The 121,896-nt window shown below is 39.5% G+C and overlaps 1 protein-coding gene across 1 annotated transcript; it reads right to left on the bottom strand.

Annotated features, from left to right (window-relative positions):
- Positions 1 to 469: 469 nt before the first annotated feature.
- Positions 470 to 87,819, bottom strand: Arfgef1 (ADP ribosylation factor guanine nucleotide exchange factor 1). The gene is made up of 39 exons (XM_051159102.1): positions 87,472 to 87,819; positions 75,104 to 75,134; positions 74,333 to 74,489; positions 73,325 to 73,471; positions 72,412 to 72,591; positions 67,692 to 67,968; positions 62,800 to 62,901; positions 58,369 to 58,544; positions 57,476 to 57,609; positions 54,360 to 54,594; positions 50,682 to 50,781; positions 50,454 to 50,593; positions 50,245 to 50,353; positions 49,817 to 50,018; positions 41,979 to 42,090; positions 40,604 to 40,809; positions 40,289 to 40,373; positions 36,236 to 36,407; positions 33,859 to 34,010; positions 31,250 to 31,378; positions 30,220 to 30,378; positions 29,861 to 30,011; positions 22,394 to 22,484; positions 19,645 to 19,685; positions 19,383 to 19,552; positions 18,546 to 18,697; positions 18,235 to 18,407; positions 17,087 to 17,247; positions 16,141 to 16,271; positions 15,304 to 15,433; positions 14,646 to 14,781; positions 14,424 to 14,562; positions 13,334 to 13,406; positions 9,211 to 9,343; positions 6,105 to 6,244; positions 4,489 to 4,657; positions 3,237 to 3,375; positions 2,161 to 2,278; positions 470 to 741 (listed from the first exon to the last, which is right to left on the bottom strand). The coding sequence occupies exons 1-39, from the start codon at positions 87,593 to 87,595 to the stop codon at positions 577 to 579; spliced, it is 5,541 nt and encodes a 1,846-aa protein (XP_051015059.1). The 5' UTR covers positions 87,596 to 87,819; the 3' UTR covers positions 470 to 576.
- Between the last annotated feature and the right edge of the window lie 34,077 nt (positions 87,820 to 121,896).

Raw genomic sequence — 121,896 nt, 5'->3', positions numbered from 1 at the left:
GGAACAATATGTTTTAAGATTTTTATATTACAGACCTGCATCTCTGTACATTTTCACAGATGATGATTACCAGTATCTCAGATAGCCTGAGTGTGCAAAAAATCTTCCGAGTAAGAATACCATAGGTGCTAAATATCTTTAACCATGAGCAATAATTTTTTCCCTTCCCCCCAATTATAAACATTTTATCCTTCAAAATACAGCTCTCCTGAGTTGTACTTCTTGCCGAAGTTCATTCTTTACATCTATACTTCTTTGGGTAAGTTTCATTTCCGTGCCTGCCAAAAAGTGTGTGGGCTCACCCTGCTCAGAGGATGTGGAAGGGCCCTGAAGGCAAGCTGACACTGTTTGAACAGGCTTTCTGCTCAGCATGAGCCCAACGGGTGAGAAGCCATCAGTTTACTAACGGGACTGGATGGAGTGCTCCGACCTTGGGTTATACTGTAAGCCTCTTTACCAGAAATCCTCAGACACTGCAATTCAGAGAAATATTTTCCAGGTAGGAAACCTCTGCTCCAGGGTCCTTTTACAGAGCAGAGGAATGTAAACACCAACAGAAAAAATATTCAGTTCTCATCATTGCTTGTTTATTCCAAGTTCCTGTTCAGGTGGTTGTGATATCTGGAAAACTATCCCAATCCGCAGGAAAAATCTTCTAAGAACAGCACGCAGCTCAGGAATCAGGTCAAATTGCATAATTTCACACAGGAGAGGGTAGTAGAATGATGCATGAGCCTTAAACTGGGGAGGGATAAATGTCTCCATTAGTAAGCACTGCTTGTACTGCAAACCCCAGAAGCTAAGGTGACTTTAGAAGCTAGAACGGCTGGTTTATGCCCTGATCACAGGGACATGGGTCTGCCCAAGTGGTAAGGACATGAATTATACAACTGAAAGCCTAAGAAGAATTAAAAAGAACAAACCTTACTTTTTCCTAATTGTTTTCAAAAACATTTTCCATTCCATATCTGACAAAATTTAATAAATCAACATGCTTTTCCTGCATATTGAGCAAAAGAAGCAAAGTAGAGCTGGGTTTTATAATGCATGACATTGAAATTGCATCCTTTGGTTACTAAATGTATTTTTTAAGTTTCAAGAGAAGATTCTAACTAGCACTGTGTTGACAGCTAATGGCTGGCAACCTGACCACACCTGGAACCAACTAATACTCAAGTAACTGAACACACCCATGAAGCATTTCAAAATACTTGATCATCTGAGCTGGGAAGACCCACCCTAAATCTGGGCTACACCTTCTGGTGGCATCCCATATGCCTTTCTGTTGGACTCTCTGAGCCGCAGCTTGTAACCTACTCTGGTCATCACACACACTCTACCAGCTGCTGCAGCATGTTCTACATTTATAGCTCCAGTCATATACTTGGACTCTTTGTTGCTTTAATTCCTTCATCTCTGAACTCTGGTTTGCTCTCTTCTCTCCTACATGCTCTTCCAGCCTGTACCAGACACAGGGAACAGTATTGCACACTGTGGCCAGAGAACAGACAATGAGGGAAGACAAACCCCGAGCCTCACCTGGCTCAGGGTCAGATGCAGATGCACCTGGACCCAGGGATTGTGACAGACAAGTGACAGCACTGAGTGGCCCTGCCCTGCCCCGCCCCATAGAGTCTCATATACTAGTCTAAAGTTTCATGTATCAGGCCACCTAATTGGGTGTTTAAAATTTAGGGCTCATAGCAACGAATTTCCTCATTCTTTTAAGGTAAACAAAAATGTACAGTTTGGAAAGGACTGTACCTATGCATTTACATATAATTTTAACCTTTATTTCTATTGGCCTGTTCACTACAGGTTCTAGTCACCTGCAGCTACTACCTACACTAAGCAGCTGGGTGCAGCCTGGAGCACAAGCCCGAGAACTAGCCTGTGGGGCGGAGGCAGGGGGCAAGGCACACCACGTGGGCTGGATACCTGTTTTCAACTGGGGGGACTTTAGTAACTCTAGGGGTCATAATGGAGATTTCACTGTTGAGGTGCTTATCTAAGTGTCCAGTGAGAGTCTAATTCTTCCTCTAATTGACTTGCTGATTAAAAAACAAAGCTAAGTGAGAGTTTGCATAGCTTACTTTAGAGGACTATAGCCTAGGCTCTGAGTGACTCAGGGACAGGGATGGACAGAAGCCTCATACTTACCCTGTTATCACTGATCTTTAGAACTTTAGTTAGGAACAATAAAAGCAAGTTAGTCCAGGCTTCCCGGTGACTTTCCGATGTTAGAGTGAGGAAGTAACTCAGAGCTTCACTGCAGACGCTGCAAAAGAGAAGGCTGCCGTTTACACACGGAAACCTCGTGGTCTGCGTTCACGGAGTCCTCTGAAGGCCAGGAGGGTAGTAAGTAGTCACTACTCGTAGGCTCTATTTGTTTACATTAACTGGAGCATCAACACACATTATTCAGATTAGGAAGAAAACAAGACACTAACGGAATCTACTGGAACCATTAGGGAATCCACACTTCCATTTCCTGAGTTGCACTTAGAGCCCCTGTGACAGTAGGCATGAAGCCTGATGTTGAGACCTGGCTTGAAACTGACATTTCCTTTCACTGATTGTGAGGCTCAGATTCTTCTGCGCCTGGTGAGTTTTGTTTATAACACAGAAGATCAGAATAGTGATTTCTAGGAAACGCTGAAGCACTGCTCTCAGAGCAGGAATGAGCCGTGCACCAGCAGTGTTCTTCATAAATAACAGTTTAGTTTGAGTACAAACTGAATTTAGTTATAAAGTAAAACAGAATGAAACAAATTCAACTAATCAAACTCCAGATACTTTAATAATAATAGCAATAATAGTAATAGTAATAGTAATAATGATAATGATAATGCCTGCAGGTAAGGCAACCTATCACAACTGGCACTGAAAGGACTCAAGAACTATCATTTCTGAACATTCTAGAGTTCTTCTTTGTCCTACATGTTAGACATGGTCTGCTGAGCTGCTGTCAGGTAAACACAGAACAGCAATCATCTCAGCCAGGCTCAGCTGCTGCTGCAGTCCCACACATCCAGGAAGCAAGTGCACAGCCAGACCATGCGTCTCCCATAGGTGAGATGCCAAGTATGCAGGGGGAGAGGGGCTGAAAACCCTACAGGCTGACTGTGTAAGACTCATGTATGAAATGGGGCTTCCAGGTTCTAAAGGCTCCGCCACCGTTGGCAGCTGCTACTGTCCCTTTCATACCATACACAGCCACCACCCAAGTGCCTTACTTTAAAAGCCTCTGCTGGACTTCTTCCCAGGCACTGATTCTGCTCTCGTCCATGTACATTCGGAAGAGAATGCGCAGCCCACAGGCCAGGCTGCTCGTCTCCTGCTTTAGAAGATTGGGCTTGGACTTGCCTTTGAAGCCTGAAGAAAAGGGAAGTTTCTGGAGTTAGACTAGGAAGGCACCTTCTAGAAAGGTCAAACAGCCCACTGGGAAGCATATTCCCCCTGTGTTTAGCTGTCGGTACTGGCTGTCTAAAAAAGAGACCCTATAGACCAGTGAGTGGTTCTCAACATGTGGGTCAAGACCCTTTTGGGATTGCATATCAAATATTTATATCACAATTCATTAACTAGAAAAATTACGCTTACGAAATAGCAATGAAATATTTTATGTTGGGGTCAGCACAATATAACCATATTAAAGGGTCATAGCATTAGGAAGATTGAAAACCACTGCTGCAAGACCTTAGATATAAAATAGTTTGGGAAAGCAGAACACTCCTAAAGAATTACACTTGAAGCCCTGCAGGAAAAAAACAGCATGAACACTACTTAAGAATTACATTATAGCCGGGCATGGTGGCGCACGCCTTTAATCCCAACACTTGGGAGGCAGAGGCAGGTGGATCACTGTGAGTTCGAGGCCAGCCTGGTCTACAAAGTGAGTCTAGGACAGTCAAGGTTACACAGAGAAACCCTGTCTTGAAAACCTAAAAAAAAAAAAAAAAAAAAAAAAAAAGAATTACATTATGGAGCCCATAGCAGGATTCCATAATGTCAGGATGGGAGGGAGTGGCTGTGTACAAGCCAGAAACATGACAACGCAGAGGAATGCAGTGCCATCCACAGGAATGTTCTAGTCAGATAGTAGCAACAAGGGGGGAAGGGAAGTGCCGTTCCCTTCTTCTCTAAGTTGGGCACAGGGAAGAGGATAAACAAAGGCCATACTAGATGAAAACATGAAGACAGGGCAGCCAGCATTCTACTGGATGTAGAAATTGATGCCACGTTGACAATAGCCCCCTTTATCTTTCTGGCTATGTTGTAGGGACCCTCTTCTCCTATGAACAGCTACTTTTTTGGGGCGGGAGGTGTTTCACGACAGGATTTTTCTGTGTGTAGGCCTGGCTGTCTTCGAACTCACAGAGAGCCAGCCTGCCTTATTCTCACTAGACCTCAAGTGCTCAGGGGCGCGCGTACACCCGCCCCCCCGCCCCGTGTTCCCAATGACAGTATTAGATCTGGATAGCTTACCTGCTTTCCACAGAGCAGTTCTCTGTTCATTGTTGGAATTAAATGCTTTTGCAAATCTGTGTGACTCTAATAAGCAGTCCAATAGCTTAAAAAGCTGTTGTGACGTTAAAAAGCGGTACATCCCTTGGTCCTGAGTATCAACTCGGACATCCAAGTCTACTGCATCTCTCTTTGGAAAACAAACCATTACAGCACACACTTAACCAGTGTTAGTAAATGTAAAACTCAATGCCCCCCCTACTCTGTCCTTTTTAATATTTACATATATGTCTACACCTGCTTATTTGTATGTGCACTGTGTGCTTGCAGGTACCCTGCCCACACAGGCCCGAGGACAGTAATGGATCCCCTGGAACCAGAGATCTGAACCGCCTGATGGCTCCATCAGGGAATCAAACTGGCTCTTCTGCCAAGAGCAGCAAGTGCTCTTAACCTTTGAGGAATCTCTCCAGCTCCCACCTCTTATCCAAGACTACTTTTATAAGCAAATCTCTATCTTAAAGTAGAAAACATCTGCCTTCTGTTAAGCATTCTGGTACCAGCACCCCTCACACTGTCTCAGACCCTTCCTGGAACCCCCAACAGCAGGCTTTGGCTCTCCAGGCCTGTAGTCACTGGCCACCTCTATAAGCACAAGCCTGTTCTCTTTTCCAGCAGTTTTGTATTTCTGGATAATGATTTTAACGACTCTCCTGCAGGATCCCTGTCCTTTTTCTAGTAACTTAGTGGCAAACTACCTCCTCGATGATTGCATCCAGAGGTGGCAGGACTGAGGGCAGCAGGCTTGAACCCTCCAGCATTTCTCCATGCTTTTTAGTGGCCAGCTCAAGTGCTCACAATACACAACCTGTGTCTAAAGAGCATTCTTCGCAGCCTCACATGGTGTGGGACTTGACTTTTCAACAAACTCCTATCCCCACAAATGCACAGAGCTTTCTGGACCGTGCATCCTTTGCCCATAGACGGCTCCCCTGTGTGGACACCAGTCACTCAGAAATACTGCATAGTATCTATTTCCCCTCTACCCTGGTTTTTAATCTCTGGTGGAAAGTTCTTTATCAATAAGGGTGTTGACAGATCACCAATCTGGGAAACAGAACAAAACAAATTCCTCTTATGACCACTTTGTGATCCTGCAGCTATTACTCTATTTCTTCAGACCTTTTTTTATGGCAAAACTCCTTGAGAGAGTTAACAATATGTACGTGTACAGTCTCCAATTCCTCCCTTCGTATGCCCATTACCATTAGGTTTCTGTCCTCAGTGATAAACTGAGGTCTATGCCATGCTTATCAAGTCCCATGAACCATCAGAGGGCAGTTCTTAGGCGCAATGTCATGTGACCCATCTAGCTGAGTTCATCACATCCTGGCCTTGCTTCTCTTTGGGCCTCATTACTTTCTGTGGCATTCCTACCAACTGCCTTGTCTGCAGTGCATGGGGCCCCAGAGCTCCCTTCCTGACCCTCCCTCTCTGCTAGGGCCTTTCTTACTTAGGACACCATCCAGGCTCAGGGCCCAGAATGGCACCCGTGAAGATGACTTTACAAATGACAACTGTAGCCTATCATCTGAAGCCCAGATGCCTCAGCTACTTCTAGTCTCATACCTCCTTACCTGGGCTGCAGCTAAATTTTCTGCATCCTCCTTCTTGCTTGTGGCTGGGAAGAACACAATGTTGTCGATGGTCTGGATAAGTTCCAGCTGCACAACACATTTAATCAACAGGGCAGCAAACAATTTTTGTTCTGGGAATTCTGTGAGGAAACCCCCCAATGCACATGCAAACAAAACATTATTTTGAATTCTTTATAATTTCTATGACATTATAACGCTAAGGAAACATTACAATGTACAAAGGTCATCTGCATTATCTCACACTGAAGAAGGCATCCTGCCTTTATTCACAGGTACCCCTTGCTAAAGTAACTTCAAATCTATGAAACATGTAGGAAAGAATTTGCTTAAATAAATGGAAACATGTCACATGATTTGAACAGTGTTTATACTTTCAATTCAGTTATTAGTGAAATAAATAGCCTTTAGTGATACCCAAGTCTAATCTTTGAAAACAATTTGAAAACTTGTATAAGAAAATAACAGGGCTGGGCGTGATGGCATATGCCTTTAATCCCAGCACTTGGGAGGCAGAGGCAGGTGGATCTCTGTGAGTTTGAGGTCAGCCTGGTCTATAAAGCAAGTCCAGGATAGGACAGCCAAGGCTACATAGAAAAATCCTGTTTCAAAAAAAGAAGAAAGAAAGAAAGAAAGAAAGAAAGAAAAAAAACAACAGGAACGAGATCAACACCAAACAGAAAGTGGGATGGCCTGGATTCTAATCAAACCAAACCATGCTATATTGTGATTTAGGCATACAGCAGGGTTATCTGGGTACAAATGTGTATTTGTAGCTTAAACTAATGTCTATTTTTAATCGATGCAACAGTGTATATGTTAGAAACACATCATTAAGGATACTACCACTAAACACCAGTTTCAGAAGTGTTCCCATGTTCCTTCCACTCCATAGCTGAGACAAACTTCACTCCTCACTATAGCAGCCTGCCAGGTGCCATCACAGGAGGATGCTCCTTTTCAATGATCACACAGGTAGGCAGATGCAGAAGCTGAGTCACAGTCCCTCAGCTTCTTTCTAATATAGGAGGCAATTACTAAAAAAAAAAAAAATTCCTTTTCTGGTACCAATTTTTTCAAGTTAAATTTACTTACTGAGATATTTGAAAGTAAAAATATCCACATTTTTTTTTCTAGAAATGTTGTTCCATGTAACATTTGGTTCTTAAGGTTGAAGACAAGTTAAAAACAAAACAAATACACTGCTGGTCCCAAGGCTGTCTCTTGTATCACCCCTTATTACAGTCACAGCCACTGCTATGCATTCTCACGACGTCATTTCACTAGCTGACACAGCCCAGGCCATGAGGCAGACAGAGCCTCTTGGCAGCACCTGGACCCAACAGGGGCTTAGCAGCAGGCAGTATTTAAAGAAATAGTTTAATCAGGATATTAAGAGAACTCTGAGTGGTACTCAGATATCCCTAGAAGCAGTTTGGTGGATGAGGGTGCACTGTGACTGTTAGTAGGAATGTAAAAGCTATCATGAACAGCTTAATGGTTCCTTACAAGTTACACAGCTCAGTAATTCTACTTCTAGGTACATTCACAGAAGACCCGAAAACAGGTGTTGAGACAATGCTTGGACAGGAATAGTTCCACTAGCACTATTCATAATCCAAGTGTCATAAACTCAGTGTCTATCAGCCGCTGAGAAGACAAAGTATGACACGTACACATATACATAGCTCAGTAATGAGGAGGAGTAAGTCACTGATTCATACTGTGAAGAATCTCAAAGCCACGTCACCCACATAAAACCCACACAAGGGGGCTGGAGAGATGGTCCTGAATTCAATTCCCAGAAACTGCATGGTGGCTCACAACCATCTACAGTGAGATCTGGTGCCCTCTTCTGGCAGGCAGGCACACACACACGCAGGCAGGATATTGTACAAATAATAAATAAATCTTAAGGAAAAACAAACAAACAAACAAACCCAAAAACCAAAAAAAAAACCCATAGAAGAGCCCAATCATAGACACAGAGAGCAGAATGGTGACTGCCAGGGCTAGAGAAGGGATGGATCAGGAGTGGTTGCTCATTGAATATGGGACTTCCTTTCCATGAAATGTTTTGTAACTAGTCAGAGGGAGTGCTCACACAACTTTCTCAGTGTACTAAATGGAACTCTGTTCACTTGCAAATAATCATTTCTGTGAATATATTCTCAATTAACATTTTTTTCTGACAGGGTTTCTCTGTGTAGCCTTGCCTGCCCTAGACTCACTCTGTAGACCAGGCTGGCCTCGAACTCACAGCCATCCACCTGCCTCTGCTTCCTGAGTGCTGGGATTAAAGGCATGCGCCACCATGCCCAGCTTCAATTAACATTTTTATTACATTCATTTATTTTGTGTTTATTGTGCACGTGTATATATGTGTGTGCTAGCAGGTGGAGGCCAGATGGGAACTTTCAGGAGTCAGTTCTTTCCTTCTACCATAAAGTTTCCATGAATTAAGCTCAGGGCACCAGGCCTGGTGGCAAGTGCCTTCACCACCTGCTGAGCCATTTTGCTGGCTACAGTCTCAAGGTTTACAAAGTGCTTAAAGCCACTTTCTTTTTTAAGGGGGTGTTGACTTTCCTATATGTTATTTGCTTTCAGTAAAGAAAGCTGAACCAATGTCAAAAAGTGAGAGTGTCCCATTTTTGGGCAAAAGTGATGGAAACTGTGAAGATGGTCCACGGAGACATAGGGTGGGCAGCAGTGCAGAAAGCTTGATCCTCTGAGCTTGGGGCTCTGCCTACAGAGGGATAAGTGTCCTTTAATTAGTTCCCAGAAGATAGGAGAAGACAGACAAGCACCTCTACAGATAGGAAATGGGGCTGCACTGCAGAGGGGATAGAGAAGGAAGACCCACATGCTCAACACAAACAGGAGCCAAAGGTACTGTGATCACAACTGAGGCTGCAGATGTTAGTGACGTTCTCAAAAGAGACAATCTGTCAGAGATGTCCACACTGAGGTAGACAGAGTGAAAAGTGATCTCAAAACCAAATATGGCATATGCTTGTTAATAAGAGTAACAAAAATGTCCCTTATATACATAAAGCAGAGTTTATATTTATTTAGAGAAATAACTCACTTGCTGTAGATTTCACTTTACTAACTTCTTCATTCACAGTAGAAACAGAAACTAGTGGTGCTTGCTGTCTGTTATCTGAAGATCTTGGTTGAACAGAATCATGTATGTCTACAGATTTTTGCGATATTGTATCCTAATAAGATAAATTCATTGTTAAGCACATTACAAGGAGAAACATGTTTTCTAATATACTAGTTTTTAAAAATCATAAAATTTAGACATTACCAATGAAAAAAAGACATGCTGCACTTTAAATAGGACAATGGCTGATGTTCATGCAAAACAACTGTTGTAAAATGAGGCCAGCCTAGACTGTAGAGAGAGAAACTTTTCTCAAAAAACCCTAAACCAATGCTGGGCAGTGGTGGCACACATCTTTAATCCCAGCACTTGGGAGGCAGAGGCAGGTGGATTTCTGTGAGTTCAAGGCCAGCCTGGTCTATAGAGTAAGTTCCAGGACAGCCAGGGCAATAAAGAGAAACTCTGTCTCAAAAAACCAAACCAAACCAAACCACCCTTCTGAGCCTCTGTGGGCTCCTGCCTGACAGCAGCCCCCATGTGATGTTGCAGTGCACGAGAAAGAGCTTAGCACTGCCCATACGTGTTCTCCAGCTCTGACACAACCCTAACATGTGCTAAAGTGGAGGAAGGGTTCATGTAGCTGACAGGAGTTTCCTTTGTGGGAGTAGTTAGTAAAATATCTTCTGTTGCTCAAGAAACCAATGACTAGAAAGGTCAGTGTGAGGGTGAGTAAACAGAACTTTGGTGTCATGAAGAGAAGCTGGACACAAAGCCAACAGACCTAGGTGCTGTCTGACCTGAGCTGTGATAGCAGGAAAAACTTAACAGTCCTGAGCAGGGCTCTGTTTTCCTCATGGTCAAGAATGAGAGGTGGGAGGGGTAAAGCTTCTGCATGGGCCACACCGCGAAGGGCAGCTGTCACTCCTCTTTGCTCTACTTGGTGACAGCACTGAGAAAAGGGAAGTCGGCTTCAGGATGAGCACTGTGTACTTCTCCAGTGCATGGCCTCACCCGGGCTGTCGATGGCATGTGTTCCTAGAAACTGTACTAAGCAATTAGATTTTAACTGGCTTCAGTGTCATCTGAAAACACAGTTTATGATCTGTTATTTCCAGTTCTGAATAAAATAGGGGAGATATTCATATAATATATGACACGCGGTCCTCAAACTTTTGAAAGGATTAAGCATGAAAACATTTTCCTAAGATTTACTTTTAATTATGTGTGTGCGTTCACAAATGCAGATCTCCTAGAGCTGGAGTTACAGATGACTGTGAGGCACCACACCATGTGGACGCTGAGAAATAAACTCGGGCCTCTGCAACTGCAGTTCTTGCTCTTAAACACCCAGCAGCTCTCTAGTAGTACCATGCAAGTATTTTTAAACAATGAAACACTCTATGTTATAAAGCCATATTATTACTGCTATGGGTTTTTAGTGATCTAAGTAAATTGTTGTTTAACATATAAGTACCTTTAAGTAAAAACTGTTTTAGTTTAGCAGAATTATTTATTTGACCATGATGACTTAAAAAACATTTTTAAAGTACAAACTAACACATAGGAATACTTACAGGAATACGTAAATGGGGCTATAATAGTGAGGGCTGAAAATTATTTTTATTTTAGAATTTTTTGAGTTCTTTCTCAATTTTTCTGATTAGCCACTGTAAAAAAGAACGAGTCTTTGCCCTTGTAAGGACAGTTCTGCATCACAACGCATCTAGCTTCGTACCCCTTTAACAATGGACTGCATGGTTCAGCAGCATAGCAAAGAGCCCCTCTAAGAGACACTCTCCATGTAGCTGTAGGGATACTGCCTACACATGCTAAGTAGTATTTACACGTAAAAATCTCTTAAGTATATATAAATGTCAATGTAAAGGAAACAAATGGAAGGATGCCTACCAATTAAGAGTCTATTGGAGTTGAAGTAGGAAGGCAGTATAAAAAACGGGTACATTTTAAGCCCTGAATTCTTTCTTGTACACATACTTAAATTACATCTATTTTTATTAGTGACAAGTTATTTTTAAAATATATTTATTCAGTGCACTGCAAGAAATGCTACAGCTAGAAATGACAGTGAGAAATTCCTATGAAGTTGGCAAGGTCTAAGTAGTCAGAGAAGAGAAAGACAAACTGAGACTAGAGATGGTAGGAGTAGAAATGGAGGAGCAGAAATGGCAGAGCAGCAATAGTAGCCGCCAGATAATTAGGTGAGCCAGCACGACGGTGCTGAGACACAGTGCGACTCAGTCTTGGGTTTCCGAGCCTGAGGTCTATGGTGAAGTGCATGATCTGACTTAATCTATACATATGTCTCAATTTACACAGAGAGTAAATGACATCCAGAACAGGACTAGATAGGTCTGATCCAAGATTTCCTTGGGCATAAAACAAAGCCCATATTGCATATGCTACCCTGTGCAGTGGAGGAGAACCCACAGAGAAGAGTAGCCTCACTCCTGGCATGCACAGGATGCCCTACAAGTGGTGGGGGTATCTAATAGAATCCAGCAGATCAATTATGAAGCAATTATGAGTCTCGGTGGGAGATACCACAGTTCTCAAGAAAAAGAATACGACTTTAGTATGTAACCTATGTTTTAATTGTTAACAATTAGTTGAGAAAGTCAAAGACTGTGGAAAGCAAACAGGTCAGTAGGCACTATCTTGCTATTACGGTCTTCTGGGTTTAAAATTCAAGGGCTAGGGACTGGAGATAAGGCCTGGATATCAACAATGTTGAACCTGGGTTTGATTCCCAGATTTCACATAGTGGCTCACAACTATAACTCAAGTTCTAAGGGACCTGACAACTCTGGCCTCTGAGGATTCCTGAACACTTGTGGAGCACAAAAACTCATGTAGGCAAATTCATATAACACATAAACAAACAAACAAACAAACAAACAATCTTTTAAAAAATTTTAAGGGCTAGAAAATCATCATGAATGGTGTGACCTAGTTGTTTTTCTTTCTTGTTCTTTATGGTAAAATGGAAAAAGCAGAATCAGACTAAAACCTACCTATCAATAAAAAAGTTTCAACAAGAATTTTCTGCTTGTGGTGATCTGAGAGTTATCCTTTGGTACCATCAAGGAAATAAAACATGAGAATTATGTAGTGGTTAAAGGATATCACATGAGCAAATTTCTTTAAAAAAGAATTCTGAAAAACGTGGGAAGAGTGTGCAAGGGAGTGAGGAAAAAAAGGAAGGAAGGAGTGACAAAGCAAAAGGAGTGCAACAATCACATGATGAACCCTGGTGCAATGGGTAGCTATGTGTAAGCTTGTTTAAGATACAGTACCCATGTCCCAAATATTTAAGTCAAAAGACTAGTAATAATTAAATTTAATGCTGGACAAGTGTTCCCTATACAATTGTGTATAGGAAACCAATTATGGACTGAAGGAATTCCCTAATTATTTTCTGCATAGTAATATTATATCAAAGTAAAAAAGTTAAAATAAAAAAGATTTAATAATATCTTTATATTGGTGTGGAAAAATCTTTATGTAATCTGGTAGCTGCATTCACAATCCTTAAAATCATTTTACTTTATCATGGTATTAGAAAGTTTAAAATTATTATATGTAAAATTCATCATTGGGAATTTTAATCTCAGAATTTCACACAGGAAACTTACACCATCTTTTAAAGAGTTCGTCTCACTGGTATAGTTTGAATGTTTGTATCCAAACATTCTAGTGTGTCGTGCTTTAGTGTATGTGTGAAACACAGAAACAAATTCATGCTCAAACCTAATCTTCTATAAGCAATGATAAGGAGGGCCTTTGAGAAGTCATTTGACATGAGGGCAGTGCCCCATATATAGGATGGTGCCCCTCTGCCTTCTGCCATGTAAGGATGCGAAGGTGCCACTACAGAAGCAGAATACAGCCTCCATTAGGTACTAAGTGCTCACACTTTGCAGCCAGCACAACTGGGAGAAGCCTACTCTGGTCATTTCTAAACTACCTAGACTGAGGTGTTTTGTCATAGCAACAGGGACAGGTTAGGACCCTGACCCATGAGAGTAAGGCCTAAACTGAAATCTCTTCCACAGTCAACTTTGACTATGCTTTACTCACGTACCAACTGTTTTTCACTCACAGCTGATGGAGATGGGGGCGCAGTCTCTCCAGAAGCAGGACGCCAAGTGAGAAGCCTTTAAGATATCAGAGCAAAAACCAGTTATGGGAAGAAAAGGGTGAAAAAATATTGACTCAATTTTTATCAGTCTAGAATTTTCTGAAAAGCATAAGCTCTGGGATCTGGCAGACAGATGTCAACAGATGGCTCCACTTCAATATCAAGGAGTTGGGAATTTTAATATTTATATGAGTATTCCAATAACATAAACCAGATCTAATTCACGTTATAAAACAAGATGTAAAGTTAAAAATGTGGGCTAGTTGGTAATTTTCATATGGTTTTATATCAGCACTAGGTACACCGAATGTTCCTACAAAGAATCTATCTGCAGACTTAAACACTGCAGACAGTAAATAAAGCTACACATGAATCAGAGCTCACTGCAGGGATGAGTGTCAAGTCTAGTCTGTCCTGTGAAGAGTTCCAGTGCTAATGTGTTCTGGCTTCTTTACTGATTAAAAACTACTCATAACTCACTCTTTACAGAAAGATGACAACTTAGTGTACAGCATACTATTTTCAAAAGACTTTCTTTAGAGTAGTAAGTCTGCTGAAACTGAAATACATGTTAAGGAGGCTTTCCTTCTCTGACTCAAAACTATAACCTAGTGTGATTATGTTCAAATAAAATCTTGTAAAATCAGTAGTCATCACATTATGACCCAGATTTTGGATAATCACACTATTTTGGTTTACACATTACTTACTTCACATAGTTTTTTTTTTATTTTAAATTTTTTTACTTTTATTTTTTATATAACAAGCACATTTATTTGGATAGTGTGATTGTTATGACGCTAACACTGAGTTATAAAAACACCAAAGAAGCAAAGATAGTTCCTAAGTTTTAGAATATCATTAAAGGTATAGAGATGTTATAATCCAGTAGACAGAAGCAAATATTTTCTTTTTTTTTCAACAACCATTCCAAATTTAATACAATTACAACAGGATTCATGAATTTTTAGTTAACTCACTTTAACTCCTAGTCAATATACAAATAGAAATGTAGGTCCATATAAAATCTTACGCATGTGGAATTGTTGTTTTGAAGATATCCAGGGTGCAGTTACATGTTTTATCCCAGATTTCTAGAGTAAACTTTTCACCATTCAGAATAACCACATTTTCAAGGCAGTTTGTACCAGATCTTGCTAACTGCTCATTGTCTAGAAAAGAAAAGAGCAATTCATTTATATATTCCCAGCTTGACACGTTATACTTAGCATTAGCCTAACTGGTACAGACCTACCTTGTTGTACACACCAGTAGAGCTGGGCAAAAATATCATCCAAAAGTACATCACTGAGAACTTCTAAATACTGGGTGAATACATCACATATTGCATAAAGGGCATGGTTGCAAGTTGTTGTCATCCATTCAGCTTTCTGGGGGGAAAGAAAGTCATGAGATGAAGATTATGATATCCATCAACCATTAGACCCTGTTTTAACTCTCCTCTCTTACATTACATGAAAGATAACTGTAAAAGTCTCCATTTAATATTGCTATATAGGACAGAGAGGGAAATGATGCTTTCTAGCCACAGAGCCTGAACTCCATGCTGTAAGTAGTTACAGTAAAACACATTGAAATAAATAAAAATAATTTTACTTTGAATTCAACATCTAATATTAATAAAATTACTGGTGTTCTTAGCTATGAGTATAACAAAATATAGAAGAGAAACTGACAGTTTAACAAAAGCAAAGAAAATAAAAATTAAATCACTAATTCAGTCCTATTTCCAATAGTGTACTTGCTAATGAAATAAAATACTATTATTTCTCATGTATTAAAGAAACATCAAGAAATTTTTTTATGTTCAATGTGCTTAATTTCAAACATTAAGATGTATGAGGCGAAAACCTGAAGACTGCTACAACTTTAGGCTAAAGGTATTCTCTTACCTCTGTCTGCTGTTCTGGCAATTTCATGTTGTCAAAGATTCTGAAAACAATTCTAAATAAGTCCTGCCACCAATGTTTTTCATAAGTGTGGCCATATGTTTTCATTATTTCAAACATTACTGTTAAGCCCCTAAAATAACAGAACACAATTAGGAAAGCTGCAATACAAAGAAGCAAAACTTCCTAAGAAAGGTTTAAAGGTTTAAAAAACTACGAAAAAGAGAGTTAAGACTGGTTGTTAATATATATTGAATATAGAGTAATTTAAGTTGTAAAATATCAAGGTCCTTTAGGATATATAATTCAGAAAGTGAAAAAGCGCTGGCCATCAGTTTACTATTTCCCACTCATAGCACTCTAGCCATTACACCCTGAAATGGAATCTGTGGTGCTCTGGCTAGGCCCCCACAGGCGCATGTGTACTTGAATGCCTAGTCACTACAGAGTGGCACTACTTGATAGGGGTTAGGAGGCAGCACCTTGTTGGAGAAGGCTATATCATTGGAGGCTAATTTGTTGTTGTTTGTTTGTTTGTTTTCTGAGACATGGTTCTCTGTTTGGCTTTGTCTGTCCTGGACTCACTTTGTAGACCAGGCTGGCCTCGAACTCACAGAGATCTGCCTGGCTCTCCCTTTCCTGGGATTAAAGGCATGCGCCCCGCCTAGCTGCCAAGCTTGTGCGCGCGTGCGCGCTCTCTCTCTCTCCTCTCTCTCTCTCTGATTCTTAATATATTTGGTAAAAACAAACAAACAAACCATTTTGTGGTATCCATAAGAAAAGCTAATTAGAACAAAAGTAAATCCTTCAAAACTTAAATTTTCAAATACGGATTGTTACCTGGTTCTTACATCTAATTTGCATCTATTGATGATACATGATAACTCAAAGAGAATCGGGAACCATCCTCTCACCCACACCCTGTCTTCAGGCGCCACATTCATGTCGTCACTTGTGTACTCCTTGAAAGCCTTCAAGAGGAAAGGTGGAATCAGTATGGCAAAGCTAAGTACTGACATGGCCAAGTTAATATTCTCAGGAAAAACACTAAGTGCTTTGCCAATCAAAAGTGGGAAAAACTACATAACAATTTACAAAAAGATGAAGAGCCTTTTTGTAAGAGCGTTAGACTACACTCTTTAAAAGTTAGTGTTTCAGGGCTAGAGATGGTTCAGTAATTAAGAAGACATCCTGTTCTTGTAGGGAACGGGGTTTGGTTCCCAGGACCCTGTGAGGTGCTCTACGCCTGTTAACTCCAGCTCCTGGGAGTCAGATGCTTCAGGTCTTCACAGAGACCACATGCACACATACCCCTTTCCCACATGTACACATAATAGGATTGGATATTCAAATTCAAACTAGCAGTCAGACTGACAATCCAGCCTCCTATTCAGTGCCAATTAACTTTAGTGGTACAAAACACAGGCAGATAGGTGGCAAGGAAGGATCTTTAGAAACAGGCCAGGCTTCAAAGCCTCTTTCTCCTTTAGTTTCTTTGCAACTATGGGTACATTTTAACTTCTCTATCCTGTTTCCTTATCTGTATAAAGCTGTAACACTACCTGCTCCATTTTGTGTTATGAAAATTAAACTAATAAACACACATAGAACACCCGATACCTACAGTAATGGCTAGTATAGACCCTGGCCATCTTAACTCAGAATTGAGTTCAAACTAACTTTGGGCTCAAAATAAATGCTTCCTTTACCCTAAGTTCCCAAACAAATAAAGATTTAAGACTGTATTTAGTATTTAGCAAAATTTCATTTACTAAATGATGTATACCTGAGGTCGATCAGACACATATTTTGCACAATGCCGAATAAGTCGAATTGCTTCCATACTTGTGTCTGGGAAGGCTGCATTACATGCAAATTCAGATAAACACTTCACTGCATCCTGGAAGGAATCAATGGTGGCTGGAAAGTGTTTCTCAAATACAAGAGCTACAACAGAGAAAAAGAAATAGAAATAGCAACACATTTTCAATAATTTTAATTGTATCCAAAATATATTAACTTCTAATGTAGTACATACTTCTTACAAGACTTTGACACCTAACAAAAATGAGTCCAAGTCTGTCTTTATGACTAAGCCTGTCCTGAGTAGTGAGGCAAGTGAAATGTGTGTATTTTGTTTACACTATGAAAACACCATATAATAAAGTAATGGGTACCAGTTATGCAGAATTAACTATTCTCTGGTTACTATTTTTAATAATGCCTAAGAGGACAGCTGTATACAGTGAATACTCAACAAATGTTAAGACCACCACGACTATTACTACTACTACCACTGCTACTGTGAACAAAAATCTCTTGGAAGGAGTTTCTGTGTCCGCAGAGACTGATGGATAGACCTGAATATCAGTACTGTAGAAAGATTGAAGTTTTGTAGGTTCAGAAGCTAATTACTTTACTGTGGACTAGTTTTAGCTTCTGGAACAACCATTCCTTGTCCCACTATATATCTGAACTAGTAATTGTAATAATAACCTCTTATAAGCTACTAACTTAGCAGAAGCCAAGAGTCAAGAAGTCATCAACAGTATCTTGGGACTAAAAAATACGCGCCCCCAATATCAATGTATCTGCGTCTCTGATGTGCCACCAACGTACTGTAAAGTTCCTTTGGTTTATGACTTTCTTTTTTCTGTAAAACTCTGTGAAACTGCTTACATATTGGAACATGGAATTTGGGGTAACCAAATCTGTGCTCCTTGGTCATTCAAAATGGCCCCAGAATAAACTGTCTCTTATTCCCTTTGGTTTTTGTGCTGACACCACTATTACAACTACTATGATTTTTCACTCTGGTTTTAGAATCAAAATTTATAAACTTAAAGCCACATTACAATCTTACTGCACCTGAATTATCAACTAAATATATTCAGCTTATCTCTCTGCACTTGCATGCAGTTAAGGGATACTTACTGACAATGTGCCCTGTTGTCTGAAACGCAAGCTCTACTATGCTTTCATCTTGGTCTGAGGCAGCTAGATGGAACACTGAGAAAATGTTCTTCCATCCTGAACGAATATTTGCAGCCTGAGAATTAACCATCTGTGCTATACACCGAACAACCATATCTCGAATTGTCGGGGACCTAGAACAGTAATATAGTTGCTTAAGTAGGCATCACATAAAATTCAAACCATTTCTTTTTCTATTTTCTAATTTTCTCCCTGGCATAGAACAATATATAAGACATTACTGATATTATTCAACTCAAGAAACACATTACCTGTTTCGTTTCATTATATGTTCAAAAGGCCGTAAGAAGTCTTTTTGGAATCTGAAGTTTGCAAGCTCCCCTTTCTCTAAAAACTTCATTGAGAGCTGCCTCAGGGAGTCCACTGCAAATATGGCTACATCTTCATTAGGATTACAACCAACCTATAAGGGCAACAAGACCAAGATGCTACTGTTACAGGTAGAAGTATAATTTTTTGTTTTTCCTTAGGAAAAAAGTACAAAATAAGCAGCGCAGGAAGACAAATCCTCGGCTCTTCACAAAGGCATATGTATGCAAAACCTTGAACAGTAATTTAAAGAAACTGCCAAAAGTTTCAGCAATCATTTCTAAAAAGAATTCAACTCAAACAAATTTTGTGTTTCCATAAAAAAATGTATATGAATGTGTATATGTGCTGTCTCTCTGTGTGTATATTTATACATTTGTGTGGGTGTGCAAGGAGGTAGGGCAGAGGAGGGCATTGGATTCCCCCAAACCTAGAGTTGTAACTTTAGGTGGTTGCGAGCCCTAGATGTGAACACTGAGAATGGGACTTGGGTCCTCTGTGAGAGCCATCTCTCCAGTCCTTCTTGTTTCTTTTTGAGGTAGGATCATGCTATGCATGTAGACCAAGCTGGCCTTGAACTCACAGATGCTCTGCCTCAGCTTACCCCAAGCACTAGTAATAAAAGTTTGTAGCATGGTTCATGAAAGCTTTTCTAAATTTAATTATAAAACTGTAACAATTGCTTAGAAGGAAAAAAAAAAAAAAAACTCAATAGACTTTGATTAGGAAAATTAAAAAAAAATTGCAAATGTAAACAAATACTATAATTATTCAAATACCTTATTAAAATGATCCCCAATAACTTCCCAAATCCGAGACCACTGCAGTCGTATTCTTCCCATGTTATAGTATGATATTTCTACTATTTTTTGTAGACTAAACATTCTTGGATGTGTAGTGGAAAGCAATTCGTCCATAGACACAGCACAGAGCCAACGAACAAAATCAACTATAAAGTAAACACATTTATATTTCAATCTTAACTTTAATGCTTTTTAGACAAAAAGACAGCTTAAGAGTAAAATAAGTACTCATACTCACCAATAGCATTTCCATCTAGCCTTGTGGATCCTGTGAATATTCTGGGAGAAAAAAATAACATAATTAAAAACTTTACAAAGTCTTACTTCTGTTATGCCAACTCAAAAGTCATGGCCTGGAGTATTGACAGTTCTTAGGTGTTTTAGAGGGCCAAATGAATATTTAGTCCCAATATAGCTTATTAACAAGAGTTGTCTGAATTGTTTCCTCTTCCCATTTACATTGTGTACTCTTGAGTATACACTGTAACCTCATTTACAGATTTGCAAATATGAGGCAAGCATCTTACGGTGTTCTAAAGGTTAAGAATATATTAATCTATAAAAGCAATGATTGGTTTTCTAGGAAGAGAAGGGCTTTTCAAGTTTTGCTGATAACCTATTAGCTTTAAAAAAATACACACACACGTCTATATAATTAATTTTTTATAAGTAATGTTCATTTGATTAAAGAATTAAATTTAGAACTTAATGACAAAAAACAAACAAACAAACCCCAAAACGCACTCACTTTAACCAAGATTTGGCTGAACTAGTTTCCTGAGGGTATTCAAGTGTTTAAGAATATGCTACATGGCTCAGCTTTGTGCAGTCCTCTTTCCTGAGTGCTCCTCTGTGCTGACGTCATGAGACTTTAGTACACACATATAGAATTTGTTCTTTTTACCAGGCTCTGGATTTTAAGCAGGAGTATGAGGAGACTAAATCCCCACAGGTCATATGATATTCCTCAACTTAAAATGCCACAACTAGATGTACATGATAAAGAGGAAGCCTTAAAGGGACAGCTCAAATATTAATCTTAAAAATACTGTAATAAGAGCAGTTACCAATCACAAGGTAATACTATCCTTGTATCATATATATATATAATGTATACTTATTCAATTTACCAATAAATTTATTAATATCACATATATATTTACAATCAGAATATGGACATTATAATCCAAAGTTTGTAAACAGAGATGCTCATGCAAAGATAGGTACTCTTCACAGTCACTGCACTAGGAAATGCAGAGCCAAGGTTAAGCTGTAACAGACTGACTCCAAAGTCTCTTGACATACTTCTGTACACAGCATAGCATTTACATGAATTAAACTTGCAGCAGACGTTTTCAATATATTCTAGTTTCTTCACTAACACAATCTGAATGTCTCATATACAACTGATTTTAAGCTTCAGTGTAACAATAAGAAACAAAAGCAGGCTACGAACTGTAAAATCTCAGCTCCTGCTGAGGAATGGCTTAAGATTTTATGTACTGTTCAGTGGGGTAAAGTGAATTAAGTAATTTTAAAAGGTTGGTTAAAAAACAATTATGGGAGAAAACCACCTTCTAGCCTGGTGGTTGGACTGAGGCCAGAATATAAAATACAGGAAAACTACAAAGCTCTCATCTCAACTGAAGTAAAAATTACTACACTATACAAATATGATCGGCTGATTTCTCTCTAACTGGAAGTATTCTCATGTAAAGCAAAGCCATAAGCAAAACAAACCAGAGTGAAACAATTAAGTAATTTAAAAGAACAGGAGAGAAGACACCAAAGAAATAAGGATTTAACTGAAGAGGAAAAAAAAAAAAAAAAAAAAAAAAGAAAAGAAAAAAGCAAGTGGGAGACTGTAGAGCAGTAAAATGGAGACTCTGCAGGCCAAGGGAAAGGGTGCAACATACTGTGATGGCGGCAGAGTGGAGAGCAAGGGCGAGGACAGAGCTACCACAGCAACCACGGCCTGCGAGACCCACTCAGGCTGATGGTGGACGACGGGGACATGCCACCTGGTAAGGGCATTCAAATTCCTACTCACCATGGTAGCCTTTCAAGGGCCACTCTTTCTAGCCATGTTCCACTAAGGCTAAGCCATGTCAGGAGCACAGCAACCTATGGATGCACTGATTCAAGTCTTTTGTGACATTTAAATAGATCCTCCTTATAAGGACAACAAAGATGACTTTCTAGAAGACAGGGACATCATTAGAATGGAAGATAGCCTGGGAGCAAAAGATCACAGCTACTACTACCCGGCTCTGGAGCTATCCAGAGAAGAAGGGCCCTGGACAGATATTAGGCTGATTCTACTCCCCAAATTTCTCTATGAATGAAAGAATAAAGCAGACACTGTAATCCTCAATACAAAACTAGCCAGCTGTGAGAATGCATCTCCCCCTGCCTTCACTTTCATCTGATGTTAAGTAAATAATGAATTATCCTAAGTCTCTAGACTAGTAAGCAAAGCCTGGTACATTCTTGAAAGCTTCACACATAAGTAGATTTTAAGTTGAATGCCAGTGTTAATTTCAATTTTGGGAACATTTACCTAGAAATGCATAGAATACAAGTATTATGAAGACCTTTCCAAAGATGCATATGAGAATTTCTAGCAAAATCCATTCATTCACTTTATCCATAATGCTATTTTATACCATGTACCCAGAAAGCTAAATTAAACTTCAGGTTCAGGGGTTGAAAAGAAGGATTAATTCTCTATAAGAGAGATCTGTAGTTTTTAAGATCAAGAATAGTATTTCTTTAATATTTTCAGTACTAATTGTAATATATTTTATACAATTAAAGTCTTTCCTGTATTTTACATTTGTGAAACCAAAATTAAAGGTACTTCATCATCTAAATCATAGTACATCAAAAAGTCTTGTATTATTTTGACATTTTCAAAAATTTTAAACAAGGAACAAAATAGGGCTGAACTAGTACTCAAGTGAAAAGGGAGAAAGTGAACACCTTACCTATCTACAGCAACCACGACACTCTGAGAGCTGGTTTCTCCAATAGACTCCTGAATACTTGCTATTTGCTTCCAGTCCACATTTCCTCCAACTGCCACACACAAGAACACGTACCATGGAGGTTAGAAAAAAATTCAAGGAAAGAATGCACTTAGGAGTTCTAAACCACATTTCCAAAGTCATTTATTTTCCTAATAAGGAAATGATGCATTGGGCGACACCAATAAGTTACATATCAAGAACACACACTCTGTAGATAAATTGCATAATAAACAAGACATAGCTATAAAACATTTTGAAAAGATCACACAAACTAAGAGCACTATGAATTTAGATCACCAAATTAGTGGTAGTGGACAAAATTCTCCTTAATCTTCAAGAAATGCATCAGTTCTATTGCTTATTTCTTTGGATGATTCTGGTTGGTCCATTAGAATTTCTGTCATTCAATCTCCAACCTCTTATTTACAAGGGTTACTTGAAAATTCTTTGTATATTATAACATTCTCTTATTTATAAGAATCATTTCCTTTTGCTTCCAAAACTGTTCCATGTTAGACAGTAAAACAATATTCCTAGTTTTAAAAAATGTATTTTAAAATATTCTTTGGACTATGTGCTGGCTAGTTTTATGTCAGCTTGAGACAGCTAGAGTCATTTGAGAAGAGGGAATCAACTAAGAAATGCCCAGACCAGACTGGCCTGTGGTGTGTTTTCTTGATTGATGATTGATGGGAAAGCCAAGCTCACTGTGGTGGGTGCCACCCCTGGGTTGGCGTCCTGGGTACTATAAGCGAGCAGGCTGAACAATCTATGGGGATGAAGCCTTTAAGCAGATGTCCCCCATGGCTTCTGTATCACGATGTTCAGGCCTTCAGGTTCCTTGAATTTTTGCCCTGACTTCCATGAAAGTGTAGTATGAAATAAAACCTTTCCTCCTCAAGCTATTTTTGGTCATGGTATTTTATAATAGCAATAGAATGCCTAACTAAGACAGAAAGTGTTATCAAAAGTGGAGTGTTCTTTAACAGATTTGACCATACTGTTTGGGAGAAGACTGTGGAAGGAACTTGGCTGGAAAAGCCATTGAGTGTTCAAAGCTTGAGCAAGCTGCCTTGGGAACTAAGGATGAAACCCGTACAGATGATAGGGTCCTGGTTTGTCAAGTTTCACAGGGAAGTTTGAGAGTCTCCTTCAAACTATCCTGGGCTGTTTGTGTGATACTTTTTGTTTTGTTTTTTGATACTGGGTTTCTCTGTGTGGCCTTGGCTGTCCTGGAACTAACTCTGTAGACCAGGCTGGCCTCCCCAGAGTGCTAGGATTACAAGCGTGCGACACTGCATGTGGCTTTGTGTGGGACTTTGTATTAAGAATCTGTGTGGTCTGGAGCTGAAGATGGGGACAACTGATACCAGACAGCTGAAAAATTAGTGATGATTAGGAAAAACCCAGCACCATTAAGGTATAATCTTCTAGAAAGTGTTTCCTCAGGGTCAGTACACAGAGCTGTTGTGTTCTAGAGTGAGCTAAAGCTGGATCTTTTTGCTGGCAGTTGAACTTGGTATAATGTAAGAGTCTCCCAGGAGGCACCAGCTGTAAAGGCATGAAGGGATCATGAAGAGCAGCTGAGCTTGGCACTAAGCCGTCAGGGAGACCGATGATGATGGTGCAGTCTCAGCTGAAGCAGAAGCCCCAGCATTGAAGGTGTTATGTAGAAAGGCTGAGGCTTTGTGGCAGAGTTAGAGACCTGAAAAAAGCCCAGGAGTGCATTGCAGATCCCTTGCAGTGGAAACCCTAGCATTTTTGGAGATGCCAGTACCATGGAATAGCTGCCAAAGACAGCAGCAGCTGTGCAGTAGCCAGCCTGAGTCTACGACAAGGTGCACGTGCTGTGAATTGCAGAGACTGCCCAAGCCCTTTGGAACCCAGATGATCTTGAGTGAATCCCAGGCATTGGACCCTGAGTTATTCATACTGTTGGAGTTGAGTTTTGTTTGACTTGGTCATGACTGTGCCCTGGTTCTTCCTTCTTGGAATAAGAAGGTATGTAGCTTATTTTTTATTTTATATTAAAATCTTTAGATCTGTTTTTCACGTTATCTACACATCTCCATTCCTACATAGTTTAGGCTCTCACAGTCTGTCTTGGATTGCTTAAAGTTTCCAGACTTTTTTCCCTCTACAATATCCTCTTCAATTTATTCCCTCACAAGACCAAAACTTTTTAAAACTGTCACCTTTCTTTTATTTACTACATTAAGGTAGAAAATTTTCAGCCTGACATTTGTGTACTCCTCCTTAACACTTTAGTCAGTATGTGCCTTACTCATGCTGTGTCAATCACCATACCCAATGTGAGTGAGTGTACAATGAAAGATTTTACTCGATTGTTCTCATTTACCTTACTTAGGGATGTACTACTTACAGCAGTATTACTCATACAGTCTAAAAATCTAGAAGTTAAGAATCAAGTCATATACATTTTTCATATGTTCCTACCCTAATCAATATTAAACTCGAAGTGAGTACTTAACAAATACTTGTTGATCCTTTTGACCAAAAATACTAAATTCTCTTCTGAATGATAAACACAGCAGATGTCATTTAAGCCACTGAGTTCAAATTATATTCTAGGAACTCAACAGTATACAAAGACATAACTTCCCTCAGTTAATTTACCAGCAGAGAAAGACAGACAGACAGACAGACGGACGGACGGACGGACGGACACACACACACAATTTTAATACAATGTAATGGCTACTCCATAGTTCAAATTGTTTGTTAACTAAAATACTGGTTGATAAAGAGAATAGTGGTGTTGGCTCATGGTAACTCTTTATATGTTTTATATATGGCAAAATATTAACCAATGTTATACTGAAGGCTAACTACATGAAAAAAGCTGAAGGACAAGCGATCAGAAATATGGACGCATGTGAGCCTATGTCATATCTTAACCTACTCTGTGTGGTCATAATGACAAACTGAGAAGGAGGAACAGAGAAGGAAGAGAAGAACAGTAGATGGAGTTGTAATGACACTAGAGAATATAAAGTGATCAGCTGTGACATCTGTCACCAATCATCAGAGTTAGCTATTGGGCTGGTATCTCTGGCTCATTGGGTGTTCCCTTTCTTCCTCAGAGTTCCAAGTATACCTCTACCAAAAGCATGTGCTCAGATCAAGAGGACGATTTCCTCCACAGAGAAACAAACAAGCGCAAATGAAGTCTACAGGTATTCAGGTTGTGACATCGTTTTTGTTTTGTTGGTGGGGATCAAACCCAGGGCCTTATAAATGTCAGGCAAGCCCTCTACCAGGTGAACTACATCTTTAGAATGACTCACACTTAATGTACTACTTTTTCTTGAGAAGAGTCTCACTGTGTAGCACACAGTGGTTTCCCAAGTGACAGGATAACAGGGATGTACCAGCACTCCTGGCAATGTAGTAATTTAGAAAACGGAGTAAGTTGTCCTGTTAAAAAGACTGACATGCTCCACATTTCTCCACAAAAACCCAGGAAAGAACTAGGTAACATACTGAAGTAGGAAGAGATATGGGAGATAAACTCAGTCTGTCTCTATAACATAAGAAGTCAAGAATGAAAGCATGAGTAGATGAGAAGAGTAACTGAGGTGGTGGGGAAACAGAGCCAAGACCATTTAACATATACAGCAACTAGGAACTGAATGAAGAAAACATAATTTAAGTTGTGCATCAACTAAAATATATAATCTAAAGAGGTTTTAACTTTTTATATTTAATATAACTTGTAACTGTTAATAAAAAATGTATAAAATGCCTAGGAACTCAAAGAACCTATTTCACAAACATGTAACACCTTTCACAGAGTTGTATGATAGTATAGTAGCTACAGACAAACAATTCCTATTTTACCAAATTACTCATCCTTAGGTTAAGATAGGTATAGGTGCTGCATGTACTGTCAGAAGACGTGTAGCCAAAGTCACTGAATTTTCAAGTATTAAGGCCTATAACTCAAATTTCAAAATTATACACTCTGAATCTTTTTTTTTTTTTTTTTTTTTTGGATACAGTTTTATTATGCTGCCTAGCCTGCTTAGACCTGTCATCTTTCTGTCCTGGTCTCCAAAATGCAGGGATTATGGTGTGCATCTGCAGAGGGAGCTAAAAGTTTATTATGTTTGGGGTGGGTTGTTTGTTGTTTCTGCAGTGCTGGAGATAAGAACCCAACTGAGATCATGAGACTTGGCAGCAAGCAAGGCTAAATCATCTTGCCATCCTTCCTTTGGCTTGATGTTCTTATTAATTTTAAAATTTCTATTTATAATACAGAAAGCTACAGACTTCTTCATGTACAATTTGTCGTCAACATGTGGGTTTCATACCTATCAAAAATAGTTGAGGGACTCTCTGTGTCAGGATTAAAGGGAGGAAAGGAAAAGAGAAATGATGTAATTATGTTGTAATAAAAAAATGAAGTCAGGTGGTGCTGGCGCATGTCTTTAATCTCAGCACTCAGGAGGCAAAGGCAGGTGAGCTTCTGAGTTTGAGGCCAACGTGGTCCATAGAGCAGGTTCCAAAATAGCCAGGACTACACAGAAACCCTGTCTAGAGAACCTGGGTTCATTTCCCAGCACAAACATGGTAGCTCACAACTGTCTGTACCTCCAGTTCCAGGGGATCTGACACCCTAATACAAACACATGCAGGCAAAAAAACCAATGTACATAAAATAAAAATGAGAAAAATATTCGGGAGAAAGTTGTACTACATTTATTCAAACGTTTTTTATTTCTATTCATGTCTTGGGGTACAACATGTCGTACAATTATTCGCACAGAATTTACTTTCTGTTTGGTATTATAAGTCATCTAGAGATTATTTAAAATGTATAGCAGGGTTTGTATTGGATATACAGATATTCTATACTCCTTATGTGAGGAACTTGAGTAGCCAGGATTTAAGTATCTCCAGGGGCCTTGAAATCAAACTCCATAGACATCAACGCAGGACTACCAGAATGGAGTCTAGGAATGGAGTGGTGAGGAAAATTCTGAGTGCTTGTGAGAATGGTTTAAATAAGCAAGACCAGAGTCTTGTGACCTGGTTCTTCAAAACATGAACTTCTCCTCCTCCGAGGTGTAGTGGACCCGAGTGAGTTTGCTTCAGATTAATCATTATTGCTTGCTGTTGTTATCCAATTAAATTGTTAAATTATCCTTTATATGCATTTATGGAAAAAAAAACTGCTTTTGCCACATATGGCTTGTCCTTTTCATTGTATACAGCTTGAACTCATGACAACTTTACTCATGTGACCTTTCTTAACTGTCCAGTACAAACTGTCTGGCACTGTGAATAAAGTTGGCTAGTCCATGAGACTTTAGCCCACCTTGTTTATCAGCTCCATTCTCCTAGGTCCCAAGACCTATAGAACAGTGGCATATGACTATGTTCAATGCTGTCAATATGGTTTCATAGAATGTTTGGTGCACAGATTCTAGTTAATGAAGAAAAATAGTTGTCTATGCGTGCAGCTTTTTCCAGCTTAAATTCTAAGCAGAACACCTGTTACACAGGCTGGGTAGAAAACAATGAGGCAGCTCTGTTCCAAAGAGTCCAAGTCAGTAGTAGTTTTCTTATAAATAGAGTCAGAAATGAAATCATGACAAACAGAAATGAGTGGACAATAGAAGAAATCAAAAGAAAACTATGACATAGAGTTTACATGGAAAGCAAACATAACGGCTCACTCCTGTCATCTTGGGAGGTGGAGGCAAGAGAGTCACACACCTTGGCTACATAGTGAGACAGAGACTATATTAATGAGAATTAAGAGAAAGTTGTTGGTTAAAGGAGAAGAAGAGGAGTTATTGGTTTCTCCAGTGGCCTAGCAACAACTGATTTCCCTTTGGTCTGATGTATCTTCATGTAAATTCTTTTTTAAAGGGAAAGGTTAGATCATTTGCTATTACTGAAATCTAAGTAGTACTACAATATGATGCATAAATTAACATGCATTCACTTCCAAGCACAGTAAGTGTTAGCAGGTACCACTGCTTCTCTACACTCAAATGCTTAGCTTTACAGTTTTACTGGTGCTTAATTTCTACTGTAACCCAAGCCTGTACTTCTACTTGCCACAACTGAACCCTGGCAACTAATATCTATCATTTCAGCCTTCCTACATTTTCTCTGCCTTTTCAGTTATTCAGTCATCAGCACACATTCACTTTAGCGCACGTCTGTCTGTAAATAGCTTTCACTGTATCTCCTCTTATCTTATGCAGTGATTACTATTGCTCTAATGTTTAGAGGTAGACTTCCAGGTTGCAGAGCTCCCTGTGCCACTGCCGAGGCAGTTCTAAACTCGGCTGCTGGACCACCAAGCCTAATACACTTGAACTTGACACAGCACGACTTTACACTTCACACTATGTTGTGCTATCACTGAGGCGTTCTGCCAGACTGCACTATAAAGATTACTTTAGTTGAACTACCACCAGGAAGCAATTTTACTCAATCCAACCTGAAATCAAAATATGGTCCTAGTCCTTTATCTTTCCTTGTAGATACACTTTTAGATGTGAAACCATTCTCAATTTCCTAAGGATGGCTAACAACAACAGAAACTACTAAAGGATAAAGACAGGAAATGTTCACAATGTAATATTGTATTACAGTATTAAAAAATAAACAGTGCTGGTACTCTGCCATATTCCTTCCTGCTCCTGAAGTCATGCTTCTGGATAGTTGGATGTGGGGTGTGAGGATGGTCAGATAATAAATATTCCCAACCTCTAATGCAACCAGCACTGTGCATAACTCCATTCACATTCGCACTCTTGTTTAACCCTAACAATCCCTCTATTAGGTGGTGTCTTCAGTTTGCAGTGGTGGGAACTGACTCTAGAACTAAAGTAGCTGGCACGTAAGCATGAAAGAAGTATATAACTCACACCCACAAGTACAGAACTCAAACTTCTTTGGTGGAACTCTTTCCATTCATGACTGAAAACATATTATCTTTGATTTTTTTGGGGGGGAGGCATCTACTTTTGCTACGATTTTCATTTGTACTACTGGCCACTTCATACTTTTCTGAAAGCTTGGAAAAGAGGTTCTGACAACAGTTTGCATGAGCCCACACAGTGGCTTTAAAATGTTTGAATGAGAATGATATCTCTAGTTGCTCCAATTATCTCTCATGTTATACCAGCCTACCCACTGCTTGGTCTTAGAATCAAGTGAGTTGAGTGTATCCTTTACATAGTCACAAGGAAGAGACTAAGTGGCTCTTAATCCTGTAAGCCAGACCAAGCGAAGTAAGACTAATTCTTTACTTAGCCATCTTGCTTTTTTCTATAACATTGGGCAAAGAACAATTTTTCTAATTATACTTCATTGTCACAATAAAAATATAACCTAGAGATTAATATTTTTGATACTTTCTAAAAGGAACTTAAGACCTCTCACCTAGCCCAAGACCAACAAATTCATCAGGAGCCTGATCTTTGGTCCCAGTGAGGGACCCTTCTCTGCCTCTCACTGTCCCAGAAATGTACCGAGGCTTCACTCCAGTTCCTATAAGTTGTGCCAGCTCCAACTGACTGATGCACTTCAGGATCTACAATACAAAAAGAACAAAAGTGAGGTTTAAAAAAATGTGTCCTAAAATATGTGCAGTTAGGATTTAAAGACAGATTAAATTATAAATCATTACCAAAGCTGTGTATTTAAAATATATTATTGTCCACAATTAAGCATATTAGTGGTAGAACATTTAGCATCAACCCATTTTATAAACTGAATTGCAAAGTTACAAATGTTTCTACCTCATGCCAAGAATTTCCTAAGTAATTTCCATCCGTGTGAGCCACTGTGATGAGTGTTTTTATTGTGTCGATGTTCTTCTGTTTCATTTCAGTAATACCAGAACTCACTGTAAGTAAGGTAAATCTGGCTAGTGCTTGGACATAGGCATCTCTTTCCAACTACAAGAGAGAGAGGGAGAACTGTATTTACATGGTTGAAAACACAGCACAATGACGGGCCTCTAGTTCACGTGGAACCAACTGTGTATGTGGTTAGTAAATCTTAGCAGACATGTCATGGATTACACACAAAACTGAAAAATTATAATCTTAAAGTAAGGCAGAAAGCTCATAAATATTTTAAACCTAGACACAATCCAAAGTGTAGATTCAATATGAGCTTTTCAGTAATCAGCCAATGAATTCATACAGTGAAAATAAATTTACTGAAAAATTTCTCCCAATTATATTAGCAAAAACCTGATATATAATTTTTTCTAGGCTGTATTTTGTAATATACTAAGTCATACAACATTCACAATGAAACATGAAATGGGTTAAGAAAATAAAAATGTCTATCTAAAAGTTATCCTTAAAGCCCATAAACCCCTAGTATGTTAAATATTTGGTTCTTCTTCTCCCCCCCCCAACCCCCTCCTTTTTCTTTTCAAGGCAGGGTTTCTCTGTGTAGCTTTGTTGTCCTGGACTCGCTTTGTAGACCAGACTGGCCTTGAACTCTCAGAGATCTGCCTGCCTCTGCCTCCAGGAATGCTGCGATTAAAGGAGTGTGCCACCATGCCCAGCAGTACTTGGTTCTTTTAAAGATAACTAGTTCTGAGGTTTAAGTTAAAAGGCATCTAAAATAAATATTTACAATGTTTAGAAACATCATACAGAATTGCTCTATCAGAGCTTCTCCAAATTTATTTATTTAAATTCTAACACAAATTTGAAGCTGGTTTTAAGAAAATCAGAGAAAAATACTATGAGTTGAACTATACTGATGGCATATGTTTTAAAAAATGGATATGAAGGTAAAAGTCTTATTTACCTGAATGCTAAAAATGCATGCAATTCTGATCGCGCATCTGATCCCCTCTAGGCAGAGCGAGGCTACTTCAGTATCGTCACAGTCCTGTAGACCCACGCTGAATGCAGCTAGAAAAGGTGTCCAAGCCAACTAGAAAAATTAAAAATTTAAAATAACATGCATATCAAGTGATAATTGAGGTTCTTGGCATAGTAAGCAAGAAAGCTTTCTTAAATAGAGAAGAAAATTATGTTTCCTGGGCTTAAAGAAATGGATGATCATAAATTCAGTAATGACCTTAGGTGTATTTTAATAAATTATTCACAACAACAACAACACCCCCCACAGGAATAATCAATATTCATATAAAGTCTTATCACTGACTTAAAATTAATTTTTTCCAAGCACTGACCTTTGCAATAACCCACATTCTTTAGTTCCAATACAATCCCTTGAATCATTTTCCTACTTGCAACAAGTTATCCTACTGTTTTCAAAGCCTGCTCTCCAATCATCATTCAGCCTGCCTTTACTGTTAAGTACTCACATTAAGACTGCAATATTTGCTTCCTAGTTGGACAGTATTTAAAATGTTGAACAAACTATTCATCACACACTTTGGAAGAGAGTCCTTATTTGAATTTTATACTCAGCAAGCCCTGGTCCACATTTGTAATCTGAGTAAGTCAGAGGCAGAGGACTGTGAGTTCAAGGCCAATCTGAGACACCTGGTGAGACAAAGTCTAAAAAGTAAAGGACTTGGTAAAGTTGCCCAATGGTAGAGCACTTGCTTAGCATGGACAACAAACAACAGAAATCCACATAAATGAAATGCCTGATACGAAATTATATTGCTTTTAATAGTTTGTTGAGGAGCTGGAGATGGCTCAGTGGTTAAGAGCACCGTCTACTCTTCCAAAGGATCTGGATTCAGTTCCCAGCACCCACATGGCAATTGACAATTGTCTGTAACTTGAGTTCCAAGGGACCTGACACCCTCACACCAGTGCACATAAAACAAAAACTTAAAAAAAAAGTTCATTGAGCACAGAGCAATATGTACATAAAGTTATAAAGTTTAAATGTTATTTTACCAGTGCATTATAGAAATTACAAGATTTTTTTTAAAAAGGCTCACGAAGCATACTATTTCTAACAGAACTACTTGAGGCTTTTTTCTATGGCTCAGAAAGTTTAAGGTAGAAACTTAAAATCTGTACACAGCACACATGCTGCAGTGCCTAAGTGCTTCCTGGGCCCCTCTCCATCTACAACACTTGAAGATGCTGCTTCAGAGATGACGTGCAAGCATTAGGAATAGTATTTATCAATTACACAGTATCCCACAGAAGCAATAACTTAGACATTCTGTGACAGGAAGAGCATACTTCAGGTTGAAAACCTGTGATATAGCTTAAAAAGAAAATACACATGGCTAGGCCAATGGGAAATATTTTTATCTTTATTAAGATTAACATTAATGTAGGACAACAACTTTTCTATCAGATTATACCTAAATAATACTGAGCAGAATGAAACTGCCTGCACATAATTGTGTAAATCCTTCTGAAGTAAGATTTAGCAATGTAAAAAGAGTTCTCACGACTATGTTTATATTCCTTATTATCATAAGCCACATTATAGAAAATTAGAAATTATCTAGTCCTTTTCTCAAACCAATACTTATTTATTGAGCAATTACAAACCAGCAACTGTACTAGATAGTAGGAATGTAAACAAACTTTCTTCATAAAATAATGCTTACATTAAAAAATATATGGTCAAGGACCTCCATATAAGACTTGATACAAAGAAAGAGTAGGTAATATGCTTGAACTCAATGGCCTAAGAGAAAACTCTCTGAATAGGACCTTGATAATACAGGCATGAAGATCAACAGTTAATAACTGGGACCACATGGAACTAAAAAAGGTTTGGTACAGCAAAGGACACTATTATTCAAGTAAAGAAGGAAGAAAAAAAAAGTTTTTTACCAATTATGTACCTGATAGAGGGTTAGTGTGTAGTGTATGTAGAACAACAACAACAAAAAAAAAACCCCTGAATATTTAAAAAAAAATAAAATAAAAAATCCAGTTGAAATATGGGTACAAAACTAAACAGTTCTCAAAAGATGAAACACAAATGGCTAAGAAAGAAAGAAATGTTCAATATCACCTGCACAAAACTCAAAGTAGTTTTACTTTGCACTTCTCTGATAGCTGATGTTGAACATTTCAGATCAGGTATTTCAATTTGTTTTTTAATGTACACTTACGGCTCTAGATCTACTTAGAACCCTCAGAACTCCTGGACTAGAAGTGTTGATGAGAGTGTAAGCCTTGGGATCACTTTGAAATTAGAATGAATGCTGAAGATTTAGGAATAAATCACTTATAACTGAAAAAAACAAGGCAAACTATTCTTTTTCTAATTCCTGAAATTACACTTCTACCAATTACTTACACTGCATACTGTCTTTCACTCTTTAATACAGAAAAAAAAAAAAATCGTATTAGCTAAACTCTAAGTAACCAGGGGGATATCTTCTACATCAAATACGCTCTATTATTAGACTTAAAAAATAAACTGAGAAAAATTATATGTACAAAATTACTGGTAATTCTAACCTTAAACATAGGCCTCACGTGCTCCAAGTGTGTTGCACTTGTAAAAGGTGCCTGAACATGGCTCACAGCTTCCATGAGTGCTTTAGCTGTCTTGGCCATCTGTTCCATTTCTAAGTTATACAGAAGTCGTCTTTGTTTTTCACTGGCTACATCTGAAATAACAAATATTACCATTTAAAATAGGAAGTACTTTAAGATGACACTGTAAAGTAAATGCCAATAATTAACACTAATTAATAATAGTTCTATGAAGCCAGACAGAAATGATCACATATTGAGTCTACATACATGAAACATATGAAACAGGTAAACCCAGGGAAACAGTAAACTAGTGCTTGCCAAGACAAAGACAGAGGGGATGGATAGTTTTTGGAGTAACCAGTTTTTGTTTGTTTCTCTGTTTGAGACAAGGTTTCTTTGTGTAGCCTTGGCTGTCCTGGACTCTGTAGACCAGGCTGGCCTTGAATTCACAGAAATCTGCCTGCCTCTGCCTCCCCGAGTCTGGGATTTAGGTGTGTGCCACCTTGCCCAATTCCAAATGTTTTAATCTTAGCCAGAGGTGATGGTTACATAACACTCTAAATATACTAAACACCAACAGAATTACTCAATTTATGTACTTATTTACTGACTGATGGATGTGCTAGGGACTGGACTAAGGGCCCTGCTCATGCTCGGTAAGTGTCAGACCACTGAGACACACCTCCCTTTGAATTTCCACTTTAGAAGTGTGAACGGCACCTTGAGGGTGGTAGAATACTATTTCAGAGTAAATGAAAATCTGTAAAATAAAAAAATCTCAGAGAGCAGAACACTCAAAATGAAATTATCAAGGAAACCAAACAAACATGGGAGAACAGAAGAGAGGCAAAAACTGTGGAATTTGTCCTGAGTTAGCAAAACAAAAAGCTCCCGAGGAATTTTAGCATTCCCAGCACACCACCACCTTCTTCCCATATCTGTTTTCTCACTGACTACAACCATCATATATCAAATGAGGACAGAGAAAAATAAATGATATGGGGATGCTATAATCTAGGCAAAATGAAATCAAAGCAGAAAACAGATATTTGCTTAAGTGTAACATTGAAGGCTTAATTAATATATCTAATGCTGTAAGGAGAGCCGAAGCAGCACCACCAAATAAATTGCTAACAGATACTAACAGTCAACGATATCTAGCTCTGTATCTGCCTTTCCCACTTGGTTTCATGGGTTTTACAAGCAACCGTCAGTGAATAAAAGCTTTTTCATTATTTTGTCACACTGGAAATTTTTTTCTGCCCACAAGTAACACCATTCTTCTCTATTTTTACACATAAATATATATTAAGAGTAGACATGAGACAAGGTGGAGATGGTTAGGATTATTTGAGTTGGATAGGACTGCTACAGGAAGACTAAGTTTCTTTGCCTATAGAGAGAATTGATTAAAATTCTTTCTGAATATTAAAAAAGATAAGGGATGAGGCCAGTTATATTCCACTGACAGTATCTCCCTAATGCCCTGAGCTCTAATTCTAAAATTTCAGAACAGATTTATCCTAAAAATCTTATCATTTGTCCTACTGTTAAAATATTTTTATTTCAATATTTTGTTCAAAATTGAGATTTTAATTCCAAGTACAAGTGCTTAGAAAGGCAATAATCTTGCCTCATCCACACCCAGCTTCCATTCATGTGTAATGTTAAAAAATTATAAAAAAAAAAAAAAAAAAAAAGACAGAATTGTGTTACTTGTAGATGTCTTTTATTTTTTAATTCTTTGTGAGAGTTTTGCCTGTGTGTACATCTGTGTACCACGTGCATGCCTGGTACCCAAGGAAGCCAGAAAAGAGGGTCAGATCCCACAGACCTGGAGTTACAGATGGTTGTGAGCAGTTATGTAGGTGCTAGGAATCAAACTCAGGTATTTTGGAAGAGGAGTGAATGCTTTTAACTTCTGAGCTATTTCTCCAGTGTTCTCTAACTAATTTCTTTTATTTCCAAATCCCTGCTGAAATGAACTGCTAAATGGACAAGCTAATACTTAAACACTCCTAACACTGTTAATTACTTAGGTTTTCTTTTATTAATCACTAGTCAAGTGCTTTCTTCATGACTTAAAAAAAAAAAAAAATCCTACCACCATTTTAACAATTCTACATGGTTTCTTTTTATTTTATTTTAAAGTATTCAAAAAGCAAGCAAATGAAACAAAATCTCCTTAAGCACATACCTTCTTGCTTTTTAAAATTTGAGACAAAAAGGTTCCAGATCAGCATGAGAAACATAGGGAAGCCAGTTGTAAAACAAACATTCACAAAACCAGAACAAACCAAACCACACAACCATGTCTCCTCATTGAATAATCAGATTTGATTAATCTGGTACTTACTCTGCTTAGTTGATTTTGTAGGGATTGTTAATTCTTTTGTTTCTTTCATTGATATTTTTTTGCCAGCTATTTCATTATAAATGGCTGATAGATACTCTTCAGGGAGATCTTTACTGTCATTGATACCTCGATTCATTTTAATGTACTGTTCCTTTGTCATTTTGTTTTTAACCTAGATAAAAAAAAAAAAACCATTATCACTCCTAAAAATCAACATAAAAGTTTCACTCATTTTAAAGAATTAAAATACCTGGTTAAGAGACCTTGTAAGTATTCTGAAGTCTAAAAATGAAAAATATTCAACAAAACGTATACAAAAATGAAGTCATGGAAAATAAGGCAGTGTAGGAGAGAGACACTCTGGCACGTGTTCTGGTGGGCATACACTCTAGGTGGAAAGGATAAATCTGAAGAGGAAGGAGGGAGAATGATGACCAATGTGAATACAACCTTTACCAGGCTCTTAGAGAAGCCCACAAACTATTGGAAACAACAAAAGATTCAATTCATAGTTCAGAATGAACTACTTGCAAATGAAATGGAATTTCATTATCTAAAAAAAGTTGATGCAAAAATAACAATATTTAATTATTATTTAAAACCACCTATCATTTCCTGAGTTATTAGGTGACCTGGATGAAGCAGCTTGAGAATCATCTGTTTAAGCACCCTCATCAGGGATGGTCCACTTAATCAAGTAATAAAATACAAGCTGATTTATTTGTAAGATGGTAGCAGTATTGCTAAACATGGAATTAACATAGCAAAGTATATTACACTCTATCTCCAGCAAATCAGACAGACAAAACCCAGTTGTCTTATGGTTTTTCTGAAGATAGTTTAGCTAGATACATCTGTACCACCTGCCATCAAGAGTTAGCAGGATTCTAAAGGTAAGCCACCTTTAATATGCACTACAGAACAGTAATGCAGCAAGTCAGCACAGGCTTATAGATCTAATGTTGGAAAGCCCAGATCACTATATACAACAGCATGATATAATATAGGATATAAACAGGGCAAATAAATACATCAATGTAAGCTTACAGTACTCTGCAAGTCGACTCTAATATGCTAGAAAGTTAAACAGGAATTCTTTTCTTATAAAATATATCATGAACTTTAAAATTGAATTGGTTATTTAAGACAATAATACCAAAGAATGTAATACATTTAAAAAACTTATCTCGGGTCATGGCTTTAAAAACCAAAAAAGCAAGGTGTTGTACCTAAAGTTTAAAAGAAAGAAAGGAAAACAAAACAAAAGCAAAGTTATCATAATGTGAGGTAAAGGAAGATTAAAATTACCTGGAAATAGTTAATATGGTGAAATATTTTGGTGTCATGCCAATCAGAGGCAGCATGATGTCTTATGAAAAATATGAAGTAACTGTTAAGTGCCTGCATTTTGGCAAGGGCTCCCTTACTCAAAATCTTGTATGGAACACACTACTCTTGAATTTTACTCCTATATGATTAAATTAAGCTGTTCCTAGTTTGGGGTATTAACTATGTAAAAGCTGGTTGTGACTATAAAAATATATAAATATACCTCAGGATAAAAAATAACATCACTGATTTAGTCCATATATGTTAGGAGACTTATCCAATAATATTGAGGTGAATTATCATAAAGAAGAATGTGGTAATAATCATCTACATTTGAACTGTATAAACCATTAAGAATGAGAAATTGGTCTTAAGGAATTTTAAAAAATTATCTGTAGTCTTCAAAAACAATGTCATTTGTTAGAATCTATATGTTCCTTAATTACAAATCATTTAAGCCAAGACTGTGAGCTTAATTTTCTAATAGGCTATGTGGCGTCACAGGCACTCACTAGCCATTCTACATACACAGGCTCATCAACACATGGTATCTAGTCGGCTGTGGAACCATCTGAGAGTGAGTAACTGCTGTCACTAGGCCAGAGCACCAAATACACTTCATGGACTAGAGCTTTGTCCTGAAGACAAGACACTGTTTTCAAAATGATGTACCTTAAATGTATATATTCAGAACCCTTTAGAGATTTATTTTATTATTTCTTTGACTATTGTGTATGCTTGTGACTTATATTTGGGTATGTGCATTGAATGCAGAAGGCCAGAAAAGGTATTGAATACCTTGGACCTGGAGTTACAGGCAGTTGTGTGCTTTCTGACAGAGGCTCTAGGAGCCAGCTCAGGCCCTCTACAAGAGCAGTATACCCTCTTAACCTCTGAGTCATCATGGCTCCAAACCATGTTCAGAATTTAATTTTTCAGTACTAAAAAAAGAAAAATTTCAAAATATACATTTTTATACATTTATAGATATGTATAAAAGGACATGGTATAGCTTCATATGATGTTGCTTATTTCTAAAACCAAGTAAGCCAAATGTTTTTTTTTTTTTAATATTTGTTTACTTATTATGTATACAGTGGTCTGCCTGCTTGTACACCTACACACCTGAAGAGGGCATTAGATCACATTATAGATGGTTGTGAGCCACCATGTGGTTGCTGGGAATTGAACTCAGGACCTCTGTAAGAGCAGTCAGTGCTCTTAACCTCTGAGCCATCTCTCCAGCCCCAAGCCAAATGTTTTTAAAAAGAAAATCTTGTAATAACAATGGTATCTAACTTCAGGCTAGTATTACATGGTTCAAACTTAAAAAAAAAAAAATCAGATGAGAAACCAGGTGTAAACTCTTAAAGAAAGATAGCTAAATATGTATTTTGTGGAATGTCTTATAAAAACATGGGTGGTGGTGATGGAAAGAAATCATGAAAGATAACCAAAACACTGAAGATGAGCTGTTCTGATTATAACACCAATAACCACCAAACCAAATATAAATTGTTAAAACCTCTTTTTTATGTCCTACACTAAACCAATTAAGTTCATTCAACTCTGGATTTTAAGGTAGGTATAACTTCACACACAATGCTTCCACATTATGTTGTATACTTTCCATATCAATCTCACCTTGAATATTTTAAAACACATAGAAAATGATCCTTAGGCTACAAAGTTTAATCCGCAGCACACCGCAAAGGAAATTAACTGCCCCAGTATATCTTAGTCTAACGTATAATTTAACATATATTCAAGAATGGTAACTATCTAAGACGGTCTATTTTCTCTTGACAAGGTTTCATTTTGTAGCCCTGCCTGGGTTATATAGAATAGGCTGGCTTTGAACTCATGAGATTTACCTGCCTCCACCTTCTGGATGCTTGGATTGAAGATAATGTACCACCGTACCCAGCTAACAGCCAAGAAATTCTTAAAATAGCTTCTAGAGACAATTTTACTGAATAATATCAAAATTGCTTTTTAGAAGTCAAGCAGAAAGTACCTCAGACTTCAAGAGCGACATTTTAAAGTAATATCAGAAATCAAAGTAACACCTTTTTAATAAAACTAAGGAGTTGTGGATGCTAAGCACAGTCACTGGCTTGGGACACTCTTTATGCACCTGAAGTTAAAATGTTTGGTGAGTGTTGTAGTTACGATGATAGTGTGTCTCTCTTAGAGATGCATACTGAAAGACAAAGCAAGTGATAAATAACTAAGATGTGACAACACTATCTGGTGTGTGTGTGTGTGTTTGTGTGTGTGTGTGTGTCTACATAAAGGCTGACCACTGGTAACTGTGAGGTATGGTGCAATTCTAATAGTGTTTTATATACACACACACACAGACACACACACACACACACCTTATATAAAACTTCTGATTCTAATTTCTCTGCCAAACTATGAATGTCTTTTTAAAAAGACAGATTAAATATCGCATTTTCTATGTAAAGAATATTCAGAAGACCTAACACACTTTTTTAGGTTAAAATTTGTTTCAACCTTTGTACAATAGTCAATTGGTAGACTAATAAATATTTACAAATACTTACGTCTTATTAGAATCAGTATCAAATGGTCACCGTTTTAATTCTCATAATTGGTTTAGCCACATAAATTTCAACTACTACTAGATGGACTCAAAAGAATACATGTAATTTTCACTACTTACTGTGAAAATTGATGCAGAAGAAAAAAAAAACATACCTGTGGACTGTGAAGGTCTGTGGTTAACATGATAATTGAGTAGGCCAAAACATAAGCAGTATCTGCACTAGCAAAAAGGGTTTGTCTGAAAAAAAAAAAAATAAGTGCTATCACATAAGCTTTGTTTCATATAAACAAGACATTTCAAACATCATTTTTAATGTTCTCCCTCAGGATCAACACTATCATGTATTACAATTATAGATGGGTGTGTCAACACTTCCCAATAGTAGATAATATAAACTGAAGGAAGAGAACTAAGTCTGACTACTATGGGTATAACTGACAACCAAAAAGTATGTGAATCGTACTTACCCTTGGTTGCATTCTAAGTATCTTGCAGCAAATTTTTCCATTAACCGATCAATTTTTTGAGCTTCCCCTGGAAGACGGAATCCTTCCAGAAACAGACGAAGAGCTGAAACGAAGTCTTTTCCTGAAAAGTCATGTTGGTCTACGTATGCGTACATGACTTCTTTATTGAATTTGTCATTATCTCCCAAGAACTCACCCACCTGAGTCTAATGTAAAAACAAAGAATAGAAATTATTATTCAATGGCATGTTCCATTTGTAACATAATCATTTATAAAACAGAAGATCCTAAGAACTACAAGCTTTGACTACATGGTTACACATGCTCTAGTCTAATGCTACAAGTTATTGTTTTATTTATTTATTTATTTATTTATTTTAAAAGACAAAGGGTTTATTTTAGTTAACAGTTAAGATATATCATGGCAGGGAAATTAAGGCACCAAAATCTTGAAACAGTGATATCACACCCACAATCCAAAACAGAAAACAATGCCTGCTGGTGTACCACTCTCTCTTCATTTTATATAGTCCACAATCCCTTGGAAAGAGTACTGTCCTGCCCATCTTTAGCACTGATCTTTGAACAACAATTAGCACAAACAAATATCTCCTACAGTCAGGCTGAGAGATTCTTGACCTAGGTGACTCTAGATTCTGTTGACAAGTAATACAACCATCTTAGCAATCATGAATCCCCTTTGTAATACATTTTTTTTCTATCAGTCTTGTTTCTCCAGAGAACCCTCATAGAGTAGGGCTTAGTTTTGTGCTTATTGCTCCCTGCTTTCTGGCTTAGCAAATTACACCACAAATGTGTCCTTAAATTGACACCAATGTTTCTGAGGATGAGAGTAGTCATTAATTTCTCATTAGAAATAAGACCTACTTACCAATTGATACTCAAATTACTAAGCCTTGTAAGATCTAGAATTACTATTTTGATCCACAAAGATTCAGATACAATCTGTGACTCACACTCTATGAATGTGTTCCTAGCTTCAGATAAAGTACACTAAAGGGTGTGGGGTAAAATTAGCCAAATAGCAGTATTGAAAACAAGAAGGCTTGCCAACAGAGCATCCTTGGAACTAGGTTTTATAGTTTGGCTTCTCATTTGTATTGCAGACACTCAATAGATTTCTACTTATTCTTCTCTGCTACACCTCTTTCTACCTAGATATCCAATATAATTAGGAATGGAGTGTTTGCTTTAATTTAATATTTGGGTAGATAGCTAATCATTTGAGAATGGTGATTCTCTTACTATGTTGCCCTTTACATCTATCAATTTTATTCTAGGTAGAAGTTATTGTTTTAAACACACATATAAACTGCAGACAAAGGGTTAGAAGGAAATGAAATGGTATTCTTACAGAGTCTAGTCTTTCTTCTTGATGTAAGAACTGAGCTATATCTTCAGGTGTGGTGCCAAGCATCCCTTGTTCTTGGAGGTACTGTATCCCTCTCTTTGGCTTCTTATTAAACCTAGATGAAATTAATAAAAAGATTAAAAAGAGAAAACTACTCATACTCCCTGAGAAGATTTTGCAGAACAGTAAATTACTCTCTTAATAGCACATAGAAAACAGAAACCAACATAAGCATACGCAGAATCACTGTACAGCACAAGATTTACATTTGTCTTCTTAGAAGAGAGTCTCAAATGTGACATGGGTCACTTCACATTGCCTGCAGCACGCTGGACTTTCTGATTCCTACCAACAGTGGTCAACTGGCGGTGAAGTGACAATGCTGAAGAGGAGACAGCTTAAGAAAAGACTATGGCACAGTTACCTAAACAGATAAGACCAGCTCATAAAGCTTTTCTCAGTACAGTTCCATTTTACCCCCTTCTCTCATGTATTCCTACACATCCTACTGAATTTCCTAAACCTAATATGTTTGGAGACTATTTTGAGTGCCCTTTGCAGTCTTTGCTCACATGGGAACTCTCCCTCATGCTTTAAGAGCCAACTCAAATGTTACTTCTTAGCTTAAAAATAATCTACTTTGTACTTTTATATTATTTTGGTGACTCATCCATCACAAGTTACCTTAATGGTTCTTAAATAGTGTTCACCTCTCATTTTACCCATATTCTAATTCATGTTTCAGCTTGCTAGAAAAGCCATCTCCCTAAAAATGTCATTTCTCTGCCATCAGCAACTTCAGTTCTAGGGGATCTGACATAGCCTCCTGGCTTCTGTGAGCACCAAGAATGCATGTAATACATACACATACAGGTACACGAAACACACATACACATCAAATCAATTAAAATTTAAGGTTAATGAAAGGAGGCTCTACCTATACAGTAATGGGAAAGCTATCATCAATACTGAGTAAAGACTGTGACTGCTCTCAGGATGCTCCTGTCAGTAAGTCCTCACCTACGCTAAGTGAGCCCAATGAATTTACTCGTCCCCCAGAGTGAGCTCTGATAAAACCAGAACTTTGGCTTATTGGTGGAACTTTACAAAGAAAGGGTAGACACTGCTTAGCCACCAGCCTCAAGCCCCAAATTCTCGTAAAAGACGGTATGGTTGCTTGTGGTGTTACTAGGTCACATGGTATAAAAAAAAAAGTAAGATGTTGAAGTTGTAAAAATAATAGCATTAAAGACTTGTGCATAAAGATTAAAATAGCAAATTTTTTTCCACAATGGAAAAAAGGCTTTAAAAGCTTATATAAATTATGAAACTCTTAACAAATTATTGAAGAAATGTAAACAATGAGATACAGGACAAGACACTGGCTTATTTCAGCACTACAATATCTAACCTGAAAAAAAAATGAGCCATCTTCTTATAATATTGAGACCAGTTGGGGGGTGGGACTATATTTATCAACTATGACCCACTAACTTTTTCTACAGGAGTACGTCTCACAGCAGTAATAGTCCTTTTTGTACTTTAACAACAACCCATGTTTCCTGGTTAAAGGGGCTTTCAAAAAACCTGCTGTCAAACTCACAGGTTTTAGAAATTATTCAGGATATCCAAATGGTATCCCTGGAACACTGCTAGACAATTCTATAAAAAAAGACCCAATGGTTTTATCCATCTCTTTTAAATGTCAATTAGATGCTGATGTCTGGTTGTGACTTCACCAAATGAAACCTGGGTTTCACTCAGGTTTGGCTCATATTGTCCACCTCCACTGGACATTACAGCTGGTGAATGGGCAGAAGCATCTGTTGCTGCTAAAGCGCTACCAATAAGACATTTACTTTATTTTTTTTTTCCTTGAAAAATCTGAGGTTCTTTTTTTATTAATTTATTCAGATTACAACTCAATTGTTCTCCTATCACTTGTATCCTCCTGTTCCTCCCTCCCTCCCACCCCCACCCTATTCCCCTCCCCTAGCTCCATGATCGAGGGGATCTCCTCCCCCACTTTATGGTCACAGGCTGTCAAGTCTCATTTTGGTAGCCTGCCTATTCTTTCTTTGAGTGCCACCAGGCCTCCCCACCAAGGGGAGGTCATCAAATATGGGGGACCAGAGTTCATGTCAGAGTCAGTCCCTGCTCTCCACATAACTGTGGAAAATGTCCTGTCCGTTGGCTAGATCAGAGTAGGGATTCGGTGTTTACTACTTGTATAAGACATTTACTTTAACAATTTACTTCTCTTAAAAAGCTTCAAACAATTATACTTTGATCTATCAAAATCAGCTTCAAACAACTACACTTTGATCTATCAAAAACAACTTATATCAATCTAAATATAGACTTGACTGTTTCTCTGACTTTATCATTCACTCTACAGGGGTTTTCTGGGATGAAGGTTCTGAGATAGTTCAGCCAATCATGTTTCAACTTACTAAACAGGACTTAATGTTAATTGTGATATGAAAGATTTTCCTCACCGACTTCGTCTGTTAATGTTCCTATATAAGGCTACGATGGAGGACACTCAATGGCCAACTTATGAACTTACACTGGCCAATGAAAAGCATCTTTTTTTTTGTTTTTGTTTTTGTTTTTTTTTGTTTTTCGAGACAGGGTTTCTCTGTGTAGCCTTGGCCATCCTGGACTCACTTTGTAGACCAGGCTGGCCTCGAACTCACAGCGATCCGCCTGCCTCTGCTTCTTGAGTGCTGGGATTAAAGGCGTGCGCCACCACGCCCGGCATCTTAAGCCCTTAAATCAATCAATGAACTTTCCAGAATGTGTTCTGTCGTTCCTGTTAATGCCTGTGACAGCATACCAAGGACTCTCTGGATGGTTTTTCTTGCCTGACTTCTTCCTCTAATGACTGCTGTGACAACTGTGCTCTCAGTAGGAGTTACAGTAGTACTAACAGTCTCACTTTTTCCATGTGACAGATGCTATCTCACATGTCCATGCTCCAAGGATGCATGCTGTCATTATAGGGGCTGTCCTGCATTCTGCATCTTTCATCAATTAAGTTTTACTGTTGATCTCTTAGATCAGCTCTCCTCTGAGGCACTTACACTGCTGTCCCTCCCTCATCACCCCTTTTGTCAGCTTTAAATAGTTAGAAAAAGTTGTACCCCAAACCCTAACAGTAGTTAGGGTGACTTCTGAGATGAGGAAATGAAGAACTGGAAGTCATACAGACTTCCTGGTAGGCAGACAGATAAGGAGAGAGGCCATGGCTAGATAATAAAGATGGTGAACTTCCAAGGTGACTGACTGGATTCTTTCTTGGCCCCTAACTTAAGACAAAAACTTGGAAGCTTAAAACCAATACCTTTTGGACATTTTCTCCTGAAAGCAGGGCTCCCTGCCGAGAGAATGGCTCAGAACAATTTTGATGCCAGATCATGACTTGTTTACACAATGAGCCAGTTGGCGATCTTGTCTTTGTCCAGAAATGACTAACCCGGAATTAGGGGAGGAAGACCCTTTCAATACTTAAAATTCTCCAACCCTCAAGGAAAGGTTGGGCTTTGGTTACCTGAGTCCCTGCTTTTCAGGGGCCCTTTTCTGTGTGTTTGCTGTGTGTGTGTGCTTCCTCACTCCTCATAAAAGCCTTTCTTCAATTAATTAGTTAATTGACTTAATTTAAAAGATAAAGCTGTCTTGGAATATGTTGATTTTTTGATAGCCACTATAAGTTGCCCTTCAGCCTCTAAGTAACCCCCATTAAACCCACTGGCTCACCAAACTACACTTAGAAGGAACAGCTCTTTTAGTCTGTGGTTGGTGTCCTATAACAGATGAGATATTTATTTACATTTCCCTTAGAGAAGTTTACACAGCAAAAGGTATCACATAGATTCCAATATTTATGCTTCTGCCTTATAAGAACTAGGAATACAGGCATGCAACACTATATCCCAGCTCAGCCACCTTTTGACAAAAAAATTCTAAAATACAAAACAACCCAACACAAACAGAAACCCTCTGAAAAACATTAGAGAAAAGACAGAATTTTCAACAAGTGATTCTGAGAAAACTGGACATCCACATGTAGAATGGAAGAAGAAGGAAGAGGAGGAAGAGGTGGAGGAGGAGAGAAGGAGGAGGAGGAGAAGGAAGAGGAGAGGAGGAGGAGGAGACGGAAGAGGAGAGGAGGAAGAGACAGGAGGAGGAGAAAGAAGGAGGAGGATGAAGAAAAAAGAAGAAGAGGAGGGGAAGAAGAGGAGGAGGAAGAGAAACAACAACAACAACAACAACAACAACAAAAAAACCCAAAAACAAACTAGATCCCTATTCTCTCATCCTATACAAAAATCAATTCAAAATGAATCAATAATTCTATGTGTGTGCCTGAGTATGGAGGCCAGTAGTCAACCTCAAGTATTGTTTCCTGGGCTCTGTCCACCTTGTTTTTTGAGACAGGGCCTCTCATGGGCTTGGAGCTCACCAAGAAAGCAAGGCTGGTTGGCCATTAAACTTGCAGTTTGTTTCAAGCCCTCAAGTGCTGGGTTTAAAAGTAAACCACCAGGCCTAGATGTGGGGAGCCATGCCAAATTCTGCCATGTCAGAAACCCTGTGCTTAGGCTGCATGCTGTGACCTTCGAGTTGCTGACCTTTGCCGGAGGAGGTCTTGTGCTCTAGGCTATTTACCTTTGAAAGAAATAGGGAAGTCCCAACTGGGAACCACCCAGAGGCTCAAGGAAGTTCTTACAGGCAGCTACTCAGAGAAATAGGAAGTTCTTACAGGGAGCGATTCAGGCCATTGTATTCTTGCCTGGGGGCTAGGGAGAGTGGGATTAGAATAGAGCCTATTAACCTTGCTATATATATCCTTACTTGTCTGCATTATAGAGAGGCTTGATCAGAAATTTCCAAACTTGACTCAATATCTCTCGCGTCTCTGTACCCCACTTTCAATCCTCACTCCCTCTTTCTGGTGAACCCTGGTTTGATTTGTCCCATGGGACAAGACAAATCATTTGGTGCCTGAACAGGGCCTAGCTTTAAAAAAAAAAAAAATCAATCTATCTGTATCTATCTACCTACTTACCACCTACCTATCTTATCTTCTACTGGGTTCTGGGGATTGAACTCAGGTCTTCATGCATGTAGAGCAAGCATATTACGGACTTAGCATTAAATCAAAGAGCTAAATGTAGTACTTCAAACTCTGAAACTGTTAAAAGAAAATACTTCAAGACACAGGCATGAACTTTCTGAAAAGAGCTGCAATAGTTCAGGCAGGAATCCTGAGAAGTGACAGGAGACACGGCAATATTTTGAAAGGCTTGTGCACAGTAAAAGAAACAATCAGCCAAGAGAACAGACAGCCTGCTTACTGGGAATACATCTTTGTCAACTACACATCTGATAGGAAATTAATATCTAGAATTTATTTTTAAAAACTCAAAAAATTAAAACACACACACACACATACCCCTTCCAATCAACAAACACATAAAGAAAGTGAACAGCTACTTTTCAAAAGAAAAAAATTACAGGATCAGCAAGGTGGCATAAACCGAACCACCCAAATTGGAGAACACACAATGGAAGGAAAGAACCGTTTCCTGAAAGTTGTCTTCTGACCTCCATGTGTACACCATGGCAGATTCATGCTCACATACATACACATTGTAAGTACAGAATAATAAATAAAATTAAAAACAAAATACAAATGACTAACAAACATGTTCAACACAGTTAGCTATCATGTAAACATAACACTACAATGAGATTACACTTTAACAGTAAGAATGGCTGTCACCAAGATATCAATGGACACCAAATATTCATGAGGAAGCAGATGGAAATAGAACACTTATGCACAGTTGTAGGAATGCAAGTTAGTCTACTCAGAAACTCAGTATGGAGAAAATCTAAAAAGCAAAACAAAACAAAAACAACAACAACAACAAAAAATCAAACTACAAATACAAGTAACATGTAATCCTATAATACCACTCTTGGGTAGATACGTGAAGAATTGAAGTAAGCACAGCACAGAAAGAATTATACATAAATCAAATTTGCTAAAGTACTAGTCATAGCAGGCAAGATGACTGTCAATAACAACAGAGCCTGACTATGCTCTACCAAGAGCTACAGACTAACAAAACCCTAGTGCCAGGTATGAAAAGCCCCCTTTCAAACTATTGGTCAGAGGAATCTAAGAGACTCCCCACATCATAGGCCTGTCCTTGGTTGCCTCCCAGAGGTTGAAGGTAAATAAACCACTGATGAAGACTCCAAGCTCTGTGCAGAGAACTTGAGGATCCAAACTGGATCTGACCTGAAAGCCTCTTCTCTGAGGACAAGCTTTCATGGTATCAGAAGGCACCAAGGTAGGGAGGGAATCAACCAATAGTCCGACCCAGCTTAACTCCTATGAGCTACAATGACCAGAACATTACAATAACCCTGTGAAGGTGACAGGTAACTAACAGCTGTCTAACTGGACTTAAGACATAGTCAATAGGAAGAAAATCATGTATGTCCACTATGTCAACTCTTCAGAGGATACTGAAAGGAAGAGTTCAAATAATCGCAGTATAGTTAATCACAAGAGGTCTACGAAAGCAAAACTACAATAGAGAACCAGAGAAAATAGGAGGAAGAAAAACAAGTATCACATTTCTCTCATGCAGATTCTAGGTAAGAGTTCTATATGTGAGTGTGTGCATACGTGTGTGTGTGTGTGTGTGTGTGTGTGTGTGTGTGTGTGTGTGTGTGTAATTTGGAGGAGGAAAAGGAACCAATGAAAGAGGAACAAGGCAGGCAGTAAGGTCATAAACATGAGCAAAGTACAATTTTGTGTGTGTGTGTATACATGTGCATGTGAAATGATTTAATGAAACTCTGAACAGCAAAAGATATACCAATACAGAAGGGGGAATATCATGAAGCCCCATCCATAGACAAAGAACTATAGGCAACTAAGAATGCTGAAAGTGGGAGAAATAATTCTTGCCAGGGATGAGCCCCCTAAATGATCATCCAATACCACCAAGCGGTTCGCCTTGAAATCATATATATACAACTAACACTAAATGGACTGAGCAGCTTATATTTATACATTTAGGTATATATGCATATATGGTGTATGTATATATGTATTCATATATCAGAAATAATTAAAGAAATATGGGCCATGAATTTAAGTTGCAAAGGTGCGGGTACATGAGAAGGGTTACCAGAGCAAGAGAAGGTGGGGAATGATGTAATTATATTTTAATTTTAAAAAGAAATAGACACATTATTTTGTTTGCTAAACAAGAAAAAGTTTACAAGGAATGTCTCTGTAGGTCTTTTGTAGGTTGTTTCAGAAAATTTAGAAGAAAAATTGATTTCACAAGATCAGAGTCTAGGAGATTAGCCAGGTTGGAATAGGAAATGACTGCTTAATTTTAACAAATAAAAATAAAATTCCTAGCAAGAATGAAATGTGTAACTAAACTCGAGGAAACAAAAACCTAAAAGGAGCAACATTAAATACTCAAATTTTCAAACATTACATTTTTGTCATGTGATTATGAAATCAGATGTAAATAAAACAGTGCAAAACTGAACATCCTCTGTTCATCAACAGCACATGATACATGGTCCAAAATTAACCCAGAAGAACCCACAGGTCGGGCATTTTATGGATCTGGTTGGGCTAGACTTCAATGAAGGAGAACTAAATACAGAGGCATTTAATTTTTAGGTCCAAGAGAATAAAGAATAAATGAAAAACAATGAGAAATATAGGGAAAATGAGGGCAGAGTTGGCACATTTGTGGCTGAGGGATATTCTGTAACATTTCTGTTTCAAATACACTTACAAATCAATCCCTTGTTCTATTATTTCTTTTTGCTGCTTTAGGACCTCAAATTGTTCTGGATTATCAGTGCCAGACATCTGTGTACTGTAGCTGCCAATTCCTGATGATGATGTGGACTCTAAGGAGTTTAAACTTCCATATCTGTTTATAGTCTCAGGGTGTTTGATTTCACTTATCTCTTGCTCTGAGGGTTTTTCCTGACCTGTAAGAAGAAATGTCAATATAGATTATAGTAGTCCTGTCTTTGTATTTATAACTAAACTGGAAAATTTAAGTGTAAGTTGAAAATAACTTTAATACTTACAAGGACTTTTCATTATGTTACATAAATAAATACAACACAAGACTATGTTAATGGCATATTTAAATATCTTCCAACTTATCACCACTTAAAAGAATGGAGAATTAAACTCAAAATGGTATCTTACCAAGGGTAGTTTGAGAGTTGGGATTCACGTATTGATCCTTACTCCATTCAACCATACACTTCAAAATTGAAACTAAACATTCTAACCCCTTTTTCCTCAGACTCAGTTCCTATAATAGTTCAGAAATAGAATAAAGACAAAAAGATCTTTTAAGAAAATGCTTGTCTCGTCCTTGGAAAATTTTAAATGAAAAAAGATTAAGCTCTTACCTGAACATTACTCATACCAAGTTCTTGACTGCCCCGTCCTTGGGCAATTTTTGACAAATCATTTACGAGTCTTTCAAATATATTTGCTGCATTTAAGTCACAGTCATAATTTACATAAATATCCACCACACTCTGAGCATCTGTGATAATACAATAATCTTAGAATATGAGCATTTAGAATATAAGCACATTTCATCGCAGAAAATAATAAAGATTAATTCCAAATACCTGCACAGATCCTTGTCAGTGTCTGAATAACCATCCATTTATGATCAAATGAGCTTGTAGATGTTTCCAAAATGTACAGAAAAATTTCTTTAAAGAACACCTGTGACCAGAAGAAATGTCGATTTAAAGTACTTAACATCAGATGCATTGCCCTTCAAATGCCCCAAAGCCACAGAGCACATTGAGTTCTGTCTTTGAACACCAGCTTTGTTTGTCATCACAGAGTCTTGACAAATGAAATGTGCGAAGATATGGAACTTTTCTGGGTGATAACTTCTTAAATGTGACTGTAAACTAACGTAACTGTTTCTTACTCATCAGTTATCATTTTGGACACTTTAATACAAAGCAGCCCTAAAGGCTCCTAGATTTCAATGTAACTGTTATTCTAAAAAACATCTAGTTTTCATATGCTGTTTGTTTTTCTAATTATTCGTAAAAATAAAAATCTTGACTCAAAACAGTATCTCTTATTATTCTTTATGCTGAATATTATGAAGCACAATTAATCTGATGAAGAATTTTTCAATTTGAAAAGTAAGAATATTAAAACTCAAATCATTTTGGGAAAGTAACTGTGACCTAAGGCCAATTAATTACCACCACATCAGCATGTATGCTACATTTTGTGGTTCCAGAAACAATCACATTTATAATAAAAGTGACATCTTTCTCTCTTCCAAGAGTTAGCCAGCCCCATAAAGTGCTCTTATTTTGAAGAACTCAAAACAATGATCACTTATCATGTATTTTCTGTGGACATTAAGCACTACAAAGACATGAACCAGAGCTTTCTCAATAAGCACTGTATACACATCACATGGCTTGTATGTAAGCATTCAATAAATACCCAGGGCCATGGCCAGTTACAAACATTCTATCTTATCTTCCCAGAATGCAGTAACAATGCACAGGGGTACAAAGGAGGCAAATACAACTGCTGTTTAATCTTCAAAAAAAAAAAAAAAAAAAGTTCAGTTTCAATTACACCATATCACATCACCTTTGCAAACTTAGGTTTTGATAATCAGAATAAGAAAACAAGTGTTACAAGAAAAATCAATGAAACACAGGGATATAGGTCTATTTTCCAATATGACTTAAAGGTCTACGAAACTGAACAGGCACAGGCACCTCAGCAGAGTTATGGTAAGCTATACATTCTTTCCTTCAGTTTCTATTTTTAAATGTACACAAGATTAAGACAAACATTTATATATAAATTGGCTGCTCACAACTGCTTAATGGAGAAAATCCTTTTTTCTGGGTATGCCTAGAAAGATGTTGATAGTATTGTAAATCAAGAACGTTGAAATACTCTGATTTATAAAACAAGAAATACAAATTTACAGAGGTAGGATAAACTATAGCCACTACCTATAGTTTACAAAATTGGACTAATAGGCAATTACTATTATTGTAATATCCTATGCCTAAAAAGGAGCTCTCCCCGCCTCCCTTTTTTTAGACAGGGTTTCTCTGTATAGCCTTGACTGTCCTGGACTCACTCTGGAGACCAGGTTGGCCTCAAACTCACAGAGATCTGCTTGCCTTTGCCTCCCAAGTGCTGAGGTTACAGGTGTGCACCACTGCACCCAGCTAAAATTACCTAATTAAAAAAATTTGAAGATTTAGTTATTTAAAAATATGAGGACTCTATTTGCATGTATGTCTGCATGACAGAAGAGGGCACCAGATCTCATTATAGATGGTTGTGAGCCACCATGTGATTGCTGGGAACTGAACTCAGGACCTGTGGAAAAGCAGCCAGTGTCCTTAACCACTGAGTCATCTCTCCAGCACCCCAAATTATCTAATCATCATCTCATCATCAAATGGAAGGTTTCTGGTTATTATAGGAGTACAAATTCCAATCTTTTGCTTGACACTTGGTTTACAGTTTTTGAAGACAGTGGAGGAAAATTAGATAAAATTAACCACTAATCCAAATGCCTAGGATTCTTTCACAAATATATGACAAACAAATATAGACACAAACTTTTGACTTCAAACTTAAGGTCCTTACTATTTCATTCCCATAGTATTTACCATAGAAGAGTAACTTATAAAGATAATGCCATTATTTTAACAATGTCTTTCTTTCAGTTTCTAAGTACTATTGTTTTAAATGTATACACATTTAAGATACACATTTGTCTGCTCACAACTGCTTAATAGACAAAATTCTTCTTTCTAGGTGCATCTAGAATGATATTGATTGTTTTGTGAGTCAAGAAAGTTTGAAATACTAATTGTTCATCTTCTATTAGTATGGAACTAACAAAAATTAAAATATGCAGCAGCTGGGGAGACCACTTAGTTGGTAAAGCCTACATTCAGAGCCTCAGCACCATGCAGACAGTCAGGCTTGGTGATGTCAGTACTGAGGCTTACTGAACAAGTAAGCTCCAAACCAGTGAGGGACTTTGTCTCAAAAAGTAAGACAGAGAGCAGCAGAAGAGGACAACCAACACCAACCTCTGCCCTCCACATGCACACACACAGGCACACGGGCATATACACTAATTTTTTAAAAAGTCTGTATATCATATCAAACATTATATGAAGGTGAAAACTGACCAACATGAAAACATTTCTAAACATATTTCTAAAATTTACAATGTCTCAATCAAAACAATATTTTAAGGAGTTGGGAAAAGCACCTACCAAATCATAAAAACACAAAATGCTCCTTTTAAATACTGCATTTTCCCAAGATGAAGACAAAGATCTAATAGAGGAGCTGATATGACAGCATAATGCACGCAGACACAGCTGGAACAGTCTCTAATTTAGCTTTAAGTCTCTAAAAATAATTGAGACTCAAGACTTGTTACACTTTCAACATCTTGGGAGAAGACCTTAGGAGTAACACATATACAAATATATTTTTGAACAAAAAGTGAAAAGCAAAAATGAACTTTTTCAAATGTTACCAAATAACTTAAAAAAAAAAAAATCTTTCAATCACCTCTATAAAGTTCTTTAAAGCTCTAAAGCCTCAGTACTACACTGCACCATTCTTTTAAGATAGCCAAATTCTGACAGGGAAGATGGCTCAGTTGGTAAGAGCTTTCATACACAAGCGTGGGGATCTAAGGTCAAATCCCAATACCACATAGAAAGCTGGGCTTGGTTGTACACAGGTGGACCCTCAAAGCAGACTGACCAGCCAGTCTAGCTGAAAATGGAAGGTTTCTGGTCTAGTAAGACACCCTGTCTTAAGAACATAAGCTGAATGTGACAGATGGAGACACCTGATGTCCTGCTCTGGCCTCCACATGGGTATGAGCACCCAACACTTGTGTACACATAGCGCACACGCAGACACACACACACACACACACACCTCATACAGAGACAGAGTGCATGCCAAATTATTATATACCATATATAAAGTGATAAATTTATTGTGAAAATCAGATTGTTTTTCAGCTAGTACAAACTTCCTGAACACAAATGCTGTTCCTTCATTTTGCACCTTATTGTGTAACGTGTAACCAATACCTAGCACTTCAGAGACATATGTTAGCCAAATAAATGAATACACAAAATGAAGCACATAACACAAACATTTTTTCACATTATGGGAAGATTTCATTTGTTGCTAATATAACATGAAACAAAAGAAATAGCCAATAGGAACCTTAAAAGTTAATGTCTAAATATAGAACATACCTCAATTTGCATCTTCAGGTGTGTCTTGAAGTTTGACAACAAAGTAAGAAATATGGAAAGAGAAAGCTCAAAAACCTCGGGAACAGATGAGACTCCATTTTTTGAGAGCGCAACACACAGATACTGCTTGATAGCATTAATAAACATCTCATTTGTTCTGAAAACAGGTCCTGCATTCTGCAGAATGGACAGAAGTAACTGCAATGACAGAATCTTGGACCGTAACTCATGAGACCTGCGAGGTGAGACACAAAGCACAGTATATGCAAAAGTCATCACTGTGTAGTAACAGCCTGACCGCAGCCACCGCTGTGCGCTGCAGATTCATCAGCTCAGCTACTAACACCAGGGCTTCTCTGTAGACACATCATTCCATGCTGTCTTTGGAAACTTCTTGTATTTTCTGAGATTATAACTACCTTATTTCTCATTTCCCTGTCTTCACTCCAAACCTTCCCATATGCCCCTCCTTGCTCTCTTTAAGATTCATAGCCTCTATTTTCCTAAAATTAAAAGTTGTTATATACATATATGCATACCCAAATGCTTATTTTGTTTTTTCGAGACAGGGTTTCTCTGTGTCGCCTTGTGGACTGGCTTTGTAGGCTAGGCTGGCCTACCTCTTCCTCCCTCAGTGCTGGGATTACAGGCGAGCGACATTGTGCCTGCCTCCACATGCTTCTTAAATGGCTAAAAACTACAAGTATTTTAAACATAAGCCTATTATTCCCCTAGAAAAGATAAAAATAACTTGTGAATTTATGCCTTGTATCTTTCTTTCAAAACTATTTTTTTTTTTCTCCTGAAGCATGGTACTAACGTCACAACTATAATCCTTACAGATCACCATGCACGTAGTGAAGGTATCTGCTATGTTTAGTATGTAATGGCTCTAATGTAAGGTTTTTCTAGTTATGTTAGTCAGAATTCCTAAACACCAATAAAATATTTTTGTTGTACTATATTACAGCATTATTTAAAGCATACTTTCCCAGTAAATATTTGAAATTCTTGTTACTCTTCTGAAATAAACATAGACTTTAAAAATATATCTAATATATAAACACCTAATCTAAACACTTCTATAATGAAAATTTTGCAAAAAATGGGGCTGAAATTTTTACTTTTTCTAATCAAGGTTCTGTGTTATGATTCTGTTGATTACCTAACATTTTAATTATTTTTTACACACATAATTTTTTTCTCCCACTGAGTTCAAGGCCATCTTGGTCTACAAAGAGAGTCCAGGAAAGCCAAGGCTATACAGAGAAACCCTGTCGTGAAAAACCAAACAGCAACAAAACCCAAAAAAATCTACATTTTATATATGCGTATATTTGCATAACCTTACAAAGTTTACAAAGTTTTTTTCTATGTGGACCAGTGTGATGTGTGTGTGCATGCATGTATGTATTGCTTATGTATGTATAGATTCATGCATGAGTGTGGGCAAACTATGTTTGTGTAGGCATGCTTGCATACACAAGGTCAGAAGAAAGCCTTGGGTATTGGTCCTTACCTCTCACCTATTTGTGACAGGGTCTCTTTACTGTTTGATACTGTGTGTATACCAGGCAAACTTCTGAGTATTTATTTGCATTGATCTGAACTCAGGACTTCTCACTTGTGTAGCAAGTGCTTTACTCACTTAGCAATCTCCCAAGCTTTCCAGTTTTTGTAATAACAGTCTCTAGACTTTAGTTGCCTTAGAAACTCAAACACTACAAAGATTTTTTTAAATTGAAGTAAGAATGCTTACTTCTCCCTATTTTAGTATCTTTTTCTTCAAGTCATTCCTTCCCCAAACATCCTTCTTTTAGAAATTCTCCTAACACTGTCATGTGCAATATATCTTACTACAACAATAAAGAACAGGTCATTCTAATCACTCTAAGGCTTAACTGCAAGTAGGAATAAACTGCACTAGAATCATGTAAATACATATGAACATTGTAATCTATAAAACATGGCACTTTCCTAGGTGCTGAAGTTTTCTCTCAATTGCTGTGATAAAACATTAATCAAAAGCAACTTGGGGAGGAAAGGGTTTATTTGGCTGCAGTTCCACGTTGAAGTCTGTCATCAAGGGAAGCCAGAGCAGCAACTCTAGGCAGGACCCAGGAGCAGGATGGAAGCAGAGCCACGAAGCGGTGCTGCTCACTGGCTTCTTCCTCATGGCTTGCTCAGCTTGCTTTCTTATAGAGCCCAGGACCCAGTTGGCACTACTCAATAGTAGTCTGTGCCTTCCTACATGTACCACCAATCAAGAAAATATCCTACAGTCTTGCCCATAGCCCAGTCTAATGGGGACAATTCCTTAACTGAGACTTCTTCTTCCCAGATGGCTCCACCTTGTTTCAAATTAAGAAAGAAAGAAAGAAAGAGAACAATATTTGATGGGAATTAGATAATTAACTTATATCAAAGTACTTAGTACTTTGTACACTTGTACACTTAGTACAAGTGGAGACAGGAATCATTGTAAGGTAATTCATCAGATCTTAATAGTTCCAAAGTTACTCAGAATGTAGAAATATAAAAGCATTCATTTATGCACTCAGTAACATACACTGACACACCTACTGTGTCCTCACTATTCTACATCACTGGCCATCCTTCCTCAAATTATATAAAATATATATCTAAAAGTTTAGAACACAACTATTTTTGGTATGTATGTTTTAAAGTAAAATATCTCCCTCATGAAAATTTTAAGAATCCACAGGACTGAGCATGACGGCATATGTCTGAATCCCAGCACTTGGATGCAGAGGCAGGTAGATCTCTGCAAGCTCAAGGCTAGCCTTATCTACTGAACTGTCTCAAACAAGGAAGCAAACGAAACCACCACCACCACCAACACCAACAGTAACAACAAAAACCAAAGCCCAGTCTAAAAAAAGATCGCTGTGAGTTCGAGGCCAGCCTGGTTTACAAAGTGAGTCCAGGACAGCCAAGGCTACATAGAGAAACCCTGTCTCGAAAAACCAAAAAAAAAAAAAAACCAAAAAAAAAAAAAAAAGAAAAGAATCCACAGGACACATGAAAATCCAAACACTATATTTACAGTAAGTTTTAAATTTAAAAACCTCGTAAGCAAAATTGTAATGACTTACTTTGGATCAGGTGGTCCATCTGACAGTGGTTTCATTGACAGCTTACACAATGACCTGAACACTAGAAAGGCATCCTTTTGTAAAATGTGGGAAAACTTAGCACCAGGTGAAGGTCCTGAAGAATTTCCAGATTCCTAAACAAGTTAATATACCGTGAACATAACGACATATCTTAGCATAAGTCATTTACAGGTTATTGACTCTGATGTGGTATTTTCCTGGTACAAGAAGGATCAGAGGTGCGATCTGTCATACTGACCTTTATATGCTATATTGAACACTAAACTAGTACCTTCAAAATCCATTCTTTAAAATATTCTTCCTTTGACATCAAGCATACTTCTAAAATTTTTCAAGCTCATACTTTTTAAATGACTCTGGTAGAAAGTGGAGTAATCTTAAAAATCATTTACTGGATAAGGTCAACCTAACTAAGAAAATCTCTAGAATCCTTAATCTGCAAACCTAAAGACTAGAAACACATAAAGCAGAGAAGCAGGAGTAAGGCCCGCCACTCCTACCCACACTGACTTCTTTGTAGCTTTGAGCAGAGACTCAGATAAAATGCCCTGCACGCTTATGTTTTTACTTATCCTATGATACTGTAATTTTCCCATAATTTGTGAAAAGAATGTTCCTCTTAAACGTAACTTCAGTGAGGGTGAGGGGTTGTGTACACAGATAAAATACAACTTACAGTTGGAATGTAGCTATTAACACATTTTAAAAGAACAACTGCTCTAAGTTATAGCAATAAGAAAGAAAGAAATCCACTCAAAACCCAACCTTTTATTTCCACAAGCTGAAATTGGCCAAAAGCATCAGCTGGGAACATTTGCTCAAGGTACTGGCAGACCATCCATTTCTTCCTCTCTACCTGATGCCATATATACCTGAGTATCATTAGAAGAGACAGACAATCTGTCGTCAGGTAACGATGGTGTATATGCAACAGAAATCGGTGTTCCTGGGATTCCATTTGCTTGAATGTTCTCACTGTCACTACCATCCTCTATAGTTCCAATGTTGCCATCTGTACTTGCACTTATAGCAGAACCTTCTCCCATGTCTAAAATGGAAGAAAAGACACTCATGTATGTATGTCTGAACTGGGGTGTACTTATAAAAACATCAAGTATCTAAAATCAGACAGTGGCAGAAAAGCAAAGTGTAATATATATGGCACTTTTTAAAGGTAGTGTATTCACTACCATGCAAACATACACGTGGCGTGCTTCCCAACATGGTCTATAAGCTGTACTGGCAATAAGCACACTTAGCTGATGGATGGGTATTCTGGATGCACATCAGTAGGAGCCTACTTTAAATTTCCACTAACTCACCACACTAGGCTTTAATGAATGCTAACACAGTGAGATGTTGTGCTGAACTTCAGCTATTATCTACCTATTTCTTTTCAAACAAGTACTCAATTCTTTTTGATAAAGGCCAGAGGACTTGCGGCCAAAGAGATCAAATACATGCATAGTATATGAAGAGTGTACTGAGATTGGTCCTGGACTTTAAAAGAGAATAAAAGAACACCAGGGGCACATTTTTGAGAAAGTGGGAAATTTCTTAATTATTTTAGATCTTCTTTAAAAGGTGGCGACTTTCCTAGGTATACAAAATAAAATTGAGGTTACATATGATAATGTCCTTACCTACAGAAAATATATATCATATCTGTGTATTATACAGGGGTGCAATGTCACAATGTACACAACCAATTTTCTAATGGTTCAACAAAGACCTATATAATACATGCTATATGTAAAGACATAAAGCAAAAGTAGCAAAAGTGTTCAATAGTGAATTGAGTTAAATAATACCTCTCTGTGAAATTTTCTCTACTTTTGAGACTTTTCTAAGTAAAATGTTGCAGAACAATGGAAGAACTTCTACTTCCTAGTGTGTAATACCCTGTATTAGGTACTGGCAAGGTTTTTCGGTAACACATGGGACAGTACATACCTCAGGGTTTATAAGTCACATAGTCTCTATTGTAACCATCGAAGGCAATGCAAAAGCAACATGGCTGCCTTACAGTGATACTTTATTTATAAAAACAAGTGTGGCTGGGGTTGCACCCCAAAACTAGAACACTGGCCTAGCATGTTCTAGAACCCAATTCTACCCACAGTGCTCTCCAAACAAGCAAGAACTGGCACACAGATTATAATGTGCCAACCCATGACCTGTAATGCACTATTTTAAAAGACTATATGGGCATGGAACACTTTTTGTTTCTCTTAATCTACAAGGTTATAAATGTTTTACACTTTTAATTAATATTCCTAATACCACAGTGTCTTTCTTTAATCTCTATGTTTTCCCTCTGGATAATGTTAGAACTTCAAATACCAATTTAATAGACTGGCACCTGCTATGAATTAGATATGATAGGATTGTATGTTCAGGGTTTAGTCCCCAGCTGGTGATGCTACTTTAGAAGGTACTCTACTCTGTAGAAAGTAGGTCACTGGGGGTGTGCATGTAAAGGCTGTCATGTCCATGTCATCCCCCCCCACCACCTGCACCCTGCTTTCTGCCCCTTATGAGATGAGGTACTCTGTTCCACCACATATTCCCCAGCATGATGTTCTGTCTTGCCACAGGCCAGAAGCAACAGAGCCAAGTAAACATTCCCTGGAATTGTGAGCTGACACAATGCTTTCCTCCTCTTCAAATTATTTCTCCCAGATATTTGTAATTGTGACAAAAGGTCAAATCAGAACATAAGTACTAAGATGTGCCAGTTGCTAGTATGGTTTTACTAGCAGTATGAGCCAAAGCTTTAGGGGCAAGTTTTAAAGAAGAACTTGGAAAAGTTTGGGTAGTGTGCTAAGAAAGCCCAGAATAGTGCTTCTCAGCCATCCTAATGCTACAACCTTTTAATAGTTTCTCATGACCCTCAACCATAAAATTACTTTGTTGATATTCAAAACTGTAATTTTGTTACGGTTATGAATTTTAAGTATCTTGATAGGTACAGCCACGGGATTTACTGTGTATCCTGATATGCTGCAACTTTTCTTTGCTTCCTGTCCTTCCTTTGCAACAGGAAAGTTCTTTAGCTTGCTGTTTGATGTTAAGGGAGTCAGCAGTTATGAATTTGCTTTGGTGAAGCCTTTTAAATGATGCCATAACTGTTACTACTTTGAGAACTCATGGAGTTAGACCAAATGCATTTTACAACATGAGATGTCCATGAACTTTTGGGGGCAAGGAGCAGAATGCTTTATCTAAATATGAAACGTCCCTCTCAGCTCATGTGTTGAGCCATGGTCCTTAGCTTGCAGCACTACTTTTGGAGGTGCATTAGTCATTGGGGACTGCTTGGAGGTAGCAGTCACTGGGAGATGTGTCCCTCACTCCCTCCTCTTTGCTTCCTACTTGCCAGGAGGGAGGTAAGCTGCTTTGCTCCCCAACGAGCATCTGCCTCACTGCAGCCCAGGAGCAATACAACCAAGGGATCTTGAACTCAAACCTCCCAAAATGTGAACCAAAATATACCTTTTCTCTCTTGAGGTTACTTCCTCAAATATCCAACATGATGACATAAAGCTTACTAACACAATGTACCATGCTCTGTTTAGGACAAAGTGCTACTTTCTACTGCATGTCTCATACACATGACTATAGAGACAGATGACCTGAAGGTCAAATTCAGTGTGTCAAAAGTACTAGTGCTCCAGGAACATCTATACCATCCCTTAATTCTGCCAACAGTACCACTAAACATCTCATGTATTGAGTTTTACAACTGGGAGGGCACCAAAAAAGAACAGAGGTAACACTTAGAAAAGCATACTTTTAACTGTTACCTTTGGTGTCTTCCATTTGAGGAGTGTTTCCATTCAGAGCTAATCAATGTGGCTCACTGAGTTCAAACATTTGTACAACAGTTTGCACTACGGTGGACCACTTTTCTTTTGGGAGCTTGGAATTTTAGTGCTTATGAGGCAGCAAGTTACTATGTGACAACCATTAAAACCCTGGTCCTGAAGTCTCAAATATATAATAAACATTTTGCTAATATTCAATAATTTGATCCTGGAGGAACTAAGAATATCCTACATGGCTTCACTGCCTACTGAAAGTAGAGCTCAGTTTCCTCTAGACTATACCTTGTCTATCTTTTCCATTAATGTGATTACTCTGTACCTTTGGCTGTAATAAAACCCATCAATGAAGACAACTCTACGTTGAGTCTTGTGAGTCTTCTCAGTGAATGGACACACTGTGGAGTGCCCAATCCTGTCATTTATTTACTTTCTCTTCTTTAGCTACTTGAATGACTATAAAGTCTGTCATTGCTTGCTGCTTTCTCTCATGTTCCATTCTTATTATAATTAGGTCAGACTGCTATGCCAGTCTATTACAGGCCTTCTTTTTTTCAGACTTGGTTTCTTAAAGATGTTCTAATCAAAATTCTTAGTTCTAAGATTATCAATGTTGATTTCTTTGTGCTAGAATAAAATCCAAAATCCTAACTCTGAAATTTCTAACCCTGCTCAACTGCTTCTATGGTTTTTTTCTGTTATATAACATTACATGTATTATACTGAATCATCACTCTTAAATCTCATCATCTCTTTATGCTACCCAGATGCTCAATGCTGCCTTAGTTATCAGATCCACTGCTGTAACTCATATGGTAAATATCTGAATATCCCTTCTTGTAGTTAGCAGTGACCTCAACGAGTAAGTCAAGTCCTGATATGCTAAGGAAAGGCTACTTTGTTTTTTTGTTTGTTTGTTTTTGTTTTTCCAGACAGGGTTTCTCTATGAAGCCTTTGCCATCCTGGACTGAACTCACAGAGATCTGCCTGCCTCGGCTTCCTGAGTGCTAGGATTAAAGGTATATACCATCACACCCAGGTAGGAAAGGCTACTGTATTTAAAAGGAAAAAAGAAGTGGCAAAGTACTTTAAGTGAAAAACAAAATTTCTAAAATGAGAAAAAGTCATATGCTGAAGTTATTATAGGAACTGTGGAGAAAGATTCTTACTGGTTTGCTGATATACTTAGATACCAACATTCTGACCACAAGGCATGGAAAGGCATTACATCTGTGCACCTGTGCACAGGAAAGGGGGTAGAAACAGGGTTTGATGCTATCTGATGGCTGAAAGCATCCACTAGAGATTTTAGAAAGCATCCTGCATGTGTGGGGGAGGGGCTACTGCACTTGGCAGACACATACAAATACTAATTTGAGAACTTACAACTTTACTCTCTTGGTTCCACACTATAGGATTGCCATGGTCAGATGAAATCCAGAAAAACAGAATAAACTAATTTCAAATGAAGTACACTACCTCCAACGATGATGTTCACCATTTCATCTACAATGCTCTGGACAATATCATGTGGCTTTTCCTCACAGTCTCCATCATACAGTATATCATTTTTAGATAATGCTTTGAAAGAGAAAATTTGAGACATTATTTTAACTTTTTAAGAAATATCTAACAAATATGTATATGAAACACCTTTTTAAGAAAAATCAAATGACTGGAAAAATTTTGCAACAATATCTTATTAAATATTCAGAATTTGTAACCAAGCCAATACTTAAGTATTTTTCAAGTTCAAACCCATTTTAACAAGGTTCTATTTGATCAGCTATTAAATTACTATTCAATTTAATAGGATTTCATAAATTATTCCTATAAAGAACCAAACTTCTAACAGTATTCTAAATAAAGCACTTTTCATGTCATGTGTACATTAACATGTACTTTACTTGGTACATACATGTTTGTATTAAGTCTCATCCAACATCAAACTAAAATAACTAAACTTTACTTTGACACAATTATTAATGCTGCATTTTATGACAGAAAATATGTAAAGAGGACAAGGGACTGAACTACTTGGGACACCATTAGTGTTTTGTTCATTTTTCACAAAAGAATCTACATTTCTAATGTAAAACTGAATTCATGCTAATTTTTCTTCTTAGGAACAGCTAAAGAAAACAATGGAATCTGACAGCTTGTATAGATGACTACAGATAAAAACAGAATCACAGTTGGGGCTTTTGAAATGCTAAAAGTATCCCAAGGTGGTTCAATTAGCACTTTAGGATGCTCCAGGAACCTGGCAAATATCTCCCTATACCAAATGGCAGCCAACTTTTTAATCTACTGGCTACAGTAATGTCTCCATTCTCCTCATGCTGACTATTATAAAGGATTATGACTTAACAATACTGTTTTCTCAAAGTCTGTCCTCCCTACAATTGCACTCTTTTTTAATCTACTACCTGCCATGTTTTACAAAATAGTTAGTGTCACAATGGGAAATCTGCTAAGCAAGTATGTTCAATCTGTACATTTATATCATGAAGCAGAAAAAAATAGCCTGAGCTTCCTCTGTGGGATAAAAAAACTTAAGTGTCATGGTAGGTATTTGTTCTACCATTTCTAAGCTTTCATTTCTGTGCTGTGATTGGCTAAAACACTTCAAGTCTGAAAACTATAGTTCCAATGTGAGTAAATACACAGAGCTACTATCTAAAAGTCTCTATAAAACAGTAAATTAAAAAATCATGTAAATTGACAGAAATGTGATTAATATTTGTTAAAATTTATTTATTATATATACAGTGTTTTGCTTGCAAGTACACCTGCATGACAGAAGAGGGCATCATATCGCATTATAGGTGGTTGTGAGCCACCATGTGGGTGCTGGGAACTGAACTCAGGCCCTCTGGAATAGCAGCCAGTGCTCTTAACCTCTGAGCCGTCTCTCCAGGCCAGTGATTAGTATTTGTAATACACAAGACTGCGTAGAGAGGTTAGCTGTATATGCAACTTCACCCAGCTAAGGCTGTGCTCTAGAACATGCATTCTGAACTAGAGGCTTATTTATGAGATGTTAGAGCAATGCCTTCTGGTCAAAATCATCACAACGCCTTCCTGATAACCCTTCCTTCTATGAGACAACTACAATGTTGTCTTTAAACACAATACATGCTCCTTTGTCATAGCCACGTTATTTCTGTTGGAAAAATTTCCTCTACTTTCTAGCTAATCATTTTTATTCACTACTATTCAACTAAAGCATCACTGACTGCTCTATGAAGAAACTCTCCTAATTCTCCTCAGCCTAACTACATAGGCCTGCCAGTTCCAGGAAACCACACACTATACTGGTTCGTTCTCATCTGACCCTTTAGGTAGACTGAAAGCAATAACTGTACCTATCGTCTTAATCCCAAATTCTAGCACTCAGAACATAAAACACAGAATGCTCAACATATGTTTGCTGAATATATAAAAATAAATAAAGGAACAAATAAAACCCCACCTTTGTCAGAGATCAGCCCTTTGAATCAATTATTTTAAACATGCAGTGAAAAGCAAGAGCAATTTTTGGGAAAAGCACTTTAGACAAAGCATATGGATTCATTGGTTGGTAGATTACATAGTGTGAATGGTTGTTTTGCCCTAAGTAGCCTTTTGAAATAAAGCAAAAAGAAAATTGGAAAGATAGTTTAGTTAGTAAGGTGCTTGTCATGAAAGCATGAGGACCCAAGTTTGATACTCAGAAATCTTTAAAAAGCTGGGTGTCAGCAACAGGGAGGTAGGAAGATCTCTATACACTCAAGGCCAGCCTGGTCTACGTAGCGCAGGGCAGCCAAGGCTATGTACTAAAACCCTACCTCAAAGACAAAACCACCATCTGGCTTTTGCTCAGCCTTAACCAGAGAAGATCTTCTCTGCAGAACAACTGACTATACTAGGTGCTGAGAATAAATGGGGCTAAGTACTGAACCATGAACAAGACATGTACAGCACCCCCTGTAAAGATCAAGAACACTGCAGACAAGGGGACACAGACAATGCAAGAGTAGAACACAGGAAGAACTACAGAATGCTTTTACTTCCAGGCATGACACAGCCATCCCAATCATGGAGTCAAAGCAACTGTACTTTCCTACATGCAACCAGCCCAAAAACGGGCCTGTTAACTGCCAACCAGAGGGGGAGGGGCTCAAGAAATGTTCTCCATCCCTGCCCTAGGAGGCGGGAGTCTGACTGAACTAGTGATCACTGCTAGATTCTGGAAAATGGGGAGTCACTGCCATCAGGTGAGTACTCACTGGTAAGCCTAGTACACTCCAATGGAGAATCATACACTCAGGCAAACAGATGGCTATAGTTAAGCACACTGGGTCACAAAACAAAACAAAAATATAAATATGAAAAAGGGAGTTCCATGGAGCAGAGGGGTGAGCTGTTCGAGTCATCAGAACACATTGTGCACATGTAAACTAGGTGCGGTGTTGTGTACTTATAGTACCAGTTCTGGGCAGGCAAAGACAGGCAGGTCCTTGGGAGTCATGGACCAGCCAGGCTAGCCTCATTAGTGCAGCCCCGAGCCAGTCAGAGTCCTCATTTCAAAAATAAAATGGGTAGCATCCAAGGAACGATGCTTTAAGTTGGCTGACTTTTTGCCTCCACATATGTATGTACATGACATATCTATTTATGCCCCTACTGAGTTCTAGAAAACAGAGTTTTAAAAAACGTCAATATCCGGGTGGTGGTGGCGCACGCCTTTAATCCCAGCACTTGGGAGGCAGAGGCAGGTAGATCACTGTGAGTTCGAGGCCAGCCTGGTCTACAAGCTGAGTCCAGGATAGTTAAGGCTACACAGAGAAACCTTGTCTCAAAAAACCAAAAATGATAATAATAAATAAATAAAAACGTCAATAGCGGAGGTCTTTCCTCAAATGAAGTAAAAACAGATTTCGGATGAAGTCTAACTAAGTCCAATTTATCCACAACAGAGAGCAACACAATTTCTATCATGTATCAAGTCAATCTAAGCAACAAGAAAAGGGAACAACTCCAACTCCCTGGCAGGATCAAAGAATAAAGAGAAACTTATTTCATAAGGTTATTACTTTTATAGAAAAATCTATATAAAAATTAATTTTAAGACAATGTAACATCTCTTACATAAAATTTTTCTTGGAAAATGTACCACAGGACTAGGAGTAGGTTCACTGGGGAAAGCTCTTGTTCTACAAGCAGGAAGATCCAAGTTCAAGTCCCTAGAGCCCACAAAATGTACTTGTCTGTAATCTCAATTCTCCAACAATGAGATGGGAAGTGGAGACAGGAAACTCTTTGGAAGTTCCCAGGCCAGCAAATCTGTCTTAAGCAATGTGGAAAGGCAAAGACTGACATCCAAAATTTGTCTTCCGACCTCCCACATGTGCAATGTGCCACATGCGCACTTATGCTTACACACTCATCATGCACATACCCACAGATTAAACAAAAAAAGTGAAAGAGAGAACATCTCAACTTTGCTGACTGTTGCTGATATAAAAACATTTTTAAAAGATTTATTTCTGTATTTAGTATGTGTACAGTGCTCTGTCTGCACATACATGTGAAAGCCAGAAGAGGGCACCAGATCACATTATAGATGGTTGGTGAGCCACCATGTGGTTCCTGGGAATTGAACACAAGACCTCTGGAAGAACAGACAGTGCTCTTAACTGCTGGACCATCTCTCTAGCCTCCATAAAAATTTTTTTTTATATGCTATTTGGTTAGTCAATATTATTTTTATAATCAATTTCGTTAATTTTTCCTGAAAATACGTTCTTGCTATATAGTCCAAGCCAGCCTCAAAAGTCAGGTTCTTCCCTCTGCCTCCCAAGTACTGGGATTTCAGATATGATTCTTTCTTTCATGACAGGGTTTCTCTGTGTAGCTCTGGTTGTCCTGGAACCCACAGAGATCTGCCTTCCAAGTGCTGGGATTAAAGGTGTGCACACCACCATGCCTGTCGACATGATACTTTCTAAACCAATAATGATGTTAAATTTTCAATCATCTTCTAAAAGCTCTTACTGAATGGATCCTTTGTCTGCTAGAAAACTGATGTGAAAAAACTAAAGTACCTGTGTAATTCTGTTATAGGTATTTATGATTCTTTTCAGAAAGGTGTCTCTCTTCCCAGAGCAGTCTACATATCACACTGTGAAGTGATGATGAAGGCACAGACAGCATCATTAAGAGATACTATGCAGATTGAAGTAAATTAGCTTTACCACTGATAGAAAAGATCACGATTATCACAAACTATCTGGTCACCATTAAATCGCGTCTCCTTATTTCAACAAAACCTCATCCCAGCACTTCCCTTAACATGCAAGCAGCCCACAGCCCCATCTCAAGATTACTTTCAGCTGCAGTTGCCTGATCAGCTTCTGTCTGCTCATTTTCTGCACTGGAAACATCAGATCCATTTTCAGGCTCGGTATCATCTTGGAGACTTTTGTCCATATCATGTGTTTGGGGATCAAGATCCCCTTCATGTTCCTGGGATCTATGATCAACAGCCTGAGGTGGCACATATCTAAGATGAGGTGACTCGGGCTCATGATGGCTTACTGGAGACTGTAACAGATGATGGTGCTGCCGATGCCTTTCTCTTTCCATTTGTTTGGCTTCCTGTAACTGGAAAGAACAAAATGATTTCCAGTGTTAGTAAAATAAGTATCCTGAAATTCACCTAATTACCTAACTACAAATCCTTTAAATACGGTATCCTTTTTCTCTGGGCTTGGGAATTATAGACTATCAGAACCAACATAAAATATACCAAAAGAAACAATATTATTTCTTAGATGTCTGGAAATTGATACATAAGAACAGAGAGAAGTCTTCACTAATATACTTTTATCTGACTATGCTTGGTGTTTATATTTTATTATTTTTATTTGTATGTGGTGTGTCCACATGAGTGAATGCGCATGCGTGCTGGTGCTCATGAAGGCCAGAAGAGGGTGTTGGATTATGAGATTCGGGTGCTGGGAACCGAACTGGGATCTTCTGGAATAGCAGCAAGTGCTCTTACAACTGAGCCCTATCTCCAGACCTTGGATTCGATGTGTGATGCTGTGAAATGTAGTATCTAAACAAAATGAAAACAGTGTTAATGTCACCAAGTAGCAACTGGATTGTTGCTAATAAAATATTTACCTAAAACCAAAAATTCCACCAAAAAGAACAAAGTCCAACACACACATACTTATTCACATCTACACTCTCTCTCCCTTTTGTCTATATATACCTGGAAATAAAGTCTAGAAAGATACACAAGAAACATCTATGTGAGGTGGAGATTAGGAAATAATCACATGGGAAACAAAGCATAAGAACTTTTCAGTACATTCCCTTTCGTAACATGTTCTGACATTATCATATACAACACCTTTTAATTTAAACAGTGCAATAAAGCCATATTTAGTAAGTAAAGTTACCACATCTGTCAATGTTTAGATGTCATTTTGGAAAGCCTGTCATTTTGTGTATGTAATATCAGCTAGTAAACTGGCTCACTTAACAAGATGCCAAAAACATCAAGCAGGGTCCCAGTACTTCATTTTTTAGAATTTTATTGCTCCTCATACATTTCTTCCAATCTTTGTTAGCTGATATGAATGATTATCACAGGATTAATTTCAACAAAGATAAATATTTTACAATATCAAGTAATCTTTCATAATCTCCAGTAACATTTCAAATAAAAAAGAATTATATAAATTTATTTTAAAAATTGAATTAAGTGATTCTGTCTAAAAAAGTATAAGAACCTTATAATTAACAGTCTAAAATTCTTATTTTATAAAGACTACGAGATCCATAATTAGAATGAAAACAAACTTCTGAGACCAATATATCTTGCTAGTACCACAGGGATCTGAGACCATCACCTCTCAACTCAGTGCAGCTGTGCCACCAATTCAATCAATAAATCAGGATCCTCTCAACTTTGATGAGAAAAACTTCCTTTTGCAGTTGGCAATGGTTAATGTAGAGACTCATAACCCATCAGAGAGCTAAGAATATGTGACTACTGTTGAATGCTCAGCCCTAAATGAAGCAGCTATATCAACCTCTCCTGCCTAGGGACCAGGGAAGTAGGAGTGGAAAGAAAGAAAGAGTCAGAGGGTGGGGTAGAGCGCTATGAAATGCATCTTTTAGACATATGATGTGGCCACTGCTCTCATAAACTCACAGTAGCTGTGGTTACCTGCAAAACATGTATAAGACAAAATCAGGCAGCATTTCAGTGTGGATGGAGGAGCTCATGAGCTCTGCACTAGCCAAGGAACTATTGGCAACTAATGGATGCTGGGAAAGAGAGAATACACTTTCTTCGGGGACATAGCCACTGGTAGGTAGGTTGCCCATACTCCGGTGGATGTCCCCATACTCATGTGACTGTGGGTGACACTAACTGGACTCAGTACATTTTTTAAAACAGGAGGAGGTAAAGGAGATGAACCAGGTAGTGGCAACATGAAATAGGAGGGAAATTTTTTTTGCGGGGGAGAGGGGTAGAAACGGATATGACTAAGATGCATTGTATACTTGTATAAAATTTAAAGAACAAACAATACCAAAATGAAAATAAAAGCCACATCTCATGCTGTTCAGAGAAAGAAGTTATAAGTAAATCAAGGGAGAAGGCTAAAATGAACCTTGTGATGTTAAGCTGGAATCAAAATGTCAGTATAAACATATGTCTTTAAATATAGACAGAAAAAAGTCACATACAGGTGTGTGTTCTAGCTGTATTTGCTTAGAGAGTCAGAAGCCATGACTCAAAGACAACAAACACACTAGGTAACTTGGTGAGTTCCAGACTTTGGTATCTAAATAAATGTCCTTGGCCCAACTGAAGGAGCCAAGCTCCTTGTTGAAATGGTTGATTTCAAAGCTGTAAAGGGCAAAATTAAATGACTGTTGTACGCATGAACTCATAGCAACTGTGGTTAGCTACATAAGACCAAGCCAGGTACAGATTTCAGAATGGAATGGGCATGGACTTGAGGCATTGCCCCTAGCTGAGGAGCTGCTGGCAACTGATGGTCACTGGGGGAGTGGTCAGTTCCCATGACCCAGGGGACAATTCATGACCACTGACAGCACTAACTAAACTCAATATATTAAATAATTATAAAAGGATATAAAGTTGAGAGGAAGATATAATGGGGAGGAGGGTCTTGAGAGGAATTAAAGAGGGAAAGAGTAGATATTATCAAGACATACTGTGTATTTACAAAAAGCTTCAAAGAGTTTTTTTTTAATGAGCATAAAATAGCTAAGGATTCCAGAACAGTATGGAAGTATTCACACCAGATTGGTATCTTGTCAAATGGGCTAAAGGACCCCAAGCTGAAATAACATGGGCAATAAAATGATAATATCAGGTTACTATACATAAAATAGAATAAAGACCCAGGAGTAGTCTGATTTAATTTACTGAATTAATAGATACACTGATTTAAAAAAAAAAAAAAAAAAAAAAAAGAGGACTCTAGTTAATAGAGAAGGAAGGAGAGAAGCAGGAACACACCACCAAGGAAACAGTTATTCCCAACAAGATCGACTACTAAAAGAGACTAAAATGAGCTATGGGGGAAAATAAGATATTTGCATAGTCTTACAATACCTCCCAAGATATCTATTAAATGCAACCTGACAGGTATATTCTTTTAATGATTCAGTTTTATGTATTTGAGTGTTTTGTCTGGGTATAATATGTCTGTGCAACACAAGAGAGGAGGCCAGAAGAAGGTGTAGGATCCTCTGGAATTAGAGTTGTAAATGGTTGTAAGCAACATACAAGTGTTAGGAATTGAACCCGGATCCTCTGTAGCAGCTAAACCATGTCCAGCTCCCAACAGTTTTATTTGTAACCAAGTGATCAAGGTTAATATCACCAGCAAAAAGGTATCAACATTAACTTCTTGATGTAATGCATGTAAAAGGAAACATTTTTAGCAAAAAATGTAAAATCTCACTCTAATCATGAGAAAACATGAAAGAAAGCAAAATCATGATAAATAAGAAAAGGCTGAGGCACTGTAACAGAACAGGGAGTAGCAATTCTAGGTCAGATAATAAAGTAGAAACCAGGTATTGTTGGTGAGATTGATAGAGTCCAAGTAAGGCTCTATTCTAGAGTTGACTCTGCTCCTGACTGCTATGCTTTGGTCACACTGTTAAGGGACGCAGAGTCAAACGGGAGAAGGCACAAAGGGCACAGCGTTTGTCATAAAAGCACGAGGACCTAGGTTTGGGTCCTCAGAACTAACACATGAGCAAGGTGCAGGGGCATGTGTCTGTAACCCGAGTGCTGGGAGGGTAAGGACAAACAGATGCCGAGGCTGACCCAACCACAACACCAGAAGGCGGGCAGCAGCTGATGAAGGAAGACTCAGAATCTCAACACAGCCGGCCTCCACACACATGTATGTTGCAGAAGCACACCAGCATACACCACATACATTCACACAAAATCCAAAACAAAACAAAACAAAAAGGTCAAGGGTGCAAGAGAAATATCTCTCAAATATTTTTGCAATCTTTCTGCTAAATAAAGTGTACACCAAAACAAATAAAAAGCCAAGTTAACACCTGTAGCTCTTATTCTCTTTCCAACCAACCTGAAGTAATTTTAAGGATTAAAAACAAAACAAAACAAAACAAAAAAAACATAGCCCTTACTGTGTGGAAGAAATAAAATATACTAATAAACTTTATCGATATAAGAATGCACCTTCGTTTTAAGGTTCAGAGAATACCTGAACAGGTCAAATGAGGTAGTTTTATATCTACTTTATACTTTATTAAATTTAAGTTTGGTAAAATATCAATTCATAAACACTTCCATGAGGTAATCAACTATATACATTTTTGTGAGATTAAAAGTACATGTTGTCTAAAGTTAAACAAGTCAGTAAAACTAAAAATGCAGCACGGAACCCTCACATCTTACTGTAGACAAAAGGCACTTCGAACAGAAACACAGACTTTAACTACTCCAAACTCCCTTCTACATTTGAGGCCTGTGGTGTTCTCTCACCCTTTCAATATTTTAATACTCACTGCTTGGTTTTCCATGCGTGCAAAGATAACATTTAGCATCTGAGTAAGAGTAGCTTTGGCTGTTGTCTGATTGATGAGATTTTTGCTGGCTAGATAGATATTGTAGCATGTTCTCACAGCTTGCAGTACAGTTCCTTCATGAATTTCTATATGTTGTGATGTTACTGCTGTAAGTAAAGCCTTTAAGAGGAAAGAAACACAAAGCAATTTTCTGCATCATGAATTCAAGCACAAAAATATGTCTTTTCATTTTAAAATTAAAAATTTCAAAACAATGACCACTTTAGGTAATATATAGCTTTCTAGCTACTTTGAACATGTGACCAACTATTAACTGACTATATCTGAGGCTTTCACTACTGTGAAAGTAGTTTTCCCATAGGCCTCTGAACTCTAGAACACTCTTTAGCTAAGCTTCGTTAGAAACAGTACTCGTGTTTATTACAATGTAGAGTATTTACACTTCATCAAAACTGAGCATAAATATGTTACCATAGTTGCAACATCAGCAACTAGAACATAACTAGTTTTTCTCTAAAGGAATCCAACAATCCAGGTTCATTACAGCACAAACTTGGTTAGTTTGTTTGTTGTTTTGGCACAGGTTCAATAGGTGGATGGGCACAAGAGAATACCGAAAGCCAGTCAACAGTCTACTTGGTGATACATGGCCTGAGAAGGAAGACTACATGGGACCTAACAATACAGAAAACAGTGAGGTCACAACTTTTCTTCTAATGAACTCTTGGCATAAAACAACAAATCTCACCTAGGTTCTAAACATTATCCCAATAGTCTCTGTCAAAGCCAGAATGCACAGAAAATAACCTTTCCTAATATTTTCAAGGCAGGAAGTTTTCTCGTTATAAAAGTATAATAATAAAAAATACAATCATTTTATACAATTAATTACCTTTATTATCTGCAACTGAACTCCTTCATCTGTTTGAGGACCTTGGAAGCAGCCACATATTGTTTCAATAATTCTATCAATTAATTTTTTGCCTGGTGTCGTACTATCTGGAGCATTGCCAGTCAAGTGCCCGTAAGCAATGAGTTTCTGAAACAGACATAATAAAGCACCTCGTCAAGCTAACTAAAAAGTACACTAGCTTACTCTGAACTGAAATACATTTGAATGAATATGCATTAATTTTTAAACAAAAACATCAAGGTATACTCAAAGCCAAAGACTATACGTTTTTTTTTTCTGTAGTTTAATAAAATTGGGTACCTATTTGTAGTTACAATGATTACAAAAGCAGACCAATAACAACAAAACTATTAGGCAATACTTCCAGAAAGCCAGGCCTTAAGAACATGTCTGTGATATGTTAGAACTGCTTGCTGCTTTCTATCTAAACAAGGTTTTACTGATAGTGTTTTTGGAGGACTATCTTAACACCTTCAAATGGCATCAAATCTCTTTCCAACTTATATCATCATTTGTCACGAAATTCAGTTTCCAAACACTAGCTGAAAAAAAATATCTCAAAATTATCTTTCAGTATTACCATTTTAGCTTGGAAGGAAGGCATTAAATGTTACTAACACTAGCACTCCAGAGAAAGCAAGGCCAGAAATCAGATTAATTTATCTTTAACCTATCTTAAGAATAAATTATCTCTTCTTGGCTACTAAGCTGTTAGCAGAGTATGCAGCTAATGGACAGCAACAATACCTGAAAACAAACAAACACTTGACATCTGGAAAGCTGCCTCAGAATATCTAGGACACTGTGTGTGTTTGTACATGAGAATAAAAGGGGGATGCACTCATGACTATTTCTGACATTAATGAATGCCCCAGGGTGAGCAAAATTCTAAGATAGCAAAGAGTGTCAATATCAAAATGCTGCATTCTATAAAATAATAGAGATTTAGCGAAATTATTTCCAAATGATGATCCAGTTTATACACACCTGCAAACAATCTAGAGATGTACTAACTATGCGGGGACATTTGGACTGGCATGCCAACTCAAAGGGTAAGAAGTACTTGTCTGCTTCAATAAAATTTGTCTTTGATTTCACAGGTGGAAGGGTGCTTGATCCAGCTTTTGCTTCTCCATGAGGAGGACTAAAAAAAAAAAAAAAAAAAGGAAGAGTGTAAGTAGAATACCACATTTACTTAATGATGACAAATTCATGGAGGAAACGAAAATCAGTTATAAAATAAACTGTATCAACCATTTTTCTATCTTTCTGCATTACACAAGGAAAGGAAAGCAAGAGAGGTCAGTGATATGCTGCAGAATAAACAGTAGTCACCACAGCTGCCAGACACAAAATGGGACTGCTGTCTTTTTTCAAAGATCCCAAGTTCTATTATATAAATATTTCATTGAATATAACATAGTATTGTAAAACTTTAAGCAGCCATAGGCTTTCGACATGCCTTTATGCTGAAGTACACTTTTGAATTATTTCTATTCTGTTCTAAAGAAGTTAATGAGGTCAGAGAACTCTAGTAATTTTTCTAAATATATATTAAATTCTTCAATAAGTTAAAATATGGCTTATGGTATTTCAGAAATGTCTAATTTATATGAAGTTGTTTCGTAACTATTTTTTATTTTATTACATAGATAAAAAAATCTGTAATGCTAAAAGTATAGATGATTGTATTACTATTTTGGACAAGACTGGCAAGTATGCAAATCAATTTTATAAAAGAAAAGAAGCCATACAAACCTTTGTTTCTCAGTTTCAACTTTTATTTCCTCTGGTGAGAGAAAAAAGAGAGAGAGAGAAGCATATATTAGCATAGGAAGACAAAATATTTACTAGGTAATTTGATTACAGTCTTCATTAAGCTCATTTGGGACACTAAAAACAAAACAGCAAAAGATGCAAATTCAAAAGAAAATCAGGTTTTCAAATTTTATTTCACCTAAATATACAAACAACAGACCACAAAGAATGTGCATCAGCAACTTACAGAACTTGAATTACCAAAGCATTCCTCTTTTCTCCTAATAACTACATTAACCAGGAGTACTGCTAACAAAATATTGATGCCACAATATATAAGGTCTCCTGGTCTTTAGCATTCTCCCCCCCTTCTTCCCCCCCCACCCCATGTGTGTGTGTGTATGTGTAATGGTCCACTCTGTGTGTGTGTCTGTGTGTGTGTGTGTGTGTGTGTGTAACCACTTTGCATCTTAGCAGGATTATAACTTTTTAAAAATGCTTGTATGTGTTGACAGTAACTAATTTTTCTAGTTAGGACTATATTGAAAACATCCTATAAAATAAGCATGTCCAATTTTTAAAATTAATCTTTCAATTTAGCATGCACAGTAATATTACAGCACTTTCATGCTACGTTCTTTCCTTTATCCCTTATCAGCCCTGCCCCCTTGCTGGTCCTTTTCTCCCACAGAACAGCGTCTCTTCTACTTTCATGCTACATGTATCCCATTATTTCTCCATCTATGTTAAGATCCTTTCCTTCCTTCTCGACGTGCTCCTTCTAGTTTCATGACATGTCCTGAGCCATGCTCCTGCAAATAACTCAACTCCAATTAACCTAATTGCTTCGGCGAGCTGGTCTTGGGTAGAATCATTTCTTTGGTCTGTCACTGGGGTAAATAGATGTTCATGTCTTTCCTCAAAAAAGTAATGCAACAACTTTAAATTTAATACTACTTACTACCTTCTATTGCTAAGCACTGTATTAAGTATAAAGTAACTTGCTCAAATTACTTTGCCATAGCACAAATTCCTACAATATATACATTGTCTATTGTGTGGCAAACATTTGATATTTGGAATTTCAGTCTAGCTCTCTGACGAACAAAGCCTTTCCATTTAACCAATGGTTGGAATAAAAAAGGGACAGTGTAAAACTATTAATTGGAACTATTTGAAGATACAATAAAGGTTCACAATGCTTAAGGGAAATAAGACAGGTATAGAAAGACAAATACCAGGTGACCATTTGTACATGGAATCTAAAAGCATCACGCACAGGAACGGGTAGAGCAGTGGTACCAGAATGTGGAAGAGGCAGGGTTTGATTTAAAAAACAAAAACAAACAAACCGAACAATAACAACAAAAAGAGGCTCAAAATTTCAGCTACATAAGAGGAATATAAAAGAGGAATACATTTTAGCTGGGCGTGGTGGCCCATGCCTTTAATCCCAGCACTCAGGGAGGCAGAGGCAGGCGGATCTCTGTGAGTTCCGGGCCAGCCTGGTCTACAGAGCCAGGACAGCCAAGGCTACACAGAGAAACCTGTCTCGAAAAACAAAAAGAAAAGAGGGATATACTTTAGTGGTGATTTGTGTCCATGACATAATAAGAGTCATTTTTTAACCCTTACTTGCATTCCTAGCACCCAGCTGTGTCAGTCACACAATAAGTTGACACTCAATAATGTTACCATGTAGAGAGAACTACGAGAAATAGAATAGCTGTGTTTTGCATTTTTCACCCTTTTCTGCTTCGGCTCTTACATCTAACATCTGGACAGAGGCTGATGCTGAGTGTCTCTAAGGCCGTTTTTAATTTATTCAGGCCATAACTGCTTAGAAACACAAGTTTGTGATCAATTTAATTGGTAAGAAAAACAAGCTATATCGTAGTACTTGGGAGGCAGAAGCAGGCCAATCATTGTGAGTTCGAGACCAGCCTGGTCTAGAAAACGAGTCTAGGACAGCCAAGGCTACAAAGAAAAACCTTGTCTCAAAAAACCAAAGCAAAACAAAACAAAAGAAAAACAAGCTATGAAAACTAGGTAATTTGGAGGTAGAAAAAAATATCCCACCTTGTTGCTTATCAACATCAGTCTCAAATCCAGGGATGCTGCTAATTAGCTCCCTTCAAACAAAATAAAATGTGAGTGATTTTAATCAACAGTTCTCCATATTATTTTGCAGGAAACCATAGAAAGAAATTTTTCATTTTGGATCCCAGAAGAGACCTTCTATGTAAAAAAAAAAAAAAAAAAAAAAAAATTATTCCCTTTACCAAAGGGAGTATATACTAACGTATTCTTTTTTAAGCTACAATGCTAGCTATTACGTACAAAACTAACTTCATAACTAACAGGGCTTTGTAACTACAAACACAAAATGTGGTACTATATACAAAACTATGTCTTTTAAAGCTGAAGAAACAATAAGAAGATATCCAAGGAAATACATGCCAAAATATATTATAATTAAATTTCAGAGAAGCAAAGAGGGAAAAAATAGTGAAAGCATATACAGAGAAATAGCACATTGTATACAAATGAATTATTTGAATGGCAGCAAAATTATCATGAAATACTATAAAGGCCAACATTCAGGTCAGTGGCACATTTCCACATCTATATACTGTTTGCAGTGGAAAAATAAATCCTAAATTTAAGACCCTGTGGGCTGAAGAGATGGCTCAGCAGTTAAGAGCACTGGCTGCTCTTTCAGAGGTTCTGAGTTTAGTTCCCAGCAACCACACGGCAGCTTACAAAATCTGTAACTCCAGCTGCAGGAGATCCAATACCACAAACATACATGCAGGCAAAACACCAATGCACATAGAAATAAAAGTAAAAGTAAATCATTTTTAAAAGTTTATAAAAAGATTAAGACTCTGTACGATGGAAGATAACTGAAGAAAGCTTACCACCAGTGGAATTTAAATGTTCTTCAAACAACAGACATGGTAAAGAAATTTTGAAACATAAAAAAAAAAAACAAAAAACAAAAAAAAAAAACCGAAGAGACATAAATACAGAAGGTAGAAAGGAAGGTAAAAAAAAGAAAAACAAGAATGTCTGAAAAAGTCATAAGGAATATTATTAAGTACATATATATATGCCTATACCATAAATAACTCTATATGTGTGTATATATGTACTACACATATTTTATTTGTTCTCTCTACACACACACACACACACACACACACAGCTGTAGACTAACAAAAATCCCAACATCAGGCACAAGAAGGCCTCTTCTGCGTTCTTGGTCAGGGCCATCCAAGAGACTCCCAAAATATTACAGGCTAATTGCTGTTGCCTTTTGTTGCCCTTCTCCTCAAGGGCAGAAGGCTAAGTCTCGATTGCTGAAGATGGACACAGCACTCATAGGACATGAGTTGGATCTGACCTGAAAGCCTCCGAGGGAATCAACCACTAGTCCTGCCCAGCAGCTGTGGCACCTATGAATCACAACAGTGGACAGCATGGAACAACAGCCCTAAGGGTGCAGTAGTGGCTCACATACCTTGGCGGTAATCAACTGCTCTCATTGGACCTAAAACCTGCTAGACAGTAACAAAATCATGGATGGTACTGGAAACTCAGCCAGCTACCCAGCGTAGGAAGGCATGGATCTTGGAGGAGGACTTAGAACCACTATTTGACTAAATTGGCACATTTCCTAACTACATTCTAAATACGTGTCTTTAAATCCACAGATAAGTGCAGTCTTCACCCCTCATCAAGAACCATTACAGAAGCCCAGTCCCAATGGATACATCTATGCCTAGGCCTCAGCAGTCATTGTTGGTGGAAGACTGGGAGAGCCAGAGGACACAAAGCTTGTTGTGAGTCTATGTCTCCTACAAATGTCAGAAAAACTAAATCTATGAAATCTCACCAACATGGCTGCCAAAACATGACCTGAACAAGGATGATTCAACTAATAGACATGCTAATATCTCTACTACCTCAAGAGGCCCCAACCTTACACAAAGAACTACAATCCAGGAACACTGAGAATGAGAGAAACAGTCTTCCTCAGGAAGAGTACGTTAATTGGTTATTCAATACTAAACGGCCAGCTCGGAAAACATACATACAAGTAACATTATATGGACTCAGCGGGTTGTCTTTACATATTTGGGAACGAACACACACACACACACACACACACACACACACACACACACACACACACACACACACACATTTAATAAAAAGAGACCAGTGGTGGGCGGGTGTTACACCAAAGGGGTGAAGGGATAAGCTACAAATGTAGCTTTATGCATATTGTGGCATGACTGCTATGGGGGTAACCAACTGCTTTCCAGAAGCGGGAGAGATATGTTCATGGTTAATAACTTTTGCTGCTCTTGTAGATGATCCTAGTTCAGCTGCAAGCATCCATATTGTGGCTTCTAACCATGGGAAACTGCAGTTCCAGGAGATGTGATGCCCTCTTCTGGTCTCTAAGGGCCACAGGCCAACCTCATCTAAACACTCTCTTTGATTAAAAAGTTCTAGAGGCAGTAGAAGTAGCTTGGAAGGAAAAAGCTCATACTTCGCATAACTCCTAACTTGAAGGGTAGGAAGTCTGTAAGAGCCAGGGGCAGTAGATGAGTGCATTCCAACAGTGTCTACTGGATTCCACACATATGAGCTCACAGTGACTGCGACAACAGCAGGCCAACACCAGCATGGACAGTGGAGGTGGACATGATGTCCCATGTCTAGCAAAGAAGCTACTGACAGCTGATAGCAGCTTCTGGGAGAAGGAGAATCAGCTTTCTTCAAGTGTGTAGTACCTGTTAAGTTGACCAAGCTCCAGAGGATAGCCAAACATTTAAGAACATATGGCCAACACAATAGGATTTGGGTAGGGAAAACAAAACAAACCAAAAAATAACACACACAGTTGGGTTTGTAGATAAGCGAAGTGGATGGATCTAGGGTAAATGGAGTAAAAGGTGAAGATGATCAAGACACACTGAACATCAAAGAAGTATTTCGGACTAGGAATATAGCTAAATGGTAGACAGCTTTCCTAGTGGGTACAGGCCCTGGGTTCAACCTCCAGCATCAAAACCAAAAAAATCTAAAGCCAGGCATAATACAGCATGCATATGTTAGCACTTGGGGCTAAGTTTAAGGATAACACAGGCTATATATCAAGATATCAAGAGTCCTTTATAAGACAATGTTTGCTATAAAAACACCAACACACACACACACACACACACACACACACACACACACACACACACACACACACACGCTCTTTCTCTGGCAAGCCTGGTGACGCATCCATGGGATCTTAGCACTTGGGAGGCTAAGGCAGGAGGATCAATGTGAATTAGACACAGACAGACTCTCTCAGTAAACAAACAAAATCCACCAAACAATAAGGGTGGGGGCAACCTATCTCCCTAGTGTTTTTTCTTCCCACCCCCAACCCTAGTCAAAACTGTCCAGAGGCTAAACATGGTACTACATACTTGGGAGGTGGGGTTTGGGAAGATCAGAAGATCAAGGTCATCTTTATCTATACAGGAAACTCCAGGCCAGTTTGCCTTGTGAGGCCCTTTTTCAAAAATAAATAAATAAATAAATAAATAAATAAAAATTTCTTTCTGCGTTTCCCACAGATAAAACCCTAAATCTGCTCTCTTCTAACTTTCCTCTTTCCCCCAACTACACAAGTCTCTTTGCAACGTGAAACATATTAAGCATACATCTTGCTGTTTCCTCTGTTGCTTCATTTAGATATCTACCTGGAAGACTCAATCTCTGACACTTTTCCCTCCAGTGTCCTGAGAGTCAACTCCTGTTGTGCCTTTACTCGTTTGGGATGTTTCTTCAGCTACCAATCTGATGGTATTTATTAACTTGTAGTTCTATAATCCTCACCCTTCTAAAACGTTAACTTCCATGAAAGCATGCTTGGTTCAGTGTGCGCCCAGTGCACGTGCACTAGCAGAAACAGAAGGTTCTCACAAATAACCAAGTGAACATTTATTTCACTTTTGAGACCAGGTCTTACTATATACGGCCAAGTCTCAAACTCCAGGGCTCGACTCATCCCATTCCCTCAAGGTCCCAAAAGGATAGTCAGAAAGAATATATGTTGTGAGGCTGGAGAGATGGATGGCTCATCAGTTAAGAGCATGGACAGCTCTTTCAGAGTCTGGGCATGGTTCTCATCACTTACATGCACCCTCATAACTGGCTATAACTCTAATTGGAGGCAATGTGATAATCTCACCTCACTTTCTTGGGTACCAGCAGTACACATACATACACGCAGACAAACACTCATATACATAAAATAAAAATGAACAAATTTTTTTAGAAAGATAAAAATATTTTGCCTGAAATAGCAATGCTTTATCTGTATGTTTTCTTTGTCAGATATCTCTCCTCAATTACGTAAGGAATGTCATGACAAATACTTCCTCCAACTATTTTCTATTCACAATTTGATCTATAAGATAAAGGTTATCAGGAGAGCCAATCTAGTATCTCCCACCAGATGGAAGGGGAAAAAAAGAAAAAAGAAACTAATTTGATACCAAAGCAGTTTTTAAACCTTGATCATCCTATGGACCTTTTTTTAAACACAAGGTCTCATGCAGCCCAGGCTGACCTTGAACTCCCGATCTTCCTACCTCCACTTCCTCAGTCCTGAGGCTACAGGTGTACACCACCACACATTGTGATTTATTCATTGGTGGAGACTGAACACAGGGAGTCCTGCATGTTAGCAAGCACTCTTATCAACTGAGCTTCCATCCCAGTCCTTGTTGTTTGTTTTTGGTTTGTTTCTAATTTTATTAGTTTTGTTTTTGTTTTTGAGACTGGATCTTACGTTGCAACCACCAGCCTTAAATTCTTGGTCATCTACCTCCCAAGTGCTGGGATTACAGGTATGCACCTCCATGCCTGGCTTCCAGCTGCATAATTTTGAACATGACTACTGGTTTCCCCAAACACAGAACAACTCAGAACTGTCTCAGCAGTAGTTCCGGTCATTGTATTATCTACTTTGTCTTTTCTCTTAAACAGTGTTTCAAAGTAATTCCTAAAGAACATGTCCTTGAAGCATTAACTACAATAAGAAGACTGAAAAAAAGGTCAAGTAAATTAGTAAATTTAGGAAAAGCTAAACAGAACTCAGCAGTCTTTAGAGAGTTTTTCAGATTCTTAATACTGCTCGTGTGCATTTAAATTTCTAAAATGTAAATAAGATTTTGTGTTGACTGTAACCTGAACTTACCTTGTCAACTGAAAATTTTGGGTAAGAGCGTCTCTAAAGCTTGGGCTTTGTATTTTATTCAAGGCCATTCTGAATCAGGGGTGCTTAAGAGCAACCTGAAATATGAATGTAAAGTCCAATATAAATGGGATCTCCCTTTCGTCTTCTTCTCTGGCCAACTCAAACATGCAGGCGGCTCAGGTTCTGAACACTGTCTTTTACTTTAGATAGCAACGACGGCTTGCGACTTGATTAGAACTGTGTCTTAAATGTGTTAGGGGCAGGAGACAGCTCACTGGGTAACATGCTTACTGCACAAGCTTGAATTTGGATCCACAGCACTCACATAAAGCCAGGTGTGTACAGTGACATGAATTGTTGCCCTCGTGCTGGGAGGTGGGTAGACAGGGAAGCTGAAGGGGCTCACTGCCCTGCCAGTCTTACAGACATGGTAATTTCTAGGTTGAATGGGAGGCCCTGTCTCAAAATATAAGGTAGAGGGTGAGAGAGAAAGACAGTCACCACTGGCCTGTAGCATCCACACATGTACACAACACACAGGCAAATATATCCACACATAAACACGCGCACACCCACATACTGGCACAAATAAAAATTGTGAAATTGTAGAGATGTGATATGCATGTAAATGGTGGTATGTGAACATACCAGAAACCCAGGGCCAAAGGCAAAAAGTAATCCAGCCTCTACTCATACTTTTTTATAAAACTACCACCGGGAAAAAGAGTGGGTTAGTGAGGCAGAAGCAAGGAAGTTCTGTAAGGTTTGCATCATGATATTAAATTCTTATTTCTGACTAGACAAGTTCAAGATGTCTCACACTTATTATCCTACCACTGGGTAGGCCAAAGCAGGATGACTGCTGCAGTTTGGGTTAGTCTGGTCTACACAGCTAATGTGAGGCCAGTTAAATCTACCTACTAAGACCTTGCATAAAATAAATAAATAAACAAACAAGCAAACAAATAAATGGTATATATTTCTGGGTAAACTACATTTATAGGTGTTGCAGGATATTTGATCCCATTGTGAACTGTGGAATCTGTTTCTAGTTGTGGAGTGGCTCAGCCCTAGCACATACCTTTAACTCAAAAGCTTGCTGTAAATAGGAGTAAATAAAGTTAACCCTAGGTCAAGAGGCAAGTAGCCAGCTGACAGGGATTAAGCAGAAAGGAGTGACTGAGTTGAAGGGTATTTAAGACAGCGTGGAGAAGGAGCTTCATGGCTTTTTCCTTCTGGGATGTGAGCTGAGTAGAAAGGCTTTTTCCTTCTGGGACATCGGCTGAGTAGGAAGATCAGCTGGGTGCTTTCTCTGCCTCTCTGAGCAAATAGGTTTTCACCCCAATATCTGGCTCCTGAAACGTTATTGGTAAAAAATCAAACAATTGGGTGGTTTGGGTTTTGTTTTTTACTCTTTTATAACAACATATGGGTAGCAAACTCATAAGAAAGCTAAGTCAACAGGATCACTTCACCGTATGATTAACAATATAAATTCATATTCTGTATGAGCAAAACTGACTTTTCTAAAGAATTTTTCTTTTTCATCATTCTCTTGCACACCCTACAGAGGAGGGTTCCCTGCCCTACCACCGACTCTAAATGTCTTTCTCTCTTACTTTGTACCAGTGTCAGTTTCCATTCTAGCATCTGTAGTTATTTTCACATCCATCTAAAGGCGGAAGTTAACTAATTTACTTACAGCCCAACATCAGAGAAACTCCTAAACCTAGAAGCCTGACTGGAGTATGTCCCAACTGCACTTCCCCAAAGATAAACAATGCCACCTTCAAGCACAATCCTGAAACAATCCTAAATTCTTTGAAACTAAAAATAGCTCAGCTGTTGTCTCATCTGCCAGCAGATGGCCAGACTATTTTTAATGCAGGAGTCTCAAGAGCAGGCATGGATCACACTAAGCTGGGGCAGCTGAGAATCCCTCATGTTCACTGCACAGAACTGTAGTAGGCAGGTATCAAGAGAGGGCAACCTGGAGCTACTCCTGGGCCTATGAGCTTCCTACCAACTTAACAAGGAAAGGCTCTTTTAAAAACTACTCTTTAAAATAAAATAACATTTTAGAAAATGCAAAATAAGCTTTGAATAATTATATTTGTTTGTAAAAAAAAATTATATGTTTGTAAAAAAAAAATCCTTTATGTAGTATCTTTGAGAATGGAACCCAACTAAGTGGGCCTGGAACTCACTCATGGCAATCTATCCTCCCAACCACTGGGGTTACAGGCATCAGGCACTGAACTGGGCTTCTACGGCTTGTTTAAAAAAATTTATACTTAGTATTCTTAAGAATTCATGATAAGATATAATTTTATGAGTATTATTTACAGAAAACTTATTTTAATTAGTCATTTTAATAAAAAGATGGTGAGTATCACAAACGCCAATGATCTGAATTCTACTTAAATGCAAATAAAATTATTTTCAAACAAAACCAAAAAAAGGTTCAAAGTCTGGTATATGCTACATTTTCTTGTTTACTATCCATCTCCTTTCAGCTCCGTGTTAAGTGCTCAGGAATATCTGAAAAGAGAGTGATATGTACAGGAATCTTTATAAGGATTTTAACAACAGCCACACACACACCTACAATCCCAGTACTGGGAGGCAGAGGCAGGAGGATTGCCACAAGTTCTACAGGTTCAAGGGTAGCCTGGTCTACATAATGAGTTCCAAGTCAGTCAGGGATATATAGTGGCTATCCCAAACTTAATACTGATAGAAGAATGGAAGGAAAAAAAAAAAAACAAACCATCAGAGGTTATCTACCATGAGACTACATATTGAAACTGTACTTTATAGAGGGCAAAATGTAACTTTCATGAAACATTGAAAATAAGAAGGTACTGTGGTGCTCCTTAGCTGGCAAAATCTGATTTAGAAAACACAGCTGCAAAGAATTGCTGTGCCTAGAAATGCCAGGGGCTCAGTTAAGGTAGTTAAGAGACTTCCTAAAGACGGCAATCAAAAGTGGCAAGAACACTTAGATGCATGAGTTAATACAAGAGTGCAATCACTTTCACTCAGTTCAATAATCTAACTTTACAAGAAAGTCCTAGCACAGTAGTGCAATGTAACAAAATCAGGACTCGAACCCAGGACCCCAAGCTTTCACTAGCATGCTTATGTTAGTATTTAGAAAAGGAAAAAGAAATACACAACCAACACTTTACTTAAAACCTTTAAATGTTTATACTTTAACATATTGAAAATATATTCTGGGCTGTGGACATAGTTCAATTGATAGAGTGTTTGCCTACCAAGTGTGAAGCTCTGGGTTCCAACCCTTGCTTTGCACTGTGAAACATGGCTTGGTAGTGTTACACGTCTGTAATCCCAGAATTCAAGAGGCAGAGACAGGTGGTTCAGCAAAGTTCAAGTTTTCCTCAGCTTTAAAGCAAAGTTAAGCCAGCCTGGGCTACTTGGAACCTGTCGGCATGCCCCAACGTTCCACCCCCCCCCCCCCACACACACACACTAACACAGCAATCTTAGTTTTTAAACACTTAAGCTTTAATTTGAATTTCCTATGTTCTTTACCCTGCCAAGTTATTGATAATGCTACAGAGAACAATTTTTTTAAAATCCTAAAACCATTCAAATCACCCTAATTAATAAGGATTCCTTTCAGGACTCAAACATAAATTCATTTCTTTGGACTATACACCAGTCTTCTCATTCACCTGGAAACGTAGTTAGAAGAATATCAAAACGGAAACTTAGGATCAATGAAGGAGGCAAACAAACAAAAAACCTAGTCTACTATACTACTACACTAAACAAACAACAAAAAGTACCGTTTAAACAAATCCATTTGATGTTTTTCATATTACCAATTTTAAGGATTCAGGAAAAAGAGGGCAGCTACAACATTTACAGCAAGTTAAATGGTAGCCTTCCACAGATTCAAGACTTAGATGCAAAGTTATATTTAAGCTGCCTTGACCCTTTACTTTAGCATAAAGTTATAGTTTGTCCCCTTTCAAAACTGTTTTCTCAAAATCCACTTATAAACCATCTTCATTTCTTGCAAACCTCAGCTGCTCTCTCTCAGGGCTATATAACACAAAAGCGTAAGCATCATGAATTCATCTGTGTGTTCAATGTCCTGGTTTCTCCCTTAACAATTTCCTCATTGATGGATGGACGAGACCTACCAATGGCCTGCCTCAAACAAATCGTTTTCTGCCTACCACCGTTATAGGTATTGTTTGGGCTTTCCCTGCCATGGCTTCATTGCACTAGATGTCTTCTGTCTGGACTATAAATCACAATTGAAGCTTGGGAGCAGCTGCCACTGTCCAGACATGTGGCTGGTGGGTGTCATTGTCTCTTTCGTTCCTCTCGCTGCACGCACACACCCCTTTCAGTGTTACCTAAAGCCAGTTTAATCTAAAGGTTCTTTCCGTCTCCACTTCCACAACGCCACCGCCTGCCACCACCACCGCTTAACCTCTGGTCTTGTTCTTCCAGGTCAACCCTGTAGGTTACATTACAACTCTTTCTTTTTTTCCTTTTTTTTTTTTTTTTTTTTTTCCTCCTGTAGCTGGAGCAGCGAGATGACAAACTCCAAGCACCTCTTGGAACCAACCCCCTTTCTCCAGGCTGTCAACACGGAAACAACTTCAGCCTTTCTTTCCAAAGTACCAAGCCAAACGATAAAGTTATTGTAATTACAATACGGAACCCTCCCCCACGTCCAATCTTGTTATATCGGGCCCCACCTCAATTTCTAAGCTAATAAACAACAGCTTCATCTTCTGCTCCATCACAAAGGATGACATTCTGTCCGCACGGCAAGGGACACCAACAACACCGCCCCCCACCCCCGCCCCAATTCTGTCCAGTGGAACGCTCAGAATCCAGGTGCCTCGCGATCTTTAACCATCTCGAGTTCCAGGGGCACCGACTGGCCGCCCTTCCTCCTCCACCTAGCCGGCGCCCGGCGTCCAACCCAGTTGCTGTCAACTCCAGCAAGGGCTACAGGGAGCTCGGCCAGGGCTCGCAGGGCAAGTGTCGAGCCAACCCACCTCCCGCGGTCGCCTCCCCGCGCCCCGCGGCCTCCTTCCCGGCTCACCTAGGGCCACCTCGCACGCTTTGCGCAGCTGGGAGTGATGCGCCTTCTTCACTTCCTTGTCGGCCAAAATCTTCTCCAGGGCCCGGGTCAGGAACATGTTCTTCGTCTTCTTGCCTTCATACATGGACGCGGAGGAGGCGGCTGCGGTCCGGGCGGCTGGAGGGGAGGCGGAGGAGGGGCACCGGGAGGGAGAAAGGCGAGGAGGTGGCAACGGCGGTGGGGGCGAGGAGGTGTGGAGGGCAGCGGCGCCACCAGGAAGCGGCCGGCGACAAGGAGCGGCCGCGGGGCCAGCAAGGGTGTCGAAAGCCTCGCCACGCTCGAGGGGCCGCCGTTCGAGGGCCGCGCCCGTCGGGCCTCGGCGCCTGTCGGCCCGGGGGTCGCTTCCCGGCCGCCCGCCTCACTTGTCCCTCCGGCCCGGCGGCGGCTGCGGCGGCGGCCGTCTTCCCGGGGCGGAGGGCCTAAGGCGGCGGCGCCTCACACACCCGGCGAGCGCGAGGCTGCCCTAGCTACCGTGGGGACAGGCACCCGCCGCAGCAGCCGCGGACTGGCCTCCATCACCGCCGACCTGCCCCGGACGCCATGTTGAGAGGAAACGACGCGTCACGCAGCGGCCGAACGGCTGCAGAGAGGAAGCGGCGGCGGCGGTGGCGGTGGCGGCGCAGCCAGCCCTGTGCTGCCGCGGCGCCGGGAGGCAAGGGGCGGAGGGCGGCGCGGGAGGAGCGGTCGGAGCCGCAACTCTACGGCGGCCCGGCGGGGACTCGCAAGCCTCTCGCGTTCGCCTGCAGGGCAGCGTGGGGCGTGGCGGGCGTCCTGCGGCGCGGCGCGGGGGCCTCGGCTCCCACGGGCTGCTGGGAGGCTAGGATGTGCGCACACACCGGGCTCCCCCAGGGCCCGGCAGACAACACCCCTGGCTACAGTGCACTGGCCTCTCCAACTTTCTGGACAGCCGGTCGCTGAGAACAAGGTCCCTCGCTGTCCTAGGGCCACGGGAACACCCGCGTCGCTCCCTCCGACGCACCTGCCTTCCGCCTGCCGCACGGGATTCTGAATTTCCTTCCCAGGTGTAGGAAATCGCTATCCTTGACGGACCCCTCGCTTACTTCAGGGAGGATCTCTTTTGCAGAACGTAAGCATAAAAAAAAAAGAAAAAAAAAAAAAAAAGACGAGGGTTCTGGAATGTTTTCACTTTTAAAATCAGGGAGCCCTAGATTTCGTGTCCTTTTCTGATTGTCCCTGAAGTTAGGGCGAGTGCTTCTGACTCAGGTACCCCAGAGAGCCCTAGGGTTCTACACGTTTAATCCCGAGATTTGGCTCAGGATCTGAAAACCAGTTTCAGAATGGAAAAGCTCTCAGTGCAGATACTCGTGACCGCGCTGTGCCTGCGTTAATGCCAAAGAAGCCACCTTTATTTCCTTGGTGCTTCTGAGGGAAAACGTTAGGAATCCCATGAAATATATGCAGACGGTTTACAAGAGAATCTGGAGGCACATCTATGAGTTCCAAGCTATTGCATGGCTCCTGGCAACATGGGGTGCCTTTTAGGATAGGTCTTATGCTGTTCTTTTCCTTAGATTGCTTTAACTGTGGACTCACCCTAATGCAGCTATCCAAACCCAAATATGTAAACGCTGCAAAGTGACTTGGGACATGTGAAAAGCCAAAGGAAATATACGTGAGGCGTACAATTAAAATGGACAGATGATTTAAAATGTGGCTGTCCTGACATAAATCTGTGACCTTCATCTTAAACACTAGATTCTTGGAAATCAGGGACTCATTAGACTACATCAAGCATACTGTACACTGTCTACTTTAGGGGAACATGCTCCATTTCTAATTTGTCTTTGCTTCATAATGCCAGGCTTGAGCCAGGTTCCATTGAAAGTACTACCTGATCAACAAATCAGTTTACTGTTCCGTCTCAGTTCATGGCTGCACTAACTTTCTCGAGCCTACCCTGCAGTCGTTTAGCTCATTAAAACAAATATAAACAAACAAAAACGTTCAGAAACCGCCTTCTATTCTCCTTTCCAGTCTGTGGTCACTTAGTAAAGATAGGACAACAGAGTAAGAGAGCTGGGGCCTCTGAGTTGCTCCTTAAGCAGATCACACCATCTTTGTGCACACCTGTCCTGAGTTTTACATGGTCAAAGCAAACCTCTTCGCTTATGTTTAGAGGTGAGTTTTGCCCTAAGCAGCAGTTTCAAGAATGAGCAACGGGGGGGTGGGGGTGGGGTGGGGGGGTGGGGGGGATCCTCACCCTTGAACAGCTCCCACTGTATTTAACTGTATGCATGACAGTCTGTAGGCATTCGTCACCGTGCTCGTTTATTGGTTACCTACTTCTCTCATGGGAGGAAGAACCTCATCTGCTGTGCCTCCCATCAACTGTGTTGCTGGCCTAGGGAATCCTTATGGTACACTTGTCAAATAGAAACGTGGATACCATAAATGAAAGGCAACGGACAAAGCCAGCCACGATACCGTACTTCGCAGAACTTGTAGTATATTGTAGGTAGAGGTACGGGCTAATGACTAGTTAATGACTAGTGAGTATGTAATTGCAGAGTTTGTGTGTGAAGTATGATTAAAGACAGTGCCAGCAGGCACTCTCCTGTAGATCTCAGATTCAGGGATAACTAGCCAGGAAGAAAAAAAAAAAAAAAAGTAACAGTTAAACTAGAACCTCATGGAAGGAGAAATATAGCTCAACTAAGTCAGTGAAGACTTTCTCATATAAACTCTTAGTGTGGAGGTCACTTGGCACATTTTAGGAACAAAACAAGGTTGTGGGTGAAAGGAGCAAGAGGAAGTTAAGAGCAAAGTATATAATCATTGTTGGCCATGTTATGTGTTTGGGTTATAGCAATGGAAATCTATTGATTTTTTTAAAATTTATTTTTACTTTACATACATTGGTGTTTGATTGTATGTCTGTGTGAGGATGTTGGATCCCCTGCAACAGGAGTTACAAACAGTTGTTAGCTGCCATGTGGGTGCTGGGAATTGAACCTGGGTCCTCTGAAAGAGCAGTCAGTGCGCTTAACTGCTGAGCCATCTCTCCAGCCCCCAAATCTATTGATTTTTAAGTAGGGGATGTCATGGTCAAATTGGTGGTTTAAAAATAGATACATGTATACATGCATGAAATTTCCAAAAAAATAAATAATACCTTTATGGTACAGTGATAGAAACAGCAGCAAGATGTGAACTGAGAGTGAAGTGCTGATCACAGCAGTGCCCTTGCCTCATGACACAAAGTCTTGGGGTCAAGTCTTATACAAGGGTCTTGTGGAGCTGAAGTCTATCTAGTCCTAGGCATAGTTGTAGCATGCCCAGGTTAGGAACTTCTTCATCTAATTTTATAAGAGATGTAGAAGGTTTTAGAGATGAAGGAAAATAGGCAGACAAGATTATATTTTGGTGGTGGATTGGACAGGACTTAGTAAATTGACATCAAAGTTAAATGTTCAGAAATGCTAAGTTTCAGCCAGGCACTCAGGATGCAGAGGCAGGCAGATCTTCCGTGTTCTGTGAGTTCGAGGCCAGCCTGGTCTACAAAGTGAGTTCCAGGACCGCCAAGGGTACGCAGAGAAACCCTGTCTAGAAAAACAAAACAGCAACAAAAAATTCTAGGTTTTGAGTGAGAATCAGGTTGAAATTCCACTTATAGTGATAAACTAGACTGGAGTAAGAGTAAATATGAGAGTAACATATGCAATTTCAACTGTAACAAAAACCACTTCTGACATATCTGATTGTTCAGAAGGCAAGGCTTTCTTGAGGGCAATTCCGTTTCCTCCCTTATTACTCCTAGAACCTCACCCAAGAGGTAGCCTTGGAAATGCTCTCAGGAGGGGGCACTCCCACCTGCTTAGAACTTCAGATGTTAATTGTAGCAAAAATAGGATTAGATTATAGAATAAGGCTGATATTCCTGGAAGATAAAGGGAAAATTCTATTTTAAGTCTTTTATTGACAGGCATTCAGAGGGTGCCAAGCTCAGGTACTTGTACATGAAGGTATGAGGTTAAATGTACCTGTGAATATGTGCACAGATGGTACCCGTCTCCCCCCCCCACAGCCCCCCCGCCTTATTTTTTATTTTTATTTTTTTATTTTTCAAGACAGGGTTTCTCTGTGTAGCCTTGGCTGTCCTGGACTCACTTTGTAGATAGACCAGGCTGTCCTCAAACTCACAGCGATACACCTGCCTCTGCCTCTCTGACTGCTGGGATTAAAGGTGTGTGCCACTAAGCCTGGCTGGTATTTCTCTCTTTATATGTTTCCTTTGGCTTTTTATTTGTAGTGTTTGGATTATTTAATTATTTAAGTAAGCCCTCCTCAATATTCTTTGTAGTTTTCAAACTTTAAAATTCTGTTTCTGACTTTCTCACTTTATCACTGAATAACCCCTCATTAATTTTCCTGATGTAAGTAACCTCCCTGTATTCTGTCTACGTTGGCTTTTCTCTTTGAAAAATTCTCCACTTTGGTCCTAAGGAGTCAAGTAATATCAGATAATAAAAGTAATAAAATAATTTCCTCTGAGATTTAGTGTCTTTCTTGATATGCTTTAGCACTGTTCTTTTAAGTATCTCTAGAATGTGAAAACTAAAAGTTGGAATACATTTTTAATTAAGGATGAATGCACTTGGCTGATATTTGGACAGTATTACTTAATATCATGTTTACTTGGCTGCAAAAGCAATGACTCCAGTGGCATTTCACATGATCTCTGAATTCTATCAGCTTTAAAAACATCCTGTGTCTGACCCCTGATTTAATGTGGAAGACAAAATCTCATTGTTTTCCCTCTGTCCAGCCAAGGTTCATAGGTAAGGGTCCTGCATATTTGATTAGCAGGTTAACAAGAGAAAGCAAACAAGTTTACTAACATGTCTACTGCAAGTATACATGGGGTACTCAGTAGTAGGGCTGGCTAGAGCTTGGGCTTGGTTGGCATCTTAAAGTACATTTTTAGAGAAGTATATAAGGCAAAGAAAAGAACTTTGAGTTTCTATAGTAGGGAAATTGGGACGTAAACATGGGGAAACCAGAAGATAAAGGCTACTTGGTAAAGGCTATCACATAGACTTCTCTGGTGGGGCCTTTAGGCCAATAAGCATCTAGAGTTGTCTTCACTAATCTACCTCTGGATACAGAGGGAGGGTACTTTTGTAAATTTGTGTCCTGGTTTTAGTCAAATGTAGGGGCCAGGAGGTTTCCTTGTATATATTTCTAATAGCTTTTGTTTCAAAATGATCTACCAGTATAGAATGCTTTAAGATGCCATATTCAGCCACCCTTTACTTCCAAGTAATTTGTCAATAATAGTGGCATTAATAGTTAATATTTATGTGAGATTATTATGGGCAAAACACAGTAACCCAAGTGAAAGTTTCATCATTGGCCCTCATTTATAACTGAAGAATCTGAGATTTAAAGAACAGGTGATTTCTAAAATCATGCAATTGGCAAGTAGCAGAACCAGGAGTACAGCTTTTGAAGCCAGACTCCAGAGCCCATACTGTAAAAAACTAAGGCACGTATTTGTGACAAGCCAGCCATTGTCCCTGTGTCAGTCCTCCTCTGTCCCCAGCTACACATACTCACATGCGGGCACTCGCCTCCCCCGCCCCCTTGTTCCTTCAGATTTCCCCCCTATGTTTTATTCCCACACGATAAATCCCAACATACACGAAATTTGCCCACCTGGGTTCCTCTTTCCACTTCTGAGCAACCCAGAGTATCTGCTGCCACCTGGATTTTGTGTACTTTCCTCAGCTTTCCTGCCCTTCAGAGCCCCTGCAAAATTCTGTCACCTCCTACTTCTACTACTGACACTCTTCCTTTCCTTAAGACTTTTCAGGACATCCCCCGTGTCACAGCTTAACCCTTATGTAACAATGTGACAGAAGCAACATAAACATGTCCACACCTTGCCAAAGTGCATGCACACTCTTACCTATTATTTCCTCCTGTTCTCAATCATATATACGTATACATCTATTTGAAAATGGCCTTTCAGTAGTATGATTTCACGAGACATAACCTCACCACATCTTTTGAAATTTCCATCAGCTGCTCTACATTGAATCAAGTGTTAAATATTTTAAACTTTTTATTACATTTGTTTGTATGTGTGTACATGTGTGTATGTGTTCATGCACACATTTGTGCACATGTACATGCATATGTGAAGATCAGGGGATTATTTTTATAAGTGCATTTCATTGTGAGCATTCTGGTGAAACTGAACTCAGGTCATCAGGCTTGGTGGCAAGTGCCTTCACCCAAGAGCCATCTCACCAGCTCTCAAATGTTAAATGCTAATGATTTGGCGAATATTAATTTTTCTGATGAAATAAGAATTAAAAAAGAAAGAAAGAAAGAAAGAAACTTCATGGTAGCCAAGTATGGTATACTCAGGAGGCAGATCTCTGTGTTTCAGCCTGGCCAAGAGTGAGCCCTGTCTCCAAAATAAAGTAAAATAAGTAAACAAATTAATCCATGGGGATTTTTAATGCCTAAAAGCTTGCCATTTTAATAAATAGAACTTGTATTTTAAAGCCTTCTGGAAAGAAAAATCCAAGGCCAGATGGTTTTACTAGTGAATTCTATCAAATAACTAAGAAGAAACAATTTAGAGGAGTACGTACACTTCTCAGTTCAGTTTATGAAACTAGCATAGTCCTGAAAAAAACAAAAACAAAACAACCTAGGGAAGAAACAGTGGGAAAAATGACTTAGTAGGTAAAGGTGATTGCTATGCACAGTTAACTAAAATCTGGAAACAACTCAAAATTGCTGTTTCACCTTGTAGTGAACTAAAGAGACCTTTAAAAGGCTAATAACAGCCAATGATAAACTGACTATTAGGACTGGAGCAAGGCAAAGATGCCTGCATTTCTCCTGACCACTGTTCAACACTAGTAGAAGTCCTGGCCAGTATAACAAGGCAAGAAATGGAGAGAAAAAGCATACACGCACACAATGGCAGCAACAATGTTCTTATTCACAGGTAAAGCTATTCAAAATAGATCAAAATGTGAAGTGCAAACCTCTAAGCCATTCAGATACAAACACAAGAAAATCTTTGGGAATTGAGGTTAGACCAAAAAGAAGAAAAAGAAAAGGCCTTAGTTATAACACAAAAGTATAATCCCTAAAGAAAAGAAGACAAACCACACATTTTAAAAAGGCTGTGCCTGTAAAAGACACCATAAAGCACAAAATGAGATTGAATAGCTGCAGCAGCTCGACACAAGCTGGCGGAAACTTCAACTGCTGGAGTGGCCTCCATCACCCTGGCCTGTGCATGTCCGTGGGCATCCTCTTAGGAAGGTGCTGATTGGTGTAGGCAGGCCCAGGCCATTACAGGCAGTCTCATCCTCAGGCAGGCAAGCCTTGTGTATATGAGAAAAGTAGATGAGCAAGCCAGAAAAGGTGAGCCCGGAACAGCATCCACCTTAGATCCCTGGATCCTGCCTCTCTCTGGTTTCCTTCAGCTTTAGACTGTAATCCATAAGTAGAAGCCAAAGAAACTCTCCCCTCCTCCTCTAGTTGCTTTTAGCCAGTGGGTTTTTGTTTTTGTTTTTAATTAAAACAGAAGAATACAATATAGAACACAAACTCAAGAAATGATTTTGAAGGGTCACTTATTTGAAAAACGGCTTGTGTGTAGAATACGTATTTTAAACTTCTCAAGAATCAGTAAAAAAAAAAAAAAAATCAGCACAATTTAAAACTCAGGAAAGATCTTGAACACTTCAGCAGCGTCACCCATTAAGGGAATGCAACTTAAACCTTCAGTGAGATGCTACTGTACACCTACTAAAATGGCCAAACTAGAAAATGCTGACGAATGTGAGGTGTCAGGATTTAGGTCAGTATCTCTCTCACTACAGAGCTGCCAAATGCTACAGAAACTCTGGGAAAGTTGTGCCTGTTGCCTAGAAGGCTCAACACTTAACGAAGTGTATGTCTGCCTGAGGACAATTAAAACAGGCTCACAGAAACACTGTCCACATGTGCTCCTAACAATTCTATGCACAGTTAACTAAAATCTGGAAACAACTCAAAATTGCTGTTTCACCTTGTAGTGTACGCACACACACTCGGACACACACATAGACAAACACACCACCACCACCAAAATTAGCAGTATACCCAGTGTTGTAGTTTAAATATGAAATGTCCCCAGCAGAGTCAGGTGCTAAGTGTTAGGTCTCTGTCTACTGCTGCCATTTTGAGAGCTGGTAAAAAACATTTATGTGAAGCTTACATAGACGTTTAGACCACCAGGTGCTTTTTTAAAGGTTACACATGGCCCTCAGACCCTTAGCCTCTCTCCACTTCCTGTCTTCCATGAGAGGGTTAGCCTCTGCCAAGTGCTTCCAGAAGCTCAGTGTTCTGCTTCATATCAGGCCCAGCATCAGTGGAACCAATGACCAGAGACTGAAATGTCAGCAGTGATGAGTCAAAATTAGTTTTTTTTTTTCCCATTAAAGCAATTATCTCAGTGTACTAGTTAGTTTCTGGTATTTTGTTTGTTTGTTTTTTTTTTGTCACCATGACACAAACTAGGGTCACCTTGGAAGAGGGAACTTCAATTGAGAAAATGTCTCCATCAGATTAGCCTGTGAGAAAACCCAGCCCACTGTGGGCAGTGCCACCTTTGGGCAGACAATCCTGGAGGTATGACAACAGTAGCTGAGCTGGAGCCATGGAGCATGAGCCTTTAAGCAGTCTCTGGCCTCTGCTTCATCCCTCTGCGTTCCTGCCCTGACTTCCCTCAATGGATTGTGATGAGGTGTCTGAGCGGAATAAACAGGCTGCTTTGGGTCAGAATGTTTTATCATAGCAATAGAAAGAGAACCAAGGCATCCAGGTAACTTGGGCATCGTTTCAGAGATAGCTAATTCATGCATCAACTTGGTTACACCTGAAAGCATTCTTCTGAATAAGAGAAAATTATTCAAAAATGCTTCTATATGGGCTGCTATGACTTGGTTCTAAAGCGCTCTTTAAAAGCTGTGCATTGAAGACTTGGTCCCCGGTGCATCAGTGTTCAGAAATGGGGTCTTTATGGAGTGGGCATTTATGGAGTCATGACTTGGCAAATGGTTGAAACATTAGGAGGTGAAGCCCAATGCAGCTTTGTTCCACCAAGTGTTCCTTCCCATGATGTTCCACCTTAGTAGAGGCCCAGATGCAATGGACTGAAGTCTCTGAAACTGTAAACCAAAGTGAATATTCTTTTCTTTCCGTTGATTTTCTCATTAATGGAAAGTTTTTCTGACACATTTGCTGTGTTTAGATATCAGATATGCCCGGTGGTCAACATGTCTGAAAGCCTTGGTCCCTCGCCTGGTACTATCAGAAGGTGAGACTCTTTCAGGAATGGGACCTGGACAAAGATGATTGGATCACTGAGAGTGTGCCCTCAAAGGGAACTGTGTATCCCGTCCCTTTCTAGTTGTCTCTGTTTGTGACGATGAGATGAGTGATTTTGTTTTACCACATGCCCACACTCTGATGTGCCTTTGCAGGCCCTAAGCAATGGGGCCAGTGGGTCATCAATTGAAACCTTCAGAAATATGATTCAAAGTAAACTCACCTGCTTCTTCCCTTCTTTTCTCCTCTTCCTTTTTCTTTCTTTTTTTTTTTTTCTTTTTTTCTTATTTTTGTTTTTCTCGCAGTCTTGTTACATAGCCCTAGAACTTGCTATGTAGACCAGATTGGCCTTAAACTTACAGTCATCTTTTTGCCTCTGAAATGCTGGGATTATAGGTATGATGTGCTGGCTGATGTTATGTCAACTTGACACAGGCTAGAGTCATCCTAGAAGAGGGAACCCCAATTGAGAAAATGCCTTTTTAAGAATTGGATGTAGACAAACCTGTTGAGCATCTTCTTTATTAGTGATTGATGAGGGAAGACCCAGTCCATTGTGGGCAAGGGTCTAGGTTCTGTAAGAGGGCAGGCTAAGCAAGCCATTGGGAGCAAGCCAGTAAGCAGCACTCCTCTATGACCTCTTCATCAGCTCCTGCCTCCAGTCAAGGGAAAACTTTTTTTCAACATCTAAGAGAAGTCATAATAGGAATAACAATTTGACCTTTACTTTATCATAAACTACTTTTCCCTGTGATGGAAGAGTGGATAATTTGGCTTTGTTGGTGGTTTTGGGGATTATCAATTACATTCACCTTTTGTGTGTGCATGCAAGTGTGTGTGTGTGTGTGTGTGTGTTGATATGTGTGAGGTATAGGTGTATACACAGGTGTTGTCCAGTGTGCATGCACGGAGGCCCGAGGAAGTGTCAGGTGTCTTGTTCTGTCACTCTCTGCCTTCTTCTCTTGAGATAGGGTTCTCTCCCTGAACCTGGACCTAGGCTGGCAGCCAGCAAGCACCAACAACCTTCTTCTCCACAGGACCCATCGATGGGGTTACAAACATGTGCAGCCACACACAAACTCTTATGTGGATACTAGGGTCCCAGACTCAAGTCCTCATCCTTGCCAAGCAAATGCACATATCCACGGAACCATCTTTTTCCAGCCAGCTGTTTTTTTTGAAACAGAGTCTTCAGTTGTTGAGGATGACCTTGAACTTTTTTTTTTTTTTTTTTTTTTTTTTTTTTTTTGAGACAGGATTTTTCTGTGTCTCTTTGGCTGTCCTGGAGCTCTGTAGACCAGGCTGGCCTCGAACTCACAGAGATCCACCTGCCTCTGTCTCCCAAGTGCTGGGATTAAAGGCCGACCTTAAACTCTTGATCATCCTTTTCCATCTCCCAAGTGCTAGGTATCTGCCACCTTGTCCAGCTTAGAACCACTTTAAAGTTTAGTTATTAAATCTCTCTCTCTCTCTCTCTCTCTCTCTCTCTCTCTCTCTCTCTCTCTCTCTCTCTCTCTCTCTTTCTTTCTCCTCTCTCTCTCTCTCTCTCTCTCTCTCTCTCTCTCTCTCTCTGTGTGTGTGTGTACCATGATGCACATGTGGAGGACAACTTGCAGGTGTCAATTCACTCCCACATATACTGTGTGGGACCAAACTCATGTTGTGAGGCTTGGAGGCAAATGCTTTCACTTGCTGAGTAATCTCACTACCCTTTGAGTGCAATTAATAGATTGTGGTATAGCCAGCTAATAGAATATTATGTAACCATAATAAAAGGCTGTTAAAATCTTGTACTGCTCTTCCGGAGGACCTGAATTCCATTCCCAGCATGCACACATTGGGCAGCTCCACAGAATGGACGCTTCTGGCCTCTGTAGGGATCAGAACTCATGAGTACATACCCTTCGCCCACGACCACACACACACCTAAAAGTACGTGTTGGGGAGATGGCTCAGTGATTAAGAACACTAGCTGCTCTTCTGGAAAGCCCATGTTTGATTTCCAAGCATCCACATGGTAGCTCACAACCACCTATAACTTCAGTTCCAGGGGATCGGATGACGTCATCTGGCCTCTGAGGGTACCATGCATGAACATGGTGGTACACAGACATATGCAATCAAAACATTTATATACATTAAACAAATCTCTTCACAAAAGAATGAAGTCACTTTTAATGTCCTGATACTGAACAAGCACTTTTAAGTATGAACGCTGACTTCAAAATAGTGTATCTGAAATACTCTTTTTTTTTTATGTAAAAGGAGGAAGCTTATATATATTCCTACATACATATATTATATAGACATATTTTATTTTTAAGACTTTAGTCTGTCTTTGGAAGAATACTGAAGAGCTGAGGACTCAGTTTATGATGATAATTGAGATGTATCATGACAATTTTATATTATTTTACATATTAAGCCCTGTGAATATTTACTTATTATGAAATTAAAATGAAAACCTTCCCCAGTGTTCAGGAGTCTGAAGCAAGAGGATTGTTGTGAATTTGAGGCCAGTCTAGGCTAGAAAGTGAGACCTGAACCAGGTGTGGTGGTGCATGCCTCTAATCCCAGCACTCGGGGAGGTAGAGACAGGTGGATCTCTGTGAGTTCGTGCCCAACCTAGTCTACAAAGTGAGTCCAGGACAGCCAGAACTACAAGAGAAACCCTGCCTTGAAAAACTAAAAGAAAAAAAAGAAAGAAAGAAAGAGGGAGAGAGAGAGAGACCCTGTCTCACAAACACAAACGATTTCCTTTAATGATATATTTCACTCTTGGTTATGTGCATGTGTGTGGCCCAAGTGTGGATGTGTGCACCTGAGTATATGTGCCTGAGGAGGACAGGGGTGTCTAATCTCCCTGGAGCTGTAGTCACAGGCTACTGTGAGCCATCCAACATGGGTGTTAGGAATTGAACTTGTAGCTTTTGCAAGAGCAGTTTTTGTTTAATGTCTGAGCCATAACTCCAGGTCCCGTCCCTTCCCTTCCCTTTCTTTCTTTCTTTCTTTTTTTCTTTTATTTATTTATTTATTTTTTTTTTTTGAGACAGAGTTTCGTTGTGTAGCCTCAGCTGTCCTAAACTCACATTGTAGACCAGACTGGCATCAAACTCCCAGCGATCCTCCTGCCTCCTGAGTGCTGGAATTAAAGGCATGTGCCACCATGCCTGGCTCATTTTCAGTAAATAATATTACATTAAAAATAATTAACTGGAAAAGGAAGAGTCAGTAATTCAGTTTTTATGTCTTAGAGCCCAAAAGGTGAACAGAAGTATCAATTTCTCATTGTCCATATTTGTCTGATATTTTTTTTTCTTCACAAAGGAGTGGATAAGTGTGTGAAACCTTTCAAATACTTTAATATCTCAGTACTCAAAATGTTGTCTCGGCCTCAACAATATCCAGATCTGGCTAGAAAGACAAAATACTTGTGTTCTTCCAGGCCTGCTAAGTTGTTTAACAGTTCTCCTAGGAGATTTGTAAGTGCTTAAGTGTCAGAAGTATAGTTCCAGCAGGCAGGATGCTGTAAGATGGAGACAGTGCCTAGCCAGCAACTCTCAGGAAAGTGGATGGCCTTCAGGATACCAAAATCTGTTGAAGAGCCAGGGGTAATGAAAAAAAAAAAAAAAGAAAAAAAAAAGAAAGAAAAAAAAAAAAAAAAAAAAAGAAAACCAGAAACAACAACAACAAAACCCTTATAACTTGGAGTCAAACAGGAAACCCCAGGCTCAGTTGGTAGAATGCTTGTCTGGTGTACACAAAATCCTGGGTTCCATGCCCCAACTGAATGTGACAGTGACTCTTTGGTCCAAACTCTGAAAATGTAGAGGCAGGAGGTCCAGAAGCTCAAGGTTTTCTTTGATACATACTGAGTCTGAGACCAACTTGGGAGGTCCTTTCACAACAACAAAACCAAAACCATACAAAGTAAACAAAACAGTGGAGGGGGGAAGGGGAAGCCTAGTTTCTAGGTGCACATACAAATGTAGTACATTTTCTACTTTACCTACAAACAACCCAATAAGAGAATAAACCATAATGTATTGGCTGTGTCCTTGAATCACCTTCCCCTACTATTGCTCACGGGAAGGGGTTTTCTCCAAACGCTATCACATTGATGGCTAGAACTTCTTCACACAAATTTGGGCATGAAGGGGACACAATTCATCTCATAGCAGACCCCATAATTAGTTTGTCCTTACTGTCACCAAAGAAATTCTGCCCTTGGCTGCATTTCCATTTTTGTTTTTAATCTAATTCAAGGCTGCATTTGGCATTTAGTTTAATGTTTCTCCTTGAACAAAAATGCTATAGCAGGGGGTTATATCATATGATATGAGTTGCCCCAGGCATGGAGCAGGGATTAAGAAGCAGAGAGAGAGAGAGGCAGGGAGCTTGTATTGTGTCTTCCACACTAGTCAGTATTGCTGAATATATGTTTTTAAACATTGAGATAGATAGAGGATGACAGACAGATAGATAGATGGATTTCAATTCCAGGTATTTGCTGCAGTGACTGCTCAGTCTCCTGTCCTCCTTAACTTGGAATGGCATGATTGGCTGCTTTATAAAACATTAGGTAATTGTCCACAGAGCACCAGAGTTCAGCATCCTCCCTGTCTGCTACCTGCTTCTGCCTTTGTGTTTTAGGAACAGCGCTCTCCTCCACAGCTAGCCACTCTGAACCCTCTTCTCAACATGGCTTCCCCCTTAACACAGCGCAAACGGTTTCACCCACCTGCAGCTCCCCATCAGCATACGCCAGACGTGTGAGCAGACGTTAGTGTACTTTGAACAGCTCAACTGCACGTTCCTAAGGTGACAACTCCTGCCTCCATAAAGTTCTTATCTGAAAAAGCCCAGTGGCACCAGGAAAACCCCATTACTTCCTGTCAGCTAAAAATTATAGGCAGAAAGGCCCCCCCACCCCTGTTCCTCTTCTTGGATCAGTTACTTTAAGGAGTTTTCAGTGCTATGTTCTTCTCTGATCCTCTGAGATGTAAATGTTCTCTCACCCAGAATTATCTTTGCAAGGACTGGAGAACCATCTCCTTGAAATGAAAACATTCAAAGAGACAATTTTTGGTCTGCACCTATCCTTGATGGACAAGTGTTCTAACTCACATCACTACATCTCCTGTATTTAGTCTAGCAGAAGCTTGTCTCCCCTCACATGGTCCAGCACCCCCTCCCACCCATCATGTCTTGCCTTGTCTTTAGTACATAGCAGCTTTTAAAAGGCCACTTGCCTTTTCCGCTCAATGAACTTGAGTTCAGTTCACACAGGCACTCTTCCCTATTTTATAAAAAACCTCCATAGAAGTCTCCTGGTGCAGTTAAAATTGCTCTGTAGAAGTCTGTGTGACAGTGGTCCTTAAAGTGGGGACAACAGCATCACTGTCACCTGGGGACTTTCATGTGCTAACCCTTTCTCCCCAACCCTGACAAAGTCTTGCTGTGTATCCCAAGCTGGCCCAAGGTCCTCCTGCCTAAGCCCATGAGTGCTGGAGTATATGTGTCTGCCACTGCCTGAACCTCTCGTGGTAATGCTGAGGTAGGAAACGTTGGAACCACTGCTGAGGGGGTTAAATGCATCCTGCATATATAATTAGGACTTGGTTAGTTGTTAACTGTGACCTGAGCCTCATTATGTGTCAATAAACATGAACTAGAAGAATGTGTCTGCATTCATGTTCCTGCTTTTCCCCCTTACTGTATTTTCTCTAAAACAAGAACAGAAGGTTTCTTGGTCATGAACAGTTACGGAAACCACTGTTGCTATCTTAGAAATTACAGCATGGGTTGCTAAAGTTCAGTGACGACTCTGGACATTGGAAGTAAGACCTAGAGCCTACAAAATACATTCTTGTTCTACCCTTCTTAAAAAAAAAAAAAAAAAAGTCCCAAACATCCTACAATTTGCCTTTTGCCTAGCATTTTTGCATTTGGATATATGCCTCTGAGACTAAGACTGAGAAGGAAAAATATAGTCTTAATATGATTGTCTTTCCCTTCTATGTTTACAGTTGACTATGAAGCATGCTTGGCTCCTCAGTAGGTAGCCCAGTCCATTGTCAGCATCCAGCATCTTCTGTAGTGATGCAACATTCTGAAATATCTCATATATTCCAAGAGACTGGAATGTTTGCTGGCTCCGCAGCAGTCACACACAAGACAGACAAACAGACAGACAGACACACATACCATACGACAGATACACATAGGGTCAAACATACACAGCCATAAATACCACTTACAAAGACAGAACAAATACATGGTTCACATGACACACAGATACATAATCAGCCAGACACTCCTTATGCACACCAACACATACAGCACATGTAAACACCCACAGACATTGCCCAGCACACACAAAACACACACACACACAACACACACACAACTACATAGACAGATATCATTCATAGACAAAAACAGGAGACACACATATGGACAGACACAGGGACAAACAGATTCACAAGACAGACTTCAGGCAGGTATAGAGTAAGACTCATGCAACAGACAGAGGAAGGGTATAAAGAAGAATTCAAATCCAGATCTGCTCTTTGTTAAATGTCTTCAAGGGTAAGTACTTACCTCTTTCTTAATGGGACACAGATGCACTACTGGTAACTCAGACTTAATAACTAACCGGTGCAAACTGCACACTCTTTCTACTACCAATAACAGAGGGGATGTTAGGGACTTGGGTAATCACAGCGAGAGAAGAGGGAAAAGGATCATGGTTTTCTACTTTGTACCTTAGCCACCAACAAACTGTTATGCATTCCTGTGTCTCATTTGCAAAACACATTCCACAGCAAGGCGTCTCTGTTCTCGAAAATACTTGTTTTGGAGGTAGGGGCTATATGAGGAAGCTTTATTTGGGGGAAATATATTCTGTTGTTTTTCTGTGTTAAATATTTATGTAGCTTTGCAAAATACATGATATGGTAAAATAAGTGAAAAAATATTTATTCACACACATGCCTACCCACAGTGTTCTTTCAGAGCACAGAGGCATAGAAAATAGTCTTGAACTTCAAAAACACATTGTAGCACAGGGCTGTCCCTTTGTATTTCTAAAACTAGAATTTTTATTTTGTAATTTCCCTCAGATAGGGGCAAATTAACAAACTTTGCGAGATGTCATTCCCGGGAGCTATCAAAAAAAAAAAAAAAATGTATTTTGTCCAGAAGTGGTGGCATACAATTGAAATTGTATCAGTTTAGGCTACACAGAGTTCAAGGCCAGGGTGGAATTCATAGAGATACTGTCTCAACAACAAGACAACAGAACCAGCACAAATCAATAAAACCCTGTGGTGGTTTGAATGAGAACAGCCCCTGTAGGCTCATATGTTTCAGTGCTTGGTCCCTAGTTGGTGGAACTATTGGGTAAGATTAGGAAGTGAGACCCTGTTGGAAGAGGCGTGTCACTGGGGGTGGGCTAGTGCTCTCTGCCTTGTGCCACTTTCCTTGTCACGACTACCATGGTCTCACTCATTCTCTGAAACTGTAAACAAGGCCCCAATAACAGCTTTCTTTTGTAGGTTGTCTTGGTCATGGTGTCTCTTGACAGCAATAGAAAGTGACTAAGACAGGCCCCCTTGCTCTTCAAATAATCAAAGAGTTTCTGTGAAATGTCCTTAATTTTCACTTACGTCAATGCTGCTTTGAACTCTCTTCAGCAACCGCCTGTAAAGCTTCCATGGTGGTGTGAATCACCATTGCCTCATCTGAGCATTTGTACCAACAGGTCAAACAAGTCTTTCTTCCACCTCCCTCCCCACCCCAAAACATGTTTTAGAAGGGAAAAGCAGAGGTGGGTTCGATCAGGGAGGGGCAGAGGTGTCACTTGCTGCTTGGAAGTTAACTATTTCCTTCCACTTCCTCTCCAGCCATAACATCAGCCAGCCACATCTTGAAATCCTAGAGCCATTTTTTGTAGGTTCATTACTCTGTTCCATTAAGCAACAGGTGCTATTAGTGAAAGCTTAAAAAAAAAACAAAAAACAAAAACAAAACAAAACAAAAAAACAGCAGAAGTAAGCAACAGTCTTGATTAACATTTCCTTACTTCTGTCAGAGACACACCCACGAACTTTCCACACTTCGTGGCAGGTGGAAAAGTCTAACCTTTTAAAAACCTTTGGTTGTTTAAACAACAACAACAAAACAAACAAACAAAAAACCAAAACCAAAACCAAAACAAAACAAAAAAAACCGCAAGAGTAGGAGAAAAGCCAGAGAAGGAATTGCTGCTCAGTCACTTCCTGTGCGCATGCTTTATCTGACACACCGGCACGAGTACCGTCCTTTATAAAGCACTCATATTATATGGAGACTGTCTACCCTCAAAAGCTGAAAGAGAAGCCAGGAGAGAAGAGTCTGCCACAGAAAATGATAGCGCTGAGGCAGGATAAAGTCAGTGATAAGACAGAGATTTACGCACATGTCTAAGGGGGCAAAGAGGCAAGAGTGGGTGTATTGGGAGAAACTTTACCCAAGGGAGCTGCAGGTAAAAGTTCAGTTACCCTAGTTTACACACACCCGCACAACTGTGAGATGAGAAAGCTGGCCAAGAGAAGAGCAGATGCAATGACCGTGCCTGGGAAGTCCTTTGTGTGCCGTCTCACTTGGTTTAAAGTCTGAAGGATAGAAGACCTTGAAATAGAGGGGAAGTGTGCTCCAGGCTGAGGGAGCACCGCAGTCGGAGTCGGCAGTCGGAGCTCAGTAGTGAAGCTGCTGTGCACATACTACAAAGAGGAAACGGAAATGACGACACAGAAACTGACAGTGGGCAGAAGGACTGGGGACTTTGTGCACCAGACCTTGGGATTCAGAAGTGAAGGGAAAGGTGGTTATTTTGCCTCCTCCATCTGTCTACGTGCTGTGGATTAACAAAACAAAACAAACAAACAAACAAACAAACAAAAACTCATGCAAAGTAAGGAAACCAACATATTGCAAACCACAAGGTCATCTTCATAGCACCCCGTGCCCTAATTCTCTACTTCCCTTGACCACTCTCCTCCCAGTCCACCCGCACCCCACCCCCACCCGGTGGATGCCAACAGCATTAACTGCAGCTCCACTGTTTCTGGCATCTCCAGTGATCCCTATATCCCAGCTCTGCTGTCCCATCAGCAGCACTGTCATCTGTGCCCTGGCCCCAGCAGAATCCCACCATAGGCACCAAGCACAAGGAAGTGAACAAAGAGGAAATGGATGAGGACTTGGCTGCGTTCTGTCCTTCCCAGGAATGACATCCTTTGTCCTCTGTTGGATTCTGTGGAGAAGATCCACGTGGGCAGATGGATCCAGATGGTGTCTGGTATTCTGCGGGGCCTCAACACGTCTCTGTTAAATTGAGTTTTCATTGCTCATGAGATCTTGATTAAAATAAACTCAGATACTTTTTGTTATGCGACTCTTTTATAAGTCACTGGTTTTTCTTTTTTTTAATAAATGAGATTAGAAATATCAAGAAGCAGCTGGGATGTTGTCAAATGTTAGCTTAAATGTTCACTGGTTTTGGCCATAACCCCCTACTTAGTATATTAAATATTAAAAAAAAAAGTGATTTCACTTTTTTCAGTTTAAGTTAGAGATCAACAAAAGTTCATAAATACACAGTGAAAATTTCTAGCAACAATTCATTTAGATATTTTCATTACATTTATTTATATATTTATTTTGTATGTTAATATGAATATGTGTGAATGTGTGAACACACATATACTTGTGGGGGTCAGAGGACAACATTTGGGAGTCCATTTGCTTCTTTCAGTCTGTGGGTTTCAGGGATCAAATTTGGACCATTAGGCTTGAAGGCGAAAGTCTTAATATGCTGAGCCACCTCACCAGGGCAAAGGTGAAACCATTTTTTTTTTTTGGAGACAGGGTTTCTTTATGTAACCTTGGCTATCCTGGATTCGCTTTGTAGACCTCACACTCACAGAGATCTGCCTGCCTCTGCCTCTCCAAATACTGGGATTACAGGCATGTGCCACTGCACCCATCTATGAAACTTCTTAATAAAGAGAAAACATACTCATGTGGGTAGACACACATATGTACACACACACACACACACACACACACACACACACACACACACACACGGTTCAGTGCTATATTTTGTTCAGGATTCCTCTAAGGGTTTTGGAACACGGCTAAAGGAGGATCTTTCATAAAAATACTAAAGACATTTTATAAAAGGTAGACAATATCAAACTCTCTCCCCTTCACAGTCCCCAGAAAAACAATAACCACAATTGTCTATAGTATCTGTGTCCTTCCTCTGTTATGTAACAAGCCACTACAACTTCAGAGCTTAAAGTAAACATGAAGGCATTGTTTTACAGCTTAGAGGGGCTGAGGATATGGCCCAGTGGTAGGGTGCTCGCCCTGAGTGTGATCCCTAGCACTCCAGAACCCGCAAGTACAGCTCTGGAGGTCAGATGGCTGACCCAGGCTTCTTGGGGAAACCCAGGCGTCAGCAGGGGTGGAGGTGTTTACATCCTTGGGCCCGTGGTTTCTTTTTTTTTACCTTTTAAGTCTGTGGCTTGTGCCTCAGATCATCCCCCACAGCCTCCCCCTCTGACTCTCTTTCGCCTCCCTCTTCAATTTTATTGACCCTTGTCATTATGCTTGATTAATGCAGCATGATCCAGCTGCTGGTTGTCATGTGCTGCCCTAATTCCTCTTTGTCATGTAATATAGTACAGCACTTCCTAAAGGCTCTACAAGGTCTGTTCAAGGGGCCATTTGATTCTTTCCTACCTACAGTCTCTCCACTCTTCTTTATAAGGTTTGCATATGTGTGAGTGTTGTGTGTGTGTGTGTGTGTGTGTGTGTGTGTGTGTGTGTGTGTGTGTGTGTTCATGACCACTCATTTAAAATGAGATAATGTATATATGGGGAATGGGGTCAGGCTCCACTTTTAGCTCAGCTAATGATTAACAAGTGTACTTTGAATTTAACAAGTGGAGACTCGCCTCACTAAAGGTGACCCTTTCCCCAGTCAGATAACCGTGGAGCTAGAGTGAGCAGATCACTGTGTGATGACTCATGACTAGAGCAACAAGCCAGAAAGTACAAACTTCCAGTCTTGGAAGAATTCGGGCTATTCTAATGAGAACAGGAGCTGCTGGCTGAAATGAAACCCGGATTTGTTCACAACTGTAACAAATCAAGTTTCAGCCTGCCGAGTCTCGGGCAAAGAAAGGAATAGATTTTACATATATGAACTCTAATGATTTTTCCATATATGAACTCTAATACTAATTTGTGTCTGGCTAGACAGCTCTTTCCTCCCTTCCCCAGAATTCTAAGATTATGCGGATGTAAAAATTGTGCATTTTCTCCCTGCTACAGTTATGAGTCATCCTCTAAGCTGTTCACAGGAGTGGCCACACAGGGGCCGGGCATGGATGGTGGCCCCTGCATGTAATCCCAGCATTAGAAGAGGCAGAGGAAAGTGTAGCTCTGTGAGTTCGAGGCCAGCCTGGTCTCCAAAGTGAGACCAGGACAGTCAAGGCTTCACAGAGAGACCCTGTCTCAAAAAATAAAAAGCAAGCAAGCAAACAAACAAACAAATGTGACCAAGCAGCCTGCTCTCCAGGTGGGGAGAGGAGAACAACATGTAGTTCATGCTCTCAGCAGGTGTCAAGTAGGTCATCAAATAAAACTAAAAAACGGTTTTGATTTTATTTTGTGTGACTTGATTATAACTGTAAAGGGAGGTGTAGTTATTACTTATACAGAATCTGTCCACTTTAAATCTCTCTCATAGCTGGACTTGGTAGTGCGTGCCAATTCATGAGGCAGAGGCAGGTGGATCTCGAACTCACAGAGACCTGCCTGGTCTACAAAGCAAGCCTAGGACAGCTAAGGCTACACAGAGAAACCCTGTCTCGAAAAACTTAAGACAAAAAACAAACAAACAAAAAACCTTTCTTACGCATACACACAGAAAAGTAAGGAAGGGAGGGAGAGAGGGAGGACCTTACTTTGTAGCCCAGGCTAGCTTTAAAACTCAAGGTCATCCTCCTGTTTCAGCATCCCGAGTACAGGGATTATAAGAATGAGCCACTACTCCCTTCTTCCTATTGTCGCTTAAAAACAAAATCCAAAACAAAACAACAGCAACAAATAGGACGAGACAATTTGACAGAGTTTATGGAGTCTAGCAATAGGCAGAAAGGTCTCTCCTTCCAGGCTTTCTTTCAGACTCCTGTTTCCCTCATCCTTTTAGATCTCAGGTCCTAGATTCTAAACTGGTGGAAAATGATCAGCAATTAGGCAAGAGCTGGGTGAGGAGTGAGATGTGTCAGCCCTCTCCAGGTAGGGATGTTTTCAGAGGCAAAACTCTTCTCCCTTTGTCCTATGAGGTCTAGATAAAGTGAAGCCAACACTCTAAAACTAAGGTTATGGTTACTTTCTAGGAATGTCTAGGCAGTTGCACTCTCCAAGCCACTTCTGGCTCTTACCCTCAAATCTTTATTCCTACTTGACAATATATTGGTTTAGACATCATATTCAGGCCCTTTCCTGTTTGCTCTCATGTGTGTGCACGCACACACACACACACACACACACACACACACACACACACCACATCAGGCCCTTTTGCTGTTGGCACTCATGTGAGGGCATACACACACACACACACACACACACACACACACACACACACACACACACACACACACATACACACACAGAGCACTCTGAGCAGGCCGTTTGCACAGGACACAGGAGTCGCCTTGGTTGAAGATCTGAGAGAAAGGCATGGAGATGATGACTTTACTCCAGAGTGTTTTCTAACTAGGTCCTTATCTCTAACCCTGCCCCCAAATGAATTCAGAATGGATTGAAGACCTCCATATGAGACCGGAAGCTTTGAAACTGCTGGAGGAAAGCACTTCAAAACAAGGGCAGAGGTGAAGACTTTCTAAAATGGCTGCAAAAGCTCAGGGGGTTAACTGCAAGTACTGATAAAACTGTATGAGAAAACAAAACCTTCTGTACAGCAAAGGAAGTAATCATGAGTGAAAAGACAAACTACAGAATGGGAGAGAAAGCCTTTGCAACTATGACAGACTATTAGTATCTAGGATATATAAAAACTGGGGGAAAAAAGACAAAAAATTGAGATCATTCGGTGTATAAGTGGATGAATAAACCAAGTACGCATTTCTTAAAAGACAAAATATTTGAAAACCATTCTTAGGCACCAGGAAAACACAAACTAAAACTGCTTCCAGATTCCAACTCACTCTGGTCAGAAGGTTTACCATCAGAAAACAAAGACCAACAGACACGGGCTAGGATATGGAGGAAGAGGAACCATTATACCCTGCACGTAGGAATGTGGCCACTGTGGCCACAAGAGAAGTCAGTATGAATGTTCCTTAAATAACCAGAAGTTGAACAACTGTTGTATACCACTCTTGAGTATATATCCAAAGGAATCTGAAATCATCACACCACAAAGAGAACTACACCTCCGTGTTTATTGCTGCCCTATTGATAATAGCCAAGACATAGAACCAGCTTAGAATGCCATCAATAGAACAATGAATGAAGAAAATATGAGGTATGTGTACATGTGTCTTTTATTCAGCAACAAGAAGAATGAAATCATGCATGCAGGAAAAGGTATGAGACTGAAAACCAACCTGTTACGTGATATAAGCCAGACACAGAAAGACAAGTTTTACACAGTTATTTTCCCCTTTTCTCATAGGCAGCATCTGGATTAAAAACATGTATGACATGAAAGCAGAAGGGGAACTTTGTGGAGGGAGGGATGGGAGGGAGACCAAGCGGCTAATGCTTTCACAAACAGGCTTGACAACCACTGAGCGCGGACTCCTCCCTCATGACCAGCAGCCTGGAAAAAGCCTGGAAATGAAGTTGCAGGGTTCTGACTACTGGCCAAAAGAATGGGATCTGACTCATATTTCTGGGTGGAGACATAACATTCTCAACTTCCTGAAAGTTCATTAATAGGTAACTATTTAAGTCATATAAACTTACTATCAAGACCTTTTGATAAAGGACAGTGTCATAAGTCTCTTTCCATAAGATTTAATCCAAATGGGCTTGTCAATCAGTCTCTTGGACAGGAAAATGCCTCTTAGGAAAAACTGTCAGCTCTAGAAAATCCTAAAATGTAGATCCACAAATGGTACCCTTGGCCACTGTCCATGCTCACACCTTGAGAGTACTCCACTTTTCTCTGTGATACATCCTATGTATCTTACACACTGTGCTTTCTGTGTCTCAGCTGCATTCTTTTGATGGCAAGCAGGAGGACAGAGGAGCTGGGGAGAATGCAAAGCAAGACCCCGATGACAGTAATGGGATGGGACAAACACAGTATACTTTCTATCATATGCAAAATCTAGATTTAACTTGAAAAACTGGCATGTACACAAAAGGGGATGCCTTTGCATGGGTAGGGGTGTCAGTAATAGGAAGGAGGGGCTTACTGGGAGTGGGAGAAGGGATAGCGGTTTGCTGTTGTGCTTGTTATTAGGGCATCCTCCAACAAGAGCGCAACGCCAGTGGGTCAGTAAAGGGCGCTGAGAAGAACCACCCTGGAGATGGTTTCAGGAATAGGCGTCTGTCTTCTTGAATATGAACAACTACTCATGTAGTGGAAGCCTATCAACGGCAGTTGGTTGGCACCTTACCTCGGGGTGAACAGTGAGCGCCCATACTACCAGGGTCTCTGTTTGGAAGAAACACATTAAAGGAGCCATGTTCAGTGTTCTGACTTGGCTACTCAGGGAGCATGTTGTGCCATGCTTCTCCTATAGAAATGCAGTGTGCCGGATTGTCTGATGGCCGGGTCATGCCGGCGTTTTCTCCTGTGGGCAGTGTGTATGGGGCTATAAATAAGAGATTAATATAGTGGTATTACATGTGTGAAAATGCTATAATGAAATCTACTTTTTGTTCTAAAGACAAGATTACACGCAGCCCAGACTGGACTCTAACTTGCAATGCAACTGACACATAGCCTCGAACCTCTGACTCCCTGTGTCAGGCAGACCGCCAGAGCATTCCTCCCATTACCTTGGGGTGTTCACATTAACTTCAGGTGGTCCCCTCCTCCTCCAAGTGGCTTATCAGGGGGTTTCCCCCAGGCACCCCTCTGTTCCTGGCAATAATTCTGGAGCCAGCTGTTAAGAAAATACACATCTCAATTCTGCATAGTTTATTTTTAAACTCCAGTGCTTTCAGCACAGAGAATACTTGTATTTCTTTTATTCAAAAAGTACTTTGTGTGTGCTTATTCAATGCAGATATTATTGCTGGACCTGGGAGCACAGCAGGCAGTTTTATACAATCTTGACCCTGGAGAAGTTTTCATCTCCTTGCGGAGAAAGAAATGCTTTAGATGTTAATGATAAAGGAAGGCCACAAAGGAAAATCTCGGAATGGCCGAAAGGCTGTGAGGGTGGTGAAAGCCCTGCGGAAGAAGTTGTTTCCTTGATGACATTGAATTTGCTCAGGAGTACAAAAGGCTGGGCACTCCTAGGTTGTTGTTGAGTTTTGTTTTTGTTTTCTTTTTCCTGCAAATGTGGCCTCTGAAGAGTTGCCTGACATTTGAGGGAGTTTTATGTGTCTGGCACTGTGCTCAGGTTACATGGATCTTAAGAGCATCAGCCTGGTGAGAGAGAGAGGGGGGCGGGTGTGAAGGGAGAGAAAGAATCATTTCAGACAGTATGAAATGAAGTAACTGAAATGGTGACAAGGTAAGTGGTCAGGGCAAGCTTTGCCAGAGAGAGAGCTCTTGGGCAGAAGCCTGGATAGTGGCGAGGTTAGCCAAATGGAAAGGAACTCTGTGACAGGAACAGGACTGTGGGCTTATCTGATCACAGAAAAAGGCAACCAGCACTCAGGGACATAGCTGAGATGAAGAGGGGTGTGGGATGGGGTTCTGGGGTTGGAGCCTGAGCCCTCTTAGAGAAGGGTCTGGAAGGCTTAGAGTCTTTTTTCCAACAGTAAATGATGTTAGCCCTGGAGGACTAACATAACTTGAACACTTTATAACATCATTGTAGATGTAGCAAGGATAGTATACTGTTTAGTAGAGTGATTTTTAATAAATAATTTAAGCATCTGTCAGTGCAAAATTGGTTAAGTAAATTATAATATAGCCATAAATGAAATACTATGATACTATTAAAATGATGGCATGTAAATATATTAACATGGAAAAATGCCCACATAGTAATGGGGAGGTGAGTGGTAAAGTTACAGTATATATAATATATATGTCTAAAAGTGTATAAGCAAAAATCTCTATATTGTTTTTCTCTGAATAGCAAACTAATACTTTTTTTTCAAACTAGTTCAGTTTTCACTTCTTTTTTGTTTACTTACATAGTATAATTTTTCTTTTTCTTTTTTGATTTTTGAAACAGGTTTTCTCTGTATAGCCCTAGCTGACCTGGAACTTGCTCTGTGGACCAGACCAGGTGAGCCTCAAGCTCACAGAGATCTGCTTACCTCTGCCTCCCAGGTGCTGGGATCAAAGGCATGTGTCACCACTGGCTGGCAAATTTTTCTAGTGGAGTAATTAAAAACAAGTTTTCCTGACATAAGATTGGAATATGACCTAACTCTGAAATATTTTATGACTCTTTCGTGGCATTTTTTATGATAAGAGTTGTGAATGTAGCTGGATGTGGTGGCATACTCCTGTAATCACAGCACTCGGGAGGCAGAGGCAGGTAGATCTCTGTGAGTTCTAGGCCAGCCTTGTCTACAAAAGGAGTCCAGGACAGCCAAGGATACAGAGAGAATCCCTGTCTCGAAAAAAAAATTTTTTGTGTGTGCTTTATCTTGCCTGCTTTTATGAGTCTTTTGCAGCATATTTCTTTTTAAAATATATTTTATTAATTTATTCATATTACATCTCAACTGTTATCCCATCCCTTGTATCCTCCCATTCCTCCCTCCATCCCATTTTCCCCTTACTTCCTTCCCCTATGACTGTGACTGAGGGGGACCTCCTCCCCCTGTATATGCTCATAGGGTATCAAGTCTCTTCTTGGTAGCCTGCTATCCTTCCTCTGAGTGCCACCAGGCCTCCGCATCCAGGGGACGTAGTCAAATATGGGGCACCAGAGTTTTGCAGCATGTTACAAATATTACTTCATACAATTTATAATGGGAAAAAGTGTGATCACACTAATGAGTATTCTTTAAAATGAAAGTCCACCATTCCTTTTTCCTGTATGCATCAATATCTTGGATCTTAGCATTTTCTTGGAATGATGTGCCGTTCCCTTCCATCTGAGTGTTGACTTTCACAAGTGATTCTGGTGTATGTGTGTGTGTGTGTGTGTGTGTGTGTGTGTGTGTGTGTGTGTGTGTGTGTGTGTGTGTGTGTGTGTGTGTGTACACCTGTATATGGAAACCAGATGTTGATGCCAGGTGTCTCCCTCTCCCTCACTCCAACTTAGTTTTGAGGCAGTGTTTCTTGATGAACCTGGGGCGCACTTATTCACCTAGGCAGGATGAGCTCAGGGATCTGCCTGTCTCTGTCTGCTAATCTACTATCTGTTGCTATGATAAAATACTCTGAGCAAAATCAGCTTAAGGCAGGAAAGGGTTTATCTTAGCTTACAAGCTAAGCATCATTAAGGGAAGGCAGAGCAGGAGCTCAAACAGACACTTGAAGCAGAACTGATGAAGGAATATGGTTCCTTCATTCATGTTTAGCTAGCGTTCTTATTGGCCAGCCCACCTGCTTAGGGAATGGTGCCATCCAAAGTGCTCTGGGCCCTTTGCCATCAACTAACAATCCCTTACCATGTGCCCAGAGTCCAGTCTAATCAGGGTAATCTCTTCATTGAGACTATTTTCTCAGATGGCTCTCAGATGAGTCATGTTGGCAGCTAAAGCTAACCTGGCCTCTTGTTACTCTCCAATGCTGGAGTGACAGACAAGTCCTGCCACACCTGCTTTTACGTGGGAGCCAGGCATCTAAACTCAGCTCATTTGCTTGTGTGCCAGTGAAAAGTTCTGGTGAAAATCATCCGAATAATCAGAAATTAACACTCAATGAACTATAACCGAGCCCAGATATCATCTTATGAGTCATCATCTGTACTTACTCTGGGAATGTGGTGTAGCTCTTCACATTAACTTCATTTTTTTTGTTTGTTTGGTTTTTTCTTTTTTTTTGGTTCAGTTTTCAGCATGAAGGGAACCTTTTAAGTCCCTCAAATAGTAGCTGTTCCACAACAGTAACACAGCTGACCAAATGTCAAAGGATCAATATTATGATTTTCTGACTGTAGTTATGTGGATCTAAGTTCCCAGCAACTGCATCCCCCCCAACCAGATTCCTTTGTTAAATTCAAAGACATCCTTTGAATTTTAAATTTCTTTTTTTTTCTCTTTAAAACATCCAAAAATTTTTTTATTAATTTATTCTTGTTACATCTCAATGGTTATCCCATCCCTTGTATCCTCCCATTCTTCCCTCCTTCCCATTTTCCCATTATTCCCCTCCCCTATGACTGTTCCTGAGGGGGATTACCTCCCCCTGTATATGCTCATAGGGTATCAAGTCTCTTCTCGGTAACCTGCTGTCCTTCCTCTGAGTGCCACCAGGTCTCCCCCTCCAGGGGACATGGTCAAATGTGAGGCACCATAGTACGTGAGAAAGTCATATCCCACTCTCCACTCAACTGTGGAGACTATTCTGACCATTGGCTAGATCAGGGAAGGGGTTTAAAGTTTACCTCCTGTATTGTCCTTGGCTGGTGCCTTAGTTTGAGCGGGACCCCCGGGCCCAAATCTGCCTATCATATTGTTCTACTTGTAGATTTCTAAGACCCTCTGTATCCTTTTATTTTGCTATTCTCCCATGCGTCTCTCATTTAGAGTCCCAATAGGATGCCTTCCCCTCTGTCCCAGTTTCCTGGTAAGTGAAGGCTTTCGTGGGACATGCCCCTTGGGCTAGTATGCAGATATAAGTGAGTATATACCATTTGAGTCTTTCTGCTTCTGGGTTTGAATTTTAAATTTCATGTTATGTTTTACAACAGATTTCTGTCAATGTAACCAGTCTTTCTACTGACTTTCAAAAACTGAAGACTATTTATTTTCGCTTGTTGAAAATTGTGATCTCTCTCACACAGTTTCTGTCACTGTTGTATAAAGAAGCTGAGATTTCCTAGGTCCTCTGGTGATCTGTGTCCAGAATACTTTAAAATAAACTATCAAGGGGTACAGTGATGGGTCAGTAGCTAAGAGTACCTGCTGCTCTTGCAGAGGGCCCCAAATCCTTGGGATTGATTCTCAGCACCTACCTGCCAGCTTACAACTGTCCACAACTTCAGCTCCAGAGGACCAGCCACTCTCTTCTGGTCTCTGTAGGCACCAGCCATGCACGTGGCTCATAAACATATATTGAGGCAGAACATAAAAAAGGAAAAAAACCCAACTGAGAAGAAGCCACTTTACTAATTATGCTAAAAGAATGTATGAATAAAAAACCCTTTCAAGCATTAAGCAGCTTTAATTCTTTCAGCTACATGAGCCACGATCCTCTGATCAGCTGAGGTCTTGTTAAGAAACATTTGGCTCCTGCCTTCAATTCTATAATATGTTTCAATACAGCTATGGGCATGTTATTACAGAAACACTGGCTATCAGAGTCTTGGAAAATAGCTTGCGTTCTTGTTCTTGCATTTATCAGTAAAGCAAATATATAGTTCAGCTCATGCAATCCTAAAGATGAATTCTGATTTTAGTGGAGAATGCATTTGTTATGGCAATGGATTTTTTCCATCACTACATTTTATCTTAATAGTCACATTCAACAAAAATACACTTTAGGCTTATAGATCCTTGGTTCATCTCAGTCCTCAAAAACAGCAGGTGATATTTATACAAGAGTTTGTATGTGAATCAGTCTTGTCACTGTGACCAAATACCTGGCAGAGACAAAAGAGGACAGATTTATTTTCTTCATGGAGTTATCAGCCCATTGTGGGGGGTGGGGGGAGGATATGACAGGATATCCAGAAGGAAAGGAGCAGGGTATGTCCCAGTGACCTATTTCCTCCATAGCCCTCACCTTCCACAGTCCTACCATTTCCCAATAATCTCTATTCAGATGTTGACTCTATCAGTAGATTACATCATCCCATAGGTCAAAGTCTATAAAATGTAATTACCTCTGGAAATGCCTCACAGATGTCCCTGAAGCACTTAATTGTTTCCTGGGTGATTCTTTTGTTTTGTTTAGCTTTGCTTTGTTTTTTTAAGACAATTGCTGTGAAGAGACACTGTGACCCAGAAGCAAGTTGGGGAGGAAAGGGTTTTTGTTTTTTTTTGTTTTTTTGTTTTTTTGCTTACACTTCCATATCACTGTTCATCATGGAAGAAAATCAGGACAGGAACTTAAACAGAGCAGGAACCTGGAGGCAGGAGCTGATATAAAGGCATGGAAGGGTGATGCTTACTGACTTTCTTCCAATGGCTTGCTCAGCCTGCTTTCTTACAAAACCTAGGACCACCAGCTCAGGGATGGTACTACTCATAATGGGCAGGGCCCTCCCTCATCAATACTAATATGTAAAAATGCCCCACAGCCAGATCTTTTTAAAAAGATTTATTTATTTATCATATATACAGTGTTCTGCTGCATGCCAGAAGAGGACACCAGATCTCATCATAGATGGTTGTGAACCACCATGTGGTTGCTGGGAATTGAACTCAAGACCTTTGGGAGAGCAGCCAGTGCTCTTAACCCTTGAGCCATCTCTCCAGCCCCCATAGCCAGACCTTATGGAGGCATTTTCTCAGTTGAGGTTCTCACCTTTCAGTCAACTCTACCTTGTATAGGTGGTACAGTGTCCGGGCCTGCCGGACAATCAACTGAGACCCTCGGACCCCTAGGGAGAGAATGGGGGACAAGAGACGCAAAGAACGGACAGCAAGTCAAGGAATCTGATCAAACTGACAAAATTTTATTTTCTTAGGCTGCTTATATACTTTAAAAGCAGGATGTAGGGCGTGGGGTGAGGAGGTGAGAAGGGATTGATTTTGGCTGCAGCTGTGCAGGCTATCAATTATATTAATTATATCAATTAGGGTCAAGAGGAGGGAGGTAGGGGGATTGAGCTCATAGCTAGCCACATTTTGAGAAACCTCATCAGAAACCTGGTTGACTGAGAGAGCCAGGCCAGGTGGGTGTCTAGGCGACCGTGACCATAGATCCATATCTGGTTCATGAGAAGCCAAGAACAATAAGGTTCCAGGGTGATTGTGGAGAAGTCTTTGTGAAGAGGGAGGAAGTATAAGAAGAAGGCCTGAGAAGGCCTAAGTTTGTGGAGCCAAAGTAGTTTGAGCTGAGCAGAAATACAAAGCTGCCCCTGGCAGTATAGACATGTTAAAGAAGAAAACAGTCCATGCCAGGCATGATAGAGCAATCCTGTTGTTTGAGGATTCTGAGAGCTGGAGCAGGGATTGAATTAAAGCCTGCCGGGTTGATAGGAAGACCCTGCCTATAAAAAACAAAGCAAAACAAAACAAAACAAAAAAAAACCCATGAGTTATGTTTTGAAAGCCTAGCTTCTCAGCTGCTACAGATCCATAGCTAGTTTTAAAGATCATGTGACATAGACTGTCAACTCTTGTTGGAGTTAAAATCATAGCTCAGCAGGTTTTTTAGTTCAACTGTCTTAATCAGGTTTTATATCAAAAGCAATTATGAGACGAAAAAGATTGATTTCATCTTAGCACTCGTGCCCACTCTCCATCACTGAGTGAAGTCAGGGCAAAATTCAAGGCAGGAACCTGGAGTCAAGGACTGAAGTAGAGGCCATAGAGGGAACACCGCTTGCTGCCTGTTCCTCGGGGTTTGTTCAAACCGCTTTCTCATATACTCTAAAACCACCTGCCTAGGGTTGGCACTACCCACAATGGTCTGGTCCCTCCCACATCTATAGAGGAATTTTAATCCAGCAATATGGCTGCTCTGACCACATCCAAAGACTTTCTAGGTCTGTCTGATCCAGTTGGAATACAGACAGGTCCTTAGTACACACCTTTAATCCCACAATATAGACTTTCTATTTGGCTCTAAGAGCATTTGTGTGTGTTCTCTGTGGATTTACTTCACAGTTTTTGAGATATGTAGCCTTGGCTGACCTGAAACTGAGACTGACCTTGAACTCAGAGATCCTCCTGTCTCTGCCTCTCAAAAGCTAAGATTAAATGTGTGTACCACTAAACTCATTAAAAAAAAAAACTTTTCATTTGAAACATGAACTCAGAAAATTATCCAGTCAGGCACTGAACTGACTCTATAACCCAGGGTTACCTTGAATCTGTGAGCTCCCCTGCTTAGCGTCTTGTTTAGTTAAGATTAAAGGCTTATCCCATCAGGTGCAATTTAACTTCTAAATACCCAATGACAATAAGAAGTGGAGTGACAATTATTCAACAGAGGCATATCTATGGAAATGGAGAGCTGAGAACAATGGATTTTGACAAAATGGATCAAAGAAAACCTTACAAAGGGATAGCATCTGATCTGAGTTCGTCAAAAGGAGTCATTAAAAATTAAGCCACCACCACTGTCCTTCAAAGAGATAAGCTTAGCAGCTGTGCTTTCATTTCAGCGATGCTGGCAATAGTCAAAAGTTTTGAGAAATTGCCTTTACCAATTGTTTTACCACACAGAATGGTCAACCTTGTTTCTCTGTAGCCACTTTAAAGAAAATCAGAATGTCAGTCACTACTATTACTTCCAGCAGACAGCATTCCTCCCTTCAGAGGGAGCATCCCTCCATGTCTTTGTGATTTGTAGAGAGAAACAGAATTTGAAGACCTTCAAGGTAGTATTTTTGTTTTTGGATTATTTTTTTTTTGTCTGCAGCTGAGCTTAGGTACTTGTAGAAATATTTTGCCATATATAATATTTTTTGTTTGTTTGTGTTTTGGGATAGTGAAGGCTGGGCTAGAACTCACTATGCAGATAAAGATGATCCTTGACTACTGATCTTCCTTCATGCACCAGCTGAGCCCTGGGATTACAAGCATGTGTCACCATGCCCAGATAAGCATCTTTAGTGATATAAAAGTGGAACTTCTGGGATCTGATTGTGTGTGTACAGTTATAACAGCCTAGCCTCTCAAAGAAGTACTCGGTGAAACTGGAAAACTAGGGATAAGCCCGTAAGAACTTACCTTTGGTGTGAGAACTTATCTTGTGATTTTTACCTTGTCATGAGAGATGGAAAAGCATTTTGGCTACTAATCTAGACAGAATCAAAAAAGTCAGAGAGATAGATAAAATAATTTGGAAGCATATTTCAATTCCATGCACTATTCAGCTATAGGAGAGTTGACAAAAATGACAATTATGGGAGATGAAAGGGAGAATAGGTAAACCAGCACACTTCCTCCAAGAAGGCCACACCTTCTGATAGCGCCACGCCCTATGGGCCAAACATTCAAATACATAAGTCTGGGGGGAGGTGCATTCCTATTCAAACCACCACACTATCTAATTATTAGCACCATTTTCCACTCTTAACTTCATGTGCTTCAAACTCCCTGAGTCCACTTAGTGTTTGTATATGCATGGGTGTGGGAACATTCATTGGAGCGTGGATCTTTGAATAAAGCAGACCCTCCCCTAGCAGTCATCAATTGCCAATAACTCTTCAGCTAGGAGTGAGACTTCATGAGCCTTTCCCCCATCCATGCTGAGATTTGGCTTGGCTTTGTCTTGTGCATGCTGTGAATTTATGTATGCAAATCTGCTGCCTTCATGTCTGGCAAATACTGTTTTGGAGTAGATGTCCACTACCTCTGATTCTTACAAATGTTACAGACTTCCTCTTCCATGGTGACCCCTGATCCTTGTGAGGAGGAGGAGGTGTGAGATAGATGTCCCACTCATAGTTGAACATTCCAGAGTCTCTAGTTCTCTGCAGGTTGACCAGTTGTCAGTTTCTGTATTACTCCCCATCTTCTCTGATGAGAGTTAAGAGATGTACCAGTCTATACCTGTAAATAGAAGAACTAGGAAGCAGTTTGGTATCATGTCCATTTAGCAGAATAGCATTAGACTCATCCCTATGACCTATGACCTATGACCTAGCCAGCTACAGTTCTTTGGCTCAGCTGATGCTACAAGGCACACGTTTCATATTGTGGAGTAGGCTTTTAATTCAGTCAGAAAGTAATTGGTTATCCCTTAATGTTTGTGCCACTATTGCACCAGTGGGCACATCTTTCCATTACTGTATCTCACAAAACTCACAGCTTGGTAAGATTGTTAATTACTTTTCTTTCCCTTGTCATATACATTAGAACCTTCCAGCGCTATGAAAGCTAACAAATAGGGATGAATCTTCCAAGTCAATACCAGTTTGATTTTTTTTTTTTTTTTTTTATGTCCGATGATTCAGCTATGTGGTGTCTTGAGCAATGAGGTCTTATAATCAAGTTCCAGAGGGTAACCAAGAGCAACAAAAACTGGGAGGCAGTTTATGGGACCCACTGACCAACAACAAAAGAAGAGTTAACTTGTACCTGGCCCTGGGCTTTATATTTGATAGCCTGTGGTGCCTGGAAGAGGCATTATCCCCCCATGTATAGGGTTACTCTTTTAAACCCCTTTTGTATATGTACATATTTTAGAAAGCTTATAATAGTAGTTTTCCATATGGTCTTTGGTGTTAGGGACCCCTCCCATATTCCCTCCCTCCCTCTGTCCCCCCCCATGTATTCCTTCTAGTCCATTACTCTCCTTTTCTGTTCATGCCACCTGCATTCTATTTCCTCTCCCTTAAAACCTGCCCCCTCCATGGCTCCTTACTAGTTTCTTAACTTCAATCATATTTTTGCTACTTTAATATTGCTGTGCTAAGATACCCTGACCAAGGCAAATCATAGGAAAAACACCAGTTCACACTTTCAGAGTGTGAGTCTATGACCATAATGGTGAAGGATGGCAGAAGG

This window comes from Acomys russatus, chromosome 2 (genome assembly GCF_903995435.1).
Source record: "Acomys russatus chromosome 2, mAcoRus1.1, whole genome shotgun sequence".
Taxonomy (NCBI): Eukaryota; Metazoa; Chordata; class Mammalia; order Rodentia; family Muridae; genus Acomys; species Acomys russatus.
Note: the sequence above shows the minus strand (reverse complement) of the source record. Positions and strands in the feature narration are given on the sequence as shown.

Coding starts and splice junctions, on each gene's coding strand:
- Arfgef1 (XM_051159102.1), bottom strand. CDS start 87,595: ATGTATGAAGGCAAGAAGACGAAGAACATGTTCCTGACCCGGGCCCTG. Junction 30,379..31,249: donor CATGCATTTTTAGCATTCAG/GTAAATAAGACT, acceptor TCTCTCTTGTAG/TTGGAAAGAGATGCCTATGT. Junction 14,782..15,303: donor TGCCAGAACAGCAGACAGAG/GTAAGAGAATAC, acceptor CTTTCCCCCCAG/AAAGCTGAATGGATGACAAC.